This window comes from Nicotiana tabacum, chromosome 11 (genome assembly GCF_000715075.1).
Source record: "Nicotiana tabacum cultivar K326 chromosome 11, ASM71507v2, whole genome shotgun sequence".
Taxonomy (NCBI): Eukaryota; Viridiplantae; Streptophyta; class Magnoliopsida; order Solanales; family Solanaceae; genus Nicotiana; species Nicotiana tabacum.
In genome coordinates this window covers 180,236,405-180,348,872 of record NC_134090.1, presented here as the reverse complement: position 1 = coordinate 180,348,872, position 112,468 = coordinate 180,236,405, and the positions used below count along the sequence as shown (strand labels likewise).

Sequence of the window (112,468 nt, the reverse complement as noted above, 5' to 3'; positions counted from 1 at the left end):
TGTCTTGTTCCCCATGCTTACATTAAGCAAATACATTATTCCCACCATTATATTTTATCTCCCCATTATTGATTATTTTAATATTATTTTAATCCTAATTGACAGAGCACTCAAAATAAATAATTGTTCAGAATTTTAATTCCAAAAATACCCCTCTGACCTTACTGAAATTACCATTTTACCCCTGAACGTACTGCAAATTACCAAACTACCCCCATCAGCTATAACCAATTCACCTAATTAATTTCAACCAAAATACAGCAAATATGACCAATTTCTAAACAATTTTCAACAACAAATTCAAACTAAATGATGAACAACAAAGAAACAAATAAAATCATTTTTATTGAACAATATTTTTAACAACAAAGAAACCTACTTTCAGATTCAACAACAACAACAACAACAATAACAAACAAGTATATTCAGATTTCTAAATTCAATAATTATTTGAACTTAAAATTAAATCCAACAACATTACAACAAAGATGAATGATTCAAAACGAAGCTATGTTGCACTACTACGGGCAGATTTCAGACTATGATTGACACACAGATGCAAGGGACTAAACTAACTGTATTGGGAATAAAATCGTGATTTAACTTAGACAAAACCTGAACGAACAGGGAACCAAACAACGTGATCAACAACAAAGAGCAAACTGGCACCATTTCAACAAATAACAAACTACAACAATACAAATATACAAACCAACTAACGAAAACGAGATAATATGACAATTAATGGAGACAAACGACTATGTAAAACTTCTTATGTGATTCAACAATTAAACAAACAAACATCACAAATGAAAGGGCCAAGATATCAGTATCACGTGAGTCATAAAACTGGAACGAAGGAGATCAAACAAAACAACTCATATACCCACGACGCAAGATCTGAAAATCGAAAGATGAGCAAAGTTAGAATATGACCTTCTTAATAGAAACTTCTTCATTTTCAACATCAAAGAAACTCCATTGAAAAGATCGATTTTTGAATCACGAATGGAACTAACGAACGAGCGATCTCGTCGGATCCGAACTCAAACTGGCGACTGGACATGAACTCGAACGGACGATCCATGACTGGACGATCTCGTCTCTTGCAATGAGGACGATGGGTGAGGGTGATGTGTGATGAAGAAAGCTGAAGCAGTAGCAGCATGCTGCTGCCACGCTGCTGAAACAGTAGCAGCACGGGAGCAACAACTATGGAGAAAAAGAACGGAGCAGCAGCGGCATCAATGGAGAAGAACAGTAGCAGCCATGGACGACGAACGCAGCAGCAGCAGCACGACGGAGCAACAGCGGCAGTGAAGCAGATCGACGAAGAAAAAACAGCAACGGGCTTCAGCAACATCTGGATGCATCCATGGTAGCAGCGAAGCGACGAAGAAGAAGCAACCAACAACGACGAAGAAGATGATGGTGGAGTGAACGAAGTGAAGATGTCGAAGAAGAAGAAGACGCAGCAGTGTGTGTATTTCGTTGTGTGTGTGTGTATGTGTGTGTGTGTGTGTGTGTGCGGAAGGTGAAGGACGGGGGGGGGGGGTGTGAGGGGGAAGGGCTGCCATGGGAGGAGCTTGGTGAAGCTTGGAGAAGAAGAAGAAAAAGAGAGGTGGGGGCGGGTGGTTTTTGTTTTTTAGGGTTTTTTGGTTTTTGTTTTGTTTTGTGTAAGATAGGGGGTGTTGGGTATTTGGGTTATGGACCGGGTTGACCCGGTTTGAAATGGACCGGGTCATGGGGAAGGTTGGGTATTTTTTGGGCCTGTGGCTTGAATTTGAAGAAGAGCCCAATTCCGATTTTCTTTATATTTTTTGCTCTCTTTTCTTCTTTTATTTTTCTAAAACTAAATTCTAAAAATCTTTAAATTATCATATAGAACTAAATTAAGTTATGAAAGCGCAAATTAACTCCCAATAACAATTAACACACAATTAAGTAATAATTAAGCATGAAATTGTACAATTGGACATTAAATGCTAAAAATGCAAAAGATGCCTATTTTTGTGATTTTTATTTTTTTGTAAAACAAACTTAATTACTAACAATTGTAGGATTAAATCCTAAATGCAAATGCGACATATTTTTGTATTTTTTATTAATTTAACAAATAAACATGCGCAGACAAATGCAAATAATTATCCAAAAATACCACAAAAATTAAAAAATTGCACACCAAGGAAAATTGTTTTATTTTGAATTTTTTGGGAGTAATTCTTTCATAGGGCAAAAATCACGTGCTTACAATGAGTTTGGACAGCCACAGGACCCCACCAGTGACCCCATGCAGACAGAGGCCTCATAGAGAGTTTTCTTTACTCTCTATCTCTCCCATATTCTATTTTTGCTTTTAGCATTGAGGACAATGCTAATTTTTATTTTGGGGATGACCTTATTTTGATATGATGATTTTGATGATTGGTCTGTAATAACTTTGATACTACATTTCTTTATTTTCTACTTATCGTACTTTTATTTTCATACTTTTGCACTTTCGGTATGTATATAAAATTATCATTTCATGTATATATTCATCCCTATTTTGTGTATATTCATTTCAATCCCTTGTTATACATATTCATTTTACTTTCCGTAGTTTTACTTTATAGTTTCTTATTTCCTTTAGTAACTTCTTTTTGAATTTTTAGCTTCTTTACATTTTTTCGTGATCACTATGGCAAATTTACAAAGAGAGAAGATGAGATAAATTATGGCTCTTTCTTTAGCAATGTTCGAAGAGAGAAGAAAGAGAAAAAATGAATTTAGGATTATATGTTGGTGAGTTTATAAAAGGGGTTGAGATAAAATTATTGTTTTTTACCGTTGAAAAGCCATGTCAACCTAAAAATGAAAAGTTCACGCGCTCAATATAAGTGGCACTCACGTTTTATTCCAGGTAAGTGAACAATATTTAATAGATACATAAGTCAATAAAGACAGGTAGTCAATAGGTACAAGGCCAAATTGAGGTAACAAATTGATAGAGTGAGCCAAGTTTAGGTAGCTGTCTAGGTATTCTACCAAATGAAATGCATCATTTGCTTGCAAGCATGAAAGAGAGATGTCTTATGTATTTTATGATCTTTATTATGTCATTTAATTTTATCAGAATTCTTCTTTTTGCTAAAACAATGCACTGTTGCAAAAAACAAAATTACTAGCAGATAAGAAGGATGTTGAAGCTCTCAAAGAACTCTCACTTATAGAGGTACAAATCTGTCTTTAGTTGCTAGAGTTTGTAAGTTTTGCATGTTTCTTTCTGACAACAATTTCAATGTTTTCAGGTCGATAAATTTATGTCCCTATGGAGTGGTGGTAAGCCATTTAGGGATGATTGTGAGCGGAGAATTTTGACACACTCGATATTAGGCAGTTGAGCCGAGATGGCAGGATGAGTAACCCAGACGAAAAGCCTCTAGTGTTACTAGTTGAACTGTTAATTAGTTAGTTAATGGTTGTTATTGTTGTTAATTAAGGATAGATTAGTCTTTTCTCTCTTAAATAATTTTTCTACTTCTTTGTATCTTGTATATATCGACAGTGCTCAAGCTAATAAAATAGTGGCTCATTTCCTTCTTCTCAATTCTCTGTCTTTATCCTTGCATTGCTTGTAGAAGTTTCCTCCATTAGAGCCCCTCATTCATCTCTGAATTTTGGCATGGTATCAGAGCAACGTACCTGGAGTAAAGTGCGCTAGATCTCTGAATTTGTTCGTTTGTTCTATCGATTGATTAATTTGTTGAAGCTCGTCGAGTTTCATTCATGGCAGAAGCAGATTCGTCGATGTCGGAGATGGAAACAATCGATCCCAATCATCTATTATACATCGGACCGTCCAATACTCCTAGCTCAGTCGTTGTACCCGTGAAACTCACATGCTCCGAGAATTATGGACTCTAGAGTAGATCGATGAGAATCGCACTCTTAGGGAAGAAGAAATTAGGGTTCATTACTGGGGAGATGTAACAGAAGCACATATAAAGGAGAGTTGCTGGAGCAATGGGAGACATGCGATGCCATCGTTCTCTCATGGATTATAAACAACGTAGCACCAGAGCTTTTAGGTGGAGTTGTGTATGCATTTGATGCACATCTAGTGTGGGAAGACCTGCAACAAAAGGTTCAATAAGGTAAATCGCGTTAGGATTTTTCAATTACATCACGAAATTGCCACATTATCTCAAGGAACTAGTTCTATCTCAGTGTGTTTTTTAAAATTTAAGGAATTATGGCATGAATATGATGTTTTGGTTCCATTTCCTAATTGCTGTGAGAAATCAAAAGAACATGCAAAGAATTTACATCAACAAAGAGTTATGCAATTCCTATCTTGTTTGAATGAGTCGTATGATCAAGCTAGAAGACAGATTCTCATGAAAACTAATGCACCTAGTCCAAACCAAACTTATCTCATGATAATACAAGATGAGAGTCAACATAATATACGGGTAAATGCTATGACTTTTGATGGTGTAGAACTATTAGCTATGCAAGCAGGATGAGGAAGAGGAAGGAGACAATACCTACAGTGTGATTTCTGTTATCTCAAGGGACACACTAAGGAGAATTGTTATAAGATTGTTGGTTACCCAGCTGATTTTTCCCCTAGAAGAAGATATGGTGAAGGAATAAGAACTCAAGGTGACTGGCAATAGAGTTCTGGTTATGGAAATCAAAATAGTTGGAATAGGATGAACAATGGTAAGTCTAGATGAACAATTTCAATGCAGGTAAACAAAATGGCAATGGTGGCAATACTGGCAATGGTGGGAATATGGGTAACCCGGTTGGCTGGAGAAAAGAGCCCATGGCTATGATTAACAATGCAGGTGCACATTCTATACAGGATATGGGTGATGGTCCCTCTGGAGCTGTTGAGCACAAGGGATATCATTACTTCTGAAATGATCAATACAATCAGATTTTGAACCTCTTGAACAAGGAATCAAGTCTGAGTGCAATGTGGCAAACATGGCAAATGCAGGAGCTGAAGTAGGTGAGGTTAATTGTCTGATGAGCAACCTCACACAAGAATCACATAAGAAGGAATGGGTTGTAGATTCAGGTGCTACCCATTACATTACTTCTGATTTAGAAATGTTATCAGATGTTAGGTGTACAAGAAAACTAATAGGGATAAAGTGCATCTTCTAACTGGAGAATAGGCAGATATTACTCACATTGAAAGTGCAACCTTATTAGACAAAAGAGAAATCAAGGATGTGCTTTATGTTCCTAACTTCAAGTTTAATTTGCTCTCAGTAGCAAAGCTAACAAAGGAACTAAAGTGTATTGCAAATTTCTTCCCTGATTTCTGTGTATATCAGGATCTTTGGAATGGCAAGGTGAAAGGGATTGGTAGAGAAAGAGGAGGCCTATATATGCTTAGAGGATTGCTCAACAGAACAAAAGCACTCAATGCTGTGAACAAGACAAACAGAGATACAATTGAAGTTTGGCACAACAGACTGGGTCATCCATCTGCATCAGTAATGAAGCATATAGTAGGCTTAAACAATAAGAACAGTAACATGTTGCATGCAAACTGTCTGATATGTCCATTAGCAAAGCAAACTATATTGAAGTTTCCATTTAGCAATTCAAGAGTAAAAGTAGCATTTCATCTTGTACACATGAATTTGTGGGGACCATATAAGATTGTTACCTTTGATAAGAAACAATATTTCTTAACAATTGTAGATGATTACTCTAGGTATACATTAGTACTTTTTTTGCAGCTAAAATCTGAAGCAGTAGTGGCAATAAAGAATTTTATTGCCATGGTTCAAAATCAGTTTGGAATTGTGATTAAAGTGATAAGATCAGACAATGGATCTGAATTTTTAATGCTCACTGTTCAGAGTTGCTGACAGGTCTTGGTATAGTTCGCCAAAGTAGCTGCCCTTATACTCCACAGTAGAATGGAATAGTGTAAAGGAGGCACAGGTATATACTTGACACTGCAAGGGTTTTGAAAATTCAAGGATCAATTCCAATCAGATATTGGGAGATATGTGTAAAATCAGTAGTATACTTGATTAACAGGTTGCCATCAAGTGTTCTAGGGGCAAAACTTCATATGAGTTGTTGCACCACAAGAAGGCTAATATCACACACTTAAGGAGCATAGGGTTTTTGTGCTATGCAACTAGTTTAGTCAAGGCAGACAAGTTTGCAGATAGAGCCAAATCAACCATCCTTATGGACTATTCAAAGACACAAAAAGGTATATTTTGCTTGATCTGGTCACAAGGCAGTTTTTTACAAGTAGAGATGTTGTATTCATGGAATCAGAGTTTCCTTTTTCAAAAAATGAGGGAAACAAATCATATGATGTACAAGATTCCATGGAACAAGGAACATTGCAGTTTACACCTCTACACACACAGCTAGCGGGAGATATGAATCTACATGGAAGAAGGGTGATATGAAAGAGAATGTGTCAATCTTGCATGGGACAGATACTAATGATATGCAAGATATCTCTCAAGGAATATATGACATTATTTTATTGATACAGGTAAACAAAATGATACCGTAGGTGCACAAAATGATGAACTTCAAGAAGATGCTGAAATTTTAATCAACCAGCAGGAAGGTGAAGGTGAAGAAATCTCAAGATCAAGAAGAAAGTCTACAAGAGAAGTCAGAGAGCTAATATGGATGAAGGATTATGTTACAACAAAGAAGACAAACAGCTGCACCTATCCTATTTCAGACTACCTATCATATAAACATACTAGTACAACCTATCAATGCTACTTGGCAAAATTCTCTTAGTTAACAGAGCCACAAACATTTAAGGAAGCAGTGAAGGACAACGAATGGATAGAAGCCATGAAACAAGAAGTGAAGGCATTAGAAGACAACAAGACATGGAAAATAGTGAGCTTACCAGAAGAGAAAAATACCGTTGGATCCAAATGGGTGTATAGGATCAAATTTAAGGCAAATGGAGAAGTAGAAAGATTTAAAGCAAGGTTGGTAGATAAAGAATATAGTCAAACAGAAGGATTGGACTACCATCACACTTTTTCACTTGTGGCCAAAATGGTCACAATGAGATCTGTTATTGCACTAGCAGCATCAACAGGTTGGAACCTATTTCAGATGGATGTCTATAATGCTTTTTCTCAAGGAGATTTGATGGAAGAGGTGTATATGGAGTTACCTGAAGGTTTCAGAAGGCAAGGAGAGCAGAAGGTGTGTAAGCTACTCAAGTGCTTATATGGACTAAAGCAGGTATTTCGACAGTGGAACATCAAGTTAACTGAAGCCCTGCTAAAGGCAGGATTCAAGCTGAGTCATCATGATTACTCACTCTTCACTTTGAGAAGTCAAGAAGGGATAGTGATTATTTTAGCATGATCTCCTCATAACTGGGAGCAATTCAACACTTGTGAAGAAGGCAAAAGATATATTGCATCAGAATTTTAAGGTGAATGATCTAGGAGAACTAAAATACTTCTTAGGTATTGACGTTTGGAGATCAAGAGATGGAGAATTGCTGAATCAAAGAAAATACATACTAGAGTTAATTTCAGAAATGGGACTGAGTGGAGCCAAACTTGAAGCACACCATTAGAAGTGAATTCAAGAATGAAAACAGTAGATTATGATCAGGCAAATGGAGCCACATGAGATCTACTTTTGCAGGATGTCAATTCCTACCAAAGACTAATAGGAAGACTTCTCTATGTTACTATTACCAGACCAGATATCAACTATGCAGTGCAAGCATTAAGCTAATTTATGCAAGCATCAAAGAAATATCACTGGGATGCTGCCTTGAGGGTTGTAAGATATTTGAAAACTGCTCCTGGACAAGGGATCTTAATGAGGTCCGACAGTGCAGAAACTCTTACCTGTTGGTGTAACTCTGACTGGCAGCGTGTTTGAATTCAAGGTCAGTTACTGGGTATATTATTAGATTTGGAGAGTCAGTGATCTCTTGGAAGTCGAAGAAGCAACAAACTATCTCTAGGAGCTCAGCAAAGGCAGAGTATAAGAGTATGGCAGCTAGCATTGCTGAAGTGACATGGTTGCTTGGTCTATTCAAAGAGTAGGTGCTAACATAATACAACCAGTTACAATTCTCAGTGACAGTAAATTAGTAATTCAATTAGCAGCGAATCCTGTGCTTCATGAAAGAACCAAGCCCATAGAGATTGATTGTCATTTTATTCGAGACAAAATCAAGGAAGGAACAGTCAAGGCAGCACATGTTTACACCAAGGAGCAACAAGCTGATCTACTGACTAAAGCTCTGGGAACAACTCAACATGTTCATCTACTTGGCAAGCTTGGAGTGTTCAATGTTTTGCACCCTCCAGCTTGGGGGGGCATATTGAGAGTCACGTGCATTACATGTGAAGGTTTCTAGTTAGTTGAGTTGTTAATTAGTTAGTTAATGGTTGTTATGGTTGTTAAGTTAAGGGTAGATTAGTCTTTTCTCTCTTAACTAATTTTTCTCCTTCTTTGTATCTTTTATATATCGACAATACTCAAGCTAATAGAACAGTGGCTCATTTCCTTCTTCTCAATGCACTGTCTTTATCCTTGCATTGCTTCTAGAAATTTCCTCTATTAGAGCTCCTCATTCATCTCTGAATTTTGGCACCAGTGGCGCAGGTTGTTTCACAGATTGTGATTGTTGAAAGAACTAATGCGAGAGCATTAAAGGAAGAATCAGTACCTCCTACTCAGAAAATACAGAAATAGAAGAATAGCAAGAAGCCAAAAGAAGCAAGTAGCAAGGTTACAAAAAGTAGCACAAAAAAGTACATCTTTGATATTGAAGAGGAAATCCATGGTTTAGAAAAGCAACCCAAGGATATGAATCCTAAGAGCAAGGAAGTTGATGAGACAAAATTGAGAGGATGAAGAGAGAGGAGGAGATAGCAAAAAATAAGAAGGCAATGGAGAGGAAGAAGAAGTTGGCCGAGAAAGCAACTGCCAAAGCAGTAATAAAATGTCAGAAAGAAGCTGAAAGGAAGTTCAAGGAAAATATCCTTTTAATTCTATCATTTCTTTCTCGTTGTTTGTGTGTGTAGGAATTTACATTAACTCTGAACTTATATGTATTATCCTTACTCCTTTCAGGAATGTGAGAAAAAGGTGAAAAAGAAAACTGGAGCATCTGTTCCTACTGAGGAACCAACTGAAGCAGCTGTGGAAGTTGCTGAGGAAGAGAAGTGGAGGAACAGGTTAAAACATCAGTTGCACCTAAGGTTAAGGCGCCGAAATAGAATACTATCAAGAGTCGACCAAAGCGTGCAAAAGGAATGGATATTCCTAAAACTATACTGAAGCGCAAAAAGGCAATGAACTATTGGCTATGGGCTGCTCTTGCTGCTCTTGTAGTTCCACCACTACTAATAGCATATAAGTATCTTGTCTAGATAATTATGAAAGTCAAAAGTAGAGGGGGAGTAAAAGAGGGGAAAACTTGGTATTGCTTACAATTTTGTATTAGCTAGTTGCATTTTTGTAATGTTAAGTCATGCCTACTTCTTGCATCCTTGACTAAGGATGGAAAAGTCATAATGTTGCGGTCGATAAGGCTTTCTCAGATACTTACAGAAAAGAATATTTTATGCATGTTTGATTTTGGTTGGTGTAGTTTCAAGTTTTGACACTTGCCTAATTGTTAAGAACTAATTATTTGTACTAATTACATAGTTAGAAGTTAGTGGAGTCATTAGTTAGTGATGACAGCTGTACCAATCAGCTAAGTAGTTAGCAAGGTAGTTAGTGGTTAGCCGACTTAGTCTTAGCTTGGTTGCACAATTGTATATAGTGTATGTTCCACTCATTTTTCTTTTCTCATTCAATCCAGTTACATATTTCTGGAATCTTCTCCCATCTTCTCCTTCTCTCTCTCTTTGATCTCTCATGGCATGAAGATCATAGCTTCATCACCATTGAAGCTCAGCTTCAAGTAGCAGCAGAACTTCAGTTAATGTCTAGGTTGATTTTGATATGGTATCAGAGCGAGGAGCATCGATTTTGGACTCGCTTCACAAAGTTTGCTAGTTCTACTTCTGCTGCTGACTATTCGAACTAGATCGCACACATGCAAATTCATTTCTCCATTGATTTTGAGTTGTAGTTCTGAGGATAGGTTATGTTCTTACTTCTGATATGTAATTGTTTGAGAATCTGGTAAATTCCTGATCACCGTATTTTCTAGCCATCAAGTGCCTTAGCAATTTTGTAGATCATAAATATGACTACTGGTGAGGATGATAACCAATCAACACCAACTGTAACTGAGTCTCTCAACCAATCAGGTGTTGATACTAGTAGTCCTTTGTATATGCATCCATCCGATAATCCTGGGGCAGCTTTAGTTCCTACTCCATTTGATGGATTTGGTTATCGATCATGGATAAGAGGTGTGATGCGAGCATTATCTGTGAAGAATAAGTTGGGATTTATCAACGGAGAGTGCAAAAAACCAGATCTAGATTCATCAAAATTCTGCCTATGGGAAAGGTGTGATGATATGGTCATATTGTGGATCCTGAACTCTTTGACCAAGGAAATTGCAGATAGTGTTGAGTATGTAGCTAATGCATTCGAATTGTGGAGAGAACTTGAGGATCAATATGACTAAATAAATGGGACAAAGCTGTACTAAATTCAGAAGGAGATCAATGATCTATCTCAAGGATCCCTTTATATCACTAGTTATTACACAAAAATGAAAAAGTTATGGGAGGAACTTAATACTTTGATTGCCAAATCTCATTGCACTTGCAATTGTTCATGTGGAGCTAAGGAAAGTATGCATAAGGCTGAACATGATAGGAGACTCATACAATTCCTTGCGGGATTGAATGAGACATATACTGTTGTTTGAGGTAGCATATTGATGATGAATCCTCTTCCCTCGATTGCTCAAGCATTTTATTTGTTGATCCAAGAGGAAAGGTAGAGGGAAATTAAACCAAGTGGTCTTTTAGCATTGGAGTCATCAGCCTTGAATGCTAACACAGTCAAACCTGGGACACTCAAAACAAATTACTCTCCCAACAACAATCACAACAACAAGAATAGGCCTTTCTGTGATTATTGTAAGAGGCCAGGATACACCAAAGAGAAATGTTACAAACTTCATTGATACCCACAGAACTTTGGCCACAATCAGAATCTAAATACAAGTCAAAGCAACTTCAATCAAAATATTAGGCAGGATCCTAACTATAATTATAATTCAAACAACAACAACAACAACAAATTCAGTAAAGGCAATAGAACAGTGGCCAATGCGCATGTAGCAACTACTGACACTCAACCTGCAGAAACTGAGAAGTATGCCAGTCATGACAATGCTCAGAATGTGAGTCTTACCCAGAAGAGTATAGCCAGTTGGTGAGCCTGCTACAACAGTTTCAATCAGCAGGAGTAGGAGACCATAGAGTTGGAGCCAATGCTACTTCAGGAGCAACAAACTTTGCAGGTATGATAGCTTGCACTTCCTCAATTGACTTTGGTAACCTCTCATGTGAATGTTTCAAGAACAAAGCTGATTCATGGATTATAGATCCAGGGGCATCAAATAACATGATCTTCAATAGATCCTTATTAACTAACATAATAAACTTATCTTATCCCCTATTAGTCATACTTCCAAATGGCTACAAAGTAAAGGTGACAAAAATTGGTAGTGTGACTCTCACCTCTAAGATCACTCTAGATAAAGTGATGTATGTTTCCACTTTCAGATACAATTTATTCTCTGTTCACTCTTTGACCTCTCATCTCAACTATCTTGTTGCATTTTTTAAACTTTGCTGTATATTGCAGGCCCCTTCAATGAAGAGGCCTCTGGTGATTGGTAAAGTGAGATATGAGTTGTACATCCTATGCCCAGGTTGTTTGAGGAAGAACAATGCAAGCCCTGCAGAAAAGGACAATCATATACTACCTACCATTTCGACTTGTTGCACTTGTAACACACATTGTCCCTATCATTCTACTATAGATATACTAGTGCATACCAATAAGTGTGTATCTTTTTTAATTGTAAGTAGTTCATGTGCAAGTGGTAAAGAACAAACTTCTTTTGCAAGTCCATCTTCTGAATTTCCTAGCATATTCTCTCATTCTTGGGCTGAAAATAATGTGAATGTGTTGTGGCATAATAGACTTGGACATGCCCCATTTGTCAAAATGAAGAAGATTACCTCTATACCTGCTAACTTCTCTCCCAAACAACCTTTGAACTGCACCATTTGTCAAATGGCTAGACAAGAAAGACTACTATTTCCTCAGAAAACCAGCACAACCAACAAAATCTTTGAACTATTACATGTTGATTTGTGGGGTCCATATCATGTTCCTACACATGATAGACATAAATATTTTATCACCATAGTGTATGATTATAGCAGGTCCACTTGGACTCACCTCTTATCCAGTAAAAGTAATGCCATTGAGATACTCAAAAATTTCATGAATCTGGTGGAGAACCAGTTTGGTGTAACCATCAAGTCCATAAGGTCAGATAATGGACTGGAGTTCACCAGTAGAGAAGCAACCATGCTATTCCAATCTAAAGGGATCATTCATCAAAGAACTTGTCCCTACACACCACAGCAGAATGGTATGGTGGAGAGAAAACACAAATATCTTCTTGAAACAGCCAGAACCCTCATTTTCCAATCCAAGATACCCCTAAGATATTGGGGTGAATGTATCCTTTGTGCCACTTATATAATAAATAGATTACCATCCAATTCTATTAACAATAAGACACCATATGCATTACTATACAAAAAAAGGCCAAAATATTCCCACCTTAAAAGCTTTGGTTGCCTATGTTACCCTACTATACCAATGCCACATACGGACAAGTTCAATCTCAGAACAACACCTCATGTCTTTGTTGGATATCCTTTCAACACAAAGGAGTACAAATTTCTATGTCTAGCCACTAGAAAAATTTATGTTTCCAGAGATATGGCGTTTAATGAGTCCATTTTCCCTTTTAGTGTTAGTATGAATAAATCTTCTAAATCATTTGTCCCTTATCCAATTCCTTTCATTGAATCTCTAAGTGAACAACCTTCTGAGAATACAAATGTCACACAGACTCCTGAAGTCTTGAATGATCAAAGGAGTGTAGATAGCACATCTGTTTCTATGTCACCTATGCATGTAGCTAGTCCTTCACCTTCTGGAACACCTAGTTTTTCACCACCTAATGTATCATCACAACACAACACTGAACATACCAATGTAGAACAAACTAATCCAACAAGACAATCACATAGGATTCACAAATTTCCCACATACCTACAAGACTATGTCCATTCCCTACCTCAACTTAAAGCTAATTCTGCTTCCCTAAATGCTTTGTTCTCTGTGAATCACCATATTGCCTCTGATCTACTAACTCCTAATAGTCAGACTCTTGTGAGAAATGTTTGTCATGACAAGGAACCATCATCATATGAGGAAGCAACCATTGATCCTGCATGGAAAGCTGCTATGACATAGGAATTTGATGCATTACACTTTAATCACACTTGGGATTTGGTGATGCTACCACCTGGGAAGCAAGCAATTGGGTGTAAGTGGGTGTATAAGGTGAAATACAAAGCAGATGGTACCATTGAGAGGTTCAAAGCCAGGTTGGTTGTCAAAGGTTACACTCAACAGGCAGGGATAGACTATACAGAAACCTTTTCACCAGTTGTAAAAATGACAACAGTCAGGGCCTTAGTAGCTACAACAGTTAAGAAGGGATGGCCCATCTCACAGTTGGATGTGAATAATGCTTTTCTACATGGTATCTCAATGAAGAAGTATATATGCAGGTACCACCTGGGTTAGTAATAGACAAGCCAGATTTAGTCTGCAAACTGAACAAATCTCTCTATGGTCTAAAATAAGCAAGTAGACAATGGTATGCAAAACTGACTGAGGCACTATGCTCAAGATGATACATACACTCCAAGTATGACTATTAACTCTTCTATAAAAGGAATGGAAATACATCAATGTATGTTGCTGTATATGTGGATGATGTGTTATTAACTGGGACTGATCAGCAAGAGATTACACAACTCAAGAGTTTCCTACATGAGCAGTTCAAGATCAAGGATCTAGGACAACTTCATTATTTTCTGGGACTTGAAATTTTTGGATCTGCTGAAGGAGTACAATTGTCTGGAACACAAGGCTTGCTCCTCACATTTGGACCCTACTATAAAGCTAAAAGCCAAGGAAGGAACAATACTGCAGGATCCCACTTACTACATGAAATTAGTAGGCAAACTAAATTTCATAACTAACACCAGATTGGACATAGCATATAGTGTTCAACACTTAAGCCAGTTTATGCAGGAGCCTAGAGAACCTCACCTGAAAGCATCATTTCACTTGTTAAGATACCTAAAGAATGATCCTGCTTTGGGAATTTTCATGTCAAAGGATGGGGACCATACAATCAAAGAATATTGTGATTGTGATTGAGCAGCTTGCCCAGACTCTAGGAGGTCCATCACAGGCTATCTGGTCTTGTTAGGCAACAATCCCATTAGTTGGAAGTCTAAGAAGCAAGATACCATATCACTTTCTTCTGCAGAAGCAGAATATAGAGCCTTAAGAAAGGTTGTGGGAGAGCTAGTATGGTTACACAGACTATTCGAAGAGTTGACTGTTCCTTTTTCCTTGCCCATTTCAGTATTCTGTGATAGCCAGTCTGCCTTGCATATTGCAAGGAATCCAGTATTCCACGAGAGGACCAAGCATATAGAAGTCGATTGTTATTTTGTGCGTGATCAACTACAAGCAGACTTGATTTCTATCCATCATATCAGAACAGACAACCATCTCGCAGATGTTCTAACTAAAGCCTTGACAAGGATTAAACACAACGCTACATTAGGCAAGTTGGCTGTATTTACTACACCTCCAAATCATCCTTATACAGCTACATTTAGACAACCATCTAGCTGTATTGATTTGAAAAAAACTGAAAATGTTTCTTTGGCAGAATAATTCATGTGGTTACTTCGAATGGGAAGATGAAATATCTGCGGATGGTTCCCAGCTTGAAATAAGAGAATTGAAGTCGTCTTTGAATGCCGTTACGATTGAAATAGACAAGTTGAGAGAAAAAGTAATTGACATGGAAGCCACGAACAAATCTGAAGCTGCTAAAGTCAAAAAATTGAAAGAAAGTGTTGTACAACTAATGATGGTGATAATTGGTTCTTGGGCAATATTTGTTGGATTCTTTGCTGCCTGGATAATGAAGTAAATTTCATTATGGTTCTTCCTTGTTTAGTTGATTATCATTGTGTAGCGAATTGACATGTATTGCTTAGTGAAGTAGGGAACTAGTTTCTTAAGAATTGGAGTATTTCTAATTAGAATGATACTCCAATTGGAGATGTAACTGTGGTGTGCTTCTATTTTTGGACTGAAATGGTGAATGAATGAAAACATATTACCTCAAAGTCTTCGACCAAATTTACAACCTCAATGAAAACATATGAAATGGTGAAATGAATATGAGGCATTGAATTAGTAACAGTTAATCAGTAGGTGTTCAATATATATTAACAATCAGTAGGTGTTAATCAACACCTGTTATTGCAACAGTTACATATGTACCATACCTATATGTATTCAATCTAAATTAACAAGAATAATGTCATAGTACATTAGAAAAGGGAACACCAACTGTCATAACATTGGCAACAAGTTTACTAATATTGACAGCAAAGGGAATATTAGAAAAGGGAATACCAGCTGTTCAAAATTTACTAAAAGTGACAACAAATTAATAACATCAACTGTCATAACATTCATAACACCAGCTGTCATAACATTCACATAATGGACTTCATAGAAGTACATACATCAACCGGCAAAAAATGTACTGTCATAATAGTAATTACATCAACAAGCAAAATAATAATTGTACTGTCATAGCAGTAAGTACAAGCCTTTTAAACTTTAAATTCACAAAAACTTTCACCACTTAAATGACTTTCCACCTTTAGTTCAAGTCACATTAGTTTTGTGACTTGCCATTACCCTTTCTTATCTTTATCTTGGCCATCTTTTCAAGATGATTTCTGTGATAGCTTTCTTACCATTCCAGGTGACATTCTTAGCTGAGTATGATAGGTTTGAGGGCACACTCACCCCAGATGAGTCACCGACAAAATTGATGGTTCCTTGCTGTCTCATAAACAACATTGTTCCTTTTCAGAGAAACTCTTTGGCCTAATATCTAGAACAGAATCTGATTCAAAATCAGGAAACTCTGGTGGGACACTGTTGTTGGGAGGTTTCCTTTGCACTGAAGGATTTCGCATAAACTGAAAGTTTATGTCTTGAACTGGATGACTTGATTGACTTCCTTGACTGAACCATGGTGCTGAAAGTAGTATTTCCTCCTCAGTTGGTATATTTGCAGCAAGTGGTGACATGGGTTGTTCATCATTACTGTCTTGATTTGTTAAATATCTTTGCTTCTTTGTCTGCTTGCCCTTTTTTCTTACTTGTCATTGGTTGCTTTCCGTTAGAATGCTATTTAATAAAAGAAATAGATTAATTATAGTTAGAGTAAATAGGTAAATATAATAGATAGTATTGAAAAAAAACATTACCCTTGCACAACCCGTAACATAGTGTCCAGGCTGACTAATCGGTTCCAACCCTGCACCACTATATAATGGCGAAGAGTGGTCGATGCAGTTTTACCCGATAGGCTGGGATCGATATCCACAGGGAGTTAATATTGGTTGAGAATTGGGTTTCTACCTAATCTAGCTATGTGTATTGTCTTTAATTGCACTTCTAACCATGATTGGATTTGTTTTTATTCTACTTTTAATGCTACTGATTGCTGAAAATAATCTAAGTACAATATTTTTGTAGGAGATTTTTTTTAAAGGATAAAAAGCAATAGGGAAGTGACTTACACGTAGGTGAGTATCTAATGGGGTCTAAAATCCAGGCCTAGCTTGTTATGATTGAGGTCGTGATATAACCTTTACACATAATTATTCACATATTATACCTCTGGTAGTTTGAGTGACTTTGCCCGAATTGGCTTTCTCAAGCCTAATTGGGTGTTCAAACACTGCAAGTAAAATTGGCTCAAGTCGAGTAGGCTGTCAATCTCTTGAATTCACCACAATTTCTTGTTAGCATGTTTTTCTTAGACTTGGTGTCACGACCCCGGTTCGCCCTTCCTGAACCATCGTGACGGCTGTGAGAACCTAATTTTTGCCCCGCATGGAAATAACTCTTAAAAATAGACCAAAATAAATTTAATTGATTTTTAGGAATTTTTCTTTATTTAGTTGCATTTCATGCATTTTTAATATTTTAAAATCATAGAAAAATCATAAAAAATTGTCACATTTTTTCATTTCATGTCATCTTAGGTTCAATTTGCATTTTTAGAAATTAATTACTCTTTAATTATTAGATTAATACATGAAAATCACAAAAAAATGTACATTAGCTTTAATCAATTAGTTTCATAGGTCATTTATACAAAAATCAATTTGAAATAGGTGTTTCAATTAAGTTGGCTAGAGTTTAAATCAAAGAAAAAAGCAAAATAAGAAAAGAAGATGAAATATTTGGAGGCTTAATTTTCTTTTGGGCCATTTCTTTGTGAGACCCAAAATAGCCTAGAACCCCCAGCCCATAACACAACCAAACCGGCCCAACCCCTTATTAAAACCCCCAACCTAGACCCAAGATAAGGGATCAGATCCATTTTGGGGACAACTTACTCCAATCGTTCCCCCATTTTTTTCCCCAAACTTTTTTATATTCTTCTAATTCTTCTATATTAGATTATTATCTTTCATTTCAATTTTATTTTTTAATTTCCATTAAACAAATCTCATCTTTTATTTTTATTAATTTGTAATTTCCATAATTAAAACAATTTCATAAAATTTTAAATAATATAATTTGTAAGCAATTATTATAGATTAACTAATAATTCAAATAAAAGTGAAATCATTGCGATATAAGATTAATTAAATATATATTACATAACGATAAAATTCATTCGAAATACTAGATAAATATTCAATTTCAACCTCTAGTATTCTCCCATAAATGATCTACTGATGCATTACGAAGTGCAAAATGAGCATCTTTGTCGTTAATTCTTCTATGTCGAAATAAAAATTCTTGAAATCGTTGATTTTCATCTACTGCCATTTCTACATAAAAATAATAAATGCACGAAAATTAATTTATCAAAATTATACACCAAAGTTAAGATATAATATTAATATTATAACGACATTACATAAACATAATTAGGTATATATATAGAGATAAATTAAAAGATTAAATAATAAAATAATAATAAAAAAGTGATGAATATTAACGAGGGAGATGAATAATGTATCCCATATTTGAAGAAACACTCCCATTATGAGGGTGGGTACAAGGTTGGAGATGGCGTTAGGCGCGAGGTCAGCTTTTTCTTTCGTCTCCGTTCGCTCATCACCTCTAAAAGAACTCGCCTGTTCTTCTTCCATCAACTCCACCTCGTTCTCCAAAAATCGGATCTTAACCCCAAAAATTCCTAAGTTCATTAGAGACCCCTAAAAAAGGCTAGCGCCCCTGAACATAGGAGACCCCCCCGCCCAAACGTCTTCTTCTCCATTCACTCTCTCACTCATACACGCTCTTCCCTAACACACACACGCCGAAGCCTCTAGCAACAAGTGGAAATTACAAAGTTTAGAGCTAAAATTCAAAAATTGCAAAGCTGATTTTCAGTTTCAATTCCTTGTCTTCTCTAACATTTTCTGGGGATTTCAGAGCTTGGTGGAGCTGTAGAATTTGTTTCGAAGCAGAGAGTTTGATTTGAACTCAAATCTCTATTCGATTCCGCTGATTTTACCATTTCGGGAACTGTGAGCTTCGGTCGAGTTCGCATCTGCATTTGGTCTGTTTACTCGAGTTCTTTGTTCAACCAGGTATTTTGCCTAATTCTTGTGAACTTATGAAATGAATGAAGTTTTCATGGTGGTATGATTGTTGTAGTGAAGTTGAGTTGTGATTATGGGTTTCTCTGTTAATGGACTTATAATGCTTTAAAGTTTGAGATTCTGCGAGTCTTTCATAATCCCATGAGCATCCATGATTCATTATTCCCTTTTGTGTAATTTATTTTAGATCAAAATGGTCCGTATCTAACCCACCTGTGGTGATTTCGATGTGCTCAAGTCAGCAGTGGGAATTTATTTGTTAGCTATGGCTAAGTCAACATGTACTTGATTTAATATATGTTAGCCATTAAAAAACCCGTATCTTCATTTTATTGATTTTCCATTGGAGATTGTAAGATTTTAGACTACTTATGAAGAGGAATAGATTTGAGGTTTCCTGCTATGGATTTCTTTAGTTTAAAGGTTCAGCTAAAGGCGTGAGGATTCTAAATGGAGAAACTATTTCGTTTTGTTTTTGGAATTTGTTTAAAAGAGTTTCAGGAGAATTACTTGAGTAATAACTTTCCATTGGAAACATATTCACCAAAGTTAAAAGGCAGCAGTAAGCATGCATACTATTACCTTTCTGTTTTATCTATATTCTTGTTGATTAATTTCCTTTCTCATTTTTATATGTTTTCCTTCTGTAAGCAAGGAAGGAAATACCCAATGGAATACATTAGCAGTAGGAGAAGTGTGTCATATGTCTACAACCTTTTTTGTGTGACTTTAAGTTTCAAAGAATTTAATTGCACCCAGTCAAAGACATGTATCACTTTATACAAACTTGTTATCTTTTAACTATAATTGATATATTATCATTTTTATTTAGAAGAATTGGTTTTACTTTTGCAGAACCTTACTGTCAAATCTAGAGTCATTAATTGACCTCTACGTAGTTTGCTTTAGGTGTTTTAATAAACATCATAACTATGTGCATGGTTCCCATGGCATGGTCACGATACGTCAATTCGGATGTGCATTTCATATGACCCGATCATAACAACTTCGAATATTAATAAAATAAACATGTCGCGAATCGCGGGTGCATTTCATGTAGCATGGTTTGCGGTATGTTCCAAAACGATGAGTGTACGACAATCGTAACTTGTTTAAGAAATAATTTCATAAATCCTAAAAAAGCGGTTAAAATAATTAAAAGCGGTTATAAAATTTAAAATGTACAATAGGTTTAAAATGTGTGGTAAATCAGATAATAGGCCAATCATTAATAGTTTAAGCGACCGTGCTAGAACCACGGAACCCGGGAATGCCTAACACTTTCTTCCGGGTTAACAAAATTCGTTATCTAGAATTTTCGGTTTGCAGACTTTTAAATAAAGTCAAATTTTTCTCGATTTGGGATTTAAAATAAACCAGTGACTTGGGACACCATAAATCATTCCAAGTGGCGACTCTGAAAAAAATAAATAAAATAATTCCATTTCGAATAATGTCACTTTAATTGGAAAAAACTCCCTTATACTCCCACTCGGTTGTGTAAAAAGGAGGTGTGACAACGGCACCTAGTCTGCTACGACTAAGTAAGCCTAAATTGCGAAAGATAAACCAGAGTGCGGAATAAAAATAATTTAAAACAGAATAAAGTGATATAATAACGTTTAAAAGTGCCGCTCGACATACACAATATAAATTCTCGAAATCAATACAGTTTGCCCAAAACCCGGAAACCCATGAATCACAAGCTAAAGATCACTACATAGTGCTCTAACTCCAGAATAGTCTAAAACAAAATAAATACAGAAGGGTTGTAACTATAAGAGAGAATGGAGAGAGACTCCTCGGTCGGCGAACGCGACAGATATACCTCGAAGTCTCCGAACGGTTGCCTCGCCTCAAGGATGGTAAGTCTGAGTCGAAGTACCTGGATCTGCACATGAAAAATATGTGCAGAAAGGGCATGAATACACCATAACGGTATTCAGAAAGTGCCAAGCCTAACCTCGGTCGGATAGTGACGAGGAAAAGTCAAGACCCTACTGAGATTAAATAAATATAGAAATAGAAGAATAAGATAAGCAGTACAATCGAGAATCTACAGAGAGAATTTAATACGGGATAATAAGGAATGCAGTAACTGAAACGGAGATAAAAACAAACACAAGGAAATATCACTCATAACAAGGATGATAGCCGAGGATCTCTCAGTATCTTCAATATATATATTTCAGGGATCTCTTGGTATCCCGAGGATCTCTTGGTATCCTCAATTTAAAGAACGGATCTCTTGGTATCCTCAATATATGCTAGGGATCTCTTGGTATCCCGACGATCTCTTGGTATCCTCAATATACGTGCCAGGGATCTCTTGGTATCCCGCACCTCAGTTCAAGTCTTTAATACGTACATGGGATCTCCCGGGATGCCGTCCCATAGTCCCAAAGTAAAACACACATCAGCAACACAAGAATACTCAATTAAGCTCAGTTTTGCACCAAATAAATAAGAAATTCTAATCTAACATGCTTCACATAATTCAACTAAGGCAGTTTAAGCAAATAAGCAGTTAAGACAATTAGACATGTTTTTCCTAAGCTAACAACAGGTTTAAATTACAAGTAAAATGAAACATGAATAAGGAACACAATTGAAATTACTTAAAGTAAACCGGATTTTCAACAATTAGCTCAAGTACGCACTCGTCACCTCACGTACAAGGTATTTCAATTATCAAATATACCAAATCCTAAGGGGAAGATCCCCCACACAAGGCTAGGCAAGCCACTTACCTTGAACTGGCTCAAATTCAAATCGAAACCACGTCTTTGCCACGAGTACTCGACTCCAAATGGACCAAATCTATTCAATTTAATTGCATAATGTAAATAACACTTCAAGTAACTGATTCTACACAGAAATTATAAGCTAATACGCGAATTTAGGTAAATTGACCAAAATGCCCCTCGGGCCCACGTCTCGAAATCGGGTAAAATTTATATTTTCAGAATCCTTACACTCTCACGAGTTCATGCACACCAAAATTATCCAAATCTAAGGTCAAATTCCCAATCAAAAGTCGAATTCTAGGTCTAAGAACTTTCTTCCACTTTTCCCCAATTTTCATCTCCAAATCCGATTTAAATGATGAAACTAACTATAGATTGATGGAATATACCTATAAAGGGTTAAACAACTGTTACCCACTGATCTCCTTTTCAATTTCCTCCCAAAATCGCCCTCTCACGAACCCCAAATCAAATTTTCAACTTTTGAAACTAAACCCTCAAAATTTCATATTTCTGCCCAGCTATTACCGCATATGCGGTCCAATAATCGCATCTGCAATACTGCTTCTACGGTCGGGGAACCGCTTCTGCGGTTCTCACTTAAAAGCTCCATATCGCATCTGCGACCCCAAATCTGCATCTGCGGTCATGCAGATGCGGTACTTATGCCGCTTCTGCGGCGCCGCACTTGCGGGACCCAAACCGTAGGTGCGGTTATGACAGAAAATCAGCAGCTGAAGCTGCAACTCTAAACTCCAAAATCCTTCCGTCAACCATCCGAAATCATCCCGAGGCCCTCGAGACCCCAACCAACGGCACCAACAAGTCTAATACCACTGTCCAAACTTATACCAATCCTTAAAGCACCTAAAACAACATCAAAACAACGAATTAACCATGGATTTAAGCCTAAGAACTCCAAAACTCTAGAAATACGCTTTCGATCAAAAAATCTATCAAACCTCGTTCGTGTGACCTGAAATTTTTCACACACGTCACATTCAACACTATAAAACTACTCCAACTTTCGAAATTCTATTATGACCCTCGGATCAAAATATCACTATCGAACCGAAAACTTCAAAATTCGACCTTTCGGCATTTCAACCCTAAATTAGCTACGGACCTCCAAAACACAATCCGAACATGCCCCTTAGCCTGAAATCATCCAACGGAGCTAACAGAACCATCAGATTTCCATTCCGAGACCAGTTTCATACGGTTCCGACTACGGCCAACTTTCCAACACTTAAGCTCTCATTTAGGGACTAAGTGTCCCAAAACTATCCGAAACTTAAAACTGAACATCTCAGCAAATCAGAATAGCAGAAATAATCTCAGGAGAGGATCTTCTTAAGACGACCGGCCGGGTCGTCACATCCTCCTACACTTAAACATTTGTTCGTCCTCGAACGAGCATAGAGACATACTTGAAGTAGTGAAAAGACGAGGGTAACGACTGCGCATATCTTGCTTGGTCTCCCAGGTCGCCTCCTTGACCAGCTGACCCCGCCACTGAACCTTCACGGATGCAATGTTCTTTGACCTCAGCTTTCTAATATGTCTGTCCAATATTGCCACTGGCTCCTCAACATAAGATAGATCCTTGTCCAACTGGACTGAACTGAAATCCAACATGTGTGACAGATCACCGTGATACCTCCAGAGCATCGAAACATGAAATACCGGATGAACTCCTGCCAAGCTGGGAGGTAAGTCTAGCTCATAAGCAACCTCCCCAACACGCCCCAATATCTTAAAAGGCCCAATAAACCTCGACTCAACTTTCCCTTCTTCCCAACTATCATAACGCCCTTCATAGGTGAAACCCGAAGCCGAACCCGCTCTCCAACCATATAGGAAACTGTCACGCTCCGAACTTGGGGGGAGGGGGGGGGCGAGATGGGCACCCAGTGCCTCACCTATCTTTGCATACAAACTTGCAACTAAGGGACTCTAAACATATGATTTCATACTTTTGGCCATGGGCCACATTGCAAGACGACAGCGAATGCTGACTAAATATCAAAATAAAACTTGGCTGACAAGGCCGTCATATTTGTTGCAGCTAACAAACCAACCAAATATACATACAAGGCCTGAAAGCCCAACATACTGCACTAATTGACAAGATATGTCTACAAGCCTCTACTAATGGATATACTGTGATCGGAACGACTCTCCAACCTACTCATGACATATACACGTATATATACAAGATATACATAAGGCTCTAGACCCGGAAACTCCGAAAGGCATGGAGCTTACCGATCAAGCTGAACTCGGGCAACACTTATTGAAGAGGCCTGCTCGTCTGTCTGTCTGACCTGCACCCATGAAATGTAGCGCCCCCAGAAAAGGGACGTCAGTACGAAATAATGTACTGAGTATGTAAGGAAATATACTGAAAGGTGAAACTGAACTGATAATATAATAACTGCAAGTAGCTGGAAGTCAAAGATAATATGAAGATATGCTTACCTGCTCATACCGGCTCAATTCTCTTAATATAGTAAGTAAAATAGTTGTCCGGGCGTATAAGGCTCGGTATACATATATATTTGCTCTGCCGTAGTAGGCTCGCTCATAAGCGCTCGGCCATACTAGGGTTTGTATCTCAACCAACTGGGCTCGCTCATATGCGCTCGACCACAGTAGGATCGATATATAACTTACCATCTGATCAGAGGTTGCCCAATAGGGGCCTGCCCATCGATTATAGCTCGATGGTAATGAAAATACTTTTAATACTATATATATAAACTCTCTGCTCTCTTGACTGGAAGAGGAAAATACTCAATTGAATATAAAGTCCCGATAAGGAGAATATTGTAACTTGCAAAACTAGAAAAATATACGTAATTTGCGAGATAGCAAAATATACGTAAATTCCGGGATATGAATATAATGACGAGATCATGCCAAATGAAAGAAGAGCTTAGCCTTAACATACCTGGAGCGGGGAAAAATTTGTATAACATTTCTTGGAAGAATAACCTTGCTACGTCTCACATCTGATTCTAGTTTTGAAATGAAACTTTTGATTGAATGCTAAAATCTCAAGCTATGGCAAACTTTCTTTGCATAGTAAGATCTTTCTCTTCTCACAATAGCATTTACAAAGAGGAAAGATTAGAGAATTTTGATATTACAATGACAAAATTTTGACACCAAATATCAACTAAAGAAAACGATGGAACATTTAAGGATAATTGATTGTCTCAATGTTTTTCAATGAAGTGTGAAGGCTCAACTAGCTGAAAGGTTTTTAGGAGAATGATTTTTGTGTTAAAAAATGGGACTTGTTAAAATGTCCTACCTTGATTATAATAATATAAGGTCTTGAATGTTGAAAGATTCTTAAATGTAGCAAAGTGTATCTACATGACACCTAATAAGAATGACTCTTAGTCATTTCTCTAGGTGGCTGCCACGTTCTTTTGAGATAAATATTAATATTTATCCACTTATTAGTTAACTGGGTAATATTTCGTTACCCGGTAATTAATTAATTACCCGCAAAATTGAAAATTATTCCCACTTCGTGTCTTCGGGCAAAGAGGGGCAGCTGTAAGCACGTGATTTTTGCCCTATACGAGAATTACTCCCAAAAAATTTAAAAATAAAATGATTTTCTTTGGTGTGCAATTTTGTGATATTTTGAATAATTATTTGTATTTGTCTATGCGTGTTTATTTGCTAAATTAATAAAAAATACAAAAATATGTCGCATTTTGCATGTAGGATTTAATTCTACAATTGTTAGTAATTAAATTTGTTTTACAAAAATTAAAAAACTACAAAAATAGGCATCGTTTGCATTTTTAGCATTTAATGTCCAAATATACAATTTTATGCTTAATTATTACTTAATTGGGCGTTAATTGATATTGGGAGTTAATTTGCGCTTTTATAACTTAATTTAATTCTTAATAATAGTTTAAGTATTTTTATAATTTAGTTTTAGAGAAATAAAAGAAGAAAAGAGAGCGAAAATATAAAGAAAGTCGGAATTGGGCCTCTTCTTCGATTTCAAGCCACAGGCCCAAAAAATGGCCCAACCTTCCCTACGACCCAGTCCATTTCGAACTGGGTCGACCCAGTCCATAACCCAACACCCCTATTATTTTACAAACAAAATAAAATAAAAACAAAAGAAGAAAAAACCCTAAAAAGACCTAAGTCATCCGCCCCCCCCCCCCCCCCACTTTTGCTTCTTTTTCTCCAAAGTTTCTCTTTAGCATCAATGGCTTCCCCCTCAAAGCTCAACCATGGCTGCCCTTTCCCCCTCACCCTCATGCCACACACACACGTCAGCACATACACACACATATACAATGGAAAAAGCACACACGCAGCGGCTGCTCTTCTTCGTTCTTCACTCCAAACGACTATCGTCGTCATGCCACTGCTGCTTCGTTTTCTTCCAGCTGCTGCTGGCACGCGTCGACACTGCTGCTGCTCGACACCCCACTGCTGCTGCTGTTCAACGTCGACCAAACGCCATTGCTTCACCATAGTCCGTTGACAAAGCTCCTTCGTCGCCGCTGCTTCTCCTCCTTCCTCCGCCGCTGCTTCTGCTTCTCGATGTCGTGCTGCTGCTGCTCGTCGCAGCAGGTGTTGGACGGACTGCTGCTGCTGCTCGTCGCGGCAGTAGCTGCGGGCTGCTTCTACTTCTTCTTCGTCTTCGTCGTCCTTCGTTCGAGCTTTGGTCGAGGCTCGGACAGATTTGTTTACAATCAAAGTTCGTCGTTGTTCATCTTAGGTTAGTTGTTCTAAGTTTTATTTTTGTTCATATTTTTGTTGGATATTTTCCGGATCCAAAATCGTTAAATGATAATCCTTGTCTTGTTCGTTGATTCATCGTTGAAATAATTTTCTAGTGTGTTCATGTTGTTTTGTTAAATTAATTTTCAGATTTCAAAATAGAAGTTTAATTAGTTGTTTTCATATTCATTTCATGTTTGTATTATTGTTTAAGTGAATATTTGTTAGTTTGATGTTTGTTAGATTCAAATTGAAATTTAATTAACTATTTCTTCAATTTGTTTCATGAGTTTATGTATTGTTAGAAATTGTTAATATTGTTAAGTTCAAGCTTAAGTTCATAATTGTTTATTCGTCGATCTTGTTATTTGTCTAAAAGAATTTAGTTGTGTTAAAGGAAATATATTGATTTAATCGTTTAATCCTTCACCGGTAGTCTAATACAAAATCCGGTCTTTCTTTATTTCCAGTCATCTCTTTGTTTGGTCCTTTTATCATTTTTGTTCAGTGCCGATTCTAGTGACATGACATGCGCACACAGTTTGGGCTTAACCTTAAAAGTTAATCATAAAACCCTGGGAAGGTGATCAAAGCATTTAAAGGAAATAAGAACGGTTTGAGATTATTTGAAGCTCGAGTCATGTGGAACTGGGGCAAGTAAAACATAAAGAAAACCGTTAAATGCAAGATTCGCCAAATTGGCATGAGGATCGTTCATGAGAGTGAGAGTGTCGCCCAGCAGTGCTTTAGAAATGACAAATGAAAAAGCAAGTGTTTAACATAATTGTCAAGTCCAGCACCATCGGAAGAGACTATAAATCTATGTTCAATTGTGTTGTTTGCACTTGGCATGTTTTGAGGACTGGAATGACGAAGACATTTTGTTCTGCTACCTAAACACTTTATTCTTTGTCACCCCTTTTGAGCCTTATTTATTTTCTTTCATACCCCTCATTTGGAATCAATAACAACGACTAGGAAATACGAGTCTGGAAGGTAAAAAAAAAATAAAAAAATAAAAAACGAAAAAAGGAAAAGAAAAGAAAAATGATAACAAAAAAACAAAAGAAAGTCAAATGAAAAAAGAGGAATTGGGAACTACGTTTCTTTATTTAGATTGCGGGGCCCTCAATAAATGTACATTTAATTGCTTAGAATTCGGGAGGAGTCGTTTAGCAAAAAATTCGGTCCTACCCAAAATAATGATACGCTAGTCGCTTTAGGCGCGTATTTAATAATAGTATCTTCTTAAACTCGGGCGCGTATTTCATACGACCCCAATCCAAATCCCAAAACATTGAATAAAAATGTGTTCCGGATTGCGGGTGCATTTCATGTGACGTAATCCAAAGACATGTTTTAAACAATGTTCACATTCTTGTAAAAATAAAAATAAATAATGATAAAAGCGATAAAAAGATAAAACTTGCACATAAGTTCATATTTGTATAAAAATCAGATAATCAAGCCGAATATAACAGTTGAGCGACCGTGCTAGAACCACGGAACTCGGGAATGCCTAACACCTTCTCCCGGGTTAACAGAATTCCTTATCCGGATTTCTGGTGCGCAGACTGTTAAACAGAGTCATTCTTTTCCTCGATTCGGGATTAAAATTGGTGACTTGGGACACCCTAAATCTCCCAAGTGGCGACTCTGAAATAAATAAACAAATCCAGCATCCCGCAACTGAAAGATACCCTTGCACCCCCGCGGGGGCGGAAAAAGGAGGTGTGACACCCTATACACCTTACTATTATGTTCATGTGGTACCTTGTATGGTACTAGTCCATAAATACAGAGTATTTTAGCTCGAGCCGTATTTTATCTCAACATGTCAAACTTAGACAAAAATTTATTTTCTTTGACTTGTTCTCCTTTTCACCTTTACTAATCACTTGTGAAATAGCATAATCCTTATAATATTCAAATAATCTTTTACTTGGTCTGATATCAATTACCTTACGACAAATTCAACGTACAATACTTCAGGGTGCAACATCGTCGTAACTTAATACTACGAAGCGTGACATCACCGTAATGTAATACTGCAAGGCGTAACATCATCGTAATATATTATTGCAGAGCACAACATCAACATAATACTGCGGGCATAACAGAATATCACGAACCTTTTGGTCCGCGTAACTCTTTTGTCTGGACTGGGCTGTACGGAGTTTATCCTGAATCACATTGACCTTCTCTAAAGCATCCTGAACCAACTCTGCACCTAATAATCTAGCCTCACCCGGCTCAAACCAACCCACCGGGGACCTACATCGCCTACCATATAAAGCCTCGTACGGTGCCATCTGAATACTGGACTGATAGCTGTTGTTGTAAGCAAACTCTGCCAATGGCAAGAACTGGTCCCAAGACCCCTACAAACTCAATCACACACACACGAAGCATATCCTTAAGAATTTGAATACTGCACTCGGAATGTTCGTCCGTCTGGGGGTGAAATGTTGTACTCAACTCCACCCGAGTACCCAACTCATCTTGAACGGGTCTCCAGAATCGTGATGTGAACCGGGTACCTCTATCGGAAATGTTGGAAACTGGAATACCATGCAGACGAACAATCTACTGGATATAGATCTCCGCCAACCACTCCGAAGAATAAGTATTACACATAGGAATGAAGTGAGCGGACTTGGTCAGCCGATCCCCAATCACCCAAATAACATCAAACTTTCTCAAAGTCCATGGGAGCTCAACTACAAAGTCTATAGTAATCCGCTCCCACTTCCACTCTGGAATCTCTATCTGCTGAAGCAATCCACCCGCCCTCTGGTGCTCATACTTCACATGCTGATAGTTGAGGCACCGAACTACAAATCCAACTATATCTTTTTTCATCTGCCTCCACCAATAGTGCTATCTCAAATCCTGATACATCTTAGCGACACCCGAATGGATGGAATACCGCGAATTATGGGCCTCCTCTAGAATCAACTCTTGAAGCCCATCAACATTGGGTACACAAATCCGACCCTGCATCCTCAATACCCCATCATCACCAATAGTCACATATCCTGCATTACTGTGCTAAACCTTGTCCTTGAGGACAAGCAAATGATGGTCATCATATTGCCACTCCCTGATACGATCAAATAAGGAAGACCGAGAAAGCACACAAGCTAAAACCCGACTAGGCTCCGAAAGATCCAATCTCACAAACTGGCTGGCTAAGGCCTGAACATCCATCGCTATAGGCTTCTCTGATGCTGGTAAATAAGCCAAACTCCCCAAACTCTCTGCCCGACAACTCAAGGCATCGGCTATCACATTAGCCTTGCCCGGGTGATACAAAATAGTAATATCATAATCCTTCAGTAACTCTAACCACCTCCTCTGACGCAAATTTAGATCCTTTTGCTTAAACAAGTGCTGCAAGCTCCGATGGTCAGTATAAATCTCACAGGGAACCCCGTATAAGTAATGGCGCCAGATCTTCAGGGTGTGAACAATGGCATCTAACTCAAGATCGTGGACATGGTAATTTTTCTCATGTACCTTCAACTGTCTAGACGTGTAGGAAATCACCCTACCGTCCTGCATCAACACCGCTCCGAGACCAATCTCCGAGGCATCACAATAAATCGTATAAGACCCTGAATCTGTAGGCAATATCAAAATTGGGGCTGTAGTAAAAGTTGTCTTGAGCTTCTGAAAGCTCGCCTCACACTCCTCTGTCCACTGGAATGGAGCACCCTTCTGGGTCAACCTGGTCATAGGGGTTGCAATCGATGAAAATCCCTCCACAAAAGGACGGTAGTAACCCGCCAAGCCGAGGAAAATGCGAATCTCTGTAGCTGAGGATGGTCTGGTCCAACTCTGCACGACCTCTATTTTCTTCGGATCCACCTGAATACCCTCACTCGATACCACGTGGCCTAGGAATGCCACTGAATCTAACCAAAACTCACATTTCGAGAACTTAGCATATAACTTCTTCTCCCTCAAAGTCGGAAGCACATTCCTCAAGTGCTGCTCATGATCTTCCTGGCTCAGGGAATACAACAGAATATCATCAATAAAGATAATGAGAGACGAGTCAAGATACGGTCGAAACACACTGTGCATCAAATGCATAAAGGCTGCTGGGGCATTGGTCAGCCCAAATGACATAACAAGGAACTCGTAATGAACATACCGAGTCCTGAAAGCAGTCTTCGGGATATCTGGCTCTCGAATCTTCAACTGATGGTAACCTGAGCGCAAGTCAATCTTAGAAAACACTCGTGCACCCTTAAACTGGTAAAACAGATCATCAATACGAGGCAAAGGATAAGGGTTCTTCACTGTAACCTTGTTCAACTGGCGATAATCAATGCACATACGCATAGAACCATCCTCTTTCTTCACAAATAAGACAGGATCACCCCAAGGTGATACACTGGGACGAATAAAACCCTTATCAAGAAATTCCTGTAACTGACCCTTCAACTCATTCAACTCAGTAGGAGCCATACGATACGGAGGAATGGAAATGGGCTGAGTGTCCAGCAACAGATTAATGCCGAAATCAATATCTCTATCAGGCGACATGCCCGGAAAGTCGGCTGGAAACACATCGAGAAAATCCCACACTACTGGAACTGAATCAACTGAAGGGGTATCAATACTGACATCTCTCACATAGGCTAAATACATGTCACATCCCTTCTCAACCATACGCTGAGCTTTTAAAAGAGAAATAACTCTACTGGGAGTGTGATCTAAAGTACCCATACACTCAACACGCGGTACACCTGGCATAGCCAGCATCACGGTTTTGGCATGACAATCAAGAATAGCATAATGGGGTGACAACCAGTCCATGCCCAAGATAATATCAAAATCTACCATGTTGAGCAATAATAAATCGGCTCTGGTCTCAAAACCACTAAGAGCAACCAAATACGACTGATAAACGCGGTCCACAATAATAGAATCTCCTACCGGATTAGAAACATAAATAAGGGAACTCAAGGAATCCCGAGGTACACCAAAATGCGGAGCAAAATAAGAAGTCGCATAAGAGTAAATGGAGCCTTGATCGAATAGAACCGATGCATCTCTGTGACAAACTAGTATAATACCTGTGATGACAGAATCGGAGGCAACAACCTCGGTACGGGAAGGAAGGGCATAGAATCTGGCCTGGCCTCCCCCTCTAGGGTGACCTCTACCTCCCCGAACTCTACCTCTAGCTGGCTGAGCAGGTGGGGTAGCAACTAGAGCTGTAACCATAGTCTGAGAACTTTGCGGGGCACGCTATGGCTGAGAAGTCTGTGAAGGTGCACTCTTCCCAAGTCTAGGGCAATCCCTCACCACCTGGCGTGTGTCACCACACTCAAAACAAGCTCTAGGATGCTGTGGTGGCTGTGACTGGCTCGGTCCAGGTCTGCTGCCTCTGAAAGCACCCCGCGCAGGAGGCACGCTAGATATCGGAGGTGCATAATAAGGCTCCTGAGGTCTAGGAGGAGCTGGAGCATTGCTGGCTGCTGGAAGAGCTGAATGAACAGGGCGACTCATATAGCCCCTACCATGACGACCTGCTGCTAGGGCACGAGCACCAGAGAAATGACCCGACTCTCGAGACCTCTTGGCCTCCCTCTCTTCTCTCTCCCTATCATGCATGCCCTTAATCCTTATAGTAATGCTCACCACCTGCTGATAAGAAATATCCATATCCAACTCACGAGTCATGCTAGACTTGATGCTGGGAATAAGGCCCTCAATAAACCGGCGAACCCTTTCGCGAACAGTAGAAAACAAGGATGGTGCATGTCTAGCCAAACTATTGTAACAGACAGCATACTCTGAGACAGTCATAGCACCCTTGCGCAAATGCTCAAACTCTGCGCACCATGCGTCCCTGAGGCTTTGAGGAACATACTCCCTCAGGAACAGATCTGAAAACTGAGTCCAAGTCAGTGAAGCAACCTCATCTAGACTGTCAAACTCATAGGTGTGCCACCACTCATAGGCGGCTCCTCGAAGTTGGAAGGTAGTGAAGGAAACCCCGCTCGATCCTGATATACCCATGGTACAGAGAATGCGGTAACACTCATCTAGAAATCCCAGAGCATAATCCGATGCTAGGCAGCTGAATACAGGAGGCTTGTACTTCTTGAACCTCTCAAGCCTCAGCTTCTCATCCTCGGAAGCCGTTGCCCTACACTCGGGCTGATCTCGGACTGCAGGCTGTACAGGAATAATCTCAGGGACCTGCTCAACATGTACTCGCTACTCAGGAGTGCGGGCGGTGGGAGTTTGTGCTCCTCCCCCGGCCTGAGACGCAGCTGCAGCAAGGGGAAGAAACCCTGCCTAAGCCAAAGTGGTGTACATGCTTATGAACTGTGCCAAAGTCTCTTGAAGTGCTGGAGTAATAGTAGCAGTAGGCATATCAGGTGCCTGGACTCCGGCTGGAACTGCTGGGGGTACCTCGACGGCAGCTCGCGTAGGTGCTCTGGTTGCACCACATGCGCGTCCTCGGCCTCTACCCCGGCCCCGGCCTCTGACGGCTGCAGTATGGGGCGCAGGTGCCTGATCATCTTTTGTAGCGCTGTCCTCACCATCTGTGAGAGAATAGAAGACAGAAGTTTAGAATTGTGATGTCAAAATATCGCACGACAAGGAAATCAAATGAAGTGGAAATTTTCCTAACAGTTACATAGCCTCTCGTAGATACGTATAGCCATCTCCGTACCGATCAACGAGACTCTAATAAACCAGCTTGTGATTCATGACTCCTATGAACCTGGAGCTCTAATACCAACTTGTCATGACCCCGGTTCTCACTCCGTGAACCATCGTGACGACACCTAATCTTCTATGACTAGGTAAGCCTAAATTGTGGAAGATAAACCAAAGTGCGGAATAAAAACAATTCAAAACAGAATAAAGTGATATAACAGTGTTTAAAAATGTCGCTCGGCATACACAATTTAAATTCTCGAAACCAATACAGTTTTCCCAAAACCCAGAAATCCATAAATCACAAGCAAAAGATCACTACATAGTGCTCTAACTCTAGAATAGTCTAAAACGAAATAAATACAGGAGGGTTGTAATTATAAGAGAGAATGGAGAGAGACTCCTCGGTCTGCGAACGCGACAGATATACCTCGAAGTCTCCAAACGGTCACCTCGCCTTAAGGATGGTGAGTCTGAGTCGAAGTACCTGGATTTGCACATGAAAACATGCGTAGAAAGGGCATGAGTACACCACAGTGGTACTCAGTAAGTGCCAAGCCTAACCTCGGTCGGGTAGTGACGAGGAAAGGTCAGGGCCCTATTGAGATTAAATAAATATAGAAATGGCAGAATAAGATAAGCAGTACAATCGAGAATCTACAGGGAGAATTTAATACAGGGTAATAATGAATGCAGTAACTGAAACAGAGATAAAAACAAACACAAGGAAATACCACTCATAATAAGGATGATAGCCGAGGATCTCTCAATATCCTCAATATGTGTATGTCGGGGATCTCTTGGTATCCTCAATGTGAACAAGGGATCTCTTTGTATCCTCAATATATGCTAGGGATCTCTTGGTATCCCGAGGATCTCTTAGTATCCTCAATATACGTGCCAGGGATCTCTTGGTATCCTGCACCTTAGTTCAAGTCTTTAATACGTACAGGGGATCTCCCGGGATGCCGTCCTGTTGTCCCAAAGTAAAACACACAACAACAACACAAGAATACTCAATTAAGCTCAGTTCCGTACCAAATAAATAGGAAATTCTAACCCCAACATGCTTCACATAATTCAACTAAGGAAGTTTAAGCAAATAAGCAGTTACGACAATTAGACATGCTTTTCCTAAGCTAACATCAGGTTTAAATTGCAAGTAAAATGAAACAGGAACAAGGAACACAATTGAAATTACTTAAAGTAAACCGGATTTTCAACAATTAGCTCCAGTACGCACTCGACACCTCAAGTAAAAGGCATTTCAATTATCAAATATATAAAATCCTAAGGGGAAGATCCCCCACACAAGGTTAGGCAAACCTCTTACCTCGAACCGACTCAAAATCAATCCGAAACCACATATTTGCCACGAGTACTCGACTCCAAATGACCCAAATTTATTCAATTCAATTGCATAATGTAAATTACACTTCAAATAACTGATTCTACACAGAAATTTTAAGCTAATATGCGAATTTAGGTAAAATGACCAAAACGCGCCTCAGGCCCACGTCTCGAAATCGGGTAAAATTTATATTTTCAGAATCCTCACACTCACGAGTTCATGCACACCGACATTATCAAAATCTAAGGTCCAATTCCCAATCAAAAGTCGAATTCTAGGTCTAAGAACTTTCTTCCACTTTTCCCCAATTTTCATCTCCAAATCCGAATTTAAATGATGAAACTAACTATAGATTGATGGAATATAACTAGAAAGGGTTAAATAATTGTTACCCACTGATCTCCTCTTCAATTTCCTCCCAAAATCGCCCTCTCCCGAGCTCCAAATCGAATTTCCAACTTTTGAAACTAAACCCTCGAAATTTCATATTTCAGCCCAGTTATTACTGCATCTGCGGTCCAATAATCGCATCTGCAGTTCTCACTTAAAAGCTCCATCTCGCACTTGCGACCCCAAATCCGCATATGCGGTCACACAGATGCAGTACTTATGCCGTTTCTGCGGCGCCGCACCTGCAGGACCCAAACCGCAGGTGCGGTTATGACAGAAAACCAGCAACTGAAGCTGCAACTCTAAACTCCAAAATCCTTCCGTCAACCATCCGAATCATCCCAAGGCCCCCGGGACCTCAACCAAACGCATCAACAAGTCTAATACCACTGTCCAAACTTTTACCAATCTTTAAAGAACCTAAAACAACATCGAAACAACGAATCAACCACGGATTCAAGCCTAAGAACTCCAAAACTCTAGAAATACGCTTTCAATCAAAAAGTCTATCAAACCTCGTTTGAATGATCTGAAATTTTGCACACACGTTATATTCAACTCTACAGAGCTATTCTAACTTTCGAAATTCCATTCCGACCCTCGAATCAAAATCTCACTATCGAACCGAAAATTTTAAAATTCGACCTTTCGGCATTTCAAACCTAAATTAGCTACAGACCTTCAAAACACAATCCGAACATGCCCCTAAGCCCGAAATCACCCAACGGAGCTAACAGAACCATCAGATTTCCATTACAAGACCATCTTTACACTGTTCTGTCTACGGCCAACATTCCAACACTTAAGCTCTCATTTAAGGACTAAGTGTCCCAAAACTCTTCGAAACTCAAAACCGAACATTCCGACAAATCAAAATAGCAGAACGAAACTCGGGGAAAGCAGTTAATAGTGGATCTGAGCGTATATTCTTAAGATGACCGGTCGGGTCGTCACACTTAGGCTCTCTTTCTCAAGAAGAGGCTAAGTAAAAAAAGACATGAATTAGTGTTTGCAACCACATATTCTACAATTAAAGTATGAAACAAGCTAAATATCACTAACCCATAAACAATTAACATAAAATTGAAGACCCACTAAATACCCACACTAGGGTTGGGTCACAATCCTAGCTATAGGGTCTAGCTACTCATAAAATGGAAGAAATCGAAGATGATGATGTAATATAAGCCATAAAAGTCAAATACAAGAATAAAATCTAAAGATATAAGCTAAAATAACTCTAGAATTACTCAAAACAGTAAAATACGGCTGGTCACAATCTCCCTAATACAAAACATAACCTAAAAATATGAAAAATATATATTTATACACAGCTAAAATTAGTGGACAAAAATGCCTATATGAAGGTTCCACTGAAAGCGAATATTGGGCGCGTCCGCCCTTAACCAATCGCGGCCGCGCAATAACGCGCGCAATCCGCATTTTTCTTCATTTGGATCTGGACTGGAGTTTGTTTTGCGAACCGCGTAAATACAGTCGCGTCCGCATTTACTTTTATCGCGGCCACATAAAATTTTCGCTGACGGCGTTCCTCAATTTAGCTCTACATGCAAACTCTCTGATCCTATTATCTCGCTCCCATCAGAATTTGTACTGCTTTCGCGTCTAGTAACCTCGCAGCCGCGTAATTTAGACGCAATCCGCTTTCTTCAACTGAGTCCACTTTGCAAACTCTCTGAATCTCCAACGACATTGTCAGCATAAATCATGTCGTGGTCGCGCCAAAGGTTTCACAACCACGTTTTTGTAGTTCGGTCAGCGGTGGTGTTTACTTTCATTTGCAGCTTCTCTGAACCTCTATCTTGCTGACCGCATAATATTATTCGCTTCAGCGATGAGCCCTTCGCGGCCGCGCTTTTCCTTCGCGGTTCAGTTTCAGCCTTTGGTTTGTGCAAATTTGACTCCTTCATTAGCTTATTTTGGCTTCTTTGCCTCATTTTGACCAAGACCTGCAAGTAAGCACCTTAAGTTAGCTTTCGAGAATACCTTAACGCATTTTTGACCCAAAACCTAAGCAAAAGAGAGCAAATAGTAGGCTAAAATTCCTAGTTATCAACTCCCCCAAACTTAAGCTTTTGCTTATGCTCAAGCAAACAAGGCAATTCTCACCTCTACAAGAAAAAGATAGGAAAATTTCAACTGTCCTAAGGTGACTTCATCAAGCATCAATTGGGACTAACAATTACCCTCAACACAAATGCATTATCAACAACATTATGCTATGACCTTTTGAGTTTCATAGGTCTAATGTGACACAAGAGCTTCAAGAGTTGACTTAATTCATCAAAGAGACTCGCTCACTCACGTAGGTCATTATGGACTCCAGACTCCTTCTCCTCTACTCTCCATGAGTCATCTCACCTTATAGAACGTGACACTCAAAACTGGGATTGTAAAGAAGTGCGCTCATCACTCTCAAAAGAATGTCACAAGTCTAGCCCTAACTACCATAGGCTTGCCCCTCATGTAAATCACCACTAATATAAGCTCACTCAACTTGAAATCCTATAGGGCTTTAGTGGGATATAATGAAGGCTTTTTGGATCAAGGTCGGACATAATGAACTATGATGGTATCATCTTTCCTTAAGCACCCATTTTCTTAATTTAGTTCATGTTTTCTTGACCCTTTGAGTCATTTTCTTCATCCTCGGAGGAACTAGAGAGACACATTGTCACTCTTTCTTCTATATGACACTCATTTTTCTCCTTTTCTTATCATTCCAGGCCTTTCAACATAGTTTTCTTGAATCCTTTCAACCTTTACTTTTCTTTTGATATGCTTCTTTTTGGCTTTTCATCCTTTTCTTTGCTTTTCCTTTTCATCAATTCTTTTTGCTCTTTGAACCTTTCATCACTTTGAATTTCTTTGTCTCTTTCCCAAACTTATGTTTTTGACTATTGTTCATCACGAATGCTAAGGAAAGATTGGGTGCCCATAGAGGGTCATTATAGAACGGATGAAAGCTTGTAATGCGGGTATTGAACGAAAAATGCTTGGGCTCAAAGGGGTTGACTAAGGATATAGTCATGGTAGGCTATGGAAGTTTTCAAATTCAAATGGGACTAAGGATATCCTATAATCACTTCTCAAGTCGAGCTACACTTAGAATTTCGCCTAGAAAAATATTCGGGGCATGTTATAGACTTGTTGACACGAGGCTTGGACTTGCAATTCAAAATCTCACCTCTCAAGCTACTGGATTGTTAAAGAGAATAGAGTCGAAGGCCCACAACAACCCTAGCTAAGATAGAAGACCACATGTGGCCAACAGAAACCACTTGATGATAGTTTTAGTCAACTCAAGATTCTAAAGGTCACAACTAGAGCTAATCTTGTCAACAAACTTGTCTTTAACCATGAGGTCGAAAGTAAATGTGCTAGTGCCAAGTGAGGCTTGCTTGAGTCACTTTTATTCATTACTACCATAAATCAAAACAAAAAGAAAAACAGACTCAATCTCTTAACAATGTTGTCACGCCATCCATCGTTGGGAGCCACCCGGTTCACACAAATTCCACCTTTGGAAAGAATCGTGGCATTAAGAAAATCAAAGGCTAGACCTACTCCCAGCATAAAGTCTTGTTCTTTCCCTGTTAAAGCCCTAATTTTTCTCATCTTCTACTTTCTTCTTAGACAACAATTATAGAGCTCAAATCCTACAATAAGATTGGTAAAAATGGTGTATTTCTGTCGATGTGGGCATGTTGCATTGTTTCAAACATCATGGATGTCACAAATTCAAACCAAGGTAGTACGAGACTCGCGGGTTGGGAGATGGGGGTCGTCAATCTCTTTCTTAAAGATTGAGATGAGTCGATGCTGATGTCGATTGATGGAGATAGAACTTTCTCACGTCTCTTGGCATCCGCTCTGTAAATTTAGCCTAGAAAAACAAATAGGGTAACCACCTATCCAAACTATTCTAAGCCACTCCGGATGAGTGAGTTAGTCAATTATGTTCAAAAGCTAGGCATGCTTGACTTCCACTAACCTGCATAGAGCCCTTAGAAAAAAGAAGCTCGCGGGATAGAGCCTGATCTTCTAGTTTTTCTTCTTCTTCAATAATAGGTCAATTTCTAGTCCCTTTAAAGGGAGGTGACTTGAAATCTTACCCTCAAGATCGATTTCGCGAGACCATTTCAGTCTATTCATGCTAAGCTTTATTGAATGGGCGATTACAAGTTTCCGCTAGACCATCCTAGTTAAGAAGAAGAAAAGTCCATGCAAGAAGGCTCATGTGAGTCCGTCTAAATGATATTAATAAGAGCACGTTTGGATTGACTTAAAACTAGTGGCTTTCAAGCACAATTGCTTACAAGCATTTTTTTACGCTAGAACTTGTTTTATAAATAAGTAGTTACGTATTCAAATAAAAGTGTTGAAGTCGGAAAAGAATTGTTGAAGTGTTTAATAAACAAGTGCTGGTAAGCACTTTTTATGTTAAAATGGATGAAATATCCTTAAAGCTGTTAATACTAAAAATAAGTTTATCACAATAACATTCATATAAGATTAACTCAAACACGTACTAACTTATGTTTCAATTAGCTCTACAATAAATTAATTAGATATGATTATTTTATATAAATATAAACCGAATGTCAATAGAATTGCTACGTGCTTTTGTTATGAATATTCAACAACTAAATAAAATAGTTTGTTTCTAGAGTGAAATGGGAAAATGTAATAGAAGTATAAACCTTATGCCAGAGGCGTATTTAGAATTTCGAGAATGTGGGTGCTCCATTAATTTTATATTTAGTTTGCTGATATAAAATAGGATGTGTTTGACTTAAAGACAGAAGGAAAAGAAAAGGAAGATTAACTAAAATAAATGGAAGCGTTGTTGTCAAGAAAAAAGGAAAAGAAAGACTTAAGAATAAGAAGTTACAACCGAAATTTTAATGGGATTTGATCCCATGACCTTAAATTAGCAAGGAATAAAGGGCAAAACTGGGATTTGACCCCATGACCTTAAATTAGCAAGGAATAAAGGGCAAAAACCAATGATCTGCTTTTCTTCTTTTGACCATGGGTGCCATCAAGTAAGTCCTTTTTTGCAAATTATGTACATAATATATTTGATATCGTTGGAGGATCACAGGTTCACGTGAACCACAATTTATATCGTGGATCCGCCACTGCCTTATGCCAATAAAACTAATGCCTCATCCTTTGCATATTTTCTTTCTTTCTTCTTCTGCTAGTTCTTACATTGTGTAATTACGGGTCTTATTAATTACTTATCACATAAAAAATAGAGCAACATAATTTATATTGCATCTTGTAATAAATTTTTCTATTCTTATTTTACAAGTCACAACTTTAATCCTACCATATGTACCGTTCAAAAATACAAGAAGAGATTAGATCAGGATATAAAGGAAGAAAAGTTATAATAATGTGAAGAAAGATGATGCAACGTCGAAATAAAGAAGAAGAAAAATGACGTTAGGACTTTATTCGTAGAGTATATGTATTTTGAAATTTATAAAAAAATATCGGATAATAAGGTCAAATTTGATCAAGCACAAAAAGCTTTTAAGCCAAAAAGCAACGAGTTAAAGTCTGACTTTTGGTTTATTTCAGCTTAAAAGTTGTTTTTAGGTCTGCCAAACACTCAAATAAGACAAAATATCCAACACCTCTAAGCAATACCATATTATGAGAAAAATGGTAAAGTAAGAGATTCTGCTTAGAGATTTCATCTCTCACACATGTAAAAATAGCACTGCCTAACCAGTTTTCTCAATGGTAATTGAAAAATAGCTAGCGTTTGCGAAGTCATTGAAAAATAGTTACTATTTTACTGAAACACGAAAAGTTCCAGCATAATATGCTAGATTGTGTAGCTCCTGCATATAAACTTCCATCATATTATATAGGAACTCTAGCACACAGAAAGTTCCAGCATAATATGCGGGATTATGGAGCTCCTACATATAAACTTCCAACATATTATTATGGAACTCTAGCACATTATAAAATTCTAGCATATTATGCTGGAAGCTCATAAATAAAAAATTCGAACTCCTGTATATTATTCTGGAATATTTTCGTATTTTTAAGAGTATTTTTGTTCAGATTTTATCTTTACATGAAAAATATCTAAATTTGAATTACTTTTGAAATATTGGCTATTTTTCAATTAACAGTTATAAATGTGGCTATATCTGATTTTCCTTCCTCATATACATGAATTCATCCTAACAACTATCGATTATGTTAAAATAAGAATTTCCTCAGATGATCAAGGAAGCTCCCTTATCCAATAGATGAGATTAGGGTGAAAGGTATTATATTTTCTCCGACTGATCTGACTAAGGCTTTCTTTCTGCTTTGACTTGCCTTCCTTATCTTTCAATCTGGATTTGCATGTGTTCCACAAATGACTATATAGAGCAATTGCTGCGATATGACTTGAGTAAGACAAGTTGAAAAAGTCTTAACATAATTTCAAAAATATTTGAGCATAGATATGGTCTATGAATAATATAAAAGCTAATAAAAATACCGTGATACGAATCAACCACAGTATCCTAACAATCCTAAAATTACAAGACAATATATATCATCTTGGAAACAAAATGTCATTTGGAGCTCCTGAGAAGTAAATGAGTTAAAAAACATTTATAAATTAAATATTTTCTATAAGCCACGGGTTTGAGTTGTGGAAGCATCACTAATGTTTGTATTAGGGGAGATTGTCTACATTACACCCTTAGGGAAACGTCCCTTCTCGGACCCTACGTGAATGCGAAATACATTGTGCATCGAGCAACCCTTTTGTCTTAATAGAAAGAATGCTATTTCCACGATTGAATATTTTGTTTGTTTGGTTTAAAGATGAAAGGTTTCAACAAAGCTCACTTTCATAGCATTCTTAGTGCAGAATTGATGATATTAGGTCTTCTATTTTTAGTTGCCTTGTTCTAATCTTGGATTTTTATCAAAAGGAGGACTTTTGAAGAGTAGCCAAGGACTAGTCAATGAATTTCGAGAGCACATAAACTATGGGACGAGCCTCAACATGTACAACAACAACCCAGTATAATCTCATTTAGTGGGGTCTGGGGAGGGTAGTGTGTACGCAGATCTTATCCCTACCCTAGGGTAGAAAGACTGTTTCCAAATAGACCCCCGACATCCTTCCCTCCAAGAACATCCCACCTTGCTCTTGGGGAGACTCGAACTCACAACCTCTCGGTTGGAAGTGGGGGTTGCTTACCATCAGAGCAAGCCTCAAAATGTACGATACTGATAAAAAAAAAAGCAAACAACAATAGTACTTTACCACCAAATAGCAACAAAAAGATTAAACTAACTTGTATCAATAGAATTTCTTAATAAATCACATGGGAAATCGCCATATTTTTATGAAAACAGTAAATGAAGCACACTTAACTTCCCAAATCTTCATCCAAATACAAAACATGAAGTAAAACTCTATATACCATGAGAAAACATTCAAAGAAAACAAGGGAAATTGTCCTCATGGATAGACAACAAAAAACAATACTATCAAATATTATTGGTTCAATAACATGAATGCCAAAATAATCTGTAACTCTTTTTATATCTTTCTAGAGACCCCAAGCCTCAGTCTGAAATCTTCTTCCATTAGTGGAAGGCCATAGCGCAACTTGACTTTTGGTTCCCATCCTAAGAATTCTTTTGCTTTTGTGATATCTGGTTTCCTTTGTCTTTGATCATCCGGTATATTTTCCACCGATTTGATCTCCACTTTCGGATTGATAAGCTGCAAACCAAAAGTATAACAACTTTCATGTTACTATTCTTAAGATTAAAAGAGCGATTTTTCTAGCAGCAGAAACAAAAGACATGCAAAGTCCAAGCTTTTAATATGCAAATTCTGGTTTTCAGCTAATCCGTGGCTTGACACACATTTACCATATTGTAGAGATGCAACAAAAAGGGTATACTTTACTCGAAATATTAAGGCCCCGTTTGGCCATACATTTTGGTAACGTTTTTTCAAAATATTTTTGAAAACATTGTTTGTTCATAGATTAGGATTAGATTTTGGGTGAAACTTGTTCTTCCATTCACAAAACTTCAAATTTTTTTCAAATAAAATGCATGTCCCAAAAATTATTTTTCAAAACTACTTCAAAAATTATTTTTTCAAGTTTCAACTAAATCTATATCCAAACGCTAGCTAAAATTATAGTTCTCCTGGCTAGCTCGAACTTAGGTTCTACCTTAATTCAGTTATAAAGCAAGAATTTACACACATATATGATCCCCTTCTTACAAATCAGATGGTTACATCATCTTTCTCAACTCGTTGTGCTGCTCCTATATACTATGCGACTTATGCGATCTAGACCATAGTCTTAACGTTATCAAAGAGACAAGAGAACAACATAGCAACTTGCTGTACAAATGAAGTATAAGAAACAAGGAGAAGCTGTTAGGGATATACTAGATATGTCCTAGATCCAACGTCATATTTGATGATTTGAATATATTTTTTGTGAACGAATTTATTAGGGAAAATGTTTATAGATGTTGAAGATGTTAGGGATATAGTAAATATGTCTTAGATCCAATATCATATTTGATGATTTGAACATATTTTTGTGAACGTTATTTGATATAAAATATATATGGCATTTGATATTCTTTTATCATTATTATTAATTGCTTTGATTAATTTGATAAGGTCCTTGATTAAATTTGAGACTTGTAATTGTGATTGGGATCATGATAATGAGAGTAAAGTTTCTTATAATTTAATCTAAATTTTGTTCTTGAACATAGGATTATTAATTTGGACATTAATAATATGGTTAGATCAATATCTATGTGATTGTCTTTATGAGATAAAGATTAATTGATCTCATTAACTGAATCACATAGATAGATGATTATAACGAACCGACCGGTCGTTTTGAGCTTTTGCACTTCGCTCGCCAGTTCTCGGGCATGACTAGCCCCGTGTGGTGTATTATGACTTATGTAAATCGTCGGTTTTGGTTTCAAGGTAATCGGAATGAATTTGGAAGAACAGTTCTCAGTTTGAAGCTTAAAAGTTGAAAGGGTTGACCAAGTTTTGACTTGTTTGTCTATGATCTCGGATTAGAATTTTTATGATTTGGTTAGCTCCGTTAGTGATTTGGGACTTAGGAGCATTATCGTATTGTACTTTGGAGGTCCGTGGAAGGTTTAGGCTTGAATTGGCGAAATTGGAATTTTTGCGTTTTCCGGTTGATAGGTGAGATTTTTATTTAGGGGTCAGAATGGAATTATTAAAGTTGGAGTAGGTTCGTTGTGTCATTTTTGATGTGTGTGCAAAATTTCAGGTCATTCAGATGAGGTTTGATAGACTTTTTGATCGAAAGTGAAATTTGGAAGTTTTTGGGATTCTTAGGCTTGAATCTGATGTGATCTTGGTGTTTTGATGTTGTTTTGAGCGTTCCGAAGGTTGGAACAAGTTTGAATGATGTTATAGGATATGTTGGCATGTTTTGTTGAGGTCCCGAGAGCCTCGGGCGAGTTTCGGGTGATTAACGGACCTATCTTTGGTTTTGAGTGTTGGTAGATTTTGCTGGTTTGTGTTGCAAAAGGTTTGTTCATCGCGTTCCCGGAAGGGCTTCGCGTTCGCGAAAAGTGTTCTCTGAGATGGCAAATTTTGTTCTTCGCGTTCGCAAAGGTGTAGACGCGAACGCGAAGGGTGAGTTGAGTATTCATCGCATTCGCGAGGAGGCTGTCACGTTCGCGATGATTGAGCTAGTAAAGGTGTGCGTTCGCGAGTGGGTCATCGCGATCGCGTAGAAGGATTTCGGGGTCTGAGGCAATTGTGCTTCGCGAATGCGAGGGAGCTACCGCTTTCGCGAAGAGTTAAACCTGGGCATTCAGTTTATATTTTAAAAACGAGGGTTTAAGTCCAATGTCACAAAAACTATTGGAGAGCTCGGGAGAAGGTGAAACTTGAGGCGATTTTCAGTGGAGAAATTGGGTTAAGTATTCTTCATTCATATTTGGTTTCATTCCATGATTTAGTCTTGAATTTCATCATTTAATTTGAGAAATTAGAGAGGAAATTGGGAAAAAATGGAAGAAAATTTTGAGAATTCTTTTGGGGATTGAATGGGCAATTGAGGTCGGATTTTGATAAATTGGATATGGGTAGACTCGTGAGAGGATGAAGATTCTATTGATGTGATTTTTATAGGATTCCTAGACGTGGTCCCAGGGGCCGAGTTTGAGCAATTTCAGGTTTTGTGATGTAAATTGGATATTTTTGAGTGGACTTTGTTCCCTTAGCATATTTTAATGGTTATGTACTGATTTTGGTTAGATTTGGAGCATCTGAAGGTCGATTCGAGAGGGTAAAGGCATCGCAGGCTAGATTTTGGACCAGATAGAGGTGAGTAATATTTGTAAATGTTGTCCTGAGGGTATGAAACCCCAGATTTTCACATCGTTGTGCTATATTGAGGTGAGGCACATGCTAGATGACGAGCGTGTGGTCGTGCACCATTGGAGATTGTGACTTAGTCCATCCCGAATGACTGTTTTACTGCGTATATAATTGAAAACTGTTTGCTATCATCATGTTTTGGGATGCATGCCATATTTGGGTCTCGTGCCAATTATTTTGGACCGTTAGGGGTTTTTTTCTACTATCTCCTCACTGTTTTGATTTTATATTTGTACTCAGTAATGATATATTATACTGTTTTTATAACTCAGGCATGTATACTCTGTTTTAATACTTTCAATAATAATATTTTGGTATGACTGTGATGACGACATTTGAGGCCAATGCATTTGGCCTAGCCGGAAAGACATAGAATCTGGTTGGAGCGCCGACTGGCTAGCCCTTATTGGTGCACGGATTGCACGAGTTGTGGATTTAGTTTGTATTAATGTATCATGTCACTAGAGTAGTTTTCTTGGATTAAATGAGATTATTGGGATCTATAATGGATACAAACGGATTCGATTTCAGCATGTTGGAAGGATAATATAGAGGTTCGGCTAAGAAATTTGCTATGGTCCTTGCCAAAGGAGAAGTGGTTTCATGAATGGTTGATCTGAGGAACGGTTATGACTTACTGCATGTTTAGTTATCATTGATAGTATACGAAGTGTTGGAATAAGGGTTTATTGGATAAGAGGTATTATCAGTATTCAGTTGTTTTGGACAACTGTTATGATTAGAAGTTATCGCTGCAAGTGTTTGAGTATGTGGTATATCATGTAATGGCATTTGAGTCTTCGGGTATGGCTTGTTACAGCTTGTTCGGGATTATTCAGAGAATAGATGTAAGATTCTGATCTTGTAGATGATTTTAGAAGTGGAAATGTGGTTCTAAGGTTTATGGGCTAGGTTGGATTGTAAGAATTTCAGTTACATTGTATTATCGGACCTATATGAGATAGAGTGACGTAGGATCATCCCCGGGGTATGTGCATGGTAAGGTTTCATAGCGATTTGTTGGCTTTTGGAACAACTCTAGGCACGTTCGAGGACGAACGTATGTTTAAGTGGGGGAGGATGTAACAACCCGATCGGTCGTTTTGAGCTTTTGCACTTCACTCGCCAGTTCTTGGGAATGACTAGCCCCGTGTGGTGTAGTATGACTTATGTAAATCGTCGATTTTGGTTTTAGGGTAATCAGAATGAATTTGGAAGAACAGTTCTTAATTTGAAACTTAATAGTTGAAAGGGTTGACCAAGTTTTTACTTGTTTGTATATAATCTCGGATTGGCATTTTTATGATTTGATTATCTCCGTTAGGTGATTTGGGACTTAGGAGCGTGATCAAAATATACTTTGGAGGTTCGTGGAAGGTTTAGGCTTGAATTGGCGTAATTGAAATTTTGGCATTTTCCGGCTGATAGGTGAGATTTTGATTTAGGGGTTGGAATAGAATTCCGGAAGTTGGAGTAGGACCATTGTATCATTTGTGATGTGTATGAAAAATTTCAGGTCATTCAGACGAGGTTTGATAGACTTTTTGATCGAAAGAGAAATTTGGAAGTTTTTGGGATTCTTAAGCTTGAATTCGATGTGATCTTAGTGTTTTGATATTGTTTTGAGCGTTCCGAAGGTTGGGTTCCGAAGGTTGGAACAAGTTTGAATGATGCTATGGGATACTTTGGAATGTTTGGTTGAGGTCCCGAGGTCGTCGGGTGAGTTTCGGGTGGTTAACAGACTAATCTTTGGTTTTTGAGTGTTGGCAGATTTTGCTGGTTTGTGTTGCAGAAGGTTTGTTCATCGCGTTCGCAGAAGGTCTTCGCGTTCGCGAAGAGTGTTCTCTGAGATGGCAAATTTTGTTCTTCGTGTTAGCGAAGGTGTAGACGCGAACGCGAAGGGTGAGCTGAGTATTCATCGCGTTCGCGAGGAGGCTGTCGCATTCGCGATGGTTGAGCTAGTAAAGGTCCGCGTTCACGAGTGGGTCATGGCGATCGTGAAGAAGGATTTTGGGGTCTGAGGTAATTGTGCTTTGCGAACGCGAGGGAGCTACCGCGTTCGTGAATGGTTAAACCTGGGCAGTCAGTTTATATTTTAAAAATGAGGGTTTACGTCCAATATCACAAAAACCATTGGAGAGCTCGGGAGGAAGTGAAATTTGAGAAGATTTTTAGTGGAGCAATTGGGGTAAGTATTCTTCATTCATATTTAGTTTAATTCCATGATTTAGTCTTGAATTTCATCATTTAATTTGAGAAATTAGAGTGGAAATTGGGGAAAAATAAAAAAAAAATTTGAGAATTCTTTTGGGGATTTGAATGGGCAATTGAGGTAGGATTTTGATGAATTGTATATGGATAGACTCATGAGAGGATGAGGATTCTATTGATGTGATTTTTATCGGATTCGGAAACATAGGCCCAGGGCCGGGTTTGAGCAATTTTGGGATTTTTGATGTTGATATTTTCGAGTGGGCTTTGTTCCCTTAGCATATTTTAATGGTTATGTACTGATTTTGGTTAGACTTGGAGCATCTGAAGGTCGATTCGAGAGGGCAAAGGCATCGTGGGCTAGATTTTGGACCGGATAGAGGTGAGTAATAATTGTAAATGTTGTCCTGAGGATATGAAACCCCGAATTTTCACATCATTGTGCTATATTGAGGTGACGCACATGCTAGATGACGAGCGTGGGGTCGTGCACCGTTGGAGATTGTCACTCAGTCCATCCCGAATGACTGTTTTACTCTGTATATAATTGAAAACTGTTTGCTATCATCATGTTTTGGGATGAATGCCATATTTGGGGCTCGTGCTAATTGTTTTGGACCGTTAGGGGATTTTTACTGCTATTTCCTCATTGTTTTGATTTTATATCTGTACTCAACCATGCTATATTTTATTGTTTTCATAACTCAGCCATGTTTACTCTGTTTTAATACTTTAAATGATATTTTGGGCTGAGCATCATATTTTACTATGCCCGAGTGGCTTTTAGAGATTTCTGACTGAGTAGGGCCGAGGGCATGTGTTGTGAGAATTATTATGGGATCGGGCTGCACGTCGAAGCAGTGTTGTACTAATTATGATTATGAGGTCGAGGGCTTGAGCTGTACGCTACAAGTGGCTTGATATGAGGTCGAGAGCCTATTGATTATGCCACGAGATGACTTGATATTGCGCTTGGGCCGTAAGGGGCCCCTCCCGGAGTCTGTACACCCCCAGTGAGCGGGGGTACCCTGAGTTTGATATATTGATTATGCCATGAGATGGCTTGTTATTGCGCTTGGGCCGTAAGGGGCCCCTACCGGAATCTGTACACCCCTAGTGAGCGCGGGTACCCAGTGTGTTATGTGATATAGCCCGAGGAGCTGATGTTATTCCATGTTATTGCCCGAAGGGCAGTTCTTGATTTATGTTATGCCTGAGGGGCTGATTAGGAGTGATTGTGAGGCCCGAGGGACTGGTTCTGTTTATATTATGCCCGGGGGAGGTTTATGGTACATGTTTTGCCAAAGGGCCTTTTACGTTTCCATCATGTTTACTCACTGTTTTATCACTCCTTTGAAACTATTGAAAATTATTTTTAAAAGGTTTTTACCGAAACTAAGCATGATTTATGAAGTAAATGATTTTTGTACTGTGTTGGAAATATCCTGTATTTGGTGTAGCATTTCGACGTTGTTTATGTGCTTTCTTACTGCTCAACTTTCATTTACCTTTATTATTCACTAAATTGGAGTACTCATATTACTTCATGCACCTTGTGTGTAGATTCAGGTATTTCTGAACCTGGTAGTGGGTGTTGATTGCTCGGCGGCAAAGTCATCAGAGTTTAGCAAGGTAGCTGCCCGACGTTCGCAACATTGCTTTTCTCCCTCTTGTTTTTGTTAGACTGTATTCAGTACACTTTCAGACTTTTTCCATTGTATTCAGACCTTAGTAGATGCTCGTGACGTGTGATACCCCGATGTCGAGCTTGTATATTATTTCCGCATTGTTCATTTAGACTTATATTATGAAACATTTATTTAAATTAAAGGCTTAAACATGATTCTTATTGATAAATGGTTAATTTGGGAGTTGTGTCGGCTGACCTAATTTCATGATAGGAGCCATCACGCCCGGGTCGGTTTTAGGGTCATGACAATGATGCATATAGAGATATGATCATTGAACCGACTCATTGGATAATTCCTAATGGTTAGAATTACCATAAACTGCCAATATGATATCGTTTTTGGAGAATGTGATGTAAAAAATTCCTTTGACCTGAGATTGTCATAGTAATTGATAAGTTATTTATTGTGCTTTGATACTAGACACCTATGGCCCTAGGGCGATAGTTGAAAGGATGTTGGGTATGATTAAATACTTGTAGAATTTGTGATTGATCAAGATGAAATTTGTCAACTTTTGGTAATGAGTTTAAGCTTCATGTTGTCATGAATTATAAACGACCAAACTAAGACCTTGGCTAGGGCAACTGAATGAAAGAAGAAAAGCGTTTCTTAGTTCATTCAATGGTCGATTATATTTGACATAAAACATAGTTGGTCGCCTATTAGGATTTGACAGTTGAACCATATCCTAGGGTGACCCAGAATGATAAGGACAGAAGGGATTACGACATTATTCTTCTACAAGTTCTTGAGAGTAAATTGTATACTTCATGCTATCTGGTCGCTAAGGAGTGTTGCTAGACGCCACCCTTGATTAGTATATTGATGTGATCAATTTACTATTAGCTTAGTATTGAATCTATGAGGTCTCACACTAACGAGTGTTTTGATCTTTGCTAAAGGAATAATTACTTTATTATTTGATAATTAAATTAAAGAATTTAATTAGTCAAATAAATTTAGTCTTTAGTCCAAATAAAATATTATTATATTCTTTGCTAGCACAGAGGATATAATTAATATTGTGAACAAATTAATATATTCTATTTGTACGACCTTAGCACCGAACCCGGTCGTGATGGCACCTCTCATGAAGACAAGGCCAGCCAATTGAACAAATTCTCATTTTTAAACATTTAAATAGCATAGAAATAGTCAAAACATGGTTTAATAATACTGAATAGCAGAAATACAGATAACAAATGCGAAAATCCAACCCGACACAGCCCTAACTAGGGTGTCACAAGTCACGAGCATCTATAGACCACGATACAAGTCGTCTAAAACCAATATCTAGTACAAATATTTGAAGGACATAGAAATGACAAGATAATAGAGACACGGGGCTGCGGACGCCGACAGCTACCTCGTAGTCTCCAAATACCGCCTGAAACTGGAGGAATAAACACTCAGAAGCGGAACCAGCGACGCCTGAATCTGCACACATGGTGCAGGGAGTAATGTGAGTACTTCGAACCAGTGAGTAACAAATATAAATAATGACTGAAAGTAAGAAATCACATAAAGCATATAACATCCTATAATGAAGCAGTAAAACATCATTTGAAAACAGTAAACCAGTGAAAACCAGGTAAAATCTCCTTTCAGCAGGTAAAATAGGTAAATAATGTAAAGTAAATAGGTAGAAGTTCGCTCCTCAGGCTCAGTATCCACAAATCCTCCCCTCGAGCAATATCTCAGAACAGTAACAGCCCCCTGGGCTCAATCTCAAAATAATATCAGCCCCTCGGGCCCAATCTCAGATCACAATGGGTACCCGCGTACACTGGGGAGTGTACAGACTCTTGGAGGGGCCCCTTACGGCCCAAGCGCAATATCAAGCCATCTCTTGGCATCATAAACTAGACCCTCAGCCTCATATCAATCAAGCCACCTCGTGGCATACATATCTCAGGCCCTTGGCCTCAAATCAGTATCAGTGTTTCCTCACAATATAGGCCCTCGGCCTTACTCAGTCAAAAACCATCACAAACCCCTCAGGCAATAGTAAAATAGTATTTCTCAGCCCAAATATCATTTAAAATATCGTATAAATCTTAATACTGAGTAAATATGGCTGAGTTTGAAAAACAGTAAAAAATAACATGACTGAGTTCAAGTAATAAGTCAAAACAGTGAGGAAATATCAATGAAAATCCCTGAAGGGTTCAAATAGTTGGCACCAGGCCCAAATATGGCATTCAGTCCAAATAATAATGATAGCAAATAGTTTTCAATCGAATACGCAGTAAAAATCATCAACCGGAATGGACTATGTCACAATCCCCAACGGTGATCTACCCCACACTCGCCATCTAGCGTGTAAGTCACCTCAACATAGCACTACGATGTGCAATTCGGGGTTTCAAACCCCCAGACCATCATTTACAATCATTACTCACCTCAAACCGGCTAAATCTCTAGCTCGCGATGCCTTTTCCCCTCGAATCAGCTTCCACGTGTGTCAAATCTATCCAAAATCAAAACGAATATGTGACAATATGCTAAGGAAACAAAGCCCAAGCGAAAACAATCGAAAAATACCAAAAATCTCGAAATTATCAAAACCCGAGCCCACGTCTCGAAAATCAGAAATTTTCACATCAACGGGTTCCTTATATCCACACGAATTCATACATATCAAAAGTTCTCAAATCTGACCCCAAATGGTCCTCCAAATCCCCAATCAAAAGTCCAAAATTCCAAGCCCTAGTTCTTCTATTTTTAGCTTAAGTTTCCATAAATTTCTAGGCGGATTTCATAATAGAATCGAGTTTTAAGTCCGAAATTCTTACCTCCAAACGTTTCCCCTTGAATCCCTCTTTAATATCCTTCAAAAAGCTCTCAAAATGATCAACTATGGGTGAAAATAGACCCACATTCGCGAACAAGATGGCTTAAAAACATTCTGCCCAGGCCTGTATTTCCTTCATCGCGATCGCGGCACTCCCCTCGCTATCCCGAAGAACAAATCTTCAGCTTCCCAAAATTACACTACGCGAATGCGACCAGGCTTACGTGAACGTGATGACCAGATGGGATAACCCTACGTGATCGCGGACATAACCCCGCGTTCGCGATGCAGAAACATCCTGCCAAGACCCAGGTCCAATTGACTCTATACGAACGCGACCACACTCATGCGTTCGCGATGAACAACTTCCCAAGCTACGCGATCGTGATCCTCCAATCGCAAATGCGAAGAATAATTGGGTTCCCTCCTCAATTTCTTCTACGCGATCGGGAGACACCCTACGCGATCGCGAAGGGCAAATTCTCTGCAACCCTGAACCTACAATTTCTGCTACTTTCAAACTCCAAAAAATGGTCCGAATGACTACCCAAAACTCACCCGATGCCACCGAGACCTCAACCAAAGGCAACAACACATGCTAAAACCTTATTCAAACTTGTTCCAATCATCAAAACACCTCAAACAACATCAAATTACCCAAAACACATCGGATTAAAGCCTAAGTTTCTAAAAACCTTCCGAAAAACGCTTTCGATAAAAAACCAACCAAACCACGTCTGAATGACCTGAAATTTTGCACACACATCCTAAATGACACAACGAAGCTACTGCAACTCTCGAAATTCCATTATGTCCCTTATATCAAAATCTCACCCATCAACCGGAAATCGCCAAAATATCAACTTCGCCAATTCAAGCATAATTCTACTTCGGACCTCCAAAACCCATTCCGATCATGCTCCTAAGTCACAAATCACCTCCCAAAGCTAACCAAACCATCCGAACTCACATCCAAACCCTCTAACACATAAGTCAACATCCGATTGACTTTTCCAACTCAAACCTTCTTAAAAGAGACTAAGTGTCTCAAACCTTATCAAAAATCATTCTGGACTCGATCCGACCAATCCGATACCACAAAACACGGATAACAAAGCATAAAGAAGCAGAAATCGGGGAAACAAAGCAATAAATCATGAGATGACTGGCTGGGTCATCATATCCTCCCCAACTTAAACAAACGTTCGTCCTCGAACGAGTCAAGAAATATACCTAAAGCCTCAAACAGGTGAGGATATCTGCTCCACATCTCGCTCGGTCTCCCAGGTAGCCTCCTCCACGGGCCGACCTCTCCACTGCACCTTCACTGAAGCTATATCCTTTGACCTCAACTTTCGAACCTGACAACCCAAAATAGCTACTGGCTCCACACCATAAGTCAAATTATCCTCCAACTGAACCGTGCTGAAATCCAGAACATGAGACAGATCCCCAATATACTTCCGGAGCATAAAAACATGAAATACCGGATGCACACTCGACAAGATGGGTGGCAAGGCAAGCTCATAAGCCACCTCCCCAATCCTCCGAATTACCTCAAATGGTCCGATGAACCGCAGACTCAACTTCCCTTTCTTTCCAAATCTCATAACACCCTTCACGGGTGAAACCTTCATTAGAACCTTCTCGCCAACCATGTAAGACACATCTTTAACCGTCCTATTAGCATAACTCTTTTGCCTCGACTGCATTGTCCGAAGCCTCTCCTGAATCACCTTCACCTTCTCCAAAGCATCCTGTACCAAATCAGTCTCCAATAGCCTAACTTCACTAGGCTCGAACCAACCAACCGGAAATCTACATCGTCTCCCATACAAAGCCTCATATGGAGCCATCTGAATGCTCGACTGGTAGCTGTTGTTATAAGCAAACTCTGCGAGCGGTATAAACTGATCCTATGACCCTCCGAAGTCAATAACACAAGCACGCAACATGTCCTCCAATATCTGAATAGTACGCTCAGACTGCTCGTCCGTATAAGGATGAAAAGCTATGCTCAACTCAACCTGAGTACCCAACTCTCGCTGAACAGACTTCCAAAACTGGGAAGTAAACTGATTGCCCCGATCTGAAATGATGGAAACGGGGACACCATGCAACCGAACAATCTCTCGAATATATATCTCTGCCAACCGCTCTGAAGAAAAATAGTACAGATAGGAATGAAGTGCACGGACTTGGTCAGCCTATCCACAATCACCCAAATAACATCGAATTTCTTCAAAGTCAGTGGAAGTCCAACAACAAAATCCATAGTGATCCTCTCCCACTTCCACTCAGGAATAACCATCTGCTGAAGCAAGCCACCTGGTCTCTGATGCTCATATTTCACCTGCTGACAATTGAGGGATCGAGCTACAAATCCTACAATATCTTTCTTCATTCTCTGCCACCAATAATGCTGTCTAAGATCCTGATATATCTTCGCGGCTCCTAGATGAATAGAATACTGCGAGCTATAGGCCTCCTCCAGAATCAACTCCCGAAGCCCATCTACATTGGGCACACAAATCCGCCCCTACATCCTTAACACTCCATCATCACCAATGGTCACATCTCTAGCATCATCATGCTGAACTCTGTCCCTAAAGATAAGGAAATGCGTATCATCATACTGGCGCTCTCTAATGTGATCATATAAAGAAGACCGAGATACCACACAAGCCAATACCCGACTGGACTTAGAAATATCCAACCTCACGAACCAATTGGCCAAGGCCTGAACATCAGCCGCAAGAGGTCTCTCCCCAACTAGAATATATGCCAAACTCCCCATACTCACTGCCTTTCGGCTCAAAGCATCGGCCACCACATTGGCCTTTCCCGGATGGTACAGTATATTGATATCATAATCTTTAAGTAACTCCAACCATCTTCGCTGTCTCAAATTAAGGTCCTTTTGCTTGAACAAATGCTGAAGACTGCGATGATCAGTGAATACCTCACAAGACATGCCATACAAGTAATGTCTCTAAATCTTTAATGCGTGAACTATGGAAGCCAACTCCAAATCATGAACGAGGTAGTTCTTCTCATGGGTCTTCAACTGACGAGAAGCATATGTAATAACTCTACCCTCCTGCATCAACACACAACCAATCCCTACTCTCGAAGCATCACAATACAATGTATACGAACCTGAAGCTGATGGCAAAACCAACACTAGAGCTGTTGTTAAAGCTGTCTTGAGCTTCTGAAAACTCTCCTCACACTCGTCTGAACATACAAATGAAGCACCCTTCTGAGTCAACTTGGTCAAGAGCGATGCGATAGATGAGAATCCCCAAACAAACCGGCGATAACAGCCTGCAAAACCAAGAAAACTACGAATCTCAGTAGCTGAGGACGGTCTGGACCAACTCTGCACTGCCTCTATCTTATTTGGATCAACCTGAATAGCCTCACTGGACACCATGTGTCCCAAGAATGCCACCGAACTGAGCCAAAATCCACACTTGGAGAACTTTGCATAAAGCTTCTCCTCCCTCAATCTCTGCAATACAACTCTCAAATGCTCTGCGTGCTGCTTCTGACTTCGCGAATACACCATCAATGAAGTCTATGACAAATGAATCAAGATAAGGTCAGAACACGCTATTCATCAAATGCATGAACGCTACTAGGGCATTGGTCAGCCCAAAAGACATAACCAAGAACTCATAATGACCATATCTGGACCTGAAGGCTGTTTTAAGTTTATCCGAATCCCTGATCTTCAACTCGTGATAACCCGAACGGAGATAAATCTTGGAGAACACCCTCGCTCCCTGAAGTTGGTCGAATAAATCATCAATGCGAGGCAAATGATACTTATTCTTAACTGTTACCTTGTTCAATTGTGTATAATCAATGCACATTCTCATTGTGCCATCCTTGTTCTTCACAAACAGAACCGGCGCACCCCAAGGTGACACACTAGGCCGGATGAACCCCTTATCTAGGTGTTCCTGAAGCTGCTCCTTTAACTCGTTCAACTCCGTTGGTGCCATACAATATGGAAGAATAGAAATGGGCTGAGTGCCCGACACCAGGTCAATACCAAAATCAATATATTTCTGTTCGGTGGCATACTCGACAGGTCTACAGGAAATATATCAGGGAAGTCCCTCACAACTGGAACAGAAACAATAGTGGGAGCCTCAACTCCGACATCCCTCACAAAGGCAAGATATAAGAGACAACCCTTCCCATCCATATGGTGGGCTTTCAAGAAAGAGATCACTCTACTACGAACATAGTAAGTCACACCATGCCACTTGATCCGCGGCACACCCGGCATAACCAAAGTGTCTGTCTTAGCATGACAGTCTACAACAACACAACACAGAGATAACCAATCCATGCCGAAAATGACATCTAAATCCACCATACTCAGTAATAAAAGATCAACTCAGGTCTCCATACCCCCAATAGTCACCACACATGACCGGTACACACAGTCTACAACAATAGTATCGCCCACCGAGGTAGATACATGAACATGTAAAGCAAGAATCTCACGGGGCATACCCAAATAATGAGCAAAGTATGATGACACATAAGAAAAGGTGGATCTAGGATCAAATAATACGGAGGCATCTCTATGGCAGACTAAAACAATACCTGTAATAACAGCATCGAAAACAGTAACATTGGATCTGGCTGGAATAGCATAGAACCGGGCCTGACCGCCCCCTGATCGACCTCCCCCTCTGGGGCGACCCCTGGATGACTGACCTCCACCACTAGCTGGCTGAGCGGGTAGTGGAGAAGCAACTGGCGTTGACGCCAAAGACTGACCCTTTGCTGGGATGAACTAGAAGCACTACGAGGAAAATGCCTCCACATGTGGCCCATCTTTCCACACTCATAACAACTTCCAGGTGTTGGAGAAGGGGACTAAAGCGAACCCCTCGCAACAGAGTGACTAGAAGATGCACTCGGCATAGAAGAGGCCTGAGCTGATGGAGCACGAGATGAACTCTGAGATGGAAAGGCGCTGAGTGATAACTGGCCCTACTGAGATCCCTGATAACTATGTCCCGAAGATGCTCCACGATAACCTGGGCGAGCTGACTGAGCAGGCTTGAATGAACGACCTATACCATGCTGAAACTAGCCCCTCAAAGGAGCACCACTATAACTGCCCGATCCTCGAGGCCTCTTGGCCTCCCTCTCCTCTCGCTCCTGACGGCGAACCGACTCAATCTCACGGGCAATATCAACCGCCTCCTCAAACGTAGCACCAGATACCCTCTCCCGGGTCATAAGAATACTGGGCTAATATGTAAGACCATCAACAAATCTCCTGATCCTCTCTCGATCTATCGAAACCAACCAGATGGCATGACAAGCCAACTCAGAAAACCTCGACTCATACTATGACACAGTCATCTAACCCTGTCGCAACTACTCAAACTGTCTGTGCAGCTCCTTTCTACGGGACTACAAAACATATTTCTCCAGGAAGAGAATGGAGAACTGCTGCCAAGTAAGGGGCGCTGCACCAATAGGCATATGCCTCTGATACGCCTCCCACCAAGTGAAGGCAACCCCAGAAAATTAAAAGGTGGTAAATGCCACACCATTAGTCTCAAGAATCCCTGTTGTACGAAGCATCTGCTGGCACTTATCCAAGAAACCCTGGCCATCCTCACCCTCTACACTGCTGAATGTCGGAGGCTGGAGTCTACCAAACCTCTCAAGTCAACGTTGCTTATCATCTGGCATAACTGGTACTGCAAACTCCTGGGCTAGTGCAACCGGCTGGGCTGGAGGTGCCTCCGGCATATGAAGTCCCTGCACTACCTGCTCAGGTGTGCAAGCGGCGGGGGTCTGATTGCCTCCCTCAGCCTGCGAAGTAGTTGCGGCTACGGTAGCTGAAACCGCCTGAGCCAAACTGGTACACACTGATAAGATCTAAGCTAAAGCCTCCTGAAGGCCTGGAATCATAATAGGAACAGCTGGTGTCTGAACTAGTACTACCGGAGCATCCATAGCTGGAGCCTGATCCTGAACTGGGGCAGCCAGTGGATTACCAGGTGCTGCCATCGCTGCTCTGCCTCTGCCACGACCACGACCGCGTCCATGGCCTCTGGTGGCCTCAACTGGTGGCACTGGTGGTCGTCCACCCCGTCCGGTAGCTCGTGTTCTCACCATCTGTGAGAGAATAGAATAATAAAAGTTTAGTACTCAGACAAACAAGTTTGCACGACAAGAATTTCAAGAATATGAAGTTTTTCCTAAGGTTCTGCAGCCTCTCGAGGATAAATACAGACGTCTCCGTACCGATCCACGAGACTCTACTAAACCTTCTCATGACTCGTGAGACCTATGTAACCTAGGCTTTGATACCAACTTGTCATGACCCTAACCCCAAACCTGGTCGTGATGGCGCCTCTCGTGATGACAAGGCCAGCCAATTGAACCAATTCTCATTTTTAAACAGTTAAATAACATAGAAATAGTCTAAACATCGTTTAATAATACTGAATAGCGGAAATACAGATAACAAATGTGGAAATCCAACCTGACACAGCCCTAACCGGGGTGTCATAAGTCACGAGCATCTATAGACCACGATACAAGTCTGCTAAAACCAATATCTAGTACAAATGATTGAAGGACATAGAAATGACAAGATAATAGACACACGAGGCTGTGGATGACGATAGCTACCTCGTAGTCTCCGTATACCGCTTGGAACTGGAGGAATCAGTACTCAGGAGTGGAACCAGCGATGCCTAAATCTGCACACCAGGTAAAATCTTCTTTCAGTAGGTAAAACAGGTAAATAATGTAAAGTAAACAGGTAGAAGTTTGCCCCTCGGGCTCAGTATCCACAAATCCTCCTCTCGGGCAATATCTCAGAACAGTACCAGCCCCTCGAGCCCAATCTCACATCACAATGGGTACCCGCGCTCAGTGGTGTACAGACTCCTAGAGGGGCCCCTTATGGCCCAAGCGCAATATCAAGCCTTCTCGTGGCATCATTAACTAGGCCCTCGACCTCATATCAATCAAGCCACCTCATGGCATACATATCTCAGGCCCTCGGCCTCAAATCAGTATCAGGTATTCCTGACAATATAGGCCCTCGGCCTTACTCAGTCAAAAACCATCACAAGCCCCTCGGGCAATAGTAAATTAGTATTTCTCAGCTCAAATATCATTTAAAATATCATTTAACTCTTAAAACTAAGTAAACATGGATGATTTTGAAAAATAGTGGAAAATAACATGACTGAGTTCAAGTAATAAGTCAAAACAGTGAGGAAATATCAATGAAAACCTCCGAAGGGTTCAAATAGTTAGCACCAGGCCCATATATGACATTCAGTCCAAATAATAATGATAGAAAATAGTTTTCAATAGAATACGCGGTAAAATCATCAATCGAGATGGGCTGCGTCACAATCCCCAATGGTGCTCTACCCCACGCTCGCCACCTAGCGTGTAAGTCACCTCAACATAGCACTACGATGTCCAATCCGGGGTTTCAAACCCTCAGAACATCATTTATAATCATTACTCACCTTGAACCAACTAAATCTCTAGCTCGCGACGTCTTTGCCCCTCGAATTGGCTTCCACGTGCATCGAATCTATCCAATATCAGAATGAATACGTCACAATATGCTAAGGGACAAAAGCCCAAGTGAAAATAATCGAAAAATACCAAAAATCTCAAAATTAGAAAAACTCGAGCCCCGCCCACGTCTCGAAGCTTAGAAATTTTCACATTAACAGGTTCCATATCTCCCCACGAGTTCATATATATCAAAAGTTCTCAAATCCGACCACAAATGGTCCTCCAAGTCCTCAATCAAAAGCCCAAAATTCCAAGCCCTAGTTCTTCAATTTTTAGCTTAGGTTTCCATGAATTTCTAGGTGGATTTCATAATAAAATCGAGTTTTACGTTCGAAATTCTTACCTCCAAACGTTTCCCCTTGAATCCGTCTTTAATATACTTCAAAAAGCTCTCGAAATGATCAACTATGGGTGAAAATAAACCCACATTCGCGAACAAGACGACTTAAAAATATTCTGCACATGCTTGTATTTCCTTCATCGCGATCGCGACACTCCCCTTGCGATCGCGAAGAACAAATCTTCAGCTTCCCAAAATTACACTACGCGAACGCGACCAGGCTTACGCGAACGCGATTACCAGACAGGATAACCCTAGGCGATTGCGGACATAACCCCGGTTCGCGATGCACAAACATCCTGCCAAGACCCAGGTCCAATTGACTCTATGCGAACGCGACCACACCCACGCGTTCGCAATGAACAACTCTCCCAAGCTACGCAATCGTGAGCCTCCAATCGCGAACGCGAAGAACAACTGGGTACCCTCCTCAATTACTTCTACGCGATCGCGAGACACCCTACGTGATCACGAAGGGTAAATTCTCTGCAACCCTAAACCTGCAATTTCTGCTTCTTTCAAACTCCAAAAATGGTCCGAATGACTATCCGAAACTCACCCCGAAGCCCTCGGGACCTCAACCAAAGGCACCAACACATCCTAAAATCTTATTCAAACTTGTTCCAATCATCAAAATACCTCAAACAACATCAAATTACCCAAAACACATCGAATTCAAGCCTAAGTTTCTAAAAACCTTCCGAAAAATGCTTTCGATAAAAAATCCAACCAAACCACGTTCGAATGACCTAAAATTTTGCACGCACATCCCAAATGACACAAAGAAGCTATTGAAACACTCGAAATTCCATTTCGACCCTTATATCAAAATCTCACCTATTAACCGGAAATCGTCAAAATATCAACTTCGCCAATTCAAGCCTAATTCTACTTCGGACCTCCAAAACCCATTTCGATCACGCTCCTTTGTCCAAATCACCTCCCGAAGCTAACCGAACCATCGGAACTCACATCCGATCGCTCTAACACATAAGTCAATATCCGATTGACATTTCCAACTCAAACCTTCTTAAAAGAGACTAAGTGTCTCAAACCTTATCAAAAATCATTCCAGACTCGATCCGACCAATCCAATACCACAAAACACGAATAACGAAGCATAAAGAAGTAAAAATGGGGGAAACAGAGCGGTAACTCGTGAGACGACTACCGGGTCATCACACTATTTGGCATAGAGGGTATGATTAATATTGTGAACAAATTGAAGTTTTCTATTTAAAATAAAAAATTAAATTATATCTCTTGGTTAAAATATATATGTGATATATATAATTAACACTTATTTTATATAAGAGATGTTATATAAAATATTAATAAAGTCTTGTTAGTAAATCCAATTTTGAATTGGATTAATTAACGTGGAAAGTCCATATGGACTTGTCGGCAATTTTCAACCCATTTGATATGGGAGTTAAATTTTATTAGGAAAATATTGATAAGTAGAATTCAATTTAGAATTGAATTCCATAAATGAGTTACATATTTTTATTTTAAAATGGTGGCTAAGTTATAGAATTCAATTTAGAATTGAATTTCATAAATGATTTAAATGTTTTTATTTTAAAATGGTGACTAAGTTGTAGAATTCAATTTAGAATTGAATTTTATAAATGAGTTACATATTTTTTTTTTAAAATATTGACTAAGTTGTAGAATTTAATTTAGAATTGAATTCGATAAATTAGTTACGTGTTTTTTTTAATATTTACCATAAGACATGTGATTTGTTCCAATGGAAATTATGTATATATATGTGTGAGTCCTAATTAAGAATTAGTGAAAAATATGTAGATCTTACACATATTGTAAAAACCTAGAGAGTTATTCTTGAGAAGAGAATTACTTCGAGAAAGTAATAGTACAATTTAAAATCAAGGTAGAAAATACTAGTACAAGAAAATTATTTCTTGTTCTTTTACCTTTGAGTTGAGATTTTTTAGAAAACTTTCAACAATATTTTCATTCAGTTTGTTCACGTGGTTTCATTGATTAAAGAGTTGATAGCAAGGACCAGTCTCGGTGTGGATACACATATAGTATTTGCACTATCAAAGAAATTTAAAACGAGACTCTCTTTACCAGGTACGTCTTAGATCTGATCTTTGACATGTAAATAAATTTTAAAAATGAAAATTTCTGCCTAGGATTGTTATTGTCTTCCGCTGCATGTTAAGAACATCTATGCAATCTCACAGAAGCTTCATGAGAATATGTAATTACCTCCTTCACTAGGTCTGCAAGCTTAATCATGGTAAATTCACCTTACATCAAGATTATAAGCAAGTTCGACCAACATAATATTTTAAACATTAATTTAGCTTGATAATGATATCGAAAGTTTCTTCAATGATGTGGCAGATGCATAGGCGTATCCAGGATTTTAGATGCATGGGTACACCATTATCTTTAGATAAATATATGATTTGACAATATAATTTTTTTTTACGAAGACCCAAGTTGACGAGCAAACTTTGATTAATATTATTAGCATTATTTTTGTTCTCGACGAGTTTTCATACTTAAAAAACTATCATAAATAGTATCATTACTTATAGTTTTAAATATCTTACGTTATATATAGAAAGCTAAAAATCATTAAAAATTCTCCATCCATCTTATTACGTAGATATTTTTATGTACTTCTATTTTCCTGTAGATATGTGATTTGCACTATTAGTTTTTTTTTATTATAGTGGGAGTTTAATATTAATTTGTTATCTTTTTCTGGTACTTCATTTTTTGACAAAATGTAAGCTTTTGTGAGAGATTAACTATGACGACCCGGCCAGTCGTCTCATGAGTTACCGCTCCGTTTCCCACATTTTTGCTTCTTTATGCTTCGTTATCCGTGGTTTATGTGGTCGAGTTGATTGTTTTGCGTTTGGTATGGCTTTGGTAAGAAATGAGACACTTAGTCTCTTTTAAGAAGGCTTAAGTTGGAAAAGTCAACCTAATGTTGACTTATGCGTTAGAGGGCTCAAATGTGAGTTTCGATGGTTCAGTTAGCTTTGGGAGATGATTTGTGACTAAGGAGTGTAATCGTAAGTGGTTTTAGAGGTCCGATATAGAATTAGGCTTGAATTGGCAAAGTTAGTATTTTGACGATTTTCGGTTGATAGGTGAGATTTTGATCTGAGGGTCGGAATGGAATTTCGAGAGTTGCAGTAGCTTTGTTATGCCATTTGTGATATGTGTGAAAAATTTCAGGTCATTCGGACGTGGTTTGGTTAGGTTTTTGATCGAAAATGTTTTTCGGAAGTTTTTAGAAAAACTTAGGCTTGAATTCGATGTGAATTGGTGGTTTTGGTGTCGTTTGTGGTGTTTTGATGATTGGAACAAGTTTGAATGAGGTATTGGGTTGTGTTGGTGCTTTTGGTTGAGGTCCCGCGAGCCTCGGGGTGAATTCGGATGGTTAACAGAAAGATTTTGAACTTAAGAGAATTCAGAATTTGCTACTTCTGGTATTTCCGCACCTGCGGATTTAGGACAGCAAGTGCGGTGCCGCACATGCGGAAGAAGAGCCGTAGAAGTGGTTTGGGAAGAATTGCCAGGGACCACAGATGCGGCTTATGGACCGCACCTGCGGAGCCGCACCTGCGGCTTGTGGACCGCAGATGCGGAACCTGGACCCTTAGTGATTTTTGCAGATGCGGAGGAACTACCACAGAAGCGGTACCACAGGAGCGGTGGTGGTGTCGCAGATGCGGAAACCCCTGGGCAGAATGTTTTAAGTTGTTCATCCGCAATTTTGAGCCAATTTTCCTCCATAGCTGAGTATTTTTTAGAGCTATTTGAGGGAGATTGAAGAGGGATTCAAGGAGAAGTGATTGGAGGTAAGATTTATGAGCATAAAACGTGATTCTATTGTGAAATTAACCTAGAAAATTATGGAATTTAAACTAGAAATGGAAGAACTAGGGATTGGAATTTTGAGATTTTTAATTTGGGATTTGAAGGGCCATTTGAGGTCGGATTTGAGAACTCTTGATATGTATGGACTCGTGGAAGGATAAGAAACACGTTGATGTGAAAATTTCTGAGTTTAGAGAAGTGGGCCCCGGGGCTCGGGTTTTGCTAATTTCAGGATTTTTGATATTTTTCGATTGTTTTTGCTTGGGCTTTGCTCCCTTAGCATATTGTGACGTATTTGCTTTGGTTTTGGTCAGGTTCGTTTCATAGCTGATGTGGGGGAATTCATACGCAGTCAACCACCTAATAAGTCGGGCGAGACAATCCAACTTTCGGATGAGGATGCTGAAAGAACACTCCTTGAGTACTTTATATACTTTGAACTAGACAATAGAACCAGTTTTCGAATGGGCTTGTAATAAGCGTTAACTTAGTTTTGTTAGCTTAATGTGTTAGTTCTATTGAACTTTATACTTTGTTGCTTTTTATTGTTGTTGTTGTTGTTGTTGTTTATTGTTGTTGTTGTTGTTGGCATAAAATGCATGTTTAGGATTTTTGGTAAGCTGACAGGTGGTGTAGCTGCCAAAACAGGTATTTTCTGGCAAAAATATACCAAGAAAAGCGACCAACTTTGGTCGTTAATTGGTCGTTTTTCCCTTAAAAAAAATAATTTTCTGGGCAATAGCGACCAACTTTGGTCGCTATTCTATTTAAAAAAATAATTTCTGGAAATATAGCGACCAAAGTTGGTCGCTTATAATTAAAAAAAAATTATTTCTTGAAGTTAGCGATCAACTATGGTTGCTTATTTTTTTAAAATAAATAAAAAAGCGACCAATCTTGGTCTCTATTTTTTAGATTTTAAAATATAATATTTGGATTAGAGACCAAAGTTGGTCGCTTTTTTATGATTAATAATAAATAAATAAATAACGTATTTTACATTTAGAGACCAACTTTGGTCGCCAAAATTATATTATTAAAATAATAAAGCGACCAAAGTTGGTCGCTATAGTCTTTACCCGGAATATTTGGTCCTTTTACCTTAGAGACCAAAGTTGATCGCTAATTAGCGACCAACTTTGGTCCCTAAAATAAAGGGACCAACAATATTGCGACCAGGCATGTTTGGTCGCTTTTAGGCCTATAAGCGACCAACCTTGGTCGCTTTTTACCGAATTTCTAGTAGTGTCATAATAATCCTTTTAATTAACTTGTTGTTGAAGACAACACCACTGATAATTCCCTTAATCCAGACTTAACCAATTCTTCACACAAAATAATTCCTACTCAAGTACCCCTAAATTTACCTACAAACTCGGCCCAATAAAAGTTGGTCTAACCTCCACCACAACCTATCAACATGCATGCAATAAGACACGACCACCTCTACCATATGCAAGACACTACCTCACCCTCACACACAACACAATCATCAACAATTAATAGCCTATAACAAAATACACAAACAACACACAAAAAAACACTAATTAATTCTACTCCTTCGAGCTCCTCAAACCCTATTACACCTTCCATGCAAGAACACCATCATGATATATCCACTACCATATCTCAATCTCCTTCAAACACACAAACGACAACTCCATCAATCACACCGCCAATATCATCCACTCACATTCCTCCTATCATGCATGTTTCAGCTCCATCATCAAATCTGGTCTTATCCCTGTCGCACCTCCTTTTTACGCACCCGCGAGGGTACATGGGAGTTTTTTTCAATTAAAGGACAATCGAAACAGGATTTGTTTATTTATTTCAGAGTCGCCACTTGGGAAATTTAGGGTGTCCCAAGTCACCAATTTAATCCCGAATCGAGGAAAAGAATGACTCTATATTACAGTCCGCGAACCAGAAATTCGGATAAGGAATTCTGTTAACCCGGGAGAAGGTGTTAGGCATTCCCGAGTTCCGTGGTTCTAGCACGGTCGCTCAACTGTTATATTCGGCTTGATTATCTGATTTTATACAAATATGAACTTATGTGCAAATTTTAACTTTTTACCGCTTTCATAATTATTATTATTATTTTTTACAAGGAATTGCAACGTTGTGAAAATGTATCTTAAACCGCGTTACAATCAATGTACCCGTGGTCGTCGACACACTTTGACTCCGTTGAGATTTGGATTTGGGTCACATCAATGTGCACCCGAGTTTAAGAAAATTAAATTATTAAAGGCGCGCCTAAAGCGACTAGCGTATCATCTACTTTGGGTAGGGCCATGGAATTTTGCTAAACGGTCCATCCCGAAGTCTAAGCAATTTAAAGCAAACATTTACTGAGGGTCCCGCAATTTTGTATTTTGATTTGGCGAGACTCATCTCATTCTTATTTTTAAAGATAAACCTATAGTGACTACATTTCTTCTATTAAGTTTGTCTCTAAAAATAAAAGAAAATTTCTCAATTAATTACATGCTGAAAAAAAATAATAACTTATTAGTTATTAGTTTACGGCTAATGTGAATGGAAAATTGCGATCGAGTTTGTACAAAGAAAAATTGCTTTCATTCTATATTCTTTATTCAATAATACTGGAACATGAGATTGACACACCATAATATCAAAAACAAATTAACTAGTATTTGATTAATTTAAACTAAAATTATTAGATGAAGAAGTTATACATATGCAATCCCATTACTCATTAATTAATCGACTACATTTTTATACAAAGAAAAGAAAATTATATTCAAACACAAATATAAACAGGAGGGATTCAACAGGAACAAAGCCTGATTAATATTTCATTTCGCTTCAAGCCGAGAGTGTACAAATGTGTACCTGGAAATGACAGTACAAGAAGAAGAAGATCAGCAAAGTAGTATGTAACACAACAACATACAGCAACAGAAAGCCCAACACAGTAGCTTCAACACCTCAGTCCAGAAATCCCAGCAACACGGAGAAAACTAGTAAAAATGGAGAAGACAAATAGTGCGAAAATCTCTCTTTATTTTTTTCTTTCTAGATTTGAACTCTCTATGGTGTTCTTCCGCTCTCGATATTTCAAAAAATTTGTTTCTATCTTTTTTACTCTCTCAAAAATGAATTCTGTCCTTGTATATTCTCTGTATCCAGAGTGTATATCGAGTGTATACTGCTCTCTCCACCCCCTCTTTTCTTCTTCTCTCTATCTAGTTTTTCCTCTTTTTTCCCCTCTCTTCTTCCTAAATTTTCTCTTCTATTTATAGCAAATTTTTTGAAATTTTCAGATTTGTTTTTTATTATTTTATTATTTTTTTAATTAAAAGAAATCCCACTTACAAATTGCTTTTATTTTTTTAGAAAAAGAAATCCCACCTTTATTTACTTTTATTTTTAAAATTCCAACTTTAATTACTTTATCTTATTTAAAATTTCACTTTTTATTTTTTTAAAAAAAGAATCTCACTTTATTTAACTTTTCTTTAAAAAACAAACCACTATCTTTTCTTTTTCTTTTAAAAATGCTACTTTCAATTACTTTAATTTTTTTAAATTTTCAGATACCTTTATATTTATTTTTTAATTCCAACCTTCTTTTACTTTTAAATTTTTTAAAAATTTCCACAAAACTTTTTTTTTAAATTTTATACATTCTTTTACTTTAAAAAAAAAAGAAAGAGAATTTCACCTATTTTTACTTTTATATTTTTTTTATTCAATACTTCCCTTTTTCTTATTTTTTTTTTAAATCATTCCCGAAATTATTATATATATTTTTTTTAAAAAAATAAAAATAAAATAAAATATTTTCGGATTTTTTATATATAAAAAAACAAAAAATAAAACTATTAATAGTGATAATTCACCTTTTATTTTTTATTTTTTTGGTTTTGTTTTGTGTTGGACAAAAATGAAGAAGGGGTGTTGGGTTAATGGAGCGGACCGGGTCGACCCGGTTTGAAGTGGACCGGGTCATGGGGAAAGTTGGGCAATTATTTGGGCCTGTGGTTTGAAATTGAAGAAGTGGCCCAATCCGATTTTTCTTTGTATTTTTGTTCTCTTTTCTTCTTTTATTTTTCTAAAACTAAATTATAAAAGTACTTAAATTATTATTAAGAACTAAATTAAGTTATAAAAGCGCAAATTAACTTCCAATAACAATTAACGCACAATTAAGTAATAATTAAGCATAAAATTGTTCATTTGGATATTAAATGCTAAAAATGCAAACGATGCCTATTTTTGTAATTTTTAATTTTTGTAAACAAATTTAATTACTAACAATTGTAGAATTAAATCCTACATGCAAAAATGCGACATATTTTGTATTTTTTATTAATTTAACAAATAAACATGCATAGACAAACATACAAATAGTTACACAAAATATCACAAAATATCACAAAAATTGCACACCAAGAAAAATTATTTTATTTTTGAATTTTTTGGGAGTAGTTCTCATATAGGGCAAAAATCACGTGCTTACAGCTGCCCCTCTTTGCCCGAAGACACGAAGGGTTTTCGTGCAAAGATAAAGCGAGCGATTTTTGCCCATCCGAGTACTCCGTGTGAAGCATTTTTTTTTTGAAAAAGATTTGACCGAACCTTTGCTTCAAAGGTTTCCTACATATCCTGGGCTAAACAGGAATCAGGTCAATGTAGTTCGGGAAGTTTTGGTAGCTGGGACTACCGTGAGACTGCAATGTTACTGCTGTTGCATGCTGTTATCACTGCTTACCGATCTCCTTGTTACACCGTGTTTAAAAGAAAACAAGAAGCTAGGCTAGACTAAAATTTGTTCTTGTTGTGTTGCTTTCTTGTCGGCTTGTGTTTCCTCCGGTGCTTTTCTTCAGATGCTTTTCTTCCTTTTGACACATGCACTTGAGTTTGTGCTGGGACCTCTTGTTGCATCCTTTTGCTTCCCGGTACTGGGGATTTTTATTGTTTCCTGCTGGGGATTCCTGTTGTAACCCTCTGTTTTATTGTCCTCTGACTTGATCTTGAAATGTGTGCCTCTGTTGTATGGGCGGGATCCCAACTTCAATACTTGAAAATTAATGCTGAAATGTATGCCTCTGTTATCTGGGCGGGCTCCCAACTTCAACGCTTGAAATGTAAAGACTGAATGTATTCCTCTCGTTATACAGGTGGGCGCCTGACATGAAATGTGAAGACTGAAAAGTATTCCTCTCGTTATACAGGTGGGCGCCTGGCTTCATCATCTTGAATTTAACAACCTCTATTTTCCAGGCGGGATCCTACCACCAAAACAAACAAAACAAACGAAAATTTCCTAACCTCAGTTTGCACTGGGAAGATTTGTGAGTCGTTAGCAAAATTGTAACCTATTTATACTATTGATGCAATGATGAGAGTAAACTAAAGACTAGACTATGATGTGCATCTCCTACGAGTAAAACCAAAAACTCTTGCTAGCAAATGTGTCTGCTAAAATAAAAACCTCAATGACTCAAACTAGAAAGTGCTTCTTCTATGGTTGAATCAGAATGAACTAAACTAGGAAGTGCGTCTCCTTGGGGTGAAAACTTCAGTGACTAGAACTAGGAAGTGCGTCTCCTATGAATAAAATCTCGATTTTAGGAAGTGTGTCTCCTAAAAAAACTTGAAAGACCTTGATTAGGAAGTGCGTCTCCTACAGGTAAAAGTTCAATAAACTAGACTAGGAAGTGTGTCTCCTATGGTCGAACTTAAAATGAATCAAACTAGGAGGTGCATCTCCTAAGGGTGAAATCTCAATTCCAGAAGTGCGTCTCCTGAAATAAAATATAATCTGAAAAAGCCAAACTAGGAAGTGCTTCTCCTATAAATGGACTATCAATATTAGGAAGTATGCCTCTTATGGGTAAAATCTCAATGACTCAAACTAGGAAATGCGTCTCCTACGAATGAAATCTTAAATGAACCAGACTAGGAAGTGCATCTCCTAAAGCAAAAGTATAACCTGAGTGAACCAGACTAGGAAGTGCGTTTCCTAATAATGAAAACTTTATTCAGGAAGTGCGTTTCCTATGCATGAAATTAAACTTAGGAAGTGCGTCTCCTAGGGGTAAAATAGTCTTAGGAAATGCGTCTCCTATGGGTGAAACCTTAATGATTTTGAACTAGGAAGTACGTCTCTTATGAATGAGAATAATTTAGGAAGTGCGTCTCCTATGCGTGAAATCTTAATTTAGGAAGTGCGTCTCCTATGGGGTAAAAGTAATCTTAGGAAGTGCGTCTCGTATGGGGTAAAAGTAAACTTAGGAAGTGCATCTCCTATGGGCAAAACTAAACTTAAGGAAGTGCGTCTCCTATTGGGAAAAACTAAACTTAGGAAGTGCATCTCCTATTGGTAAAACTATTCTTAAGAAGTGCATCTCCTATTGGTAAAACTTACTTAGGACGTGCGTCTCTTCTTGGTGAAACTAACTTAGGAAGTGCGTCTCCTCTTAGTGAAACTTACTTAGGATGTGCGTCTCCTCTTGGTGAAACTTAACTTAGGATGTGCGTCTCCTGTTGGTGAAACTTACTTAGGATGTGTGTTTCCTGTTGGTGAAACTAACTTAGGATGTGCGTCTCCTGTTGGTGAAACTTACTTAGGATGTGCGTCTCCTGTTGGTGAAACTTACTTAGGATGTGCGTTTCCTGTTGGTGAAACTAACTTAGGATGTGCGTCTCCTGTTGGTGAAACTAACTTAGGATGTGCGTCTCCTCTTGGTGAAACTTACTTAGGATGTGCGTCTCCTGTTGGTGAAGCTAACTTAGGAAGTGCGTCTCCTGTTGGTGAAACTAACTTAGGATGTGCGTCTCCTGTTGGTGAAACTTAACTTAGGAAGTGCGTCTCCTATTGGTGAAACTTAACTTAGGAAGTGCGTCTCCTATTGGTGAAACTTAACTTAGGAAGTGCGTCTCCTATTGGTGAAACTTAACTTAGGAAGTGCGTCTCCTATTGGTTGAAACTAAACTTAGGAAGTGCGTCTCCTATTGGTGAAACTTAACTTAGGAAGTGCGTCTCCTATTGGTGAAACTTAACTTAGGAAGTACGTCTCCTATTGGTGAAACTTAACTTAGGAAGTGCGTCTCCTATTGGTTGAAACTAAACTTAGGAGGAAATGCCTCTCCTATGGGTGAAACTAAACTTAGGAAGTGCGTCTCCTATTGGTAAAAATAAACTTTAGGAGGAAATACATCTCCTATGGGTAAAGACAAACTTAGGAGGAAATGCCTCTCCTATGGGTGAAACTAAACAAACTTAGGAGGAAATGCATCTCCTATGGGTAAAAATAAACTTTAGGAGGAAATACATCTCCTATGGGTAAAAAACAAACTTAGGAGGAAATGCCTCTCCTATGGGTAAAAATAACTTAGGAGGAAATACATCTCCTATGGGTAAAAAACAAACTTAGGAGGAAATGCATCTCCTATGGGTGAAACTAAAACAAACTTAGGAGGAAATGCATCTCCTATGGGTGAAACTAAAACAAACTTAGGAGGAAATGCATCTCCTATGGGTAAAGACGTGGAATGTATTCCCTTGTTATACAGGTGGGCGCCTAATGGTAAAGACACAAAATGTATTCCCTTGTTATACAGGTGGGCGCCTAATATATGAAATGCACAGACAAAAAGTATTCCTCTCGTTATACAGGTGGGCGCCTGTCTAAACTAAGACATAAAAGTATTTCTCTCGTTATTCAGGTGGGCGCCTATTGGTAAAGATATGAAATGTATTTCCTTGTTATGCAGGTGGGCGCCTAATAGTAAAGACATGAAAAATGATATGCCCGCATTATACTGGTGGGTGACCTAGAACAGAAATGAAAAGACAGAAATGTATTCCTCTCGTTATTCAGGTGGGCGCCTGTCTTCATCAATAACTTTGAAAATAACATCCTATTTGAGGGCGGATGAACCCAAACTATCCTATTTGAGGGTGGATGAACCCAACATATCCTATTTGAGGGCGGATGAACCCGACATATCCTATTTGAGGGCGGATGAACCCGACATATCCTGTTCGAGGGCGGATGAACCCGACATATCCTGTTCGAGGGCGGATGAACCCGACATATCCTGTTCGAGGGCGGATGAACCCGACATATCCTATTCGAGGGCGGATGAACCCGAAATTATCCTATTCGAGGGCGGATGAACCCGACATATCCTATTTGAGGGCGGATGAACCCGACATATCCTATTCGAGGGCGGATGAACCCGACATATCCTATTCGAGGGCGGATGAACCCGACATATCCTATTCGAGGGCGGATGAACCCGACATATCCTATTCGAGGGCGGATGAACCCGACATATCCTATTCGAGGGCGGATGAACCCGACATATCCTATTCGAGGGCGGATGAACCCGACATATCCTATTCGAGGTCGAAAACTTGTTGGGGATAACACTGCTGATGAATTATTTTCTTACCTGTTGGGGGATAAAATGTTATCAGCTGGGGATAGCGCTGTTGAGGATAACACTGCTGGGGGATTCTGATTCCTTCAGAACTAGTGCTTCATTCTTCGGAAGGCTGTTGGGAATGATGCTGGCCTCTTGCTTTTTCTAAGCTCAAGTTTCATCCATTTGCTGGGGAACGACTTCCTCCATTGAAACTTATTATGTTAGGGGCAACATTGGTTTAAAGACCACTTCCCTTGAGACTGACGTTATTTTTATTCTTCCCTGAATGGGTACATGACTTCCAGAAAATCTTCTAAATGGAAGGAAAATTTTCTGCCCCAGTTTGATAATATCCCTTGTGGCATGCATTTCTGGCCTCAATGCCATTTCCTTTACCTGCTTCAAATCAAACAGAATTTGTTAGTTTAAAACATGGTGGTTGGTTGTGATACTCCTGCTGGGATGGTTTTCCCTTTTTCCTTCCTTGCTCTGCGTTGCACAAATTATTGGGGATGATATTATTTGTTGGGGATAATCCCTTTCTGCTGGGGATATCCCTCTTCTTTTGTGGCATAGCTCGGAAACTGGCATTTCCCTGACCTTTTAGTCTAGTATGGATTTCGCCAAATCATGCTCACTGCTCTCCTTGCTCTGTTCATGGGCCTTGGCCTTGAGGTTTATAACCTTGGTTTTGGCAAGGATATCCCTCTTGACACTCGTCACTACTTTGTCAATTCCCTTTTGCTGGGGATATCTTTCTTGACATTGGCCTCACGCTTGTTCCTTGCTGACTATACCATTTGGATGTACTAGTCAGATCTCATCTGGCATAATTGGAAAGCTGATGACATATTTTGAAGTCAATTCTCACTTGTTCTGACCAAACAGACTCTACTAGGGAATTTTTCTATGAAAGGAGAAAGATAAAAGAAACAAAATAAAAGACAAAGGAAACGATGACTCTTTAACAAAAGAAACTATAAATAAAAATCTATCAAACGCAGATACCGACTCTATTGGTCATGACATGCACATGTGGCCTATCTTCTGCCGTCAATCGTCTTTCAAGACCTTCCCTTGACGATTCCCTATCTGATTCCCAATCTTATTCGACTTGAAGTGCCCGAAGGGTTTTCACTATCAAGCCTCTCTCATTTTGGTTTTCTCTCAGCTTTCATCGCCTTATGGTGCCTATGAAGGTTTTCACCGATAAGACTCTCTCATTTGTATCACTTCCCAGCTGGGGATTTGGAGTGTTGCCGGTATGACTCTCTCTGCTGGAGATTAAAGTCCTTTCTACCGTGGAACAGAATGTTATGTTCGCCGGTAAGACTCTTCATTTGTCTGACTTGGCATCTTTTGAAGACTGATCAGAAGGTCTTTCTTGGGACCGTAATGTGAGTTTTGGATAGGGTTAGAAAGAAAGGGTATTAAAGGCTCAAAAATGCATCGATTTCGGGTTATTAATTACAACCTTCGGAACTAGATTTATTTACAACAAACGCAACATCTGCCCCAGTTTCTTGCTTGGGGATTTTTTAATTGATTGATTTTTTTTCATTTTTCAAAACTATGACCGAGCTGTGAAGCGCCTACGTATCCTCTTTGAGGAATCAGGTCAAACGTAGTTCCCAATTCCTTTTTTTTTTCATTTGACTTTCCTTTTTTTTCTTTTTGTTATCATTTTTCTTTTCTTTTCTTTTTTTTTCGTTTTTTTTATTCTTTACCTTCCAGGCTCGTATTCCCTAGTCGTTGCTGTTGATTCCAAACGAGGGGTATGAAAGAAAATAAATAAGGCTCAAAAGGGGTAACGAAAGATAAAGTGTTTAGGTAGCAGAACAAAATGCCTTCGTCATTCTAGTCTTCAAAACATGCCAATGCAAACAACACATTTGAACATAGATTTATAGTCTCTTCCGATGGTGCTAGACTTGACAATTATATTCACACGTTTGCTTTTTCATTTGTTATTTCTAAAGCACCGTTGGGCGACACTCTCACTTCTCATTATCATGAAGACCCTTATGTCAATTTGGCGAATCTTGCCTTTAACGGTTTTCTTTATATTTTACTTGCCCCAGTTCCATATGACTCGAGCTCTGAATAATCTCAACCGTCCTTATTTCCTTTAAATGGTCTAATAACCTTTTCAGGGTTTTATGATTAACTTTTAAGATTAGGCCCAAACTGTGTGCGCATGTCATGTCACTAGAATCGGCATTGAACAAAATGGTAAAAGGACTAAACAAAAGACGAATGGAAACAACAAAAGACCGGATTTGTATTAGACTACCGGTGAAATGGTTTGAATAACAAAACAAACAAAACAATCCAGAACAAAATCCTAAAACAAACTGGACAAAATTTAAACAACCGCTATGACAAAACGGAAAGTTAAGACAGTCTGACACAAGACAGTCTGACACAAGACAGTATCCGACTTATAACCCTAATAATCCGAACAACAGAAATGACGACAAAATAAGCCACCACAAGCTTCTCTCTTGCTAACCAAGGAACGAAGTGTCTTCCCACTTTATAAAAAATTGGCATCTTAGCCACTGAGCTTTGCATCAATACTGTCGAGACCATTACCAGCTTCAACCTCATCAACCTCCGTCGGCAAGTTCTCGAGGGGGTTCGAGTGCTCCATGTCACTGTTATTAATCACAACCCGCCCTTCTTGGATCATTTTCTCTACTTCCCTTCTCCAACTATGACAACTCTCAATGTTGTGCCCTATTTGTTCAATGCCGATTCTAGTGTCCTTCACATGCCTTTTTATCTAGCACCAACCCCAACAACACCTTGGATTCAGCCTTTTATGAATCCACAAACACTTTTCCCACTCATGGAACCCATAACTCCACCAAATCCTATGACATCACCAGTCCACTCACCACCACCCAGTCCCAATCAAGAAGAACAAGACGAGAATTTTCAGGAAGAACTAGAAGCAGCAGTCGTATACAACAGGGAAACTCGTCCAATACATGATGGCTCGATGGAATAAAGGTATTTGTGCAGAAGAAGAAATACGAAAGAAAAATATTCGTAAGGTGCCCTCCAAACCTACTGGCAGTATCTTTTCGTCTAAGGCCAACCACAAACCCAGATGTGGGGAAATATGCGATGCTTCTACTACCCAGCTTTCGCCTACGTCCAGGAGAGAGCAGGAGCAATTGGAGGACTACAAGGAGAAGTCCAACGCCTGAACAAGACAACAACCATATGAATTTTATCATCTGGAGTTGTATAGGAGCCCTTTCCAATAAGTTTAGACGAAACTTTAGGTCTTTATTTGATTATAATAGGCATGCTTTAGTTGTTCTCTTGGAGACACACTGTCAAAATCATCAAAGTGTGAAGGAAGATTTCAACTTCAATGGTATGATTGAGGTTGATCTAACAGGCCATTCTGGAGGAATCGCAATCTTGTGGTTATAAAATGTACTAGATATCGAGCGAGTGGCCACCACTGCACAAGAAATATACTGCCATGTCCCAGTGAAACCCTTGCCTTTTAAATTTTTATTCACTGCCATCTATGCTAGTAATGAATTAGTTAATAGGAAATTGTTATGGAAAAATCTCATGTCTGTCTATGATAATTATAAAGGACCTTGGATTATTGGAGGAGACTTTAATGAAATAACACATGCTACTGATAAATTTGGTGGACTTTCTATAAATAATTCACGTTCTAATAAGTTCTTAGACGGCCTAAATTACTGCCAAATGACTGATTTAGGGTATAAGGGTATTCGTTATACTTGGACTAATGGTAGACATAATAAGTATACCATACTTGAACTTATTGAATGTATAGTCGCTAACTATTAATGGATTAATCAATACACTGACGCTCTTGTCACACATCTTCTCCGAACTCACTCAGATCATTGTCCCATTCGACTAGAGCTTCAACACTGTCCTTTACCTAGAAAAAAAATATTTAGATTGGAGACTATTTGGACTAGTCATCCTACTTTCCATTCTATTGTTAAGCAAGCTTGGATGGAAAATTGGGCACTACTTCCTGCCATACATAATTTCACAACCACAGTGCAAGAATGGAATAAGTTTACCTTTGGTATATTTTCAATAAAAAGAGGAATATTCTAGCCAGGTTAAGTGGAATTCAATCATCTATCCACTATCTAACTAGTATATTCTTACAAAACTTGGAACATGAATTAAAAATAGAATTTAATAGAATACTTAGGTTAGAAGAGGATTTTTGGAAATTAAAATCATGTATTGACTGGTTAAATAATGGGGATGGCAATACTAAATTTTTTCACCTAAATACTATTAATCGTAGAAGGCATAATAGAATAACAGCTATTCAAGATCAGGGGGAAATTGAATAACAAATCCTATTCAAATACATGATAACATTACCCAATATTATAAGACCTTATTTACAACTCAAAAAACAGTTTCATTTTCAAAAACAAAACTACTTCCTTCAAACATCCTCACACATGCTGATCAAACCTCCCTTACACAACCTTTACAGGACTTTAAAATTCTTAATACTATTAAATCATTCCAACCTATGAAAGCACCTCGACCAGATGAGCTCCACCCTCTTTTTTACCTAAATTATTGGGACACTATAGGCAACTCTGTTAAATATTTCTGTCATAAAGTCTTCACTGACTATGAAATTGATCCAACAATAAATTATACTTTCATTTGTGTTATTCCCAAAAATAATAATGCATCCATAATTGCTCAATATAGACCTATTAGTCTTTGTAATACTATTTACAAAATTATTACAAAAATATTAGTAAACAGATTAAAACCGATTCTGGAACATATCATCCATCCCACACAATCCAGTTTTCAACAAAACAAAAGAGGTGCATATAATGCTATCATAGTACAAGAAATTATTAATAAATTCCCAAAAATGAAGGGTAACAATCTAAGAATACTGATAATGCTTCTTAAGATAGATCTAGAAAACACATTTGATAAATTAGAATGGTCCTTCATTCATAATACATTAGTAAGTTTAAATTTTCCAAATAATTTTACTAAATTAATTATGTCTTGTATTACCACCACTACAACCTCAATTTTAATTAATGGTAGTCCAACTGATTATTTTTACCCCACAAGAGGCATTAGACAGAGTGATCCTTTGTCACCTTATCTGTTCATCCTATGTTTATAAATGTTGTCCAGGAAAATAAATAATGTAGTTGACTACCAGGCATGGAACCCAATTTCATTATCAAATAATTGCCCACAATTATCTCATTTATTCTTCGCCGATGATATGATACTCACTTCAAAAATTACTGCTAATACATGTCATTCAATGGTCAATACTATTACACAGTTTACAATACTATTACACAGTTTACATACTAGTCTGGCCAATCTATAAACTTTGATAAATCAAAAATATACTTTTCAAAGAATTGTCAACCAAATACAAAGAATATTATTCTTCAAATATTCCATCTGAAAGAAGGAAAGTGTTTTGGAAAGTATTTGGAATTTCCTATTTTTACAAATAAACCTTCAAATAATGACTACCAATTCTTAATCGATAACTTTAAAACAAAATTAGCAGGCTGAAAAATAAAATTTCCTATCACGAGTGGAAAGACTCACTTTAATCAAATCTACACTAAATTACCTTCCTAATCATTTGATGCAATATATAAAAATACCTACTTATATACTAAGCTACCTCAATAGGTATCAAAGGAATTTTCTATGAGGTACAACACCTCAAAAGAAAAAATTACATCTCATTAAGTGGTCTACTATCACACAACCTTTAGAACTCGGGGGTTTAGGTATACAAAATCTGAGTACAAAAAACCAATCACTACATGCAAGCCTTGCATAGAGAATGTTTAATAATCCACAACAGTTGTGGGCACAAGTTCTTTTAAACAATTATGTATGCCCGCACTCTTTAATAAATCATAAAAGTTCTAATACTTGGCGTAATATAATTAACGGTTGGACCTACTGCCGCTTAGGTTATAAATGGAATATTACAACGGGACAACATGTTAGGTTCTGGAATGACCCATGGCTCAACCATAATTTAATAATTAGAAACTATATTTATGGTCTTATACCTCAATTTGAGGAGAATAAATTAGTATCTAATTATTATTACAATAATAGATGACACCTAGATAAAGTACCTTTCAACTTACCTTGGCATGTAATTTCCCTAATTGATAGAGTCCCTGGACTGAAGATAGCGCCCAAAAAGTCCTACTGCTGCGGTCCGAAAGCTGCTCCTTGATCTGTGCACAAAAATGCACAGAGTGCAGCATCAGCACAACCGACCCCATGTGCTGGTAAGTGCCTGAACTAACCCCGACGAAGTAGTGACGAGGCTAGACAGGACCTACCACAATTAACCTGTACAGATATATCTAACAAGTGCAAGAAAACAATAACAAGATAATACAAAGCAAAGATGGGAGGGGACATGCTATCGGGGAGTAACAGATAAAAATGAAATATCAAAAATAAACATAAGAAACTCCGACACGATCCCATAATATCATATAAAAGTGGACGGCGTGCCACACGATCCCATAATATCATATATAAGTGGACGACGTGCCACACGATCCCATAATATCATATATAAGTGGACGGCGTGCCACACGATCCCATAATATCATATATAAGTGGACGGCATGCCACACGATCCCATAATATCATATATAAGTGGACGGCGTGCCACACGATCCCATAATATCATATATAAGTGGACGGCGTGCCACACGATCCCATAATATCATATATAAGTGGACGGCGTGCCACACGATCCCATAATATCATATATAAGTGGACGGCGTGCCACACGATCCCATAATATAGTTCATAATATCTGACTTCATATAGTAGACCCCTTCAGGGGAGAATAACAACTCAATACCTTTAACCCGGCAAGGGTACAGCTAACAGCCCAAAATATCCCGACAAGGGAGAGTATATATATCAGTCTACACATCCCGGCAAGGGAGTAATCACAACACATTCTCTTTTTAAATCACTTCTTCCTCAACTAACACATTCATGTTCGAGCTAACACTCCAAGAGTACACCAATCAAAATTTTACCTCAACCGTTCACATCATATGAAACTCATCAAATAAACAAGGAGCTTGTGTCACATTATTCGAATTAAAAGCAATCAAGACTCACGGTCATGCTAGACTCCGGTGCATAGATAACCGTCACCATGCCTATACACCGTACTCCACATTAGCAAGTAGCAAATATCATCCTAATCATATTCCCTCAAGCCAAAGTTAGAACAAACACTTACCTCGAATGCTCCAAACTCAACTCACGCTTCTAGTATAGCTTTACCTCTTGATTCCACCACCAATCCGCTTGAATCTAGTCATAAGTTACTCAATCACATTAATAATTACTAAATGGATCAATCCCAATGCATGAAAATAATTTTTACAAGGTTTTTCCCAAAAATGTCAAAAACACCACCGGACCCACGTGGTCGAAACTCGAGGTTCGGACCAAAACCCGGTTACCCATTCTCCCACGAATCCAAGTATATGCTTTGTTTTGAAATCAGACCCCAAATTGAGGTCCAACTCCTCAATTTGTAGAAAACCTAGGTTCTACCCAAAACACCCAATTTTCCCCATGAAAATCTTTGTTTTGAAGTTGAAATCATGTTAAAAAATGTTAAGAAGTGAAGAAAATGAGTTAGAAATCACTTACTAATCGTTTTGAAGAAGAAAGGTTGTTTGGAAAATCGCCTCTTAGGTTTTGGGTTTTTGAAAAGTGGAAAAATGACTCAAAATCCAGAATTTATACATTTTGCTGGGGCTGGTGCGAACTGCACAGAAATGCACCGCGGCCGCGCCGAGGGAGAGGAGAAGTGGGCTCTCTCTGAACCTACCAAGCGCGGACCGCACTGATTTGGTGCGCGACCGAGCTGGTCGACCCTCTGAACCCCACCACACGGACCGCACAGAAAAGTACTGCGGCCGCGTGGCTGCCAACGCGGACCGCGCGGAAATGGCCGCGGCCGCACTGGGCCTGCAACATCTGAACCTGCATTTTTTTTAAGTTAAGACCTCCCGGGCCCCACTCGAAACTCACCCGAGCCCTCGGGGCTCCAAACCAAACATGCATACAACCTTAAAACATCTTACAGACTTACTTGTGCGATCAAATCGCCAAGATAACATCATATACATAGAATCAAGCCTCAAAACACATGATTTTCTCTCAACTTTCATAAAATTCAAATTCCCCAGTTTAAGTCCGAAACACGTCATATGATGTCCGTTTTTAGCCAAACTTTACAGATAGTGCTTAAAACATATGTAAGACTCATACCAGGTGTCAGAACCAAAATACGAGCCCGATACCACAGTTTTTCGATCAATTTTCTTCTTCATTTTCCTTAATTAATTTCAGAAAACAATTTCACACAAAAATTCATTTCTCGGGCTTGAGACCTCGAAATTTACTTCCGGACACACGCCCAAGTCCCATATCTTTCTACGGACCCCTCCGGGATTGTCGAATCACAGGTCCGGGTTCGTTTCACCAAAATGTTGACCGAAGTCAAATATTATGCATATTAATATCAAAATTCATCAAATTTTTCACGAAATTCACATATTCTAACATAAAACCTTTCTGGCTATGCGCCCGAACTGTGCACGCAAATCGAGGCAACTAAAAGCAAGGTTTTCAAGGCCTCGAAAGCACGGAACAAGGAAGAATTACGGTGATAACCCTTTGGGTCGTCACATTCTCCACCTCTAAAACAATTGTTCGTCCCCGAACGGACAAAAGAAAGAAGTACCTGAGTCGGGAAATAAATGAGGATAACGGCTCCGCATATCAGACTCGGACTCCCAGGTCGATGCCTCAGGAGGCTGACCTCTCCACTGAACATGCACCGAAGGAAAACTCTTCGACCTCAACTGTCAAACCTGCCGGTCTAGAATAGCCACCGGCTCCTCTTCATATGACAAATCTTTGTCCAATTGGACAGTGCTGAAATCTAACACGTGCGATGGATCTCCGTGATACTTCCGGAGCATAGATACATGAAACATGGGATGCACAGCTGACAAGCTAGGTGGCAAGGCAAGTCTTTAAGCCACCTCTCCCACACGATCAAGAATCTCAAATGGACCGATGAACCTAGGGCTGAGCTTGCCCTTCTTCCCAAATCTCATCACGCCCTTCATAGGCAATACACGGAGCAATACCCGCTCCCCAACCATGAAAGCAACATCTCTGACCTTGCAGTCTGCATAACTCTTCTGTCTGGACTGAGCTGTACGAAGTCTATCCTGAATAATCCGGACTTTATCCAAGGCCTCCTGAACCAAATTAGTACCCAATAATCGAGCCTCTCCCGGCTCAAACCATCCAACTGGAGACCGACATCGCCTACCATACAACGCCTCATACGGAGCCATCTGGATGCTGGACTGGTAGCTGTTGTTGTAGGCGAACTCTGCTAAAGGCAAAAACTAGTCCCACGAGGCTCCAAAATCAATAACACAGGCTCAGAGCATATCTTCAAGAATCTGAATAGTTCTCTCAGACTGACCGTCCGTCTGGGGATGAATTGTTGTACTCAACTCAACCTGGATGCCCAACTCTTACTGAACCGCTTTCTAGAAATGCGAGGTAAACTGCGTACCCCAATCCGAAATGATAGATAGCGGCACCCCATGAAGGCGAACAATCTCTCTGATATAAATCTCGTTTAAACTTTCAGACGAATAGGTGGCTGCAACAGGAACAAAATGCGCTAACTTGGTCAGCCTACCAATAATAACCCAAACCGCATCAAACTTCTTCCAAGTCATCGGAAGTCCAGTAACAAAATCCATATTAATCCTCTCCCACTTCCACTCGGGAAGATCAATCCTCTGAAATAAACCACCGGGCCTCTGATGCTCGTACTTAACCTGCTGACAATTCAAACAACGAGCCACATATGCAACAATATCTTTCTTCATTCTGATCAACTTTGCTGCCTCAAATCCTGATACATCTTCGCGGCGCCCGGGTGAATAGAATACCGAGAACTGTGGGCCTCCACTAAGATCAACTCTCGAATCCCATCGACATTGGGCACACAAACCCGCCCCTGCAATATCAATACGCCATCATCATCTAAGGTTACTTTATTGGCACATCCACGCTGCACCGTGTCTCTCAAGACACACAAATAAGGATCATCGAATTGCCGATCGCGGATACGCTCCAATAACGAAGAACGAGTAACCGTGTAAGCTAATACTCGACTATTATCAGAAATGTCCAACCTCACAAACTGATTGGCCAAAGCCTGAACATCCAAAGCAAGCGGTCTCTCACCGACCGGAATATAAGCAAGACTGCCCATACTGGCTGACTTCTTACTCAAGGCATCGGCCACCACATTGGCCTTTCCCGGGTGATATAATATAGTGATGTCATAATCTTTCAACAGTTCCAACCACCTCCTCTGCCTCAAATTCAACTCCTTTTGCTTGAACAAATACTGAAGACTCTTATGATCCATGAACACCCCACACGCCACACCATACAGATAGTGCCTCCAAATCTTCAATGCGTGAACAATGGATGCAACTCCAAATCATGCACTGGATAGTTCTTCTCATGAACATTCAACTACCTGGATGCATAGGCAATGACCTTGCCATCCTGCATCAATACTGCACCAAGTCCAATACGAGATGCATCACAATAGACTGTATAGGGCCCTGAACCTGTGGGCAAAACCAACACCAGTGCCATGGTCAGAGCTGCCTTGAGCCTCTGAAAGCTCGCCTCACACTCGTCTGACCATCTGAACTGGGCACCTTTCTGGGTAAATCTGGTCATAGGGGCTGCAATGGATGAAAACCCCTCTACGAACCGACGGTAGTAACCTGCTAACCCCAGGAAACTCCGAATCTCCGTAGCTGAAGCTGGTCGAGGCCAGTTCTTGACTGCCTCTATCTTCTTCGGGTCTACCTAAATACCTGCTGCCGATACGCCATGACCCAGGAATGCGACCGAACTTAACCAAAACTCGCACTTCGAGAACTTAGCATACAACTGACTATCCTTCAGGGTCTGAAGAACCGCTCTGAGGTGTTGCTCATGCTCCTCCTGACTGCGGGAGTATATAAGAATATTGTCAATGAAGACTATCACGAACAAGTCCAAATAAGGTCTGAACACTCGGTTCATCAACTCCATGAACGCTGCTGGGGCATTAGTCAATCCGAATGACATGACCAAAAACTCATAGTGCCCATACTGAGTGCGAAATGTTGTCTTAAAGATATCAGACGCCCTAATCCTCAGCTGGTGGTAGCCAGATCTCAAATCTATCTTTGAAAACACCCTCTCACCCTGAAGCTGGTCGAATAAATCGTCGATCCTCGGCAGTGGGTACTTGTTCTTAATCGTCACCTTGTTCAATTGCCGGTAATCAATGCACATCTTCATCAAACCATCATTTTCCTTCACAAATAGCACTGGTGTGCCCTAAGGTGAAACACTGGGTATAATGAAACCCTTCTTAAGTAAATCCTGAAGTTGATCCTTTAACTCTTTCAATTCTGGCGGCGCCATACGATACAGCGGAATGGAAATGAGCTGAATGCCCGGAGCCAGATCAATACAAAAATCAATATCCTTGTTGGGTGGCATGCCCGACAGGTCCGAAGGGAAGACATCGGGAAACTCCCGAACAATAGGGACAGAATTAATAGATGGGACCTCAGCGCTGGAGTCGCGAACATAAGCCAGATAAGCTAGGCACCCCTTCTCGACCATGCGTCGAGCCTTCACATAAGAAATAACATTACGAGTAGAATGACCAGGAGTCCCTCTCCATTCTAAACGGGGCAAATCTAGAAACGCCAAGGTCACGATCTTGGTATGGTAATCCAAGATCGCATGATACGGAGACAACCAATCCATCCCTAATATGACGTCGACATCCACCATATCCAAGAGCAACAAGTCAACACGGGTTTCAAGACCCCTGAATACCACAAAACAGGAACGATGAACCTGGTCCACCACTATAGAATCCCCTACTGGCGTAGACACATATACAGGAATACTCAAGGCCTCACTAGGCATAATCAAATAGGGTGCAAAATAGGACGACACATATAAATACGTAGACCGGGATCAAATAACACAGAAGCATCCCTATCACAGACCAGAATAGTACCTGTAATCACAGCATCTGATGACTCAGCCTCTGGCCTGGCTGGCGAGGCATAACAATGGGGCTGGGCCCCACCTCCCTAAATCATATCCCTAGGACGATCTGCTGCTGGCTGACCACTACCTCTAGCGGTTTAAGCTCCACCTCTAAGGCCTCTACCTCCACCCCTATGTCCTCTACCCCCGCCTCTAGCTGGCTGGGCAGGCTGTGGGGCAACTGGTGCCTGAATTATCGGGCGAGGACCCTGCTACTGCGAGCTACTGGAAGCTCGAGGGCAATATCTGGCAATGTGACTCACATCGCCGCAAGTATAACAAGCCCTCGGTTGCTGAGAATAACGAAATAGTGGTGCACTGATAGGTGCTGATTGTGAACTAAAGAGCTGCTGGTCAGAATACTGCGGCTGAGAACCATGACCACCTGGTGTACCATGAGAAGCCTGGAGAGCTGACTGAAAGGGCCTCGAAGGATGGCCTCTACCATAAGAATCCCTACCTCCAGACGAGGTACCACTGAATCTACCAGAATAACGGGGCCTCTTATCAGACCCATGACCACCTCCCTGAGAAAGTGCCATCTCTATCCGACGGGCACCATCTGCCGCCTCCTGAAATGAAATCTCACTACCGGCACTCATGGCCATCTGAACACGGATCAGCTGAACCAACCCATCGACAAACCTCCGCACCCTCTCTCTCTCTCTGTGGGGAGTATCACAATGGCATGACGAGCAAGATCAATGAACCGTGTCTCATACTGGGTAACCATAATAGGACCTTGTTGGAGACGCTCAAACTGCCTGCGAAGAGCATCTCACTGAGTAACTGGAAGAAACTTCCCCAGAAATAACTCTGAAAACTGATCCCAGGTCAATGATGGCGACCCTGTTGGCCTGGCTACACAGAAATCCCTCCACCAAGTCTTGGCGTATCCTGCTAGGCGAAAAGTGGTGAAGTCGATCCCATTGGTCTCTACAATGCCCATAGTCCGTAGAACCTCATGATAGCTGAAGATGAAATCCTGAGCATCCTCTGAGGGGGTGCCACTATATGTGGTTGTGAAGAGCTTGGTGAAACGATCAAGCCTCCACAAAGCATCCGCGGACATAGCCTCACCATCGCTGGATTGAGCCGCAATACCTGGCTGGGCTGCCACAGCTGGCTGAACTGCCACGGCTGGCTGAACTGCTGGAACCTGAGCCTGAGGAGCTACCAACTCTGGAGTACGAGTATCGGGAGTCTGAACTCCTCCCCCAGCCTGAGATGTGGCTGGAGCTACGGGAAGCAAACCCGTTCTAGAAATGCCCTCCATAAAAACTACCAGTCGGACCAAAGCGTCCTGAAGCACTGGAGTGGCTATGAAACCCTCTGGGACCTGAGCTGGGCCCACTGGAATAGCTGGGGCCGGAACCTCTTCCTCAATATCGACCTGAGGCTCCGTCGCTGGGGCTGCTGCTCGGGGCTGAGCTCTGCCCCAGCCTCGGCCTCTGGCACGGCCTCGGCCTCTGCCCCTAATAGGAGCTGCTGCTGGGGGCTCAAGCTGCTGCGCGGTAGAATAGGAAGCACGTGTTCTCGCCATCTGCGAAAGAACATAGTGGAAAGACAATCAGTACTTGAGAAACAGAATCGCATGACAAGAATGAACAAAGTGAAGTTTTCCTAACTCAGTAGCCTCTGCGGGATAAATACAGACGTCTCCGTACCGATCCCTCAGACTCTACCGAGCTGTCCGTGGGTTGTGAGACCTAAGTAACCTAGTGCTCTGATACCAACTTGTCACGACCCAGATTTCCCACCATCGGGTGTCGTGATGGCGCCTACTATCGGAGCTAGGCAAGCCAAATGTTTAAAACACCTTTCCTGCTTTCTTTCAACAATATAATAAGTGAGACAAAATCTAAGCAGACTTTAAATTTAAAACAACTGAAAACCAAAAGTGCGGAAGTTTGAACCAAAATGCTACCCAGAGTTTGGTGTCACTAGCTCACGGACTACTACAAAATGCTACAAACAATGTCTGAAAGGAAAAATACATCATGTTTGTCTGATACAAGATAAACAAACGAAAAACATGGAAAGGGACTTCGGCCTGCGAACGCCAGCTAGGCTACCTCGAGAGTCCCTGGACTGAAGATAGCTCCCAAAAAGTCCTACTGCTGCGGTCCGAAAGCTGCTCCCTGATCTGTGCACTAAAATGCACAGAGTGCAGCATCAGCATAACCGACCCCATGTGCTGGTATGTGCCTGGACTAACCCCGGCGAAGTAGTGACGAGGCTAGACAGGACCTACCATAATTAACATGCACAGATATATATAACAAGTGCAAGAAAACAATAACAAGATAATACAAAGCAAAGCTGGGAGGGGACATGCTATCGGGGAGTAACAGATAAAAATGAAATATCGGAAATAAACAGAAGGAACTCCGGTTTCCATAATATATATATTTATATATATAGTGGACGGCATGCCACACAATCCCATAATACCATGTATAAGTAGACGGCGTGCCACACGATCCCATAATATCATATATAAGTGGACGGCGTGCCACACGATCCCATAATATCATATATAAGTGGACGGCGTGCCACACGATCCCATAATATCTTATATAAGTGGACGCCGTGCCACACGATCCCATAATATCATATATAAGTGGACGGCGTGCCACACGATCCCATAATATCATATATAAGTGGACGGCGTGCCACATGATCCCATAATATCATATATAAGTGGACAGCGTGTCACACGATCCCATAATATCATGTATAAGTGGACGACGTCCACACGATCCCATAATATCATGTATAATATCTGACTTCATATAGTAGACCCCTTCAGGGGAGAATAGCATCTCAATACCTTTAACCCGGCAAGGGTACAACTAACAAACCAAAATGTCCCGACAAGGGAGAGTATATATATCAGTCTACACATCCCGGCAAGGGAGTAATCACAACACATTCTCTTTTTAAATCACTTTTTCCTCAACTAAAACATTCATGTTCGAGATAACTCTCCAAGAGTACACCAATCAAAATTTTACCTCAACCGTTCACATAATATGAAACTCATCAAATAAACAAGGAGCTTGTGTCACATTATTCGAATTAAAAGCAATCAAGACTCGCGGTCATGCTAGACTCCGGTGCATAGATAATCGTCACCATGCCTATACACCGTACTCCACATTAGCAAGTAGCAAATATCATCCTAATCCTATTCCCTCGAGCCAAAGTTAGAACAAACACTTACCTCGAATGCTCCAAACTCAACTCACGCTTCTAGTATAGCTTTACCTCTTGATTCTACCACCAATCCACTCGAATCTAGTCATAAGTTACTCAATCACATTAATAATTACTAAATGCATCAATCCCAATGCATGAAAATAATTTTTACAAGGTTTTTCCCAAAAAAGTCAAAAAAACACCCGGACCCACGTGGTCGAAACTCGAGGTTCAGACCAAAACCCGATTACCCATTCTCCCATGAATCCAAATATATGCTTTGTTTTGAAATCGGACCCCAAATTGAGGTCCAACTCCTCAATTTGCAGAAAACCTAGGTTCTACCCAAAACATCCAATTTCCCCCATGAAAATCTTTGTTTTGAAGTTGAAATCATGTTAAAAATGTTAAAAAGTCCGAAACACGTCATATGACGTCCGTTTTTAGCCAAACTTTATAGATAGTGCTTAAAACATATTTAAGACTCGTACCGGGCGTCGGAACCAAAATACGAGCCCGATACCACAGTTTTCCGATCAATTTTCTTCTTCATTTTCTTTAATTAATTTCAGAAAACAATTTCACACAAAAATTTATTTCTCGGGCTTGGGACCTCGGAATTTACTTCCGGGCACACGCCCATGTCCCATATTTTTCTACGGACCCCTCCGGGATTGTCGAATCACAGGTCCGAGTCCGTTTCCCCAAAATGTTGACCGAAGTCAAATATTATGCATATTAATATCAAAATTCATCAAATGTTTCACAAAATTCACATATTCTAACATAAAAACTTTCCGGCTACGCGCCCGAACTACGCACGCAAATCGAGGCAACTAAAAGCGAGGTTTTCAAGGCCTCGGAAGCACGGGACAAGGAAGAATTACGGTGATGACCCTTTGGGTCGTCACAACATTTTACTAATATCATTAATGACTGCAGGCTATTGCTCCAACAGCTGGATAGTCCATCAGTACAAGTTATCTACAGAAAGCAGAATTGTGTAGGAGATATGTTAGCTAGATATGGAGCAACACATGCATAGGAGCACTGCCTACTTTTTGGGACACCACCACCTTTTGTTATGTCTTGGTATGAACAAGATCACATGGGCACACTCGGCACACTCCACCGCAGGATGCTTAAGAAGAAATATTAGGAATTCTACACAATCTCTCTCTAGTTTATCTATTATGTGTAATAGTGCAAACTCTTTAGTAACTACTACCTCTACTACTACTGTTCCCCATGTAAGAGAACAAGCAACAAGCCCTAGCTTTGTACACGGATACCTTGTATGCATCCACTAAATAAATACGCTGTACTTGTTTAGCATGTTATAATATAGTCTATCTTTCCCACCAAAAAAATAAAATAATAAGTAAATCAGAAAAATACAAATACTATACATAGTCTTGGGAGGGAACCCACCCCTCCCAATATAGATCCGCCCTTGGGCAGATGTGCACCAATTGACTCAGACCATTGATTTGTGCAAACTACAAAATTATCAGACTCTTGCATCTCATTAGGATCTGGTGCGGGTGTGCCGGACTCACAAAAGAAGAATACCACCTTTAAAAGATAAATCAGCCAATCACCTGGATTTCCGATGTTGAATGGCCGTGTGTTTTCCCCTTCCATTAGCCGAATAAGCCCATTAACCTTCAAAGTTTCAACAGGTTTGGGAGGGAGAAGATAACATTAGGGAGCGAAATCATAAACCAAGAATGGTTACAATAGTATTTCGTTGCCATAACATATCAGAAACATGACAGAAACTGCGAGTCTGTGTCCCTGGAGCTTGAACTGTTAATGGTTCATCACTAAAAAATGGAGCAAATTAGAAATAACATTACCAGCCATAAGTTAAAAGGGTTGGTGTATTTATGTGGTATATTAATTGATACAAACGGGAAGATAGCTATATTTGTATATTTTTAGCAGAGTGACAGCACTTGAGAGAAAGAACTTATCGAAGTGCTTGAGCTATAAAGTTGCTGACAACACGCCCATCATTGATATTCATCCGAGGTCCATATGTATTGAATATTCTAGCAATGCGAATTTCTGTCCCAATACGTCAATGTCAATATCAATGGATCAGGGAAAGTTATATTGTGGAATGTGGACAACCTGAACAATGTCAAAGGAACAATACATTACCAATCCCATGTTGTCGGTGGTAGTCAAACATCAATGTCTCTGCCACACGCTTCCCCTCATCATAACAGCTCCGAACCCCTAACAACAAAAGTAATATTGTACACACATGTTCCACGAGATGCTCAAATGTCAACTGATTAACTCATTAGACCAAAATCGTTGTTTGAATTTCTAGTTTCTGATTCATTTTCTTAAATACTTTTCTAAAAGAATTTTCCTGTGATCAACACGATTGAGTGAACCAAGTAGGCTAAAAGAGAATAGATAGTGAAACTATAATAGTTGAATCTCCAAATGTCACGAACCATTTCCGTAATAGGCCATGAAGGCGCCCGACACCATTGCCAGGCAAGCCAACGCGGAAACATTTCTAAAATTCTTATATTACTTTTATCAGGAATAAGTAAAATAGATACTCCAATTTGGATTTAAACCCAGAAGTGATCAATAATGTAAGCAACATGATTATACAACCCAAAATATAAGTCTACCAATGTGTGTGCCAAGACCTGGTGTCACAACTATGGGCATCTAGTAGAATATACAAAAGAATATCTCTATCCTACTATCTGAGATAGAAAAGACAACAAAAGTAAAGAAAGACTCCATCCGGCTGCTGAACGGCATGGGAAGGAAGCAGCTCACCGTGGAAGTCTCAGCCACTAACTCAGGGGCGTGCACCAGACTGGTAACCATATGTACCTGCCTCAGATCATGTACAATTAAGTACAGAAGTGTAGTATGGGTACATAAACAATATGTACCCAGTAAGTATCCTGTCGAATCTCGAAGAAGTAGAAACGAGAGGTCGACTTGATACTTACTAGGGTCAAAGTAATATAATAATGAGCTATACTAAGCATGAGAATCACCAATAATAAACAGTTTATAACGAAAAGCAATAATCATGTTCTTAACCATGTTTCAGTTAGCCTTTTTCATTTTCAAATACTTAGCAAGAAAACATGTCATGTATAAAATTCAACATAGATATCATGTGCACATCATGCCGAGGTCGACGGCCCGCTCCAACAGAGAATAAACTGTCTATCGAGGGTCAAACGACGCGAACCATAGATGCATCTATTTACACCAAGGCAATCGGTCCGATCCATAAATATCAAGAAACATCAAGAATACACACGAAGACGCATTTATATACAAATAAACTCTTACAAGGTTCAACAAGTTCACACGTTCACTTTTATTTCTCCCAAGTCTCAAGCATATCATAAATGATCACATTAACAATTTAATTTAAAGATATTCACAAATTAGGCGTGATGTGGGTCCTAGACTACCCAAGCAATTAATATCATAGTAGCTACGCACAGACTCTCATCACCTAGTACGTACGTACCTATGGGGACAATTCCCTCTTACAAGGTTAGAAAGGAGACTCACCTCGCTCCAAAGCGCACTTCCAATTATCAAGAACAAGTCCAAGCCCTCAAATCGGAGCCGAACGATCCCAAACTAGTTAAATGAAGTAAGAACTAATTAATATAGGCTCACAAGATCGAATTCTAGCTATTTAAGCAATTTCCCAACCATTTACATGAGTTCCTAAATTCCGACTCCCAGCCCACGTGCCCGGATTCCGAGATTTTTCGAAAGAGGTTGTTCTCTACAACCTAAGGATCAATAATCTATGATTTCTAGTTTATTTCATATCAAATTTCGTGGCTAAATATAAGTTTTATAAAACCCTAGGTCTTGCTCTAACCCCTTGATTTTACCTAATTTTTAGTGTTTAATCTACCTAATATACAAGTATTTAAACTAAAGATGGGTGGAAATAACTTACCTTACAATGCTAAGTGGAGACCTTCTCTCAAAAGCTCTCAAATCGCCCAAAGGAAGAGTGTAAATGTGATAAAAATGGTCTTGAACTTGAATTAAATAAACCTCACTACCCAACGATTTTCGCATCTGCGGTCCTGCATCTGCGAAAAATGGGTTGAACCTGTGAAATTGGGCAAAAGGGCTGGGACCGCATCTGCGGTCTTCAGGCCGCATCTGCGGCTGGGGAGTTGCTTCTGCGGTTCTGGCCTGGCTTGCCCTTGGACGCTTCTGCGGAGAAATGACCGCACCTGCGGTCCCGCTTTTTGCAGTCCTAGAACCGCAGATGTGGTTATGACAGAAGCAACAACTCTTCAGCACTTCTCCAAATTTTCACTTCACTCGAACCTCGTCCGTTTGATGCTCGGGGCTCCCCCCCGAACATACCGACAAGTCTGAAATCACGAGACGGACCTACTCGAACCCTTGGAATACCCAAAACAACGCTAAATCTAGGAATCATCCCCTAAAACTAAATGAATCAAATTATGAACTTCAAGTTCTTAATTCTCCTCTAACAGGTCAAAACGCCATTAAACTACTCGGATTGACACCAAATTTTATGGGCAATTCTTACATGATATTTCGGACCTGTACCAAGCTTCGGAACCAAAATATGAGCCCAATACCTAGGAATTCAATGATTACGTAGTTTCTTTAATTCTTTAAAACTTCAAATTAACAATTTCTAGTAAAAATTTATTACTCGGGCAAGGGACCTCAGAATTCGGTTCCGGGCATACGCCCAGGTTACATATTTTTCCACAGACCCTACGGGACCGTCAAATCATGAATTCGATCTGTTTTCTCAAAATGTTGACCAAAGTCAAACTTGGTTTTTTAAGAGAATCCTAAAGAATCAAATGGACATATTTCACTCGAAACTCTTCCAATTTCCGAACCAACCATCCCTGCGAGTCATAAATTAGTTAAAGCAAGCACAAAAAGTTTTATATAAAGAAACAGGGTTCTAAAAGGCAAAATGATCAGTCGGGTCATTACACCAAATGTTACCAAATGTAATTCCGTATTGTCCTGAGTAGGTGCAGATGTAAAAACACGAGTATAACACACAAAACAATATATAATGTAGTGGTTGTGTTCATTAGATTAAAATACGATGGAGTTCATAAGGTTGTCATTAAATCCAAGAAGTGAGAGGACGTACCAATTGGGTTAACATTATTGGAATTATTCATAATGCAAAGTCAAAAATTTCTTTTTGAAATTCTATTTACAACCAATAGCCATGAGTTTTTATTTATTTTGTTCTATCTATTTTCAAGTGGCCTCTTGCATGAAACCCTAAAGCCAAGTGTTGAATGACTTTGACAAATGGCTATGCAAATCTACCATATGTCTTCATGCATGGAAGACAAGATACACTTGTGAAATGGACTAATATACTTGAACAAGTGTTAAAAGACTCTACACACTTGTCATACATGCCACCTTCTTAATTGCCTATAAATAAGATGATCATTAGCCATCATATTCACTCAATTCCTAACCAAGAATCCATCTTGTTAATCATTACTTTTCTTCCTATAATATTCTTTAATTTCTGTAACAATTACAGAAAATATCTTCATCTTCTCTCCTTTCTGGGCAACTGTTTTATGCAAATTCTAAACTTTTAGACACGAGTGCACGTGTTTGGAGGTACTGTGGAACCTTAGGGAGCAGGGCCTTAACGATTTGCATCTAGTCGGGCCGAAATCGTTTTTAAGGTAGTGACTTGCCACGACACAGTATTTTTAATAAGTTGTTCTTCTTTCCTTCTTATTTTTAGTCAATATTATCTACTCATTTTTCTTACAATTTGAAAGCGATTTCATATATAATATTGACTAATGTCCATCACTTTGAATAAAATATTTCCTGATTTGTCAAAACTTGACCTTTAGATGGAAACAATTATAAGCGTTGGTCCTAGAAACTTTTAATTTTCTTTGAACAATTAGAAGTTGATTATGTTTTGTTTTCCTCCTACTGATATTGTTGTTGATAATTGTAATGCTACTAATATTATTGTTGCTGATGATGCTGCTAAGAATAAATTTGAAAAGTATAACAAAACACTGAGAGGTCATCTGCTTAACCATATGACTAAATCTCTATTTGATGTGTTTATAAATTATAAATCTGCTAAAGTCATATGAGACAGTTTGGAGAAGAAATATGGTGTTGATGACGCGAGAAAAAAGAAGTATGTCATTGGAAAATGGATTAAGTTTAAGATGGTTGATGATAAGCCAATTATGGAGCAAGTTCACGAGTATGAGAACTTACTACTGATGTTTTGAACGAGGGCATGGAGATGTGTGAGATTCTTCAGGCTAATGTTTTGCTTGAAAAGTTTCCACCTTCTGGAGTGATTACAGGAATTAACTATAATACAAGAAGAGAAACTTAACTCTTCAAGAACTAATCAGTCACATGAGGACTGAGGAAGCAAGCCATCTCAAAGATGAGGAGTCTGAACGGCTTAAGGATAAGATGAAATCTCTCTCTCTTATAATTCTTCTAAAGTTAACCTTGTGGAATCTTCTAGTACTTTTGTGAAAGATAGGTTTAAAGGAAAACAAAAGAAAGGCAAGAAGAAAGGACATGTGAAGAAGCAAATTACTTCAATAAGCCGGAGGACCATATTCAAAAGTCGAAAGGACCTTGCTATGTTTGCAACAAAATTGGTCGTATGGCTTTTCAGTGCAACCAGACACAAGGACAAAGCTCAAAGAATGTAGGAAAAGATCTAGTCCAAGCCAACCTTGCTAAGGGTGGTGATGTCATTGTTGTTGTGGTTGTTGAGGCAAACATGGTGGCTAACAAGACTGACTGGATACTGGACACAAGCGCTTCAAGGCACATTTGCGCCAACAATGAGTTGTTTCACGACTTTGAGGAATATGCTGATGGCAAGTGTGTCTATATGGGTAACTCCACTACAACTGGAGTTATGGGTAAAGGAAAAACTCTTCTTAAATTAACTTCTGGAAATTGTTTAGCTTTGAACAATGTTCTGTATGTACCCTCCCTTCGTAGAACCTTAGTTTCTGGTGCGTTTCTCAACAAGGTAGGTCTTAAACTTTTTTTGGAATCTGATAAAGTTACTATTTCTCATGGGGAGACTTTGTTAGGAAAGGTTACCTTAGTGGGGGTCTATTTGTACCGATCATCGCTCAAGAGATTGCTGATAATGCTAGTACTTTCAATTCTGCTTATATTGCTGAGTCTATTAATTGGTGGCATGGTAGACTAGGTCATGTAAATATTGCTTCTATTAAAAGACTTAAAAAAATGAAATTAATTCTTGCAGTTAATATTGATTATTTTTCTAAGTGTCCTATTTGTGTAGAAGCAAAACATACCAAACAGCCTTTTAACAATGTAACTAGTAGAAAAACAGAATTGCTTGAACTAATACATTCAGACTTAGCAGATTTCAAGAACACTGTTAGTAAAGGTGGAAAGAAATTCTACATCACCTTTGTAGATGGCTTTTCTAAATACACTAAGATATATCTTCTTAAGTCAAAAGATGAGGCTGAAAGCATGTTTTTAAAATACAAGGCAGAAGTAGAGAATCAATTAGATAGAAAAATCAAGGCTTTAAGGCATATGAAGCCTTAAAGCCAAGTGTTGAATGACTTTGACAAATGGCTATGCAAATCTACCATATGTCTTCATGCATGAAAGAAAAGATACACTTGTCAAATGGACTAATATACTTGAATAAGTGTTAAAAGACTCTCCACACTTGTCATACATACAACCTTCCCAATTTCCTATTAATAAGATGATCATTAGCTATCATATTCACTCAATTCTTAACCAAGAATCCATCTTGCTAATCATTACTTTTCTTCTTATGATATTGTTTAATTTCTGTAACAATTACAGAAAATACCTTCATCTTCTCTTCTTTCTGGCCAACTGTTTTGTGCAAATTCTAAACTTCCAGCCACGAGCACGTGTTTGGAGGTGCTGTGGAACCTTGGGGAGAGACCAGACTTAATTATTTGTACTTAGTCGGGCCGAAATCGCTTTCAAGGCAGTGAATTGCCACGACACAATATTTTTGATAAGTTGTTCTACTTTCCTTCTTGTTCTTAGTCAATAATATCTACTCATTTTTCTTACAATTTGAAAGAGATTTCATATATAATATCGACTAATGTCCACCACTTTGAAAAAAATATTTCCTGATATGTCAAAACTTGACCTTTAGATGGAAATAATTATAAGCAATGGTCCCAGAAACTTTTAATTTTCTTTGAACAATTAGAAGTTGATTATGTTTTGTTTAACAGTCCTCCTACTAATATTGTTGCTGATAGTTCTAATGCTGCTAATATTATTGTTGCTAATGATGCTACTAAGAATAAGTTTGAAAAAAATAACAAAACACTGAGAGGGCTTAACCATATGACTAACTCTCTATTTGATGTGTTTATAAATTATAAATCTGCTAAAGTCACATGGGACAGTTTGGATAAGAAATATGGTGCTGATGACACGAGATAAAAGAAGTATGTCATTGGAAAGAGGATTAAGTTTAAGATGGTTGATGATAAGCCAATTATGGAGCAAGTTCACGAGTATGAGAACTTACTACTGATGTTTTGAACGAGGGCATGGAGATGTGTGAGATTCTTCAGGCTAATGTTTTGCTTGAAAAGTTTCCACCTTCTGGAGTGATTACAGGAATTAACTATAAAACACAAGAAGAGAGACTTAACTCTTCAAGAACTAATCAGTCACATGGGGACTGAGGAAGCAAACCATCTCAAAGATGAGGAGTCTGAACGGCTTAAGGATAAGATGAAATCTCTCTCTCTTAATTCTTCTAAAGTTAACCTTGTGGAATCTTCTAGTACTTTTGTGAAAGACAGGTTTAAAGGAAAACAGAAGAAAGGACATGTGAAGAAGCAGAATTACTTCAATAAGCCGGAGGGCCATATTCAAAAGTCGAAAGGACCTTGTTATGTCTGTGGCAAAATTGGTCACAAGGCTTTTTAGTGCAACCAGAGACAAGGACAAAGCTCAAAGAATGGAGGAAAAGCTCTAGTCTAAGCCAACCTTACTGAGGGTGGTGATGTCACTGCTGCTGTAATTGTTGAAGCAAACATGGTGGCTAACAAGACTGACTAGATACTGGACACAAGTGCTTCAAGGCACATTTACGCCAACAATGAGTTGTTTCATGACTTTGAGGAATCTGCTGATAGCAAGTGTGTCTACATGGGTAACTCCACTATAGCCGGAGTTATGGGTAAAGGAAGAACTCTTCTTAAATTAATTTCTGGAAATTTTATATTTGAATAATGTTCTGTATGTACCCTCCCTTTGTAGAACCTTAGTTTCTGGTGCGCTTCTCAACAAGGTAGGTCTTAAACTTGTTTTTGAATCTGATAAAGTTATTATTTCTCATGGAGGAGACTCTGTTGGGAAGGGTTACCTTAGTGGGGGTCTATTTGTACTGAACATCGCTCAAGAGATTATTGATGATGCTAGTACTTTCAATTCTGCTTATATTGCTGAGTCTATTAATTGGTGGCATGGTAGACTAGGTCATGTAAATATTGCTTCTATTAAAAGACTTAAAAAAATGAAATTAATTCTTGCAGTTAATATTGATTATTTTTCTAAGTGTCCTATTTGTGTAGAAGCAAAATATACCAAAAAGCCTTTTAAGAATGTAACTAGTAGAAAAATAGAATTGCTTGAACTAATACATTCAGACTTAGCAGATTTCATGAGCACGATTAGTTAAGGTGGAAAGAAATTCTACATCACCTTTGTAGATGGCTTTTCTAATTACACTAAGATATATCTTCTTAAGTCAAAAGATGAAGAGGCTACGTAGACAGATTGTGGGTGGTGGTTGATGTTGGGGATTTAAGTAGAAATCTTGGTATTTGGAAATCAAGTATTTTTAAAGAACCTATAGATTTTTAATATTTTGGATATTATGGTTGAAACTGCTAATGGAACCAATGTGAAAGTTGTTAATGAAATATTTTTCAGAGTTGTATAATGGAGTATATCTCCTCTTTGTGCAAGGGTGACTTTGGGTAGAATTAAATCTAGCAAGTTTGCTCAGTCGGGTTTACTCGGTTGAGCGCCTGTCACGCTCCTCGGTTTTGGGGCATGACAAACTTGGTATCAGAGCCTAAAGTTTTAAAGTGTCCTAGGATGTCTCGGAGCCGTGTCTAGTAGAGTCCTTCTTATCGGTGTATTTTCGACCACATCTATAAGTTGGAGGCTACATGGACATTTAGGAATGTTACCCTTATTCAACACTCCAGATCGTGCGATAAAGCTTGATTATGAGATTGTCTTCTAACTCGTGCATTGAGATTCAAGATAAGTTCAAACGCTCTTTTGTCTGTTTCAAGTAATGTTGTCGTATGGCATGACCAATGGGCAAAGGCTGAATATTAAGGAGATGGCATATGTATCATGTTGAACGAATGGTATGAATATATGAGGTACGTACATAGTACCATAAGCATAGTTTATTTGAGAAAGTGTTAAAAAATGATTGTGACCTCCAAAGAAACATTAAATTGATAAGTGATATGTCAGCTTGAATAGCATATGTGGATAGTATGAGAAGTATGTAAATGATCCTAAGGTGTGAAAGAAAATTGGTTATATAAGCACGTGATATATGGGAGACATGACCAGGAGATTAATGACGAGAGTGCAAGTCTATCCTAGGAGACAAGAAGTTATGAAATGAGAGTCGATTAAACCCATAATGAGAAGACCCATGTACTACGAACTTTATAAAATCCAGAAGTGTACAAAGTGATATTACACTCCTAAAGGATAGTGATATGAGGAATTGGAATCCCAAGCCCGTGTGGCTGAATAAGAGCAAAGAACTTATAAGGTTAATTCCATTGTGACTTCAATCTCCCTAATAGTTGAACATATATGTGAGGGATAGAGAAATGAGACATATGTCCATGAATTTGCTAAATTCAAGACTTGTGTCAAAATCCGGGACATTCGCCCTAAGTGGAGGAGGAAGGGCCATAGTAAGGCCACTTAAATGCAATGAAACAAGAGTAAGACCATGTATATATGATGTTTGAATATTTTGTTGAAGACATGCGTAGTCTAGAAAAGTGATAATGGATGACGTGATTATCTGAAAGGATATGCTAATGATAGACCGCTAGTACCCCCAAGAAGGTGGAAGGTTAAGGAAGGTAAATTCTTCATATAGGGCAATGTGAATGATAAGGTCAATGATCGTAGAAACTAAGAGTATGTTTGTAAAGGGATTTTATACTTGTTAGAGGGTCAGGAACAATGGAACCTAAGTAAGTACTATAGGTCAAAGGTGAAAGGTTGCGAGTTTTTAGAATGGGTTAATCATAGATCTGTGATTTAATCAAAGTACCAAGGCATTAAGAAAATTGGAATGAGTGGGAGAAATAAATGTGATGCTATAATGACCCAAGAGGGTATTTAGGCTTGATGGAGAGCATCTAAAGAATCTTACAAGAAAATAAGTGTTAAGCGATATGACGATGAACACACTTTCCCACGGATATCCTAACGAGAGTTAAGAGGTGAGCGGAATAAAATAACTAAGGGAAAAGACCTCATAACATAAGGAAGAGTGTATGGCTATTCACTAGCTAGGAAGAACGAGGGGAGAGGAAATGGGAAGAAAACCTATAAATTGAGATGTTCATGGTTATCGCAAAAGAGTTCATATCATAATGGTGGACTCGTCTGGAGCACAAATGTTAATATAAGGTACAAAGGACTAACTGTAATACTACCGACTTGGGTGACACTGAATGGTAACTAAAGAAGCTAGAGATAGATCATGTCTACATATAATGGAAAGTGAGACTAATAGTGGTGAAGTTGTGGTATGATAAACTCATTAAACCAGGCACAATGATATTACAAGTTCACGGGAGGTAGACAAGTGTGTGGCAAAATAAGGCTATCAATTATGCACTATGAGCAAAATATAATGGGAATGAATATTCCAGTTAGAAAGAAAAGATGGTACCAACATATTGTTCGGGCCAGTGGCACTTTCTGAATTGAATATGTATGAAGGGTGTTGATATGCGTTTTGGGTGGTGTTGAAAAGTAAAGAGAGATCATGAGAATGTTCACAAGGGAAAGTGGAGTGGTTTCTTAAAGCCTATAAAGCACACAAGGAGGAAAGAGGTTGACCAGGAAAGGTCTGAGCACAATGCTACATTACATTTGATGCAATGTCGTGCATGTTGATGATATTAAGGTGTGTGCGCAGGCTAGAAGATGTTATTCCTTTGAAATAGAAGGTTCTATAAGAAAACTCATCTAGTAATGTCTTTTGTTGAGAATTTTGAAGAGCAAGTCGCATATATTCACAAAAGATTGTAACCATATCAAGGAAATTATTGAAGAACTCAAATCCTAGGAGGTCATATGTAAGAGAAATGGGACATAGATGGTCCACTATTGATGCAACATGGCCAGGTGATCGCTTATGCTTCAAGGCAACCCAAGAATCGTGAAAGGAACTATTCGACACATGACTTAGAACTTACGACAATAGTTTTTGTATAAATATTTAGCGACATTATGTGTATGGGGTCCACGTTGATGTATTTATGAATCACAAGAGCCTTCAATATATTTTTTTTTAAATAAAAGGAGTTGAATTTGAGACAGAGAGGATAGCTCGGGTTACTTAAGTACTGTGATATTGAGATTCTCTATCATGGTGGGATGAATTGTTGGTTAATGGTGATAGTTGGATGAACCAATACTATAGTTATGAGGTGTAAAGATCTATACCTACAAGGTGTTTGATAATATGTCTAAATGGCTTAAGTTATGGAATTTATTACTAATATTGTCCCTATTAAATGTTGTATTGTAGATTGAAGTTGCTTAAGTATATTGGATCATTGTAGTATCATTAAGGGGCGAATTTCAGGTATGTATGGCTAACATTAACTCTTGTAGAATCCCCTTGTTGTGACGAGCATACGGTATGTGTACCTTGTATGAAAATATGTGTATTGATTGTCTTAGTTGATTTCCACACCACCGTTTTATATGTGATTGTGAAAAGTGATTTGATGTGCCTACCTTATTATGTGCTAAGCTTGTAAATGCTTGAGGATGACGATATGTGAGTATGTGTTAACGAATGAAAGAACGTTAACGTGTCCAAATGTGGGAATGTGTATAATGGCTAAAACCCTGCATGGTAAGTAATGAAAGAGGGTATTGTGAAATAACGTAAATGAGTTGAAAGATTACGACAACACCTTGTACGTGAATTGCTGCTTGGTGACAGTTATGATGTCTTGGGACCAAATGTATGAATTGTAGATATGAACTTGTGCTTCCTTGAAATGATGATTCTTGTGATTAATATGCCTTGAACGTTGTTTGTTAAGTATCCCGATATAATGGTGTAAGTAATTGGAAACAAACCAAGTGTGTGTGTGTGTGTGAATGTGTTTATGTGGTAAGAGTTGTGTAACAAATGATGGAAAGAAATCGTAATTGATGCAATTGAAACAATTGTGGTGATATCATACATGACTTGTCGCGGGCAATTATCGTTGTGACTTAAATTGTATACGAGTTGTTGTATATGATGGAAATGGTATTGATGTTTATGAAATTTTTTTGTGAATTGTTGTTGTTGTCGTGTGAAATGTGATTGTCCGGTGGGATCGGGTTGCACGCTGCAACACAAAGTTATAAGGTGTGGGTCGTGGTGATAAGGGTGGCCGAGGTAATAAGGGTGACCGAGGTAATAAGGGTGGAAAAGTGATCAAAATCACTATTGAAATGAGAATATGTGAAAGTTGTGAAATCATTGATGTGATGAAATAATGTTGAAAGGGGAAAAGGAGAGATTGTGGAACTTGTTTGGCTTTGGTTGTTCCTTTCATGTGTGTTTGATTGTTGATTCTGTTACTGTTTGTTATCTGTGTATTGATTGATTTTACTTGGGGTAAAGTTTGTTCGTACATACCAGTACAATTCAAATGTACTGACGTCCCTTTTACCGGGGGCACTGCATTCATGTTATGATTGTAAATGGTTCCATAGCAGACAGTGTTGGTCAGCTAGTGACGCATCTCCCTTTTAGCTGACTTGGTAAGACCCACTTCATTTCGGTGTCCTGTACCGTTGTTTATCTTGTCGCCGGCATTTCCATATTAATCTTCAGTTTTACTTAGAGGCTTCGTAGACAGATTGTGGGTGGTGTTTGATGTTGGGGATTTAAGTAGAAATGTTGGTATTTGGAAATCAAGTATTTTTAAAGAAACTATAGATTTGTAATATTTTGGATATTATGGTTGAAACTGCTAATGGAACCAAAGTAAAAGTTGTTAATGAAATATTTTTCAGAGTTGTATAATGGAGTATATCTCCTCTTTGTTCAAGGGTGACTTTGGGTAGAATGAAATCTAGTAGACTTGCTCAGTCGGGTTTACTAGGTTGAGCGCCGGTCACGCTCCTCGGTTTTGGGGTGTGACACTAAGTCTCTTCATTTTTCTGTCTAATTAATTCTCTACTTCTGCCTTGTATTTTAAAAACATGCTTTCAGCTAAAACTGAAGATTAACATGGAAATGTCGGCGACAAGGCTCCGGCTACACCTCAAAATACAACATACATGATAAACAACGGTACAAGACCCCGAAATGAAGTGGAGCTCACCAAGTTAGCTAAAAAGGAGATGCGTCACTAGCTGCGACCAACACTGCCTGCTTTGGAACCACCTACAATCATAACACGAATGTATCGCCCCCGACAAAAGGGACGTCAGTATATTTGAATTGTACTGGTATGCACGAACAAACTTTACCCCAAGTAAAATCAATCAATACACAGATAATAAATAGTAATAGAATCAACAATCAAACGCACATGAAAGGAACAACCAAAGCCAAAGAAGTTTCACAATCTCTCATTTTCCCCTTTCAACATTATTTCATCACATCAATGATTTCACAACTTTCACATATTCTCATTTCAATAGTGATTTCGATCACTTTTCCACCCTTATTACCTCGGCCACCCTTATCACCACGACCCACACCTTATAATTTTCATAAACATCAATACCATTTCCATTATATGCAACAACCCGTATACAATATAAGTCACAACGATAATTGCCCGCGACAAGTCACGTATGATATTACCACAGTTGTTTCAATTGCATCAATTACGATTTCTTTCCATTATTTGTTACACAACTCTTACCACATAAACACATTCACACACGCACACACTGGGTTTGTTTCCAATTACTTACACCATTATATCGGGAGACTTAACAAATAACGTTCAAGGCATATTAATCACAAGAATCATCATTTCAAGGAAGCACAAGTTCATATCAACAATTCATACATTTGGGACCAAGACATCATAACTGTCACCAAGTAGTAATTCATGTACAAGGTTTTGTCGTAATCGTTCAACTCATTTACGTCATTTTGCAATACCCTCTTTCATTACTTACCACGCAGGGTTTTAGTCATTATACACATTCCCACATTTGGACATATTAACGTTCTTTCATTCGTTAACACATACTCCCATATCGTCATCCTCAAGCATTTACAAGCTTAGCACATAATAAGGTTGGCACATCAAATCACTTTTCACAGTCACATATAACATGGTGGTGTGGAAATGAACTAAGACAATCAGTACACATATTTTCATACAAGGTACACATACCGTATGCTTGTCACAACAAGGGGATTCTACAAGAGTTAAAGTTAGCCATACATGCCTCAAAGAGCTTTTCCTTAAGTTACTACAACGTTCTGGAAATTCTAGCAATGCCAATCTACTTCGAGACATAACAAAATTGAACAATATTAGTAATAAATTCTATAACTTAAGCCATTTAGGCATATTATCAAACACCTTATAGGTATAGATCTTTACACCTCATAACTATAGTATTGGTTCATCCAACTATCACCATTAACCAACAATTCATCTCACCATTATTCTTTACCAATTTATACTCCTAACATCACATATGTGATCAACCATTCACACCCAACCAACAAAATTCCATCAAATAATCACCTTTAAATTCCTACCATGATCATGTATTTAAATTGGAAATTTATGGCTTCCAATCACCATACCATAAGTTGTAATACTTGATTCATACTCATAATTCCATAATAACTCTAGATATGTAAGTCTAAAGGTAAAAGATTACCTCTTTTAGACCAAATCTTGAAAGACAACTTTGGGGTGTTCTTGAGATTTTGAAGAAATCCTATGAAATCCAATCAAAATCATGTTGTAACTAGTGATTGAGAAGTGAAATCACCATGAAAATACACTTAAAAACTCACCTTAGGTGTGCAATTGGATGCCTTGGTCGGATTGGAGATGGAGAGGATGCCCTAGTCTTGAAAAATGACTTAAATCCTCTCATTTCCTGTCCTTAGGTGTATTTAGAGGTCTGGTACTAGCGCGTCCGTGCTAATGGCTATGCTACTAGCACGCTCATAGGCAAAATGCTTCCCAATATGCACGGTCACGCTTCCGCCGCGTACCTGGGCACACATATGACACATGCCCAGTAAAATGGTCTTAACCTTCGGTATACACCTCCACATGACGAACGGTTTGATGCGTCGGAAACTAGACTCAAAAAGATTTAATTTGTTAGGTTGTTCATCACACAACTCCTTATATAACTGGAGATATGATTGTCCAAAGTGAGGTCTTATGCGTACTTATTCACAGCTTTAGTCCATTATAAAATTGTCCAACTTGGCTTAGACTTAGGCCTCTCCTTAGACCCCAAATTACTTATAGTATGACTTATACGCTTATTAACATATCCAATTTATATATATTATATCATGAATCCTCACTTGCACACAAAATAAAATAATTAGCCGACCTTGCCTCCACGAAATCTTAAATTACTTAGCAAAATTTTTCGGGGCTTTACACTTAGGTCTGACAGGGGTGGTGAATATAGTACTAATATTCTAGTATCTTTTTGTGAGGAAAATGGTATTATACATGAGATTAGTGCTCCTTATATTCCCCAACAAAATGGTGTAGCTGAGCGAAAAAATAGAACCCTTAAGGAAATGATGAATTCTATGCTTTTGAGTTCGGGTTTATATGACAATATGTGGGGGGAAGTTCTTTTATCTGCATGTTATGTTCTTAATAAAGTCTCGCATAAGAAGTTAGATAAAACTCTATATGAGTTATGGAAAGGGTTTGCCCCTAACTTAAAATTTTTGAAAGTGTGGGAGTGTTTGGCTAAGATTGGTCTATCCGATTTTAAACAAGTAACTATTGGACCCACACCTTTTGATGCTATTTTCATTGGTTATGCTCAAAATAGTGCTGCATATAGATTTATGTCTTTGAATGATAGTTATTTTTGTGGATCCAGAGATGCAAAATTTTTTGAGCATGTTTTTCCATTGAAAAATAATGTGCCTAGTGATATGCTGAATAATGCTTCTATATCTATGTCTGTTAATTCTCATATTGTGCCTCTTCTAGTGTTACTTCTAATGAGCATGAAAATAACCTTAGAAGAAGCAAAAGGAGTAGAATTGAATCTAGATTTGGTCCTGATTTTATTATTACTTTCTTGACTAAAAATATTGATCTTGATGTTTTGAGTGATGAATTAGTGTCAATCTGTTTAATAGAAGAAGACCCTAAGACATACAGTGAAGCAATGAGGTCAATAGATGCTAGTTTTTGGAAAGATGCCATTAAAAGTGAATGACTCTATAGTTTCTAATCATACTTGAGACTTGTCTGATTTGCCTAAAGGTTGTAAATCCATAAGTAGCAAGTGGATATTTAAGAAGAAATTGAGACCTGACAGTACAATTGAGAAATATAAGGCAAGACTTGTTATTAGGGGTTTTAATCAAAAGAAAGACATTGATTACTTTGATACTTATTTTCCTATGACTAAGATAGCGACTATTAGAACTCTTGTTATTGCAGCCGCTATTCATAATTTAGTAATACATCAAATAGATGTTAAAACGACTTTCCTAAATGGTGATTTAGAGGAAGAGATCTATATGTCTCAACCTGAGGGATTTATGATCCAAGGACAGGAGAATAAAATATGCAAATTGAGAAAGTCTTTTTATGGTCTAAAGCAGGTACCTAGGCAATGGTATGAAAAGTTTAATAGCACATTAGTGGATAATGGTTTTGTTGTTAATGCATCTGATACTTGTGTTTATTCCAAGATGATAGGATCAGATTGTGTTATTATATGTTTGTATCTAGATGACATGTTAATCTTTTGCCCTAATGTGAATATTGCTCAAACACGAAGGCGAACTAGGGTTATTGGAATATTGCTAATGTTAATTCTTGATAACACCAGTTCGCCCTAATGTGAATGTTGTTAATGTCACGACCACAGTTCCCCCTCCGTGAACTGTCGTGACGACACCTTGTCTTTATGACTAGGTAAGCCTAAATTGCAAAAAATAACCAAACTTGCAGAAGTAAAACAATTTAAAAACATAACAAAACATTAATAGTGTCTAAAAGTGCCACTCGGCATACACCATATATAAACTCAAGCCAATCTAAAACCAAGACCCGAAAACCCACAAATCACAAGTCAAGAAAAAAAAGAAATACTACATAGCTCTAACTCCAAAAATTGTCTAGTAAGAACAGAAAGTACAGAAGGGATAAATACTAGAAAGCGGGAATAGAAAGGGACTCCTCGGTTTGTGGACACGGCAAATGTACCTCGAAGTCTCTAAGTAGTCGCCTCCCTCAAGGATGGTAGGCCTGAGAAGAATTACCTGGATCTGCACATGAAAAACATGCACAGAAGAGGCATGAGTACACCACAACGGTACTCAATAAGTGTCAAGCCTAACCTCGGTCGGCTAGTGACGAGGAAGGTCAGGGCCCTACTGAGGTTAAACATAATATAAAGTTTCAACAGAATGAAATAAGTAGTATAAATAAGTAAAAGTGAAATAAAACAGGTTATACAGGGCAACAACAACTATACAAAAATAGAGTAAACACGGAAGTAAATACAGCTCAGTACCAATAGTAACAATGGGGATCTACCAGGATACCGTCCTGTAGTCCCTATTACAACTGTCCAGTGAATCTCCCGGGATACCGTCCTGTAGTCCAACTATCAATGAGCGGGGATCTACCAAAATCCCGATCCGTAGTCCCAAACGTAAATACCCAGTACTGGGGGAATCTACCGGGTGCAGTCCCGTAGTTCCATATAACTGTGCAGGGGGATCTACCGGGAATCTAACCCATAGTCCCAAAGTAAACAAATAAGGGGGATCTACCGGAATCCCACATCCATAGTCCCAATGTAAATTCACAACAATAGCAAGAAGATATTTAGAAATGGAATTCTCATATCAAGCAACAAGTAATTCTAGCCTAACATGCTTCACGTAATGTAATCAAGGAAATTTAAGGAAATGGGCAATTGAAGTCAACTAAACATGCTTTTCTAACTAATAACATGCTAAATTTGCAAGTATAATAAAGCAGGACAAGAATTTCATTGAAATATCTTAAGGAAAAATTGTGTTTTCAACAATTAGCTCAAGTACGCGCTCGTCACCTCACGTACAAGTCATTTCAGATATCAAACATATCATATCCTAAGGGGAAGGTCACCCACACAAGGTTAGACAAGCCACTTACCTCAAACCGACTCAAAATCAGTATGAAACCACGCTCTTGCCATGAGTATCCGACTCCAATTGGCCTAAATCTATTCGATTCAAGTACATATTGTAAATAACACCTCAAGTAACTGATTCGATGATTTAATTCTAAGCTAATACACAAAATTAGTATTTACCGTGAAAATGGTAACAATAATTAGATTTGTCAATGGGATTCTAAAAATATGTGATCTATTCCCGAGCCAGTTTGAAAGGGTGGTTAGTGCTAAAATGTGAAGTAAAACAATAAAGATCGGGTTAGCCAAAACAATGATCGAACCAGTAACGGGATATTTCCCGGGCGTAAAGTTGGCCAGCAGGTACCTTGGAACCGAGCCTCGAGCCTATCTCGGGCTTATTGAGGGTAGTCGGGAAGGGGATAACACGTAGAGATATAGATCAATAAAGCTCTATACTACCAATCTTGAGCTAAATGAACGAAGAACAAACGAAGAAAACAGTAAAGTGCTACGGCGACCTCGAGGTCAATGAAGACAAATAGCTTAGAAGAAAGAGAGAGAGAGATAGATATTATTGTATAGTGGAGAAGTGGAGCAACATCAGTCTTTTACAAGGTAGGGCGAGTCCCCATTATATTTGCGAGGGGAATCGATATAGTACAAGGTGCATTAAATGTAAAGATACAGGGATGGGATGCCTGGACAAGACACTAGATCCTGTTGGCTTGGGCTATCCCCTCGGGAGCTTATCATCTACGTGACTTCTACTAGGTTGTTGTAGATAGGTCCTCTGACCTTCGAGCCACTATAGAGCCACGGGTTATGCTCGAGATAAGGAGCTCCACCGCGATTTTATATCCTCGACTTGTCGTTAGGGTACTTCGAACGTACCTCGATGGTGGGAAAGAAACTCCTCCGATTTTACTGCACACAGATAGTCTTCGTGTTTCCTATATCGAAGTGATAAGAAACGATGCTAAATCATGGCCTCGAGGCCATTATTGCCATGATGTCATCCATATAAGAGCATTAAATGCCATAGTCCCGAGAACCGTGCGGGGCCGCCGTCATATGCGGCAATCGAGGAGTTCATGAACTGTTGCAGGTTCGTCCCTTCTACTTCCCCAATCGGTTCCTATAAAATTCCCCGATCATCAGATACTGTTCATCTTCGCCCTTCTTCCAAGCTCATAAACCGGAATCTATCTTATTCGGCATATTTTCATCTATCTCTCTTTTTTCGAAAAGGCTTCACCATTATCCATGGCTAGGACTTCCAGGATGGTACCCCGTCGGAATGATACCACATCATCGTCCCAGTCGGTTTGGGGGGGGGGGGTAATAGGATTCCCGCAATAGAGCAATGGACCCCTTCCAAGTTTGATATGTTGGAAGATTTCAACATCTAGGCTCCCGCATCCATGCCGGGCCGATGTGAGCAAGTATCTCGATATATTAGCATCGTGACTAATGTAAAAAATATGAAGATTGACTGCCGATGGAACGAAGAAGTGATAGTGGAAATTCCTGCCTCTGGTGATGATATTAGCAGTTTCAAGGAGGGCTTTCTTTGCGTGTATACCTACCCGTTCACCCTGGGTCCCGACGAATCCATACAATCTCCTCCCTTGGACATCAATCTGGTGATCCTTGACTTCTACATCCGGTATCAAGTAACCCTTGGCCAGATCTCAGCATCTTTTTGTAGGATTGTGCTGATGCTCAGGCACTTTACTAAGGAGATCGTAGGTGAAATTTTTAAGAGGAGGTTCCAGACTTGGTGAGGTGGATTGAGCACTTGGATAGGAGGTTCCTGTATCATCTCTGATCCTGGGGCATTATAGCCGATAAGCCCTGGGTTGCCAAGAACCATGGTAAGGTTTCTTTTCTGCATGTGTCTCGTAGTTTCTATTCCCCTTGGGCTCTAATCATCGTGTTGATACAGGCCTTGGAGAAAAGATGGTGATGAGGCCACCCCTTGGTGGTGAAAAGGAGGCCTTGGGGCTCGGCACGAGCAATAAAAGGAAAACAAGAGTGGCCGTTGCCTGACCTGACGAGACTGTTGTCCCGAGCTATGACCTGGATACTTGTGTAGGAGAGGAAGATGATGATGATGGAAGTTCACTGAAGAGGAGGTCGAGGACCAGCGAGAGGGGTTCGCAAGTGCCCCATTCGGAGGCTGTTGAGTCTGGGATGGCGAGGGTCAGTAAGGCTAAGGAGTCGGAGGTTGTTGATGAGGATGCCAATGTGGTTTTGAACCGCTCGGCCAGATTTGACGTAGCTTCTGCCAGTAGGGCTACAGGTTCAGATGGGACGGAGTTCGGAGCCTTACCAGGTCATGTGCCGCTATTCAACAGAGTTGATGACACGAACGACTTCATCCAAAATTGTTCAATCTCGTCAGGAGATTTAAGAGATGCCGAGAGGATGGTTGGTGCCACGACTGGCACTTCCTTCGAAGGCGAAGGCTTTATTACCAACATCCTCGATGGCGTACCTGACAGAATTGACCTTGACGTATCTAACGATGTCGATACATCGGAGAAATCCCTGCGTCCGGTGACAATTTTTCTTTGAGTGTTTCTTTTCGCCCTGGGTGTTATTCTATTTTTCTTAATTTACTTATTGAGCCGTAGTGCAAAGAGATATACGAGCGTGTCATCTCTCGGCTCCGTGGGCAACTTGCACGCCATGAGAAGGAGCGTGATGCCATCGCTTCAAAACTGCAAGACTCAAAGTCTCGAGGCGTCCGGGGAGATGAGGAGTTGAAGGAGCTTCGAGCCTCTTTAGAGGCGGCCCTTCGGGAGAAGACCGCTCTTACTGCATAGGTATTCTTCTTTTCTCTTTTATATATGCTCCTTTTCTTGTTATCTATATATGTGTTTTGTGTTCACATATCCACTGTCTTGCTTCATAACAAAGTTTGACCAAGGAAACTCGAGGATCGTCGAGTTGGAAATGGAGGTCTCCAGGCTGAGGGAGCTGAATGAGAATGCAACCGGGGAGTTGGCGACATCATGGAGCCTTCTTTCAGTCGCCCGCGAGGAGATCATTGTTTTGGTCGAGGCTAAGCTCGATGTAGAACGAGACGCTGCTGCTTACAAGGCAGACGCGGCCATGGCACATACGATCGCTCGTGACATATCCCTGGCGGCCGAGCAGAAACTAGACAGTGATGTTTATCATGCCAAGGAGAAAGGGAGGAGGGAGATCCTGGATGAACTTAAGGCCCGTGTGATAGAGGAGGCACTGGATCGTTTAGTTGTTCCTGATGAGGACGAAGAGTATAGCGGCGAGGGGTAGTCTCCGAGCCTTCCCTTCTCTTTTTTGTATGCCCCTTCTTCTTTCTTTTTTGTTTCATATGTTCTCCCTTCAGGGAAACCAATACTGCAAAGATATATGACTGTTTTGTTTATATATGGAGGGAGCCTTTATTTTGGTAGTTCTTCTTGCTTCAGGGCACCGCTTATCGGGCCTATAGAGTCTTTTTGTATTTTGTAGCCAGGTGCCCTCCACGAGCTTCTCCACTTATCTGCTTTAGGTGATTTCTGCCTGGATACTCATCTGTTTACCATTATTCTGTCATGGCCATGGCTGTCGCTTCGACGTCTGATACTCGGATGAAGGAGACAAGACTCTTTTCTGCATTCCGTCTTTGGCTGACGATAATGGCCCTCCTCTGACGTCGGGAGAGTGGTATTCGGAGTGCACTACCTCGAGGAGGGTTGTTACGTTGGGGAAGCCTCCCAATATTCCGGGCCACCAGGGGAATGTGTCGAGAATTACCTCTTTGGTGGTAGAGGAGGACCTCGGGGCGATCAGGAGAAAATGTGGATGGGGGGAAGGCGTGGTTCTGCAAGCCCCTTCCCCCGAGGAGAACGTTACGATGTATGTTTAAGATTTCGTCAGCGTGTATACTGGTATTCTCGCGCCAGGTTCCCCAGACCGGGTTGTGCTTGATTTTTGTAAATGGTATCAAGTAACGCTGGTGCAAGTTCATCCCTTCTTCTAGAGTATAGTACGGTCGATGAGATACTTTGCCGACATGGCTGGGATAGATTTCACCCTTAGTCACCTCATAAGGTTGTACTGGACATTACGCTTTCGAGGCCTGGTAGCTCTTCAGTGTAGGTCTACTCGAGCTCCTATGATCGGTGGTCAAGAAGATGAAAACCATGATATGGATGATCCAGTTTGTTCGGGTTCGGATGACTGACATCGTCCTCAGAGAATTCCTACCATTCCCTGAGAAATGGAGCTCCACACGTAAGCACTCTATTCGAGATGTATTTTTCTACATATGAGGTCGGGCTCATAGTAATTTCTTTCCGTCTTTTGCTTATAGCTACTCGTTGGTTGCCTGATGAGGTTCCGGACTTAGTCGAATTATCTCGTAAGATGGAATCATGATGGACTCATGATAGGCGGCGATGGTGAGATCTTTCGAAAGGGAGTTGGGAGGTAAATTACCGTGGTAGGTGCCTGACATTCTCTTCTCACCCTTATCTTTTCTCTTTTAGGGGTGGCCTCCTCTTTGTTGATGTGCTTGGTTCTTTTACTGTAGGTGCTGGAAGTGCATTCAAGGCGAGACCTCCGATTCAAGAATCAATGAGTGCTGGCAAAAGGAAAGATGTTCCGTAGTGTGAGAAGGCTTGCAGTGATGCACCTTCTTTACAACAGCTGAAAGGAAATGACTTGGTTGGTCGGCCAGCTTCCGGGGCTGAAGATTTATTGGACATAGCTTCGGACCTCAGTGAGGCTCACCGTTTTGGCCTTACGGTGAGTTTTCGACCGTTGTAGGGATGTTCCAACCCGGTACTTTCTTCTTTTTTCTTATTACGCTTGGCTTCTCTCTTTCAGGATTTTGACAGGATCAAAGTTGAGCTGCTTCGTCGCGAGACCCATCTGCGGGAAGCTCGGGAAAGGGGGAAGTCCATCCAGCTTCTATGCACGACG

The 112,468-nt window shown here is 39.3% G+C and overlaps 2 long non-coding RNA genes and 1 pseudogene across 2 annotated transcripts; 2 read left to right on the top strand and 1 right to left on the bottom strand.

The window, feature by feature from the left end:
- The first annotated feature begins 2,958 nt into the window (after positions 1 to 2,958).
- LOC107808686 (uncharacterized) lies at positions 2,959 to 9,605 on the top strand. Its single transcript, XR_001653233.2, has 2 exons — positions 2,959 to 3,214; positions 3,291 to 9,605. It is a non-coding gene; the product is annotated as an uncharacterized LOC107808686 (long non-coding RNA).
- An 8,829-nt stretch (positions 9,606 to 18,434) lies between these two features.
- On the top strand, positions 18,435 to 19,415 carry LOC142166605 (uncharacterized). Its single transcript, XR_012697009.1, has 2 exons — positions 18,435 to 18,989; positions 19,189 to 19,415. It is a non-coding gene; the product is annotated as an uncharacterized LOC142166605 (long non-coding RNA).
- A 23,125-nt stretch (positions 19,416 to 42,540) lies between these two features.
- Positions 42,541 to 90,298, bottom strand: LOC107824105 (UDP-glucuronic acid decarboxylase 5-like; annotated as a pseudogene).
- Positions 90,299 to 112,468: the final 22,170 nt, after the last annotated feature.